This window comes from Platalea leucorodia (assembly GCF_965183815.1).
Source record: "Platalea leucorodia genome assembly, chromosome: 18".
Lineage (NCBI taxonomy): Eukaryota > Metazoa > Chordata > Aves > Pelecaniformes > Threskiornithidae > Platalea > Platalea leucorodia.
This window is the reverse complement of record NC_138840.1, coordinates 6,745,591-6,869,726: the sequence shown is the minus strand read 5'-3', so window position 1 is coordinate 6,869,726 and position 124,136 is coordinate 6,745,591. Positions and strand designations below refer to the sequence as shown.

Genomic DNA, 124,136 nt, shown 5'->3' with positions numbered 1-124,136 from the left:
TAACAAAAATAAAATCAGAAAGTAGTCTATTGACGTTGTGTACTCGGTAGTCCTGTCCCTGCCTGTAACAGATTTCACTGATGTATTTTTTAATACAGAAAACTATGTGAAAAGTAAACCTGCCCCTGATTCTGTCTGATCAAAGCCCATCTGTGTCTGTCATTTCTGATCAAAGATACCGCTTTCTCCATGTCCTGGCCTAGCACTCCCAGGGGAGATGTTCCGGCCGTAATACGTACCCTGCCAGCAAACTACCCAGGCACTTGGAGGCTCAGGGATGCTCCTGTAAGGCTGATTTTTTGTTCTGTGAACACTAACCTGTCCCTCCCCATAGTTATATTAAATAGCGAAATAGCAAGCACGGTATTTTGTATTGGGATGGTTGCTAGAAGGTTTCAGGGAAAATAAAATCATTCTGGAAAGATTAGCGCATAGGTCTGTAGGAGATGGAAGAAGTCCGAGCCGTGTCTGTTGCACACAGGTGTGCCCAGAACCTCGGTGTCGGTAGGAGAGGGGAAGGATCCAGGAATTTCTGTGTTTCCTGGGCATCCCCTGCAAGAGAGCAGCTCTTCTTGGCTGCAGCAGGCTGCCTTTGCCCGCTGCCTCCTTCCCTGGGCGCCCCAGGGAATAAGCAAGGGAGCAGTTAGGACAAGCTGTTGGGAGGGCAGGCTTTCGTTGGGTGGGGATTGTCTAAAAAATAATACCACATCTGAGTTTTCCCTTAATAGACATTAACAGAAATATTCCCATAGAATAAAGTAGTATATTTGTATCTTATGAGAAACTTACTCATTTTTCTTTCTCCAAAGACGCTCACTCTTTCTTGTCTGTGAACGCTTTCACATATGTTAATTTTTTCCAGGTACTTGGAATGAAAGATACTTGCCTCTCATATTCTCTCAGCAAGGGAAGGTAAATCACTTTAAGCTTGACTGGCTGAAAACAAAGTCGTTAAACATTGTGCTAACTCCTTTTACTTAGTGGCTCTGAGATGAGAAAGGTTTCGGTGCAGTTCGATGATGTGATGAACAGAACAAGTACTTTTAGTTTCAGTATCTCGGGAGATACCTTCTGCTTGGAGGCCCTTTGGCAACGGCGTGCGTTGGCCAGGGTGCGCCTGGGCTATCTTTGCCTCTCGAGGAATTTCTAGTCAGTCCGGATAGAGGTCACACTGATTTACAAGATGGATTACCTTGAAGGGTTAAAATAGATTTATAGACTATACACACAGGATCAAAGTTCTGAGCACTTAGACAAAGTTGTTTATAATAAATATATCTGAATCATTTGCTGACCGTGCAACAGTGTTTATTACTCGAAATATTCTTTTAAGGAGAAAAATCCTGTGGTAGTCTCAGTGTGGACGGAGAAACAACAAAGATGAGCGTGAGAAAGAAAAATAGAAGCCGATGCTTCCTGCTGACAGGGTTTGTCACTACGCCTTCCTGCTGCTAGCCACACGTCGTGTAACTCCCTTTGCTTTCAGCGTGCAGGGACGATGGCATAGCTGTGCAGATCGGTTTGAGAGCGTGGAAGCGAGCGTGTCGTGTTATTTGGTACCGAGTGTACTCACAGTTCTGGCTGCTAACTCAAGGCTTTGGAATTTGCAGAGATTTTTGTTTAAAAGGCTTCTGGAGTGGGGCTATTGCCTCGGCGGCGCCGGCGGTTTCCTGGCAGTTCTCGCTGCAAGAGGTGCTCGGTGGAAACCTGCTGCTCTCTCCTGGCTTCGCTTGACTAAAGAAGGAAACCGGGGGCGTGCTGAATGCCACAGAACTAGGTGCAAAAGAAGTTAAATTGTCTTACGAATTATTCTGCTAACTACTAGTGCAAAAGAAACCCCTGGATTTCTCTGGCAGTAGTCTCCAGCCGAGTGATGGCTCCTCAGAGACTTGAAATAAAACGGCAGTGAAGACACTCATTTCACGGTTCCCCGGGGTGTGCTCCCACGGCGGCACGGCTCCACCAGGGCCGCTTTACTGCCAGGGTCACAGAAGTGACTCTGAACGTGCAATAAAGTCTTTGGTTTTTGGTAACAATCTCAGTAACTCTTCCCAGTCCCTTGAGCAATAGTTTCTCTGTTGCCTTAAAAAAAAAAAAACCAACAACACAAAACCCAAACAAATGCTCGTGTATGAAATCCTTACAGTGTTCTTCTCAAACCACCGTCCCTGTGCTTGCTGTCTAGGCTGGAGTTTTGCTTGCATCAGCACAACAGGTTCCCCCCTCTTTTTCTTTCATGTGTCATCCATTTTAAACATTCCTAACAAAGCAGAGGCAAAATTAAGATTTGCTGTCTTCTATGACATAGCTGCTCGTCTGCAGTATGTCCCCAGCAGCAGCCTTACAAGACTTGAAATCACAAGTTTTGAGCCATTGAGCTACTGAGCAGTTATTATTCCTTTCTTTTGCAAGAGAAACTATCCAGTTTTGAGGACAGTGTTTTGTAACCGAGTATGAGCACCAAAAATCTGTAAAATCATGGACGATTCCTGAGGAGGAAGACTAGAAGGAGTTTTAGGAGCAATGAAGCTGGATGGGAGTGTACCCTGCTGCTTAGAGTTGCCGATCTTGCCTCGCTGGTAGGAGCTGGTACGAGTGGAGCAGGCGTGAGCCACCGCTTTCCGTCTCCTCATCCTTGGCAGATGAAACGGCAAGACTAATGCCTACACCAGCACCTCTTTCCCTGTCTTACTGTGGTCAGCTGCTTGAGACAAAGCTCTTTCCCCAGCATGACGGCTGCAGATTTGTCGGGCAGGTAGGACTAACTCTGCTTTGTGTCTTCCCTGGGAGGAAACGGTTGGCTTGAAAAGGGAGGATAGAGTGGTTTTGCACAATATTATTGCATTTGTTAGAAAGTTGACTCCAGCCCTTTCTTAGAATTTGGATTTTTATAAACTAAGGGGGAAATTACTCCTTTAGTCTGTCCCGTGGCATGACCAGCTCCCCTTTAGCTTCATCCCATGGCTCCCCTGTCAAGCCCGGGGCACCTGGCTGAGCTGTAAGATCTTGCATTTTTATCCTCAGTTTCCTCTCCCCGCCATTTCCCAGAAGCATTTGGTAACTTTTGTGTTGTGCTTTATGAGGAAGCTCTTTTGGACAGGCCAGAAAGACCAAGTAATAGCGGAGTGCGTGGCGGCAGAGGAGCGGCTGGGGGGGCTGGGAAGGGTCTGGGCCATGGGATGCTCTTGCCGTGTGGCTTGGCCGGGTGGGCGATCGTACACGGCAAGAAACTAATGTGAATATTTAAGTGTCTGGGTTTCACCATTTTATATGCAAAGCATCTCAATTGGGTGCTATCAAGAAAAATTAGCGAATGTGGGCACGGGTCATAGATGGGACAAACTTAGCAAGAAACCTGAATTTAAAAGCATTTCAGTTCCTGCACCCAGCGTGCTACCTCTTCTGCTGTTTCACGGCAAATCACAAAATCTGCAACAGCTTTTTTATTTTTCGCTTTTCATCAATAGATGCTGCTGCCTTGGAGGTCATTAGTGCTCAGTCGATGGCACCAGCGCTAGGTCTGGTCCAGGGAGCGTTGCAAGGCTGTAGGATGGTTTTAAGAGTCATAAAGGTTCAAAAGAGCCCAGGCATCTTGGATTCTTCTAGCCACACTACTACAATTTCCTTTGGACAGTAACATTCACTAAGCTAATGGTTTTTCAGCAGAGATACAGTTTTTATTAAAGAAACAGAACCTGAAATATCTTAGATTATCACCTGCTCGGAGGGGAAGAGGGAATTTATTACAATTAAACAGTCAAGCTAAACAAAGTATCAAGCACCAAATCTCAAAACGCATTCCCAAGTGCAAAATTTTAATTAACCCAAGTCCGGTCCAACTTCCCGGTGTTCAGCCTTGTCGCTGCCGGCTGCAATAGCCACGTCAGCGATGGCTTGGTGAATTCTGTGGTTCATAGCCGACTGTTAGATATGCCAACAAACAGCATGCCTAGGGTCTTAGGTCTACGCGTCTTGGACTTTTTATTCTCTCTTCTACGTATTTATAACACAAAAAGCCAGAACAATTTGAAAAGGTCTTTTCGACCTGCTGGGAGCCAGGCTTCTGCCTTTGAGGGAAGGGTGTGGGTGAGGACTCGTGACTTTCTCCCCAGTTAAGCCACTGACTCATTATATAGCCCAGGGTCCAGCGTACACTGCAGATCACTACTGGTGTATCGATGAAGCCTCGTGGTTCGTCCCTTGCCAATCTGTACCTCGGTTGTACCCATCTGTAAATTGGCCAGACTTTCCTACCTCGTTTGGGCATTATGAGGCTAAATTCTGTAGGATGCTTTGCAGCCCTGTGATGAAAGGTGCTATATAACTGCAAAGTGTTACTTCAAAAGATTTAAATAGGTCACCAGTGCATCATAACCTATATTAAAAAGACTTTTTCTTATATGAGAATTTATAGAGTTCAATGTATGGTATTAATAAGTGAATTATTGAGACCCCAAAAATAGTTTTTGTTTGAATCGTATCTGTATTCTGGAAAAGTGATTAAAAACCTTTAACCTTAATAAAAGAGTACATCCTCATTTCCTGTATGATGTTGGAATCTAAGTTTAAAAGCAGAATCTCACAGATTTTAAGGGGCGGGGGGGTTAGCTGTTTCTAAGCCAGCATTTAAATAGCAGCTTAATACCTTCACAGCAAGGCTTGGTCTTTCCCACAGGGCCGTACAGCAGCTCACGCCGAGTTTTGCCCCTCTTTGAATCAATCACCAGCAGAGTTTGTTACAGGGACCCTGCCCCCAGACCGAATGCAGGGGAAGGGGTGGCTGCTCGAGCAGTGCCCGACGCCGTCGGTGAGCCGGAGAGTCCTCGGGACCGAACATCGCCGTTGCTCTGTTGCCCTGAAATCCCAGAATCGCCCAAGAGCCACAGTAACACGGAAACACCTCGCTCACCCGAGACCTCATCATGCAGCGCTTGCTGTGGCTTCCAGCCAGGGCAGGGAAAGTCGCATGGGTTTCCCAGCAAGGTCCCTAAGGCTCCTCCGTGTTAGGAGCCACCAAGCCCAGGAACCGGAGACGGCCCTTGAACACAGACAGGGGAATCGCGAGCAAAAAAATGACACGAGCGCTGATGAAATGTTCCCAGCAGCCTGATGAATGAGCATCCGAAATTATGCACACCCTGGTGCAGCCACGATCACCAACAGGCATCCTATGACTGTCTGGAGGTGCAAAGGATGGTATTTATTTTCATGGAGGCTTAATTTTTGATGATGATGCAGCTGATACTTTCATACCATCATTTGAGGCGAGCTGGGTTTGCACAGGGTTAGCTGGTGTTCACATCAGGAGACAGGGAAAATCAGAAATACGATTAAGAACGATGGCCTGTGAAGTGCAGAAGTGGTAGGGAAATACTGTGTCTGCTTCTTGACTAGCACTGTGGCTTAATGCATTTATTTTAGGTAATTAGTTATAGTATATATAAATTAAGTATAGTAACTGAAACCCAGCTGATTCCCAAGGAGAGCCTTGTTCACCCATGCTTGGGACACAGTATGGGACACGTGCCACACGTTAGTCCAGTCTGTCCTCCGTCACCACGCACAATGTGAATTAAACATTGTTTATAACAAACCTATCCACAGCCTGGCCAGCATCTCGCCTTTTCATGGGCAGAGAGTGCAGGACAGAAAAAACTGCCAGGCTGGGTCTGCTCCTGGCCCACTGCGAATCCCGAGGCGCTCGGCAGGTACCCGGGCCCCGACCGCACACCAGTCACCACGACACCCCCACCTGCAAACCACCTTTATTGGTTTCAATGCACTCATTGCTCAAGGGGATCCGCAGCTCTGAAGAGGGTGGCCGAGGTGCTGGGGGTCTGCAGGGGCTTCCCAGCGCCTGCCACGCTGCCCGGCAGAAACCTCGGGCTCAGTCACCTTGGCTTTTCTTGGGTTCGTCATCTGGAGTTGTCTTCCCCTTGGACAGCGTGGCACCGGCTGCTGCACTGAACAGCCCCAGCGCAGACGACAGCCCAATTTTGGTACCAAGAGAGAAACCCGCAGCTCCTGCAAAGACAGAAAGAGGCGTGATGTCCCGGGGGCATCGATGCTGCCTGCTGAGGGACCGAGCACCGGGCAGAGGTAGCCAAGGCAGAGGTAGCCAAGGGCCTCTCCGGACTGCACTGGGGAGCCGGCTCTGCTCCCCGGGCACAGCCAGCCCCTTTCTGGCTCCGGCCAGTGCTGCCGACGAACGCAGGCGTTGTTCTCGGCAGAAGAGCAGAAGCCTACCTGCATGGCCCCTGATGTCCTCAGCCTTGGGTGCCCCAAGGCTCTTCCTACCGCATCGTGGATCTACCCCTTCCGCCAGTTTTGGGTGATTCAGACCAATGATGGGTTAAAGGGCTGGTTTGGCTCTACAGCAAGCCGAGCATATAACCCCGTGCAACCCTCTGGGGCTGAACCAGCGCAGCTCAGCTCCGCTGCTCTCCCCACTCACCGACCGACTGCAGCACGGCCACGGTGCTGCCGGCAGCCACTCCTCCGTTGCCGGCTATGGCGGCTGCTGACATCATCTTGGCAGCCACGGACCCAGCGGCGATGCCGCTTGCCGTGAACCCCAGCGCACAGATGCCCAGCGGGATGCCAACGAGTGCCACACCTGCAGGCAGGACGTGACGGTGTCACTGGGGTCTCCGCCACCCCCTGCCACCAGCGCACCGAACCCAGGCCCCCAGGAAGGACAGAGGCGTCAGAGCGGGGAGCGAGGGCAGAGGCGTCAGAGCGGGGAGCGAGGGCTGTGGGGTGCAGGGACGGGGACGCCCCATCCTGCGGGAGGAGAGGCGAGGCGTGCAGGGCTGCAGCGGCGGGTGCAGGCACATTTCCAGGCACAGGCCAGCGCTGCCCCCTCCCTCGCAGCTGCACCCGAAGTCTCCCCGGCCATCGCAGCCCCCCCAGCCCGGCCGGGTCCCCCCACTGCCAGCCCGCGGACAGGACCGGGCAGCGATGCCGATCCAACGCCGGACCCTCACCCACTCCGACAGCGGCTCCGATGGTTGCTCCTTTGATGTTTTCCATCGCTAAGAAGGAAAAAGGAAGTCAGGAGGGCGGGCAGGCAGCAAAGCTGCGCTCGGGAGGGGCCGAGCGCCCTGGGCCGGGCAGGGCACGGGCAGCGGTGCGGGCAGCAGCCCCCCCCCGCCGCCCCCCCCGGGCCTCAGCTGCCCCCGGCCCCTGCGGACCCCCCGGGAAGCGGCCGGCGATGGCAGCGGCCCCGCTGCTCCTGGGCGGGGAGGAGAGGGGAGAAGGGGCGAACCCTGCCTGCCCTGCCTGCCCTGCCTGCCCGCCGTACCTGCCTGCCCTGCCTGCCCTGCCTGCCCTGCCTGCCCGCCGCACGGCCTGGCCCGCTCTGCTCTGCCCTGCTCTGCCCGCCGCGCCCCGCCGACCCGGAACGGTGCCGCTGCCGGTGGCGGAGCTGGGGCCGCCCCGTCCCGCCCCCCCCGCCCCCGCCCCCGCCCCCCCCGCTCGGCGCATCACGACCCGGGGAGGAGGCGGAGGTTTGCGCTGGAGCCGCTTTATTTGGGCAGCTAGAGCGGAGGGGGGGTCACGGGAGGGATGCAGGGGGGGGCAGCGGGGTCCGGGGGGTCCCAGCGGGGTCCGCGGGGGGGGTCGCAACGGGGGTTCGGGGCTCCCAGCAGGGTACGGGGGGGTCCCAGAGGGGTTTTGGGGAGGGTTTGGGGGGTCCAAGCGGGGGCCGGGGGGGTCCCAGTGGGGGTTCAGGAGTCCCAGCAGGGGTTCAGGAGGGTTCGGGGGGTCCCAGCGGGGTCCGGGGGGGTCCCAGAGGGGTTTCTGAAGGGTTCGGGGGGTCCCAGTGAGGTCTGGGGGTCTCAGCGGGGGTTCGCGGGGTGTGTGTCACTGCAGACATCAGTGAAGGTTCCCGGGGGGGATCCGGGGGGTCACAGCAGGACAGTCCCGATGGCAGCCCCGATGGCTGACAGGGCAGCCCACACGGCTGTGGGGACTCCTGCTGCACCTGAGGAAGAGGAGGAGAAATCAGCCCGAGCCCCCCAGCCCCAGCACAGGGCCCCCACTGTGCCCCACGGCCTGGGGGAGCACCCCAAGGAGGAGCAGCCCCCCCAGACCTCGCCTCCCTGCTGCCATCGGGCGTCCCCGCAGCCAGGCCAGCGCAGCCAGCGGGGCCGCACCGGGCACCCCAGAGCGGGTGGGACCCTGGGGGCCCCGACTCCTGTGGCCACCTCAGGCCCTCGCCCCACTGCTGGTACCGCCAAAACACGGGGTGCACTGCGGTGACCCCGTGGGTCCCCCATGGCACCGCGCCAGGAGCACTCACCGAGCGACTGCGCTATGGCCACCAGGCTCCCGGCAGCCACCCTCCCGCCATTGGCCACGGCAGCTAGAGACATCATTCTGGCGGCCACGGATCCGGCTGCAATTCCTGCTTTGGTGAAGCCCAGAACATACAGGGCTCCTGGCACTGCCATAGTGAGTCCTGCATCAGAGAGCAACAGCGGTGACACTCCCGCGGGCACGTGTGTCCCCAGGCGGCAAAACCCTCAGCCCCGGGTCGCTGCTCAGACACACGCGTCCCCCAGCCCCGAACCGAGGGGGTGCGTGGAGGCAGAGCTCCGGCTCGCCCGGGCCAGCCCGGAGCAGAGCGGGTGGTGCAGGGTCCGGGGGCCAAACCTCCCCGGCCAGGGCGTCAGTGGGGTCCTGCTCGTGGGCTTCCTGGGACAGGGCGAGGGGCAGCATTTTGGGGAGGGGGCAGCACCCCCTGAGAGGGGTCTGTGTGTGCAGAGCAGCAGCATGAAGCCCCAGGGAAGTGATTTATTTCCGCATGGCATCACCCATCCCCGTGCCCACCAGTGCCTTACCGATCCCTATGGCTGCGCCGATGGCAGGGCCGACAAACTCTGTAACAAAGGAGAGAGCGAGGGCGGTCAGTCGGCAGGGCTGAAAGCGAAGGCGAGCTCCTGCCCTCGCTCTGGGCAGCACTGCAAGGGGCTCCTCCATCCCCTGCCCGCACCCCAGGCCCCCTCCTGCCCGCTGGAGCAGCGTGTGCCCCTTCCCAGGAGCATCCCGGTGCCTCACACCACTGGGACCACAGCTCGTCCCTTCTCCAAAATGCCGGGGAAGCGAGTCCTTGTCGGCACAGCCCTGATGCCCGCGCTGGCCCTGGCCCCATCCCACGAGAGGCCCGTGTCCCTGACCCCCCCGTGCCTTCGCCCAAAAGCAGAGGAAGGTTTTCCGCGTGCCCAGGGGCCGGTGCCCCCTGTCCCCCGCGCTGTCCCGCTGCGGGGCCCATGCCCCTCACCCCGTGAGCTTACCCATGGTGGTCTGGCCTGGGGGGCAGCCGCTGGAGTGAGAGGTGAGCCGGGTCTGGGCTGAGCCTGCTCCTTCAGGGAGCAAGAACAAGAGTTTCTTCCTAGGGCGGTGTGGGCGGTGAGCAGGGCCGGTGGGGGCCCGCAGCCACCCCTCTCCCACGCCATCCTACCCCCCAAGAGCCCCTGGCCACCCCACAAAAGCAGAGAGCCCTAAGACCCCACATTTCTTCCCAGCCCAGGGCTCCCCGGCTGCTCTGCCAGCCCAGCGGGGCGAGCAGCCCCCCACTTTTGTCCCCTCCCTCGGAAAAGGGGTGCTGTCGCCAAACATCCATCGTGGGGCTGTAACCCCATGCCACCAACCTCTCCGTCTGCCGCCAACCAGAAAGTCAGTGCTGCCGGAGCGAGCCTGCCGCTAGTAGTAGGGGCCTCGGGTGACGTCAGGACAGCAATTTTCCAGGAAACCACTCCGTTGGGTTTCGTTTTCCCCGAATTCTTGTTCCGTCTCGGTGTTTACTCTTGGTGTGCCCGGCTCTGCTGGCTGCAGGGCGATGGCTCGCCCATCCCGGGGGGTCAGACCCCGGGGCTGCTCCCCGCAGGGACCCCTCTCCCCCCGACTCCCTCCTGGGGACGCGGGTGCAGGAGGGGCCGGGGCTGCGGCGGGGATGATGCGCCTGGTGGGAGGAGGCTCCCCACGCTTGTGCCATGGCGGCTGGGGCTTTATGGGGCATTTCCCAACGGTTCAGGACTGGTGAAGTTCTGCGGTTTTTGATGAGGACTATGGGCAGTGCGGAGATTGCCACCAGCTGGCGGCAGCGGTGCAGCCCCTCTGGCTGCCTCCCCTCCACCAGGCATCCTCAAAAAAATGGGCCAAAGCCCCATTTGCAAACCCCCTGTTCCCCACTCCCTGCACCCACTCCTCACCCCGAGCCCTCTCGGGGCAGGACGCAGCCAGCCCACCCGGCGGCAGCCCCTCCGGGCCGGGGCGGCGAGGACGCAGCGGGTGCTGTAGCGCATGCGCCGCTGCAGCTGGTTGAAGGGGACCAAATCCAGTTGCAAGTTGATCTGGTTCCTTTTTACCAGCCCCAGGGACGCACCGTCTCTCCGGAGGCGCCGCCTGGGCCGGTGCTGGCGTGGAGGTCCCGGCGCAGGCATGGGGGTCCCGGCGCGGGGGTCCCAGCCCAAAAATACATACTTCTTAACATTCCATAACGCCGGCCGACTCCATATGGGCATATGAAGAAGTATGTAGGGTTGGGAGGGAGAGGCGGGCGGCGTGGGGCTGGGCACGCAGGGCACGGGGCCGCCCGCCGCTCCCGGCAGCGCCCACCGGCTCTGAGCGGTGGGACCCGGGAAGGAGCCGGTGGCTGCGGTGAAGCCCGCGGCCAGGCAGGAGCTGTGGGGAGCACCTCCTGCCCACCCCCAGATCCAGCCTCTGCCTGCGCCCGGCCCCAGGTGCATCCCCAACGGTGGCACTGCCCGTACAGTGCCAGTGCCCGTGGCCACGCCAGAGCAAGGGGACCTGCGCGTCTGGAGAGCAAGACAGTGCCGTGGCCAACGCGTGCGCCTGGGACGCAGCGCCTCTGCACCGGCCGGAGGTCGCTCAGGCTGGCGACGCACCCACCGCCTGGTGTTTCGGCCGGTGGCTGCCCTTCGTGGGCGGTGGGGTGCCCCGGGACGCGGCTGAGGCTCAGCAGTTTGGGCAGTGGGGCACCGTGGGGGGCTGCACCTCCGAGGAGATGGGGCCACGGCCAAGTGCTGTGGCCCATGAGCCCGCAGGGGCCAGCACGGATGGCAACAGTGGGTGCCTGCACTCAGAGCCGCTTCCACATCGGCCCTGGCTCTTGGCAGGGTCAGGATGCAGAAGCTGCACCCCACTGGCACCCTGCACTGCCCCAGCACCCTGCAGCACCCCGGCACTCCCCAGAACCCCCCTGCACCCCACACCGCCTGGTCCCCCTCCCGCTGCAGCCCATGTGCCAGCACAGCAGTTGCAGCTCAGTGCAGCTGGGGCCAGCGCTGGGGGGGGACACCCACCTCCCGCACCCCACCCACCCTGCCCGGCTCCTTGGCAGGGCCGGGAGAAGGACCCGGGGGTCCGGGCCCTCCCGACCCGCTCCCCACACTGCGGCTCGGGGCAGGGGAGGCCGGAGACGCCTGCGCCCACGGGAGGGGGTTCAGCTGAGACCTCAGGGGCTGGAGACCATAAGGGGGGTACGGGGGGACTCCCTGTCCCCGGCACAGCGTGGCCAGGGCAGGGCGATGGAGGGGGCAAGTGTCACCATGGCCCATCCCTGCCTTGACCCCAGTGACCTTCCTACCCCTAAATTCATGGCTGGAGCGGTGCGAGAGCAGGGCGCAGGGAGCCATGCCGGGGGTCCCAGCCCTGCCCCCTCCCAGGACGGGGGAGCACGGGGTGCGAGGGGGGCCAGGCTGCAGGCAGGAGGGGCGCGGGGCTGGCCAGGCCCGGCGCGGCCGTGACTCAGCGCCGGGAGCCATGGCCACACGCGCTGCAGCTCTCTGCAAGGAGCCGGTGGGTGCCAAGTACGCACTCACTGCACTGGCCCCGCTCACGGCACCCGCAGGCAGTGGAGGTGATGCTCGGTGGTCCCCGGAGCTGCCAGCCATCACTGTGGGGCACAGGGCTGCTGCCATCACTGCCACGGTCCACCCAGGATGCTCCACCAGCACCCCGGGGCCTCCCACACGGCCGGTCCCCAGGGACCTGGTGCTGGGGACCCCAGAGACACAGCTCCCAGCACCCGAGTCCCCAGCCCAGCAGCAGCGGTGGGGCAGAGCGTGTCCAGCTGGACCAGCATCCCTGCCCCCCCAAAAACGCAGACTGAGCTTATCCGGATAGCTTACCCAGAGGCTGGAGGCTGCAGAGATGTGCCCTCTTAACCCTTCGGGCTCCGCTGGCCCAGCAGCACAGTGGGATGCTGCCACACAGTTTTGCTGTAGGGGTGCAGGGGATCCCAGGGGCCGGCGGGGCTGTTGGGGCGCTGCAGGAGCCAAAAGCCAGCAGTTGCTCCCACCCCGAGCCCCCAGAGCCAGGGCGCAGGGTCAGGGCTGTCGCATCCCAGCCCAGTCCAGCCTCAGCCGCCTCGGCTGACCTTGGGCAGCCTCCTGGGACGGCAGTGCTAGGGGTACGCCAGCCCGGGGAGCCCACACAGCCCCATCCCACGGCACCGTCCCCGCAGCCCTCAGCCGGGCTCTCCCGGTGACCTTGGGGGGCCGCACCCAGCACCGCGGGATGCTCGGCGCATCCAGGGCGCCCCATTTCGCCCAACCGCAGCCCGCGCCGCCCCTGCCCGCTCCCGCCACCCTTCTCTGCCCCTGCCCTTCCCCACGGCCCATCTCTGCCCCACTGCCCTCTCTGTGCCCAGACGTTCCCAACCACCAGCACAAGCCCCTCCGCAGCCCTGGGGGTGGCCCCACCACTGCAGGCAGCCCCAAGCCCTCCCCAGCCCCAGTGCTGCCCTTGACGGCTGCAGATGCGTCCCCAAGCCAAAGCCTCTCCCTGCCTTTGGCTCAGGGAGCTCTGCCCCGGGGCAGCCCCCCTCCCACAGCTCCTCTGTGCCCCCACACCAGCCTGGAGCCCCCCGACCTGGGCAGCCCCTGCGTCCCCCGCCTGCCCCCAGAGCAGCTCCCTGCCCCAGGCAGGGCAGCTTATGGGCACCGGGGGCAAATGGCCTTGCAGGGGGGAGGCGAAGGAGCTGGGGGGGCTGCCGGGGCCGGCCATGGCACCCATGCTCTTGCACAGCACCCAACAGCCCCAGCCTGTCTATAAAAGGAAGCATCTTTTTTCCCCGCTCCCCCCAGCGCTGCGTGCCCGGCCGTGCTCTGCAGCCGCTGCCTCGCAGGGGCCTTTCCAAGTTTTACTATTCAGCGCTGCCCCCCCCGACCGGCTCCCCCGGCTCATCCATCCCCAGCAAACCCACTGCAGCAGCCACTCCAGCCGCTGAGTGGCTTAAAAAATAAAAAAGAGGCCCAGTGAGGAGGTGGGAGGTGGGTACAGGAGGAGTGCTGGCGGGGGGTGCCTTGGGGAGCCCCCCAGCCCCCGTCCTGTCGCCCCTTCGCCTGCAGGCATTGCCCAATTCGGGGCTGTGGGCACATGGCCCGTGCAGCCCTGGTGCACCCAGCCGCAGTGGTCAGTGCCTCCCCCCATGCACATCCAAAATACGACGCCGAGGTGCCCAGGAGTCGGGCTTCCCTTCCCACCCCATCCCACCGGCGTGGGGCGTCCCCGCTTTGCGCGGCCGAGGGCACCCTGGCTCCCCGGGGAGGGGGCAACCAGCCCTGCTACAGGGGGGCACCCGCAGGCAGATGGGCCGGGCTCTGCCCCGCTGCGCTGCCCGCCGACCCTCAACCCCCCCGCAGCCGGGACCTGACGGGGGTGCCCCATTGCCCCCCTCAACCCACAGAGAGTTTGCTGTTGCCCCCGCTCCTCCACCTCCACCCGGGCCAGCCCGAAGTGGCGGGGGGCCGCGGTGACCCCCAGCCCCAGGGCTGCCCCCTCCCTGCCCACGCCGAGCCGCTGCCAGGAGCCGAGCGTGGGGCTGCGAGCAGCAGCAGCATCCCCAGCCCGAGCGGGGCTCGGCACCAGCTGGGCTCGCTGAAGGTTAAACACCGGCAGCGGGGAAAGCCCCGCTGCCTCCCGCAGACCCCGCACCTCCCGCCCCGCACGGCCACTTACGGTCCTGGAGGTGACACCGGCCGGGTGCAGGCTCGGCTGATGGCAGCGGGCTGCGGTGACACCCGGCATGAGCACGCTGCTTCCCTGCTCGCCTTGACTTTGCCACAGGACTCCTCCGGCTCGTCCGCAGGAGCTTGCAGCATCCTCCAGTTCAGCGGGAGAAGTTCCTCGCCAGGGAGGGAGGGAGGGAGGGATTTAAGGCAGACCCTGCCTGGGATGCAAATGCCTCCGGGTGCAGGTGAAGACCCTCCGCTCGTTGGGCACCCCGCAGCCCCCTCCTCGGGTGCCCCATCCCAGGCTCGGTGCCCCGGCACACGGCTCGTGGCATGCCCGGCTCTGGGGATGCTGCGCGGGTGATCTCTGCTGAGAAGCCCTCTCCCTCCCGGAGGAGGCAGCCAGGGCTGCCAGGGGCACGCAGCCAGCCACCTCTGCCCCCGCCGCCTGCCCTGCGGCCCCCGGCTGCCCGGCGGGGGTCCCGGACCACTGCCGTGGGGAAAGCTGGCATGCATTGCTGGGCCCAGCAGCAGCCCAGGGCAGCTCGGAGGGCAAAGCGGAGCCCATGGGCCGCTCAGGAGGGCGAAACCTGTCACCGCCGCAGCCACAGGGGCTCCCCTGGGCCAGCGGGACCCCACGGGGATGGGGATCCCCAGGGTGCTCCGGGCCACCCACTCTGGGCATCCCCAGCACCCACGGGGCGGCTCTTTTAGCATCCAGAGCAGCAAAGCCCAGGGGTACGGGGCCGCTCTGCCCACCCCAGGACCCCGCTGCGCCCGCGCTCCTACCTCTGCCTGCGGAGGGCTGGTGGGGCGAGGGGACCCCCCGCTCGGGGCTGCGGCGGGGGCAGGACGCCAGCAGACACCTTATTGTGGTTCCCAAAGGGAAAAGCCAGAAAAAGCAGCACGGCGTCCCTCCCGCGGCGGTCCCGGCGGCTCCCTGCCTGCCACGACGCCCTCCCCACCCCGGGTGCGCTCTGTTTGCCTGCTATTTTTGGCAGCCTCCTAAGAGCTCCTCTCAGGCTATTAATAATGAGAGTGCGAAATTCGTTTGGCCTCTCCTATATAAGGAAAGGTAGAGGCTTAGAGGCAGCTAAATATACTGGCGCGTGCGGGAGCAAGCAGGGAGGCTTTGGCACCGAGTGTGGAAAAGAGATTGTTTGAACAATGGAAAGACGGACTCACTCAGCGCACGGGGCCCCGCGCGGATGGACGGGCAGATGGACAGAGGGACGGACGGAGGGTGACGGTGCCTGTGGGCCTGCACGGCAGCACCCGCATCGCACCCCGATTCCCCTCGGGGCCCTGCTTCGGCAGGACGAGCGGCGGGAGCGGGGAGGAGGCGGCTGCAGCAGAGATGCTGCGCAAAGCCCCTGTCCCGAGCCAGCCGTGCTCTTCCCAAAATGCCTACAACAAACCCACTGGGCCAGCAGCGGCCCAGGGACAAATGCCAGCTCTGTGCCTGGCCAGGAGGGACGCGCGGGGTGCTGGGGAGCAGGGTGGGCTGCGGCAGGGTGACCAGTTCCCGCTGGGACACAGCCAGCACAGGGTCGCTCCTCCAGCTGAGCCCCCTGCAAATCCCGGCCTCTCCCGGGGCGGACACCAAACACTCCTGCCCCAGCTCTGCCGCCCTGACACGGCCCTGGGGGCAGCTCCCGCGGTCGGGGGCCATGCCGGGGTGCCGGCAGTGCCACGGTGTCCCCAGGAGCCACCAGCATCCCTGCAGTGCCCTTCGCTCGCAGGTGCTGCCCACACCCATCATCGCAGCGACGCCGCCTCGGAGCTATTCCCTGCTTAACGAGGAGGTCGGTTCGTTACCGTAATGTACGTTACCGTAACCGTACCCGTGTCACCCCCAGGGCTGCAGGCGCCCCGGGCGAGGTGTGGGAGCTCCTGCCAGCGCGGCCGGGGAGAACCCGGCTGGAAGAGGCAAAGCAGCAGCAATTCAGGGAATCCTAATGACAGGAAGGCGCTGGGGAGCAGCGCCAAATCCACGTGGTCGGAGCAAGGACGGCGCAAGCGGAGGGGTGAGAACTGTGGAGAGAGAAAAAAAACCCGTGCTCTCCCCTAGGCTCCAGAAAGAGCCTTTTTCTTTTTAACTCCTCCTAGCCCCAGGCACTGCTTAGGGAGGGACAAGCCCAGCTGAGGAGCTCAGGGTTGTGTTTTCGGCTACACCGAGCTCCCCGGCTCTGCCGCCGTCCGACAGGCACCCTGGCCTCAGCCTTGGCCGGCTGCAGCACCGCAGCGCCAGTGGCCGCATCCACGCACCCCCTTCCCCAAGGGACCCCGGGGCTCCCCCGGGCTCCCCCGGGCTGCCGAACCACCAAAACGCCGGCACGGCCGTGGCAGTGGCGGGCAGAGTCCTTGAGCTGCTGCCTTGGCCACGGTCACCGCTGCCTCAGTTTCTTGAGCTGTGAAACTCCTGCAACAAAACCTATTTTTCTGAGATTTCTCTCAAATAAGGAGCCTGGGGTTGCTCTGAGGCTCCGGACCAGACCCAGATCCCCGGGGAGGTGAGGCAGCTGGAGGCACCAGCAGCTGTTTGCCCTCGGGGCAGTGAGAAACCCCGGCTCCCTCCCCGCGCTGCCCTGGGGCTGGTGCAAGCTTTCCCCCCCGAGAGCCCGCGGCTGGGGGACGCGGGGCTCCCTCGCCCATGGCCACCGCCTCGGTCCCTCGCCGTGAGCGAGCGCTCGCTGGGTTTCCTCCCGCACCTCTGCAAGGAGCCAGCAAATGTTAAGTGATGCTGAGCAGACAGCAAAGGGAGCCGGCTGGGAGCAGCCGGGAAAGGGCAGCCCTTTGGAGAGCTTCCCGCTGGGACAGCGAGTGAGCAGGACAAGGCAAAAAATAGCAGAGCTGGGTGACACAAAGCAGAGAGCATGAACGCAAGGGGAAGGGACCCAGCGGAGCCTGCTGCTGCTTCGGATTTCCAGAGAGAGGGGCTGCTCCCAGGCAGGTTCCCGTTGTGGGACAGCGGGGCTACAGCTGCCCTGATGGCAGGCAGAGGAGTGCGGGAGCAGCGGGAGCTGTCGGATGCCCGGAGAGCGTTGGGGCGGCTTTATTTTGAAGGCAGCTGCTGCCACGCTTGTGGGCAGAGGCAGTGGGACGGGGAGCCCAGGAGATTTGGCTTCTCCTGTCCTTAGGTGACATTGAGCAGCGTGAACTCCCCAGGGCTCCAGCACAACCCCTGCGCCACGTGAGATGCGCACGGAGGGAAGGGCAGCGCTGAAGGTGAGTCCCCTCCCCTCTCTGAAAAATCCGTGTCCCGTGGTGCCATCGGGTCCCTTCTGGCTGCCGTGGTGCTCGCGCGCGTTCCCTACAGCAGGCAGCCGCGGTGACAGCTGGGCAGCCGCCTTCATCTCCTTCAAGGACTCCACTAATTAATCACTGTTCGCCTGCTCCATTAGGAACAGTTACCCCAGGTGCGGGTGTAGCTTGAGCCCCGACGCTGCTGCTGTTTCGCTTTCCAGCAAAATCAACGCTGGGACCCTGCCTCGACTGTCAGGGAAGAGCGTGGGCAGGTCAGGGGACTCCGCACCCGGTCAGCAGGAGCCCAGGGGCAGGAAGCGTGGGGGGCTTAGGCTGAAAGTCAGCTCGAATGAGCAGAAGTGAATTTTGGTTGTGCTAAAGCAGGGGCAGATAAACAAACCGGGGTCAGAACACAAGCGCAGGGCCCGTGGCACGAGGCTCGGTATCTCCTGCTCCCTAAGCACAGCAGAGCGATCAACACCTAGAGGTTGCTGCACCCGTGGTTGAGCAAGGAGCGGACTTGGCCGTCCGTCAAGCAAGCTCGCGGCAGCCCCGTTAGCCACGCTGGCCACCGAGCCCCACCGCGGCGGGAGCAAAGGCGGCCGAGACCCCGCTGCCGGGCAGCGGGCGAGAGGAACGAGGGAGCTCTTCCAACTCCTACACGGAGAGCACAGCGGTGCTATCAGGAACTGTCCCACAGCCAAAACTGGAGAAAGAAGCAAGCTGAGCAGCAGCGAAACATCTCCCTTGTTTATTTGCAAGAAACATTTGGTTAAAAAAATTACTTTTAGTCTTGATCCAAGTAACACTGCAATCAACAAACATTGTTAAACCAAAGTTCAGACAGGTCGGGCAGCCCCTGCTACACTGAACGAAGAAAAGATTTAAGAGCAAACTATTTTAAAACTAGATCGCAACATTTGCCCCAAACATCTTAACCAGTGTTTGAATATGATAAAGAAGAAAACAAAAATCAAGTGAAGCCGATGGTTCATCTAACAGATGTCTCGGCTTTTAACTTCCACACACGGGTGACTGGTAGCCAGTGTCTCTAATTGTGAAATCATAATGCATAGCAATGCAGAGACCTTCCCAGGCAGGGTCAGCCCCGCTCCTGGTGCTCGGGTAACAAACAGCAGCGATATTAGTGACGAGAGGGGGCAAGGGATTTCAAAATAACGCGTTTGCTCTGGGTGCACACACCTTGGGAGAGGTCTGCGTTAACGCTGCGCTGAAGCGGACAGCCCGCCCCGTCCCCGTCGGGTTCCTACGCTGGGCCAAAAGTTCCTGCCGTCAGCCTGGGAGGGTCTCCTCACCTCCGTCAGCCTCACGGGCCCCCGTGCTCCCGCGAGGCCGGGCTGCGGTTGCTGCGTGTCCCCGTTTCTTGCAGCCCCGCGATGGTGAGGGCTCAGCGGCGCCGAGGGTTAACGTGTGGAGCGAGGAAGAGGGCTGCACAGCCAGGGAATACTAATGGGAGCCAGAAGTCTAACGGCAGCTTGCGCCATGCTCCGTCACAAACCTGCGCTCGGCCATGACAAATGAGTAAGGAGTAACGAGCGAGGAAGCCGTCCTAACTGAACCGCTCGGCGCGGAGGGAACGCCACAGCCCACCGCAAAACCCAGCCCTTGCGGGCAGTGCTGCCAGCGGACTAAAGCAACCCAACCCAGGCGTTTGTTAGCCCACAGGGAGATGTAAGGATGAAGAAAATAACCTCGGCTAAACAAAGGTCTTGGCGATAACAGCTGCACAGATTTTAATTCTTCCCTCTCCCGTAACAAGAAGCCAGGCTTGCTTGAAAGCACGCGCTGCCTCTCCCGTGAGGGGTACTGCTCCCTGCAGCAGCGAACACGCGATGGCTGAGCCACCGCACCCAGCCCCGATCTGCTGCAGGGGGGGCTTCCCCGGGACGGCCAGGAGCAAGAGGCTCAAAAAGCACGAGCCCCAAGGACCAGAATCAGCCGGAGTCCCACGGCTCCCCTCTAACAGCACAAAACGCTTGCAGGCGCAGTCCCAGGACCACGTCTGATCGATCCCCGCAGCTTCAAGACCTCATTTTCTCACAGCTTGTTCATCCGACATCCAAATGAAGGGAAACGCATCAGAGGGCAGCGTCACCCAAGAGTTAAGCGTCCGGCCATCGCGCAGCTCGCGCCGGCGGCTGCAGCCAGCGCTGGGCCGCGTCCCCCTGCGGCACGCCACGGGGAGCGTCCCGGTGTCGGCCGTGCCCGTGTGTGGTCCCAGGCGGGGCTGGAGGGAAGGAGCCGTCGGGAGAGCGGGTGCAGGAGCAGCCCGGGAAGGGGAAGCCTGGCTCAGAGCACCAGCTGCGCGCGAGACAGACGAGCCGGAGGGTGGCCCGCGCCGTGACGCGGGCAAGCGAGAGGCAAGCCCCGTGCCCGGCGGAGTTGGGAGGGCATGAGGCTAATGCCTCGGTACTCGGGAGAGCAGCAGGCTCCACTGCTGGTGCCTGAGGAAGACAGCTGATGGCCCAGAAAAATAAACTTAGCAGCAGCCATGACTACGTTGAGCAAGGGAACACTCCCTCGCATTCAATAGTGTTTAATCTTCATCTAGCTCAACACAAATCAGTAGTGCAGCAATATAAATACAACTGAGGAAGTTAAAGCCTTTTGGCTTTCATAGCTCAAAAAAAAGAAAAAAAGCCAATGAAACAAGTTTCCAGTTTTTAAATTAAACACGAAGAAAGGCAATAAACTGCCCACCCATCCGCAGAGGAGCAGTGGCATCGTTCGTGCCAGCAAGAGGCTGATTTCTGCCCGAGGACAGGGGTGCCACTCATGAAAGCGGCACAGTGAGCTCAAGGAGCGGGTACGGGAAGGGACCGCCAGACGCCTGCCTCCCAGAGCCCGGGCAGCAGAGACACGCGGCCACTTGCTGCTGGCACTCACCGTGCGATGCCCTCGGGTACCGAGAGTTCCCTTTTCCACCGACAAAAGGACACCAAGTGTGTACTTTGCACTGCGTTAGGAGCACGCAGGGCTCTGCAGCTGTAACAACACGAAGCCACTAAGCTGCCAGCCAGAGGGAGCAGCCGGCTGCTGGGAACTGAAGATATCAACCTCTGTTTGCCTGGGTTGTGCAAATTTTAAGGAAAAAAAAATCCCACAGTATATCGCATTTCATAACTGAGATATGGTTAATGTCCAGACTCACGGACGGCTCGGCGACCAGCAGAAGGTGCTGGGGCCACTGAACGACATCTCACAGCTTTGGAATTAAGCCAGACGTTAGACACAGGTACCGAAGGTGGGGGTTCCCTCCCAGCTCTGGTACTCAGCAGAAGAGCTTGCTGCAGGAGGGGGTCTCCTAGCCCAGCCAATTACCACAGACAGGTCAGCTTTTCACATCTGAACAGGCACCACGTCATCAGCGCTCCCAGCGAGAAGAGCCCGACAGCAATTTAGAACAGCTACAAACCCCTCTCCTACCTGCAAGTTGATGGAGTGTGGCCATAGTGCTTAGATTCCCCCTCCTCTACACTCCAAAAGCAGCCAAATGCATGTGAAAGGACAAGTCTAAATTAAAATAGTGCTTAAACCATTAGGGAAGGTGTGAGTAAAGGAGAAGCTGATCGACAGCGAAAGTAGCCCGTGGTAGGCTACTGGAGCCTGAAGGGAGCTCAGAGCACAGCTCAAAGCACAGCCTTGACCTCCCTTCTCCGAGGAGCTCCCAAGGCAAGTGAGCTGGAAGTCCATGGGTGTTTCCTCCGTTGCAGTCTGACGTGGGCTAGGAGGGTCCTGCACATTCACAGTTGCTCCAAGTGGTTCTGTCCTGCCGCTCTCCAGATGCCAGCTCTGTCTTTTCTGACACTTCGCCTGGGGTTCACAGTTGCCTTCTCCTCCCTTTGATTTCCCTTGAAGTTCAAATTCAAGTACGACCAGTTTTAACTGAATGAAAAGAAACCCACAAAACCAAAGTTATTTTCTGTGAAACGAGTTAGCAGCGTTGTCCTAATCAAACTGGCCTCCAAAGGCCCTGGTAGGATAGGGACGGGAGTGGCCTTTCCCACTGAGCTCCAGCGAAAGGCCGCCTGAGGGGAGCTATAGGATTTCCTCCCTCTGGTTCTTGGGTTTGAGCATCACTTGTCCATTGCGCAAGGAGCCGTTCTGGCTACGGAGCAGCTTCCCTTTTTCACGGTCAGGCCACGTGAAGATGGCTTCATCGCTGTCCAGTTCAGACTCCGAGTGCATCAGGCTAGTGTTGAGGACCTGGGCTTTCTGTCTGCCACCTTTGAAGAAGAGAGATTCTCAGGTTAAAAATACTTTTAATATCGGTCAACAGCCTCACCTTACTCCATTCCCCCTTTAAGTCCCCTTTTCCTATCATGTCAAAGGGGCAGCCTAATCAGCCGTTCCTGTGTCTGTCACTCATTCCCTCAAATGCTGAAGCCAAAGCGATCCCGTTTCAGACACTCTGGCGTGACAGAGGTCACAAAGACACTCCGAGATAGTGCAAAGCACAACAAGCAGGTAGGAAAGCAAATTACGTTACCAGAAGGGGCTGTGAGTGTACGTGGGAGCTCTGTCTTCCTGACCTTGCTCGGGGCATTGCCTAGAAAGCTCTCTGAGGGCTACCAGCTGTAGTAAAGAGAATACGCAGGTGTGCAAGGGAAGATCGCTGCGTTCTTACTACCCTCCCTACTCTCATCTCTGCTTCTCTTGCCTGCAAGGGAAGAGAGATAAATTAGCGGGCTGAATTTAGATTAATGCACAAGGACAGGAGAGAGACATTTACTGATATTGTCAGCAGAGGAAATATTTAAATTTAGCTTTTCCTTAATGGAGAAATGCAACATTTCCTCTGTTAGCAGAATGCTCCCTGGACATATCTAGCAGGGAAAAAGACTTTAGTCAGCAGCCAGCCTCAGAAGAAGCAAGATGAGTTTAGTTACCAGAGAGCAAACGGTTGAGGCACATTTGCTACAGACTGCGGAACAATGAGCCCTTTATTTAACAGTGGGGCTCTTCTGTGCGAGGTGACAGATGGTCAGATTAAAGCAGAGTCGGGTGCTGAGGGAGGAAAACACACACGGTTTTTCTTCAAGGGTATCCGTATTTGTGCAGTTGGGATGGCCCTGTTCTCAGAGGAATTGTCTGATCAGCTCTGTCGCTGCAACGCCCTCCAATGCTGCTGTTAGGCACTGTTCACTTTGCTGGAGCACCATTAAGTAACACTAGGATGAGTGATTATTTTCCATTAGCAAACAAGGATCAGGGACTATTTTCCACGCACAGTTAAAATAACCCCTCCTCTAAACAAAACCAGGACGCACACTCTCATTGGAAACGCGTATTTCAGCAGCTGAAGGGCTCCCCAGCACCTGGGGGGCTGCGCTTTGCACGTACTTTCCCACGTCTCCCTCCTTTCCTGGTCAGTCAGCAGGAGACCACGGCTCGGTTCAGGTATCAGATACAATCACAGCAAAAACGCTTCGGCCTGAAATAACTCAATGATCTTTGCAAAACACCTGACAAGCACTCTCGAGGACAGAAATGTGGACAGGAAAATGCTGGCTAAGAACACTGAAGACAAATGACTGCCTTTCTGGAACGGGCCAACGGGCCTGTAGCCACACAGAGCACTGAGGATCTCATGGGTCTCCCCGCTAAGATAAGCATCTGCTTCCTGGAAAAATTAGAGGATGAGCTAAAATGTGAAACTTTCAGAGCCTGATGCTCACAAGGACAAGAATGAATAAATTTATGAACAAGTGATTCGGGGTGTAAGAATACAGGGGCAGAAATAAACATCACTCTCTCCAGACCATGTGTATTTTCAGGTTGCTTTCAGGTGCCCCTTTGCTTACTAGCCAAAGTCGACCAGTTTAGTGAAATGCTTAGTGATGTTGAATTCATGCTTTGCTGTAGAGGAAGGAACTGCGTATTGGCGAGAAGCAAGCTACCAGAACCCAGTGGAAAACTTTAGAGCAAGAGAAGTTATAGTCAAGACCCAGTTTTGGGCTTCCTGGACCAGGCCACTCTCTGCACAGCTTAAAGGCATCCACTTAGTACTTCCGTGATAGGAAGTGGAGACACCAGGCCCAGGCCAGTTTCAGCCCCAATTTCTAAACCAAAGAGTTAGATAACTTGACTGAATACCCAGTATTCAGATCTGAAACAAACTCTTAGATCTTCTGAGACTCATCTGACAGTGCCTAACATCACGTTTGTTTCAGTCTGTGATTTTTAGTCCACTGAGGAAGAGTGTTCTTAGTCAGCATTCTGGAAACACTGAGCTCTTCCCTCTCATGTTTTACCTGCTTTGGGATTTGGTTTTAACTCCAGGCTTTCTTGATCCGTTGCATCCAAAATCTTATATTTGCTTTTTCTTTTGGACTTTCCTTTTCGTCTAAAGGGGAAGAAAAGGAATTAAGAGGCAGGCCATTTCTAAAAAAGCCGGAAGAAAAAAGACAACTCTGATCTTCAAAGCTAGAGTACTTGCTTATTTCAGATTATGTTCATATCAGAAAGCAAAACATTAAAAACATTGCTTTAGTTGCACATTTATAGGCTAATCCAAATCTCACTTCTTAACTGAACCCAGAGTTGTAGGACTTCAACGTTTCACTTGAAACACTAAGCGACAAAAACTAACATCCCAGGGTTAAGCAGATGACCTGCTGGGACGATGGGTTTGAATCTTTCACCTCCTAATGCAGCTACTTGGCTCTGAAGCACTGATACAGTGGGGGTTATGGCCTCAGTCCCACCTCTTGCAACAGCAGATCACCATCCAGGATAAGATTCCAAAGGCAACCACAATGACGAAAGATGCAATGATCACATACAGCACACTCCACTCTGAAAGCAAAACACCCCAGAGATAAAGACGTTTTGGCACCTCATACAGTTGACAGTGTGCGCTTTAGATGACTATTCTTGCGAAAGAAAAAGAAAGGCCTGACCCTTTGCAGAATTAGAGGCTAGCTTCCATCACTGACAGCACCACTAACTCACCTACGGAAGCCAGACGCTTGATATCCAGTGTGTGGACTTGCTGCACAAGGGCGTTTTTTAATGTATGTTGATTTATAAAATTTGCTTCCCTATGGCAGGAAAGCCTCTGCAGGGGCATGACAGAAAAGAGGTGTCATTTATACACCTCTGGAATGGACTGAACTCTTATTGAGTGTTCACCGAGAAGGTCTGAAGAGAAGTCCTATCAAATAGCGCCTGCTTAGGAGGTACGTGTAGTGAGACTAGGGCAGGGACTATCTCCTTGTGTGGGCGTCGTGTCAGAGATACTGGGGGAAAGCAGGTACCTGTTACCCTGCCCTCCCTGGGTTTCAAACACTGTTTGCTTTCCAAAGGTGAACAATCCCGGGGAGTTTGCACGTACCACAGTTGCTTTCGCCGTCCCCCATCTGCACCCTGATGAAGTTCTCCATCCAGAAGGGGTCACAGACGCAACGCTTGGTGAAGGAGTCACAGTGCCCATGCTCAGAGCAGTTCAGCTGACAGGCTAGGGACCAAAACCAGGAAGGTGAACTAAAGGACTCGCACGTGAGGCAAAAATGGACAGTATAGTTCAATACGGCCAACCCCCGTAGGCTCTAACTTGAGCCTTGTCACTCTGTAGTTCATCCTCTTAGCTTAGCCGCAATAGCAAGCAGTTAGAAGTGCAAACATAAGGCCCTAGGCCTCCCGCCAAACGAGAAAGTCCCACTTCACTAACAACGTAACACAGTGACTCTTACTTACTGACTGTGTTAATTTCTAGTGCCCGGAAGATGAGGAAGTCTGACTGTTGTTTCCGTAGTTCGTTTTTTAGCGTCCAGGCTACCTCTCGTCCTTTGAATATCTGATGGGGTGGCTGGTTCTGTACAAAAAACACCATCTTCGTGCTGGAAGTCAGACAAAAATGATTATCTGCTGCTTTTCCAAACATCAGGCAGAGAGCCATCCTCCCCAGTCTGTCATTAGAGGGACTTATTCAGAATCCCAAATTTATCTGAAGACCAGACTTCTGTCTCCATCTTGGAAGCAATAACGTTAGACCTGCTCATACAGTGGCAAACCCTCTGGGACATCTGATCCATCCAAATTGTCAAAGTTAGGCCTGGACCATTCTTGAGTTTGCTAATGGCTTTGTCAAGTCTAGTTTCAAACATCATCAAGCACATGTTTGCATGTTCACACTAAGTTTGCAAATCCCCAAACTTTAAGGTCCTGTCATTTTCATAATCTCCTCCCTCACTGTGGGATCCTTAGACCTTACCACATGTGGAACATGGGGGCTCATTTAACTGCTCAGCACAGAGCTCCAGCAACAGAGAAGACAGTGAAGGTTTACAATCTTTTGCAAAGCTTAGTTTGAATGCGCAAATTGTTATAGCCAGAAAAAAGCACAGGTATAGAGGATACTGTATTCTGCACCTTTTATTGCATTAACTTTATGATAGAAAAACTTGCTCCCCTAGGCTTGCTACCCTTGCAGAGCCCTGTGTATCCTTCGGATTCACAAAAGGATGCATGAATGTTTCAGATTTATTATTACCAGTGAGCCTATGAGTCAACAGGATATTAGTGAAGCCTTCAGAGTATGTGAAAAAAACAGCAGCTGGGAGAAAAAGGTGTTTTTTAAACAGTACGAGTTACTTAGATAGTTGAGGCAAAAATGGGATCTTAAAGCCATCTGTCAGAAAATAATCTCTGCTCTTTTATAATACTTCCCACTCTTTTGTCTACTTAATAAACATATAAATAGATGAAGCATTAATTACAAGAATCCCTTACTTGCCTTACTTGGTGAACACCAGTGGCAACTGGCCTGGTCGTGGCAGAGACAGAAAGGTAATATTACAACAGAAGTGCTGGCTCTTCTGTTCTGAGCTCTTTAGGTTTGCATGGACAATGAATTCTGATTTTACTGCTACAGCAGGCAACGTGGACACGAAGGAATCGATACATTACTGAACTCAGGAAAGGCTACAGCATAACTGCAGATTTATTGCTGACTTGCTGCATGACTTTAAGCATGTCCCTTAAATCTTTTTCAGTGCTTTACCTACCTTAAAACTACTCCACTTTCAGTAAAAATTAAGTGCAATATCGCACTTATTTCAACAGATTACCACTGTGCCCTTGATAAGCTTGTTGCCGTGCCACTCACACGCATGTTCAGGCATCCTCAAACACACCTCCAGTAAGGACGGACTGCTGTCGGCACGGAGATACGTGCAGCTGTTGCTGTGACAACGCTACAGCACCAGTCGCTGAAGTTTTCTGCAGAACAGTGAATTTCCCAGACCAGCCATTTGGGCAGAGGCAGAAAGCTAAACTCGATCAGGTACCCTCATGCCAAAGCAGCGTGGCCAGAATCCAGCTGGGCCAAACCATCCCTTGTACGACTTGCTGGTTGCTGTACTTGGAGCTGAGCAACGTTGTCCAGGCAGGTAACATGACCCTGGCCTACCCTGCCTACAACCCTAAGCTTCCACGTGTTTAGAAGAGATCAGCTGTAGTTTATTGTGAGCTAAATAGCAATCAAAAACAAGTTTTCCTTATCTCTTCAAAGAAAAATTACACTGGTTTTCAACGTTTTATTTTACATTAAATTGAAGCCAATGTAGTTTATTATTAGCTTTGCTGCCTGCACAAAGTTGGCATGCAGGGCTACTGCTAAGGGGATTGCTACACCACCACCCCGGTGTGGTGTCGGTGGCTCACCAAACTACTCCTGTACCAAGCCCTGTTACTGGTCCAGTTATAAGTCACAGCTGTAGAACATCCTTCAGATAGTCTTCACAATTTTCAAAACCAAATCAGATTAGTTCTTATTTTACAGATTTGGGGGGCAAAGACATTAGCAGCAGAAAACAGCTTTTGAGGACAATGCAGCATCTCCAGATGGAAAAGACACCCAAGACCTGCCTGGCAACACACCTCCTCTGACCCGAGCAAGCAGGAATATCAATTTTAAGCAACATCTCCGCATGTTCCGCTTGTCCAATCTGCTTCCCAAGAGAAAACAGCCCTTGATTTACTAAACCCTCAAGGAATCCCCTTTCATGTATACCCACAGACGAACCCTACCTTTGTTCAGTGTATGGCTGGATCTTCTGCACAGTAATGTCCGAGTCGAGGACCCCCAGCAGAACGCCTATTTGTCGGATGAACATGCCTTTCTGCCTCTCAGTCAGCTGGCTGACATTAACATCCAGAATTATCTCCACAAGGTTATTTTTCCTAGGATCTAGTGAGAACGTAGATAATACAGATCTTTAGAACTTCTATTTAACAGTGTGGGTACAAGTCAGGTTTCTAGTGTCCTTCCAGAATGTTTCTGCTTTGAACACAACAGTACAGAATCTCAGTGTAGGAAGGGATACAAGTCTATGACTTTCACAGGTAATGGCAAGCAGTAAGAGTCAGCCCACAAGAACCACATGAAAATACAATCACATCCCCCAAAAACTTTTGACTTTTTACAGTTCTGAGCTGGACTAGGCTACACGTTTTAATCTCCGTACGCTGTATCCAGACAAACAGAGGGCTTGCTAGGGCACTGTAGGCAGACATGGTACAGCACAAAATCCAGACTGACCAGGTTTGACTTCCACTGTGGTCCTTTCCACATCACTCTCTCCTTTGGCATCTGTTACTCTGAGGTGGAATGTGTAGGTCCCTTCTACCAGATTGGACAGGAGGAGGACAGGATGATGGTCTGAATTATTTAAGACTTCCTGGAAGGCAGAGCAAAATAAGTATCAGGAAACAAAGGATCAAAGTAGCATGATACATCACCATACTTCAGGATATCACTAAAAGGTAACAAGTGCAACAATCAGCTTTACATTTCCGCAGGAGCTATCAACACTACCTCTCACTGACTTTTGTGATGCTGTAGGCTGCCATTTAAAAAAGAAACCTCACCCCAGCTGCAGGGCTCCCCTCGTCCCGGGTCCACAAATAGCTGACAATCCCTTTATCATCTGAGGACTTCGATCCATCCAACTCAGCTGTATTTGTGGGCAAGGTGATGACAACGTTACCAGCAATCTTTGCAACTGGTGGCTTGTTTATCTCTAAGCAAACAGAAAAAAAGCAGTTGGAGAAAAATCTGGTAATGCCAAATCAAAAACTACTGCATTAGATCTCCACGGTACCCAGAAATCCCTATCTAACCCTGGGGGAAGTGAAGGGAAATGACGTACTGCAGGATTCAACGGAAGATACTGCTCCTCCAGGAAAGGGTAAACCCCGGACTTAGAGAAGGCCATTTCAGTGCTCTCCACATTATTTTTCACCCGCTCCTTACTCTTATTGTGCCTCTGAACAGAGGCTTTGCTGAACTGCTCAGAGATAACCTGCGTCTCAGGCAGCTCTGCTCGTGGCTGGACATACCTTCTTTGACAATGACGTTGACCGAGCTGTGGCTCTGCAAGTTCCTCTCATCTTTAACTGTCAGAGTAAACTCGTATGTCCCAACTTGAAGGCCTGTTACAGTGGCAATGCTGCTGTTGGCATTCTCCAGCTTGACACCATCTGGGCCCCTAACCAAAGCACGAGAGGATCAGTTTAAACTTTGCATAGACCACAGGAGCTAGCCTCACACCAAACAGGAGGCTCAACCTCAAGCAGAGTTTAGGAGGATACAAACAGACAGTTGCCTGGAAATACAGAGTCTATGACAAAAAGCAAAATTATTTTCTCCAGTTACAGCAAGAAATCAAAAGAATAAGTGCAGCATTCAGAACAAAAAACATGATTTCTGGTGGTTTAGTGTCTTGGTTATTTTTAAACCAGGGGAGCACTGATACCAGGATTTAAGTAGGGTTTACAAAAAGTGGTACTTTCAGCAAAATTGGCTCATGTGAACTGCACAATAAGCCAATTTTTAAAGAAAATGTATAGAGCAAAAATAATTCCTTCATTTATAAGGGCTTTGCACAGACTTTGCATTAGCAAACAGAAAAAGCTACTGCAAGTTGCTTGTAGGCTTTTTCCTGCAGTCCCTAAGCACTTCAGGGAATTTAGAGTCCGAAGGAAAGCATGACAACGAGAAGAGAACAACACTGCCTCATCCAAACATACTGCAAAAGGATCACGTTAGAAGGCCCTGCTGTTATTTGATTACAAGAGTCAGTCTCTTCACACGGCCAAGACCACATCACGCTGCTGTGATGTGAACATGGCCGGTCTCCTTTACATGCCACAACCACGCTGAGAATGGGAATCAGGCCTAGAGATGAAGGCAAAGGTATTTCTAATGCTCAGACCTAGGTACTTGCATAAGAACAGTCTGGAAGATGATACACACCGTGTTTTTTCCCAAAGAAAGGAGACTATCTTCTGGTCATCTGAGCTCTTGCTGCCATCTAAAGTGGTGCTGTCCACAGGAAGAGTTAATTCTTTATCTGGACCAGCATCCGCCTTTGGGGGCTTATTGTTCTCTGAAAAAGGATTGCAATATTTATCATATGCATGCCATAAAAGGTGGAGCTTAAAACTCCAACATTAAGTTTCTCCATGATCCCTAGTATATTTCTTGCCTGTTATCTCAACCTTGTACTCAGAGAAAGTGAGGTTAAAAGCAGTTAAGAGTTCAGGTCAGTGTTTCATTCACACATCTGCAATAAAAGGCAAATGAAATCTAGGAGCTCTGATTTTTGCTCTCATTCTCTAAGCATTACTCCGCTTTTCCTGCTCCTGTCCCAGGACGAAGCACTGTGGGCAGAGACAGCTGCTTGGAAATACAATCCTGCCATTACAGTGGGATAACATCAATTAGACTACATTGTGTAAAATAACAGAACAGCCTAGAAAGGCAATATTCCTAGAAACTTTCTTTTGTTGCTTTATCGGCAATATACCAGCCCAGAACGGTCCTAAATTAGAGCAGCTCTTCTGAAAGCAACACAAAGCTACCATAAGACCTAGAGTATGTTGACAGATTGATGCTCGCCTCTCACCCCTGGAATGGAAGTGGCAAAAGCAGCAGAGGGCAGCTTACCTGGCTGGACTATCACAGTGACCTCTGCAGTGGACTGGTGCCCAGCAGAATCAGTCACTATTAGCTGGTAAGTGTAATCACCTTCTTGCATTGCAGAGAGCTGTAAGACTGGTGTCCTCACCCCCTTTGAGAAAACACATTCACGTATTAAGAAGCATCCTTACACAGATGATGATAGACCAGAAGACTCTGCTTCTAAACCAACTATTATCAGCAGATTCTAGGGCCTTATTATTAACTCCTGCTATGGGGCCACAAGTCTGTGCCACTTAAGCATGCAAGGCACTTACAACTAAATTTATGCACAGCAACAAGGACGGTGTTGTGGAACGTGACAAGAGTAATGCCATATAGGTGTTCACAGCTTTTGAGATTCAATAGTAGCAACTCAAGCAAAACCTCTGGGGAGACCTGTGCAATTTATACACATTGTGAACCTGATTCATGGACTTTCTTATTCCATAAATTTGACAGTAGTAACAATCTTTAAAAGAAAAATGATGACATGGAAATAAGTTCCAGCTTTTACTGTTTAGGACTGAGGAGTGTCTGGCCAGTATCAGCAAAATTTAGACTCCGAGGGTCAACTCAAAAGATCCAGTCCATTGTGTTTGCCCAGCTTAGGAAATGCGTGAGCTGGCATAACGGGTTATCCTGTGCATCTAAAAGCCATCCTGACTGAGAGTTACCTAAAAGATCACACAGTCTGGCTTCCACATCTGCTGACAGCACTTAAGCATCCCTATTATACCATCATTGATTTAGCTATCGCTGATGTTCTGAGAAGTCAGCAACTGAACAGAGAAAGAACACACTTCCCTAGCAGCCACATAGGTTAAAGTGAGGTGTGATCAAGTTGTGCTGAGACCTGTTGTACGGGACATCAGAATCCAAAGCCATCAAGTCTCTCTCAATCCTCCATTCTTGAGCAGTATTTAAAATTGCATTGCTCAAGAAAGGAAACAGGATGCTAGTGAAAACCTGCGGCTAGACTTGCTGCACCAGCTCAGCCACTAAGCCAATACTAGCTTCATGTGGATTTAGTTTTAAGTACATATTTAATCATCACATGCTTGCTCTGTAGGATTATAAGAAACATTTGCTAACAGTCAATTAAAAATGGTTTGATTATAGAAAAAAAGCCAGCAGCGAGTAATCCAGGATGAGTACGGGAGACCCGCACTGACCTGCATCTCCATCACCTTCCCTTTGCTGTTAGGGCTGAGCAGCCACTCGTAGCTGGCAATGCTGTGATCATCGGTGCTCTGATTCCCGTAGAGGGTGATGGAGTTCTGAGGCAGGGTGATCACTTGGTTTGGGCCCGCATTTGCCACTGGAGGATAATCCACTGCTTTGTTCACAGTCAAATTTGCAGTGGTGGAGTTGCTGGCACCATCTGAGTCCACTACTGTTAGGCTGAAGAGGGGAGGGGAAAAAAAAAAAAGTGAAAGCAGTGAAGAGTCATGATTATCAGAGCTGAATACAAAACACTGGCTGGAATTAACTGAAATGGAAAAGAAGAGTTAGAAACTTAAGACACGTTTAAGGACAGGACAGCAATTTTTTTCAGGAGTGAAAAAACCCTATGGTTTGAGGCAACTGTGCTTTTTCTGAACAGAAACTTCCTCCAAATGCCCAATTATCAGCCTCAAAGCGATGCAAGAAATTCAACAGTCACGTCCATCTCTCACTTGAAATCTACCAACTAGTTCCAAGATAAAACTGTGCTTAGTGAAAGATCATCAGCTTTCACATACACACCTGTGATGGAAAAGACCTCCCCGAGTATGACACGGCCTCCCAACAAAAGATGTTCGCTAACATGGGCACAGAAGTTCATTACTAACCCCCAAGAGGCCCGAACACAGTATGCTTCCTCAGGTAGGCTAGTACCACAAAACAGAACTGCTTTTTGCTAAATCTAGATCTGAACATCGGTCTGATTAGTTCATATACCAACTAATTAAGAGGAAAACAGTGTTCAGTTACAGGTACTCAGGTTTATTTTATTTTAAATAGATCTGCTGATGCAGTGCATGGACATCACACCAAAATGCAGACCAAAGGAAAAACCACAGAACAAACATTAAAGTAAAATCAGCTACTATCTGTTACTCAGGTATGTGCAGAAAACCATTAGGCCTCATTCACTTATCTGGGACAAACACATTGCCTTTAAAAACTGGATTTAAAGACGGCATTTCTTCCTAAGCCTTTACCCAAACAGTTTAGATTTGACATTTTGAGAGACATTTTGTAGCACTGGCAGACTGTACGTTCCCTTCTGCCATCATCATAAACCAGTGCTACAACTTAAGAATAAGAAGTAGCTGGATAGCTTATCTCTTCTGAAGTGAAAAGCTATGAAACTACCTGAAAGTATAGGACTGGAGAGAGAGTAAATCACAAAATAGAGTTCTGTCTCTGTTGTTGTGTGTGTGTTGGGTTGTTTGTTTTTTTGTTTTTAAACCAGACTAACACTTGAGGAATCTTGTACATTTTACTCTTAAGGGATGAGAACTGATCACCTCTTCCAGGTGTAACCTACCTGAACGTGTAATTCCCAGGTACCAGGTTGGTCAGCGTCAAAATGGCAGTATCGCTAGAAACTTTTTCCTCCCGTAAAGGACCCTTCAGTTCTTCCCAGTGATAGCTGACAATTTTATCATCATCAGTGCTTTCTGTTTCAATTACGGAAGAAAATGCACACACAAGGAGTTAGAAAATGCCGCTTCACAAAACCCAGATGTTCAGTCCCCCACTTCAGTGTTGGGCTTAGTGGGCAAAGGCATTTTTGGTCCAAGCCCAGTCTCTATTATGCTCAGATAACCAAACTGCATGCTCTCCTCTCCCCTCTTTCACAGGATACTTGAACATCCTTAATCCCAGGTTTATGTGTGTGCTGGGGGAAGACAAAAAACCAAACCAAACCACTAACAAAATAATACTAGTTGGGGGTAAGACAACTTGAACATATTTAAAGCCGTTCCTGAAAAGCTCTAGTGTGGGCCAGGATCAGTAAAGGTGGTGTGTTAGCTAAGTAATACACCTGCAGCTTAACGCAAGAGGCCAGTAATTTTGACTGACAGTAATTTTTTTTTTTTTATTCTAAGCAGCAACCTCTAGAGCTTTTCCTTTTTTAGGAGATTGGCTCAGGCCAGTGCCCTTCAAAAGGGAAACATGGAGAGGTGCTGTCGTGTGTGTATTCCCCTCTCCTGGCAAGAGAGGCTGATTCTTTTCACTAAATGCATTTGATAGTGTCACAGCCAGTTCCCCTTAAACTTTATCCAAAGGGCCAGCCCAGAACCAAACACACAGAAACCAAGCTTGCCAGACTACTGCATTTAAAACAGCTGGTACTCACGGCTGCCATCAATAACAGTTGAAATGGTTGGCAATGAAATCTCCTGGAACTGTGGGGACACGACGGCAACAGGAGGCTGATTCACACGAGGCTCTGGAACAACACCCGAGCTGTTACAATGACATCTACAGGCAGATCATGATAAAAAGCCCTGGCCAAGGAACTCTGCAAAACTACTCTGCCTTTGTGCGCCAGGAGTAGCAAGCAGAATACATATTGCACATCCTCTTCCCTCTCCCCAGCCCTATCTGCTCCCTCAATCCTGCAGTCAGCGAGTCCAGAGTGTGGAATTGCTGTACCACACAGCTCCAAGACAGCCACTGATCAGAATGACTGCAGAGAACTGCACAATCAACAACAGTGATTCGTGCTTTCAGCGAGTTATACCCCAAAGCGGGGAAACAGTGCTAACAAAAGGGATTTAAAAAAGCAAGGAGGTAGACCACCACCACACCCGTACTCTGGAAATGGCTGCACTGCATCAGTTCTCCCATACTGGGTCGAGCATTCAAGCACAGACCATTCTAACAGAGCAGCACCTAGAGCTTCTTGCCAAAGTTTGGCTGCTGCTCCGAAAAATGAATGATTTTGATGCATGCTGCCAGCTGCAGATTCACTGCTTATAAGGAAATGATCAGCAACAGCATCCAGAAGGCCAGCCACACACTCTCGCTAATTTAGGGAGCACAAGAGCACTTCTTTGCCCACAAAGGTTGTAGAAAAAGTCTTGCTGAAGTGTGCAAAATAAAGGGTTTTTTGGCATAAAAGGAGACGCAAAACCTGTGGTTGTCTCTTTACACAGGCCATCTAAAAAGTGAGAGCTGGTGAGACAGTCAGCACAAGCTACTGTATCTACACCAGCTCATCTGCAAGCCCTGTCTTACAGTAAGGAATGAGATTTGACTTAACCTGCCCGTGGTTGGGAATGATATTCTTTACTGGACAGGGAAGAAAAGAACCTCCAAAGGAGCTTCAAAGTTCTGGCTTTCCTTCATTTTTTGTTCCTGCTGCTATAAGCTTTTTACCCGGTTACAGCCAGTTTTTATTGAAGCAGTGGCCTTCCAGGGCGAGGCGTTTGCTAAGCACTTTCGTATCAGTATTCCAGCTTAGTGAGCGGTTGGCCTGTATGCAGTCCAGCAGAAATAGCTACGTGTATTAGCAATAGTTTCACATCTCAGGAAATGACTTAATACGCATACATATATACTGAGTTCACAGCACAACCAATTTTCTCTATGTTAAACCACGGTCCAGTCAAGCAAAGCACCATGATACAGATGTCATGGTTTGTCAGAGACAGATGAAGTTAAGAAAAGATACAATTCCAGCAACTCACTTGGATTCACTGTTACGTTCACGTAACCCTCTCCACGTGCGTTTTCCCCATCAACAACGACTTTGAATTCGTACAGACCAACAGTAAGCTGGAAGTAAACACAAAAGATTATTAACCTTCAGGATGGTAGCACCTTGTCAGGACCTATTAGAAGGTCAGGTTACCAAGCTTCGTCACAGTAGCACATTAGCAGCATAAAACACAGGCAATTATGCTTCAACCTATGCATACACAGCAAAGGATGGTTTCCACCCCAGAACGGTATTACGTATCTTTTAGTTTACAATGGCCGTGCAGAAACTGAAGACTAATATTTCTTTCTGCCACAGGATTGTCAGTCAAGCTTTATTTTCTAGCAACAACAGGCAAACAGAAGACAGATAACAGAGATTAGTTCAGGTTGTCTGGCCACAGGAATCCGTACTAGCAGATTGCATTTGAGATGAGAAAGGCTGCGTGTAAGAGAAGAAAATATCTTCTTGTGTGTTTTTACAAAGGAAAATATGTCTTTTCTTCCTTCTAGGTGACATGAGTCAGGCAGTCCCCCCTTCACCATTCACTGTTGAACCAAGATGAGAGGGTGAAGGACTAGATGCCGGACAACAACCATGATATCCCAAAGGCTGAAACCCTGCCAGAGATAGACACCCTCCTTTCAAAGGGCTTTTCTCTGCATGATATCGTGACTAAAGCCTGTAGATGTTTTCCGAGTGCAGCAGAACCCAAGATGCTCAAAGGAATGTCGCATAAATACAGAACTGTATATTCACACTATATTTAAAGCCATTCCCTTGTTAAGAATCCCCACGTGCAGAAACGAGCAATCCTTTCACTGTTAGTGCTTGTCTGAAAGCAGCAGCCAGGGACATGCTACGAGGTGCTCCACAGCTCTCACTAATCAGCAAGTCCCTTTCTCAGTGGGTAGCGCAAGGCTTCAGACCTAAACAGACCACCACACTGTTTCAGTAGCAGAAATATTCACAACCCTTTGTTAACGTTAAATTGTGCCATTTGTATGGCTTCTCACACTGCCTGTAGGCAGCTTTTAGATCCTGAAATCAATTTCTTCTTTCCCTCATGCCAGATCAATCTCCTTTTTATAAGAGACTTAGAAGAGGGCTTGCAGTTAAATGTTGGCTGCCTGCCCATCATGCAATTTCCTATTCATCCTGCAATCACATACAAGTCTTTCCTGGCTGCCAGGGTCCCCGTCTTCTCCACTTGGCATTTAACACAACAGGATACAAAGCAGCAAAAGCTTTACCTTGGATAACTTAAGTGTCTGGGAGTGCTTCCCTTCCATTTCTCCACTGTAGTCTTTTGGATGAGTAATCAACTCCCACTCATAGGAATAAGTGGTTCCTTAAAAAAAAAAAAAAAAAAAAGAGGTCCACACATTTGTTTTTAAAAGACCGCCTTTCTGCCACCCTAAAGAAAAGCAAAGGTATTAAACGTTTACAAGGCACATTCTGCTGCACTATAGAGAAATGAGACAGCTTGAGGTTTGGGCTGCAGCTTTTTGGGAATATACCCAGGGAAAAAAAGAGACAATCTGTGCTTCTAAACACATTTACTCTGGAGCCAAAACCCATCTTTCAGCCTCCAAGGCATTAAAGAGCTTTGGAACAATCGCAGCTCCAGGATAATGAGAGAGAAAAATTGTGCCCTCAAATCCTGCAGACACGACATAATGCTAGTTTTTGAAGAGGAAAGCATCTCATCTATCCCTGTTGTTGCACAACACATAATGTGCTTGCCTCTCCTCTGCAGTCTCCCACTGCGACTGTGGACAGAGCTGTAGATAGGAACTTTACAAATACCTGTGAACGATCTGAATGATGAAATGAGCAGTGTATAGAAATGTGTTCCTCAGCACATCAACCCCCCCATCAGATTTCAATCCACCAAATGAGAGATCACTTGCTAAGACAGCTTGTCACCTATCAGTAAATACCACAAACAGATGCTGAAGATCCACCGCTTCCTCACATACCACTTTAAGAACTTGCTGTCTCCCAAATCTAATGACTTTGTGGCACTTTCAATGCTTTTTGTGTCTTGCTACTTTCTGTGAGAGGCAGCATGAGGTAATAGCACAGGATGAAAAATCTCTACAGGGAAGTGTTCTCCGACAAAAGACATTTTCCAGAATGTCCTTATTTAATGCTGTATATAATGCCTATTTGCCATTTCACAGTCACAAGCCCTTAGCAGAATTCCCCGGGAAGCCTTACGAGGTGGTGGTTCAGGAAGCACAAACGCATTCAGCTGAACTTCATTCTTTGGCAGGGTCACTTCGACGCTGTCTCCAGCGGAAACTACCAGCTCCTTCATAACTGTGAGGGAGAAACACAGAATTGAAAGAGGAACCAGAAAAAAAATCAGATACGTGCAGAAAAACCACCTTGGCTTCAGAGTCTGTGGAATAAAAACCAGCTACAAATGGCTGTATTTTGTAAACATCCTGTCACTCCAATATAGCTCCCGTTTCAGGTTTCACTCTCATTGTTAATGCAAAAGCACTAATGGGGTTTTACAATTTTAAGGCAAGCCCAAAATTACTCAGTCATCTCTCTCTCTTTGCAGATACTACGCAGCTCCTGCTCCTTTTCTAAAGAGCTGAACCGTGACCCCCGGGCCCTGTACAGGGGAACCGACTCACCCAGGTCCAGCAGGATGGGAAGGGCTTTACCTGACAGGTTTTCGGCAGAGAACCCAGCTGCGGTCTCACGGCACAGCAAGACAAACACTGCTATTTACCAAACTGCAATTTCAGATCTTGACAAATATATGAAGAATCCACGGTATTTCTTTTTTGAAAAACTGCTTGGGGGCTAAGAGATTTTTTTAAAATCTGCATAGCTACCACACTGAGTATGGGAACTCAAAATAAAAACCTGTTCCTTTTAGTTATATTTTCTTTTCATCCCTTTCTTAAGACTTTTCTTGCCATTCCATTTCAAATAAATTGACAGGTAGTTTGTTTTTAAAGACTACTGGGTAAAGACTCGAAAACTATGGCCAGTGACATTTTTTTTCCCCTGCTTGCTATTAGCATTAAGATGACCAGAAAACTGACCGCATTTCTTAAGAGTACCTCTTGGCCTCCTCATCCTCCTCTTCCCTCCCCCATTTACTTTTTTTTTTTGTCTTTTTTATTATCGGGCCTGGGAATTATGCATAGAAAACAAGAATTAAAGTTGCTTTACCCTAGTTTGACCCTGTCAAAGACAATGTTTCAGAGATATGCACAAAAAAATTCAAGTTAAAAAAGACGGGGAAAATGTCATTAAACATTTAAGCCTTTCTTCCATCTGGTTATTAGCTACTGGAATTAACCAGTTAACTAAAAGAAAACAAATTCATCAAATTCTTTTTTATCTCCTCTCTATTACTCCAGATCCTGGAATATTACAACTCCATCAGTCTTTCAGCTGCCAAGAGTTCCAAGGCAAAGAGATATCTGATCTCAGTAGGGAAAAAACCCCAAAAAACAACAAACAGACAAAAAAACCAAAACCCCGCTTGGAAAAAACTACCCTTCATGTCATCTTTGTATTATTTAGCAAAACAAGGAGGCCCTGGCTACATTACTTTTCCAACACAAGCCACTGAAGACGTTTAAAATATATTTTCCAGTTTTAGCTGGGGTAAGCCCTTAAAAAGAATACTAACTTGTAAGCACAAGCATCCAATGAGCTTCCTGCCAAAAACGTCTTTGGATGCAGCGTTTCTTTTACAGTTTCTATTTGTTCCCTTATAAGGGAAAGGAACCCTAATTTCAAAAGAAATTTAGCTGTGAATACTTCAGCAAACTGGATTAACTGAATTCTGAGATATCACATGACCAGTATACACCATTCAATGTCCATACACATCCTTACAGGGCGAGCTAACGGCCTGGGTGAGTTAACAGAGCTGTCCAAAGCGCGTTTTGGCTTTTACACGTTTTCAATAGTTTGTTTTAAGGAATACCAGTGCGAACAGAAACATCATTTTGCTGCAAAGCAAAGTACGAGCTAACGGCCAAGTACTGCTCTCCATGGCTGAACTGTGCATTGACATTTCAGGGACAGAAAAGAACCAGTTACACCCCATTTTGAGCAGACATTAAGATTTCTGCTCAGCTTGACAGATAGCAGCTTGTCGAGACTACTGAAAGAATGCTTCACGGAACTATGCCTTGCAGCACGTCTCAACTTTCACTTTGGGAATTAAGATATCACCATTACTTTCAAGCTGTTCCTGGAAACAGATCCAATGGTCACATGCAGATTTATGATGCCAAAGCCCCATTCTCAGACCTCAATGAGTCAATGGGGTCCAACCGGCACGTGCACTGAAGCATGTATCGCGGCGCTTTTTCAAAGGTACCATAATTTCTGAAATTATCTCCTGTTTTTCAATACTGCAATGGCTCGTCACCAAAACCTGAACAGATGACATTTGCTGGAGCACTGCATGTTCTCACCTGGCGTGGTGGCAGTAGTACTTGGTGACGCAGCAGTGTTGGTCTGGACTGTAGAAACACTGCCATTTGTGGGAACATCACTTGGCACAGAAGTAGCTGTCTGCATCTTCGTTGTGCTTTTCCCTGGCATGGGGCTGACTGTGGGCAACGTATCTGAGGCGTGAGGATGGACCAAAGCATCATCTGGCTGCCCAGGCTTCTCGGTCTTCCCTGCAGCTGTCAGGCCCTGTGCGACAAGACTGGAGAACGTAGCCAACGCTGACGGTTCTGGTGCAGATGTTCCTGTGTGGATCTGTAAAGAAAAAAGTTGTCTTAGTTTGACTTGAACACTGAATGTCAGCTTTGTTTTACTGTGTTTAAGTTGCACTTCACCTCCTCCAGTTAGGGAGGCTGAAAAGTCCCTGGTTTGTTTTTCCCAGAAGCAGGATGTTTTACTGCTTCCTCTTCTCTCTTTCTAATTTCTTCTCCATGTTCTTCCTCCACAGCAGATAGGCCACTTCTAGCTCAGCTGAACACCGGTTAAGACCATAGATTTAACCACAGCATCTTAAGTGCCACGGCTGTTGACGTGGCAAACATGAGAGAAGATCTAGTTTCAAAATTGCAGTGAGCTGAGCTAAAAGAATGGAGATGCAGGATAAGACAGAAGCAAGAAACAGGGACCAGGAACTGGCGTTCATTTGGGGCATTTATTTTGGCCAAGTATTCCTTTTTCGAAAGCTGTGCAGTTGGCAAGCACAAAGCAGGATCGCAATGGCATTTCTATGTAATAATCGAATCGTTGCAGCGAGAGGAAATTTATTTCAGAATCGCTCTTCAAAGCAAGGTGACCTGACACAAACAGTTCCCTGCGTGCACGCCACAGGAGATGCTGCTGGGGCAGGGAGCTGAGCTTGCGGGCAGAAAGTTTGCTCACATCCATACAGGATGAGCCACTTCATTGAAAATAATCAAAGTGGCAGGAACAATTTCCTTTCTTTCATCAGAAAATTCCTTTTACAGTACCTAGCCCCATTCCAGTTCTTAGCCTGCCAGGCAATACTCTTGACAATTCACCTTCCACCATGAAGTACATGTGTGTAGCACATTTTGTTGAGCTAACTCTATTTTGAGAACATCTGCTAAATATTTAAAATGGAGCAATTTACCATCTTTGACATGGGAAGTGTTTTGGAGCTGAATTACCCACCACTACTCCCCACTAGAGGAGCTGATCAAAAGCTCATATTGGAGGAAATATTCTCAAGCTTTTATATTGTGCTGTTGGCATCCAGTCCAGGAAACAGGAACTGGAAAAACACTCTAGACCACGGCGGGCAAAATCCTGGTCAGTACCTGGTCTGGGCTTCAGCAAACACTAAATGCCAGTTGCAAAAATAAAGCCGTGCTGCTCGTACTCAACAGCCAGCCAAGCGTAGCGATGAAGGCACTGAAGGCTTCTCTGCAAGAAGGTTTTCTTGCAGTCTCGGGCAAATCATTTCCTCTCCCCGTATATCAGCTAACTTTCCCTCAGTCACAGAATTTAAAACATCTCAATTTGTTTTATGTTTGATTAATGTCTGAGCTTTATGGACCAAAGAATCAAACACTATCTGTTAGTGTTACGGACATAAGCTGTTCTTCTCTATTTGCTTACTTGTCAATGGGCTTCCTTTGTCTTTAACAAAACTACGGATTCTTTGGAACAAAGATGCAGGCAAAATCTTAGCGTGCTGCTCTTCATCAGCGGCCTCAGGACAGCTGGCTGCCCCAAGCAGTACCATCTTACACCCATCCATAACTCTGGTCAACTCAGGATACCGACTCCCTTTTGCCAAGTAATCAAATAAGATAAAGTTAGAAATACTGGCACAACAAGAGGGGAACAGCCAGGCAAAAACTCAAGACACTTGAGACAGACTCTTTAGGAAAGGCACGGAAGCAGAAAGTCTCCGTGACTTCATACCACTACAGGGAATCACTTTTTGCTTAGCAAGAATCAACCCAGACAGGTCACAAGAACGGCCGTCACCAACAGCACACATGAGACCAGCATCCACCCGCCGGGCACAGCAGCTGAGTCTCCACTTTACTTGGCAATATTTTCAGTGAGCTGGATGCTTCCTTGACTCACTTTTTAATGCCTAAAAAAAACCCCAACTTTACAGTTAAGAGAGATCCTCTTCCTCCCAGAAGTCTTCAGGATGACTTGACAGCCAGATGTCTGCAGAGAGCTTGAATTAGATAAGCTTTGCCTGGGGCAACATAACAGTCAAAAATGCCTCTAATGCTTGCAAGCTGAGACATTTCTTATCTTTACTCCATAACCCAGAATTCTTTAAAGCAAAGAACAGAAGACTTCATTCTTGGGGATAAACGAGGAGGAGACTAGAAGTTTGCCAGCTGTCCTATCTTATTAGCTTAGAAAATAGAGAGAAGTGGCATATTGGCCTGAGCGAACGTAGGAGTGTCAGACACTTTTGATTCCGATCCTTAACTGCCTTTGGCCTGGGACAAGTGACCTGGTCTCCCTGTCTGAGAGTCCTATGCCTGTACGATGGAACTAGAGCAGCTATGTGCACTGAACCGAAGTTACTTGAAAGAAAAATACCTGTGTTCTGGAATTTTCTTTTATTTTTTAATTTAAATGGGCCCTACTTTGCTGAGCCTGATCTGAATTTACAAAATAGGCTCTTTTCAGCTTAGGTTGTATCCTTAGCCGTTTGCACTAGGTGCTGTGTCTGTGAAGACCATTAAGACACAAAAACGTGGCCAACGTCACAAACCATTACAGAATTAGTGCTGGCTGTGAAGAGAGACCTTTCCTCCTTCCTCGTAGGCTAAAAAGCACCCAGCACTAGCAGGATGCACGACAGCAAGAGTCCCATACTAGTAGCCACAATTGCAAGTGCAGGAATCAGCTCTCCGGCTCGGCTCTAACAACTCCACTTTCAAGGCTGCAGCTTTTTCCACGGTCTGCCTGCAGAACTGCTGCAGTGCTGCAGCAGCGCTGCACTTGGATACTTCTCCTGACTGGCTGCTAAATGCATTGTTATATTTTAAAATTGACAAGTACTTCTACAACAAGGCAGGAAAAAAAATCAGTGCCTGAAAAATGTCACTCACACTCATGGAAAAGCACAAATTTCTCTTCCTTATTTAAGGGCTGATGAGCAGGGTGCACTGCGGTTTATCCTGGTCCATTCTCCTTCACCCATCTCTGGCTCTATAGCATGGATGCAGTAAAACCACAAATTAATGCTAGCTGCCCATTAGCAAAGGACATTGCAGATGGCTACGGAGCTATCAGAACTGCAAGGGGAAAATTAAAACTCAGCGAGGCAATGTTTTCCCAAAACAGTCACTTGACTTCTCCCTGAGTCTCTACGAGCAAAGGAAAAGATTTGCCTTGCCACACATTCCATGCTCGTCAACAAAAGGGGAGAATATGCACATTAATGTCTTTCTCCTCTTCTAGACAGGAGTTAAGAGCCACTTTGACCTCGAATGTCCCTTCCCACTTCAGATGGTTGATGCTCCCAGGTATGAACTGCTTTGCATGCAGTAATGACCCAGTATTCTCCCTACCTTCCAGCCCACCTGCCAAACCTTCTTTAAGAATACAGTATTAAATGCACGGCATTCACCTGCTGAAGCCATGTGCTCCATGTACTGGACCAAATCTAGCCCGGGTGAAATTCTACTGATTTCAGCAGGTGCGTAACTTTACTTATTCTGGCCCATAACCAACCCAACTTGGAAAACTCCCTGCTTTAGCATCTCCCTCCTGCAAAGGCTGGCCACATCCCAAGTACACAGCCTTGAATGTTATATCCTTGGCCTAAATTAAACTGCTCTCAGATCAGCAATGCAAGGACAGCTGCAAAGCTTGCCTTATATTTTGCCAGTGAAAGTTGGATGGTTCAATAATCAAGGAATTAGCCCAGGGCTGGGTAGAACCAGCTTCAGCTCAATACTCCCGTTAAGGTGGATTTTTTTAATTCTTTCTCCTCCTCAAAAACTCTATCCTAAACCTCAGAAATGTGACTGCCAGGAATTCCATCACAGCCAATATATTTTAGTAAGAAGTTTTTATTTTGATGAACCTGCATTTTGTCAAGAGATACTGACTTTCTTACTAGCAAAAACCAGTAAGGAGAAGGAAAACCTTTCCCCAGCATCCATCCAACAGTGCACCTTAATGACAATGGAGAGGGCTTCCTAAAGATGGGAAATCCTGGATACTCAGCAATATTCAGAAGCTGATTAATCCATGTAATTTAGTATTTGCAACCAGTTTACTGGACAGGCACTGAACGGTAATAATACAACTCAGAATGCAACACTTCAAACTGAACAAGCAGAGAGATATAACAACTACTACCCAAGAGCAACAGAAGACATTTAAGACTGGCTGCAAAAAAGTCTCCCCAGGCGTTGCATGCGTAACAACTGAGAGAATGGGGTCACTGTGTAAATCTCAGGTATTAGGAGGAAGAAAGAACAGGCAGAGTGGAAATGCTGCAGTACTGCAGGGGAGAGAGAAAGCTGAGATCTTGAGTCAGGCCTAAATGCCGTGGGGTTCTGGAAAATCAAACATTTGTAAAGTTTTAGTGCATGATTTCACACACGGCCCGGGCTGCCCTGGAGCTCTCAGCGGTGTCCCTTGGCTGCTCTCCACATCCTGCTCTGCAGGGTGCTGGCTCAGACCAGTCACAGCCCTACCTGGAACCAAGATTTGAATACAAGAGAGAGAAATAAATTCAGTCAAGTTTCCAGAACAAGAATGTAACGACAGGAAAAGGCATCAGGCTTCAACAGCGCCAAATCCTAGAAACATGGCAAAAGGTATTTAAAGAACAGTTTCACAAAGTAGAATTCTTTCTATTTCGCCATCCCAAGTGCATGGGCTTTTTTGTATGATAAGGCTCAAAAAACTATTTGCAGATTTAAAAACACAAACATCACTTAACAATTGGAAATGTGCCAATTTCTCTTGAAGACCAACATCTAGATTTACTAGATTAACATTGCACATGTTTGGAGCAGAGACTAAACTGGCTTCATTCAACCAATGCCAATGTAAGCTTTTGTGGATTTCAGAAGCTGAAGCAGTCTTAAAAACAGAACAAAAAAGTTGGCATTAAGATGCCAACTCAAGCAAGCAGGCTGACATGAAAGTACACTGGAAACTCTAGGCATGAGTCTACAAAATAACATATTTAACTGCCTCAATTCAGCACTCAAAGGAAAACAGCTTATTTTATTTTGTGGATCTAAAAAGGTATTTACGGGTAACAGTTTTCAGCTCCCAGCCATTTCCCACTGACATCACATCTCACCTTTCCTTCTCATCTGGCAAATATGCCGTGCGATTATACAAAGGATAAGCATTATCATGACCTCCATCTCCCCTCACCTTCCCAAAGACAGTTTATCCCAGCTAAGAAGAGGGGGGAACAAAACAGCCCTAGCCCCCAAAAAAACAAATAAAAACCCAACCCTTGGCCTTGCCTTGTTGACAGGAGGCTGAAAACAGACATCCAGAAAGGTACCCTATCACCTAAGCAGTTTTAAGTCAAAGTCTACATAAAGCAAGATTGAGCAGGAGGGCGACAGCTGTCCAAGAAAGCCCCATTTCACCCCAGCAATCACACTTACCTGTGGCAAGCCAGCACTGTCTGCATCACTCGATCTATTCACATTATTGCTTTTAGGAGGGAACGGGCTTTTGGTTTTCTGCTCTCTTGGATTCTGTTCGTTTGTCAGCGAGTCTTCCTTTTGATTTGGATGGCCTTCAGGAACAGGCTCGTCTGCCACTAAGCGCCTCAGTACTTGATCCTTCAAGCGCTCTGCTTCGCTTCGGCTGCTTCTAGGTTTGCTATCTGATGCTCTGGCTGCAGCCTCGCTGCTGGGGCTCGCTGCTATATCCCTTTTCAGGAGTTCCACCCTGTTACCTGCCAAGCTCCACTTCTGGAATGACCTCCGTAGTCTTTTTTTCCCCTGGACAGGGATGCCCCAGTCCAACCACTTGTGAAACCAGGTCTTCACATCACCCTCCGTTTGAAACTTTAAGTAGTGCTCTGTGCTTTTTGATTTCTTTAAAAACACCAAAACAGAGTCAGAAAAGCCAGTCCTGTTTGCCTGACACATGCCAGGCATAGTGCAGTTCACCTGGATGCACATATTTTCCAAGAACCAAAAGGCATCACAGGTGGGGCTCTGGCAGCAAGCAGTCTGACAGGACCGTACAGTATGAAACCCTTCCAGAAGCTGTAAATGGTGATCTTCCCACGATCTCAAACGGCCACCAAACAGGATCTTCTCCGGCTCGCATTTAGATCTGTTCCAGTTTGCATCTGGGAAATGGGAGGGAAGACAAATAAAGACAATTCTCAGTCCTTTAAAGTAGTAGACAATAGATCCTCATCACTATTGCCAAGATGAATTTAGTGCACAGGAGCAATGTGGGAGCGAGGGTACAGGACAGTAAAATGGGGGCTTCTTGGAATCTATACCTGGCCTCAGCATCCAGTACTTGCACAAGATTTTAAGCAACAATCCACTATCTGCACCTCTTACCAACGGGACCACCACCCTTTTTGATAGCAATGGAGCCAAATCCATCTACAAGAAGAGATGTGAAAACAGAAACATTCCTGTTTCAGAGAAGACTGCAAGGCACAGACTGAACAGTGAGGCTGAGGTTACACAGCAAGTTAAGAGCCAGAAATTGAACCCAGGAATCCCGAGTGCAGTTTCTTACTGTAACCAGTAAACAGCACTGCCTCTCTGCTCATAGTTTGCCTTGAAGGAGAACTCTGGAAACAGTGACGCTGGCTTGGCTCATAGTACAAAGGCACGCTTCCCTCTTCCATGCTGATGTTTGAAGCCTGCCACTTGACTGAAATTGCTCCATTTGAGAAGTCGTTACATCTTCTAGAACAGACATCTGCAAGGCCTATCCCCACCACCCGCTCCACTGTAGTGCTTTCTATAACAGAAATTATCTGTCAAATATGTTTTTTAAAAGTCAAGTTACTTCACATCTCAGTAAAGCAGCAACTGCTTCGCATGTGGATTTTTTTTTTTTTTCTTAGCATGAAAAATTAGAGTGCTTGCAGGGATCAATGGATTAAAGGCTTCCAAAATTCAGAGCTCTGCAGATTAAGGACTCCCTAAAAATAGACTAATGACCTATGGGACTGTTACACTGTGCTGTGTTCAGCATCCAAGGGATAATAGGTCACTGGAAGATTACTTTACAAACTATGTTGCTGGACTCTGAGTAGTCTAGCTGGAGAACATGCTCCAGACCTGGCTCCCTGCCTGTCAAGAATGGAGTTCTTAAACACAACACAAACAGGGAACTTTTTTCTCCATTAAAATAAAGAAGTCTGAATTTAAATTATAATACCCTGATCCCCATTTCTTGACAGCATATAAAGAAAAGTTCAGTAACATATTATTATTCCAGTGACTCTGAATGAATACAGACTTCATGTTGCATTATACCCACGTTCGCTACAGTGGGAACTAAACAAATGAACAGGCATGGATGTAGAGGCTACTGACCCGTCTGTCTCCCCTGAGAAGAATTCTCACCCCACTCCTCCCATCACTTCCAAGTTACAAACACATTAAAGATGGAATATGCTGAGGCACAGGAGCAAGACCACACAGATCTCCATGCCTCATCTGCCAAATAAAAGTAATTTGGTGATGGCACTGCAGTGCGTTTTATGATTCTTGGAAGAAACCATCCAAGGTCCCCGCTGCCCGGCACAACTCCGACAGCCCCGCCGAGCCACGGCAGGCTCACGCAGCAGGAAGCTTGCCAAGTGCCAGCCACGACACAGACAGAAGCGCAGAGGGGGAGGTATTTTTCTGATCAGGTCTGGAGCTCACAAGCTCAACCTCCTGAAGCACCAATCCTGGAAAACTCTCTGCGAGACTAGAACAGTACAGATGGATACAGGCGTCTTCCGCTCTGGCTCTTTTAGGCTACTTGAAGCATTTGACTTCAGGACTTTAAACTCCAGCCACAAGGACACTTACCTCACACTACCGAGATGGCAAGGAACTCTGACCCTCTGAATCACAGCTAATACCCGAAGCTAGTGATATAAAAATGCTGTGACATTCCCCTTCCTCCTGCACTATCCCCCAGGTGTAGGAGGAAGGGGAAAGTCATAGCACTTCTATAACCTTGTACGACCTGGATAACCTTGTATGACCAAAGAAAGCAAGTGAGGAAGACAGAGGACATATTTCATTACAATCCAGTGACCCCAAACACCACGGTAGGCGTAACAGCTTTTGTACTCCTGATCATTAAAGGTATCCACATACAATGACTTTCTCACCCAGAATGGATTAGCCACTTGTTTAAAACGAAGGATGATGGCCACGTTCGTGTACCTTTTGCATGGAATCTCTTACTACACCAAGAACTTCAACCCAAAAAGGGAATTCACACCACCACGAGGAAAAGTTTATTTTTGAGACATCAGAAAGCAGGAAGCAAAAGTGTTATTTATAGCTTATTGCGAAGCCAGCTCAGCAAAGACAGTTTGAAGACAAGGCTCCAGAAAGCTAGTATCAGCTGCAACAGAATGTACTCGCGATGCGCGACCAAGTCATGGGGGACCAGAGCTCCCTGTGCCCGTCTGAACCCACAGCTGTGCAGAAGGTGGGGAAGCTCTTCACTCGAGCAACGTCCAGCCACAACGTGTAAATGTGCACATGTTCAACAGAGAGAGAAGTTGACATCAGCACCTTTAAAATCATCACCATCCTTGTCACACTTCATCAGCGCAGGGCGCTTCCTTCCAGAGCAAGCAGACGGGCAGCCTGTCTGCCCGGGGCAACAACCGACCTCATTACACACCGAAGTGCTCGGACTGACAGTCACCCTGACACGACTGTGCGCACAGGCAGGGACAAGCACCTGGCACGGACCTGGTGGGCCTGGAATTAGGACAGAGTACGGGGTGGGGGGAGCGTATACACACAAAAGGTGCGTGTATGGAGACGCACACACTCCACACTGAAACAAGTAACAAATGGAAGAATAACACTATTGCTGTGAATTTCAAGAGGATCTTTTTCATTCACTTTAGCCTAAAAAAAATTCACTTTCTGTTAAAGGTGAAGCACTGTCCCTAATATATCCTGTGCAAAAGGGAAATGTGCTGCTTCCCACATCCCTAAAATTCCTCCTCCTCCTCGACCAGCGCTCATCCATCTCTCCTCAGATGTCAGCCCTGGCTCATACATACCACTCAAGTTACGGCTTGATACAGAACGCCGTGAAATTCAGCAGCAGCTTTCTAGTAACAGGCTTAGAACTGGGGCACAAACAGAATGGGGCACATTTAAGAGAAAAGTGTTTCCAAGGAAGGTATCCCTTGTGAAAAACCACTACATAGCATAAGTATTATATTTGGTCATCTAAAATGTAAAACCTGAATCCCCATAAGCATCTCCTAGGTATGCCAGAGCCATGACTTAGCCCAGATGACACAACACTACCATGCTGAGAGCATTCTGCTTCTCTTTTAACCCACTGCTAAACCAAGATGCAGAGATTTGAATTATATTTTGGCCAGATTTATTTCCAGACTCTGCTAATGCCCACCTAGGACACGTTTATTTGAAATTAGCCAATATCGTTTCTGTACACGGATAGCTTAAAACTCAGTTAACTCTCAGGAATGATAGAAGTGAACAAGCAACTCACAACATGCCCACCCAGCATTCTAGATGTATATTTTCCACAGAACCATACTGATTTTCATCTAAGCAAGTCCCATGGTCCTTGGTGGGCATCACACATTCAGACAACTCTATTTCAGTGCCCTGGTAGAAAGCAGAGCTCCTCAGTCTACACTTGCATTTCATCTCTGGAAAGGTGAAATATTTTTCTGCCACAAAAATCCACGCGGCCTGTTCACAAAACACTTCCTTCCCGAGAGTCCTGCAGGAACACACTACGGGCCAAACAAATCGCTGTGACGAGAAGCCACATGCTGCTATTCGCAGTCTTGCAAATGAGGACCTCCACAGAACCTGGAGCAGCACCTGCACTAAGCAGACACGGACCTGCACCAAATGAGAGACGGCAGCTGTGAGTACCAGCAGAGTTACTACCTCCTGCTTACTCCTCCTGCAAGAGCAGCCTGTTCAGGCCCTTCCAGTTCCTTGTGCTGGACCGTATGCAACCACACGTGGCAGCTGCGTACAGGAACTTGTAGGCTGGGTCAGGCCAGTAAATCCAGTCACTGAGAGCAGCGATACCAGCAGCTTCAGAGAAAAGCACGAGAAACCCGTCAGCAGGAACATCCCTGAGGATGCGTTCCCTCCTAAGCCCCAGCAGCCTACCCAGCCTAGCACAACACAAATCACAAGACGCCTGCACAGTGGGTGTGCTTAGTCACTTCTTAATATTGTTTTTGTCATTTTTTTTCTTCGCTAGTATATCAGTGCAAAAAACGCTGCTCTTCTCAGGAATTCAGGAGCTCCTGTCCCGGCAACACAGCTTACAGCTTTGCTGAACAGCAGGGGAATAGAACGGACAAGAACAACTTCTATTAATAAGCTCAGGTTCACAGACTTACTCAGGCAGTTAATCCCTCCTGATATCAGATTAATGATTAAAGACTTGACTCTACAGACTTTTTAAATCTGTCACATGTAACCAATTATGTCAACACAGTTCCTCTTACCTAACTCTGCATGATCACTCTAATTTCTAAGCAGCCATAATTCCTTTTCAGTTTAACAAACTCTGCTGCCTAAGTGACAAAAACAAGACCAAAAGAACAAACACTCTACAAAGGAAAAAGTGTCCACATCAGGATAACTATGTCACATATAATTATATTTATTTCTGCACAGGCATCAGCCTTCATGGTTTTAACTCTCCCAAGCAGACCAGCCCTCAAACACTGCAGCGCTGTCCGGAACACCCTCCGAGAGTGACGCAGGATTCACAGCTCTAGCCCTAGACTTCTATGATATTACTAAAGACAGGAAACGCCACGCAGGAAGCCCAGTCGACAAGGAAACACGCGACCCACCTGACACACCATCCAAACACACAGCACTGAGAACCCTTTGCTAGGACCAGGAATACAAATATGTCATTCCAGGTTCTAAATTAGCAGATTAAGGTCATGTAGCTCATTAGCTTAATCAAATCTGTCACTCGGTAAGTGCCTGGGAAGGCCTGGTGAAACAACAGAGACACTGCAGCAGCCTAGAAAACATGCCCACATAACCAAGAAACAAAGCAAAACAACCCCCTTTTCGAATCTTGCTACCATTAAGACACAGCAACCTTCCAGCAAAAAGCAAGCAGCTAGCAGCTGTCACACAGGTTGATGTATACGGAGGTCACCACCGCCTCAAACCTAAAATTCACTGCAACTTCAACAAAGAGAAAAAAAAGGCAGAGAACAAACTTTCTTAACTAGGATTTGGTGAATGCTACATGTACGCGTGGGAAAAATACCACCTCTTGGTGAAGATGTGGCCTCAAAACACTCATAGGAACTTAACACGTCTCTCTGAAAAGTCAGAATTTGAATTTTTTTAAATAAAAAACCCCCCACACAATCCATTATATGAAAACTTCCATACAAGTCACTAACTTGGTTATTTACTTGAGCAGGAGGTTGGTTACTCAAGTTTGAACAGGGAACAAAAAAAAAAACAAACATAACAATTGCCTGTAGGCAAATACAGATTATTGACATACTGCGTTTGGGGAGAGTCTTAAACATTTGAGGGCTAAAAAAATGTTCCTACCTTCCCAACTTGCTTCAAGTATTCCTTCAATGAAATTATTTTCCAGAGTATGAGTTGTTGATTTTGCAGAAAAAAGATTCTCAGCTCAGAGAAAGCTCTCTATGAGACAACAGGCAAGTGCCTGAAAGCCAGTGCTACGTGTGAAGATGCACAACAGTAGCTGTGTGGGACAGACAGACACCCTGGTGCTGACCGCTTGGTTACTCAAAATAGCAGCTGGTTATCAGAGCAACACAGTGTTAGGAGAAGTGACCCCCTCACGCTCCACACCTCTCCTACCCTTCCGACAGCTCATTTAGTAACTATTAAGGGTGGGGTTTTGTTTGTTTTTTAAACCAGATACAAGGTCTAGCAGCAAATAATTTCACCTTCCTCTCAGAATATTTTAAACAAGCAAGGAGGATAAATATCATTAAAAAAATACAGACACAGTCCCAGACAGAACAGAAGAATCACCTGCTGAGGAGCACAAGGCACACAGGCAAGCGCACAGGCAGAACAGCTGCAGACTTCTCAGCTCCCTTGCAGGTTTTCCCAGGCAGTATCGTGACAGAAATCGGGTGCTAATGCTGAACTTGGCTTCCAACCTCTTCTCCATGGCCTTTGTGGGCAGCAGCGGGGTTCTAGAAACATACGAGATATGAAACACAAAACATCCACTGGCAATTGGTACGTTCTTGCACAGATTCAGCTGCCATTATGAGGTGCATGAAACATTTGCGAAAGAAAAAGGAACGTCTTATCTTATCTGCTGTGACTCAGTCCAGCTGCTGCTACATAACTATCAATATACGATATTAAAGTGAAATCCACAGTAGCGAAGTTTGCAGTGTTGAGCTGCAGCGGGCCACCACCCTTGCGATTTCCTCCTCCAGACCCCACCACTTCCAATGGCAAAACACCTAATATCACGGTCTACTGAATTCCAAAGACACATTTGGGAAATTTCAGTTTCAAGTATGTCCCAGGGAACGGACACCCAGCCAACACCGCGAGCATAACACTGGCACGGATAAACCCAGCACATCTGCCTGGTGATGGCACCGCTTGCACGTTGGTGCTGGCTGGTACCAGCCAGAAACAAGACGACAGCAAGGCTGAGAAACACGGAGCTAAGGACCTGTTTTGCCTCATATTTTGGTCTGCGAGGCACAGACCACAAAAGCATTGATGCTCCTTCTCAGCCTTTCTAATGCCAAAGGCTCTTTTACAGCCTCAGATGTTACTGAAATCTAAATTAGCTCTAGGTGATGCGATATGAAAACATTAATTATTTCACAAGCAATAAATATATTGGATATTAGGAAGAATTTCTTCATGGAAAGGGCAGTCAGGCACTGGCACAGGCTGCCCAGGGCAGGGGCTGAGTCCCATCCCTGGAGGTATTTAAAAGCCGGGGAGATGTGGTGCTTAGGGACGTGGGTTAGTGGTGGCCTTGGCAGTGCTGGGTTAACAGTTGGGCTTGGTGATCTTAATGGTCTTTTCCAACCTTAACGATTCTATCATCATAGAATGATTCTAAATATTGTCTATTTTCAAAGAGTAACGCAGCACCATTAGGCACAAGGAGTTAAACCTGCCATTTCTGAAGAACCAAAAGGGAATATTGTTAGAGACCTACCGGAGCACTGCTGAACACTCATCCTTGGTTAGACCCGGAGGGGGTTCCCGTCAGGCGCCCGGCAGCGCGGGCGGGAGCTGCAGGAGCACCCGGCGGGACAGGGGCGGGCGCAGGAGGAAACTTCAGGGGGTGACGGCGGGAGGCGTAAACCCGCTCAGCCAGCGGCTCCTTAGGGGACCCCGCCGCCCCCCGGGTCCCCGCTCCGCCGCCCCCCGCGGACGCAAACACGGCGGCTGTCCGCGCCGGACGAGGTGAGCCGGGGCCGGGGCCGGGGCGCAGGCGCCGACCAGCCGCGCTCCCCCCGGCCCGGCCCGGCTGGCAGGGCACCCCGAGGGCCCCAGCCCCCCCCGGCAAGGGGCCGCCCGCAGTCCGTCAGTGCCCCCGGGGCCGGGCCGGGCGGGAGGAGGGAGCGCACCGGGCCGCCGGCGGGTACGTACCAGGGGCGCATGGCGAGGCGAGCTCGGCGGCTCCTCGGCGGCCTCAGGCGGGCGGCGGGGCCGGGCCGGGCCTCCAGCGCGGCGGGCCGAGGGGCAGCGCGGCCTCCTGCCCCGCGGCCATGGCGGCGGCAGCGGCGGCGGGCGGCCGCTCACCTCTCACCCGGAAGCTGAACCGCCGCCTCCCGGAACCGGGACCGCCTCTGCGGGAGCCGTCCGCTCGGTGCCGGGGCGCCGGGGCCGGCTGTCCGGGCTGGGCGCGGGGCGGGGCGGTGCCGCCCGCCCGCAGCCAGCGGGTGAGGAGGCCGCGCAGCCACAGGTGATTTGCCCATAGGCCGCGGGGAGGCGGTGGCTTCGGGGACTACCCAACAAGGCGGCAGGCGGTTGGCCGGCGGCGCGGAGGCGGCGCGCTGATTGGCTGGGAGGGCGGCACGGGGCCGCGGGCGGAAGGCGGGTGAGGGAACGGGCTGACCGAAGCCGGGTGCCAGCGGCGCCGGTTTTACTCCCCGTCGGTAAACCGACCTGCCTGGCCATGGCCTCGGACGCCGGAGACGGAACCGCGACGCTGAAGAGGTGCCTCGGTGTGCTCAGAGACGCGAGGAACGACAGCGAGCAGTTCGCAGCCCTGCTTCTGGTGAGGAACCGCGGCGGCGTGGGCGCCATCGCCTCGGGAACGGGCACGGGGGGAAGGCGAAAGCCGCCGCTGGAAACGGGAGTGCCCGAGCGGCCTTGCAGCTGTGCTTGCTGGCCTCGGGGGCTTCGGGGCACGGTGCCTCGGTGTGCCCGTCAGCGAAGCGGAGGGAGCCTGGCCTTGGCTGGGGCATGCTGAGGTTGGTCAGCGTCGCCGCACTCAAAGTGCTCTGGTAAAGCTCTGGATTAGCACTTGGACCAAGCGCCCAGCTCAGTGGGCGCTTCTCTGTACTAATGGAAGTTGTTTAGGCTTCTTATTTGCCCGTTCAACCCTGTAAATTTAACAAAGCCTCTTGCTATGCTGCACGCTTACCCCTGGTTTGCCTTACAGGTGACCAAAGCGGTCAGAGCCGGAGAAGTAGACGCCAAGACCCGTCGCCAGATCTTTGATGCAATTGGATTCACCTTTCCAAATCGCCTGCTGACGTCCGGGAAGCCCCCGGCGGGCTGCCCCGAGCACACCTTCCGGGCACTGGGCCTTACTCTGTTGGCATGTTTCTGCACTGATCCAGAGTTAGCTGGTCACTCCCAGATCCTGAACAAAATCCCAACCTTCAATGACATCCTGGTTTCCCCCTGCAATCCAGACACCACGACCATGATTGATGATGCATACCAGTGCCTGAGTGCCATCATCGCCACTACCAGGGGCCCCAGAGAGTTGGTGGCCAAAGGGACAGTGTCTGCCCTGTGCCAGGCCTATGTGAACTGCAGTTATGGCTCTGACCGTGCTTTGACGCTGCTCTTGGGGCTGTTGGCCGTAGCGGAGGCGAGGTGCTGGCAGAGGGACGCTCCACACCTCCTGGCTGTGCTGAGCAAGCTCTCCGATGATTTTCTCAAGACAGAAGACATGACCAAGTTTGAGTTGTGTGAGGTTCTGCCACACTTCATCCCCCTGTCGCCACCCCTCACACAGGACTCGCAGGGCTGCGAGTGCCTTCATAGACTTTACAAAGGGCTGGCTAACATCTTGGGCAGTAAACTCAGCCAGTCGCAGCGCGACCCTGCTCTGAAGCTTGCTGCCTGCCTTGTGCAGGCCTGTGGGTCAGAGTGGATCCCACCAGGGAGTGCTGGAAGTAAGTTCCTGGCCTTGCTAGTGAACTTGGCTTGTGTGGAGGTCCGCCTGACCCTAGAGGAGCCAGATCCCTTGGAGGCAGAGGGGAAGAGAGAAGTGGTAACAGCCTGCTATGTCCTTATTGAGATGGGGATCCAGGAGTGCCTGAGAGAAGAGAAACCGCTGCTAGAAGAGGTACAGAAAATGCAACTCATGAGGATCATGGAGGAGACATTTGGAGCTGTAATATTCTACTTGAGACAGGTAACGTAGAGCTTTCAAGCAAAGAGCATGTTTTTGTGGGTTTCTCTGGGAGGCTTTGATAGCTGTTTGCTGGGACGCTTAATTGGTGCTCAGCAGCTCCTGGCCATAGCTGCATAGAGCAAAATGTGCATCTTGGCCCACTGTGGTTTTCGTACCTCAATAGGAGAGCGACCCTAACACGTCGTTTTTGTCTGCTTTCTTCTTCATGCAGGTTAAACAGGAGGAGCTACAAGATCCTTTCATATTTGCTTCTGTTCGAATCCTTGGAGCCTGGATGGCAGAAGAGACGTCCTGCCTCAAGCAGGAAATCTGTGAGCTCTTGCCTTTCCTTGTTCGTTATGCCAAGAAGCATTTCAAAGAGGGCAGCCCAGCTGCGAGTCTTCCCCAGCCAGAGCTGGTCAGCACCGAGGGCTCTGGCTTACCCCAGGATGCTCTGCGGTGCGTATTTTAAGCACACAGTTGATGCATTTTAGCGCAAACCTGATCAAATCTTTATCTATTTTCCATTCTCCCTGCAGTGCCAATTCCATGGCTCTTTTTTCCGCTCCCCAGCTGGATGTAAATGCAGAGTATAGACCCGTTCTCCCTCATGTTCCCCATTTCTTTCCCCTTCCAGATTTCTGCTACCTGGCTTTTGCCATTTAACAGCAGAGGACAGGCCCCGGGACATCCTCATCTCAGAAGGGGCACCAGCACTGCTGTGTGAGTACTTCCTCCATCAGTGGGAGGTGCTGACCTCCGAGCCCGCGTCCCTGACTCCACCGACAAGCACCGAAATGAGTCTACAGACCGTGTGTGGGATTTTCCTTAACCTGGTCGTGACTGCGCCGGACCTCATCAGGTAACAGAGCCGCGGGAGCTCGCTTTAAGATTGTCAGTGGGAAGAAAGAGGGTGCGTTGTGAAATGAGCTTGCAGGATCTTTTAAGACACTATGCTGAAAAAGGGATGGCCCTTTTTCAACACCAATGACTACTTTTTTGGCGCTGCATTTAACCTTGATGTTTACGGGTGCTTCTGGCTCTGCTCAGGAAATGTGCCTCAGGGTTTGCTTTCTCTCTAGGCGAGACAAAACCTTTTCCTCCTTGATGGACATATTGCTGAAGTCTCTTCCACTTCTGCTGCCCCAGAAGGATCACCTGGTTCTAGCAGCCAACATTGCCACTCTGGGCCTGATGATGGCCAGGATCCTTGCAAGTTCAGCAGGTAAGAAGAGTTCCCGCTGGCACAGTCGCACGTTGCTCTGCATGGGCAGAGACCAAGTCTGGGAGGTTGGGCTGAAGAAAGCAAATACAAGGGAAACGGGTCCAGTTTCTGTCATTGGAAAAGTGACAAAACCAAAACCTGGAGGAGCGAGGAATATGCAGAAAATTCAGTAGGCTGGGCTGGGATTCAGATATTTCTAGGGCAGGAGGATGGTATTCTGCTCTCCCTGAAAGCCCTGCTGCAGACAGACCCACGGAAGGCTGCCTCTAGCTGCGCGAGCTCCGTATCGAGTCATTCATTTCCTTTTTCTTCCAGTTCTTCAGGGGACCCAGTCTGCCAAGGAGTTTTTTGGAGCCGCCATTCGCTTCCTATCACAGGCCCACACCGCCCAAGCAGACCCTGGTAGCGACGGCTTGGCCGTGGCCGTTTCGCCTGCCTACGCGAGTGCCTGGGCTGACGTCCGTGAGCTCTGGTTCCTGGGGATGCAGGCCTTGGCCGGCTGCGTGCCGCTGTTCCCCTGGCTGCCGCAAGCCGTCCTCCAGGCGCGGTGGCTGGAAGGCCTCTCGGAGTTACTGACCCGCGTCGCTCCAGCCTCGGTGGATTTTGAACTCATCGCCGCTTTCCAGGGCGTGTTGGTAGAGCTGGCCAGAGCCAGCAAGCCGTGCAGGGATGTGATCCTGTCACACCACGGCGGGGAGTGGGCCAACCTTTACGGTATGGCAGCTTTGGAACAGTGTCTGTCTGAGCAGTGAAGAGCCAGCAGCACCCCGCTGTGGGAAACGAAGCCAGACACCTGCACAAGATCTGTTCAGCATTTCTCACGCACCCTTTGGTGCCGGATGGGGACAAAAAAAACCATTTAAATGACCAAACTTTATGAAATTGGAGTGATGCAGCAGAGCTCAGCGGCATTTGCACTGTCCGCAACCTGATGTGCAGAACCATTGCTGCCTCAGAACGTTTCAACATCTGCCTGCTTGACCTTCTGTCAGTATTTCTTTTGGGGAAAAAAAAAAAAAAAGTACTATTTTTATTATTAAAGATGTTTTCTGTTGCTTGGTTTTTCAAACTCCTGCAGCGTTGGGATTTATTTCTGCCCAGGACCCCGAGGGGTTGCCTGCTTCTCCCTTTGACATGCTCTCCCAATTTTGTCACAGTAAGCCCTTCAGGATGTCACCTTATTTTCTGTCAGAGGCCTGCACATGTTGGTAAAGTAATGTGGCATTACACGTAGAAGGCTGCAAAAGGCAGGAACATGAAGAGCTTTAAAATTTACCCATAGCAGTGAGAATAATTCTGTAGCTTGGCCCTGACCTGTCCCCTTTCTGGGGCGAAGTTGCAGCAGGGCCCTTTTGCCATGCTGTGGGACAACCCCCCAGCTCATATCCACGACTGGTACCGTCGTCCCAAATTCACACCTCGAAAACCTTCACAGCACCGCTTGCTGTTGCCTGTTTTGCCCTGTAAAACACCTGCGCAAGGCAGGGCTGTGAGGATTTGCGTTTGCTCAGGCTCCCTCTCGCTGCAGGGATGGGATGTACAGGGGGAGCTTTCGGCTCCTGCAAGGCGAGGGGTTCAACCTGCAAAGGCCTCGGCTCTCTTTCGAGCCTTTGGGTACAGATTGTGAAAGCAAAAATACATGAATTACACCTCGGCGACTCCCTGCAGGCTGAGGAGCAGTTGGCTTTACAGAAGAGAAAGGCCACGTGTGCGACGGGGGAGTAAATCCCTTGTACCGCTGGCTTTGCAGCCTGGGCTGCCAACTCTCGGGAACCCTGCGAGCCCGAGCGTAAAAACAACCAAAAAGAGTGGTATTTCGGAGTTTGTCTGATGGAGGATGGCTCTGGCCGGAGCGGAGCTCCCTGCTGGGGCTGCAGCCGGGGCCGGGAAGGGTTTTCCACCAGGTGTCAGTCGAGGAGCTCTTTGGGAGCAGCAGCCTCGCCGGGGACGAGCACTGATCCCGGCTGCCTTCAAACCTGGTGCTGGGAGGGCTGTGGTATCGCCTGATGAAGAGAAAATCAAGCGAGGAGCTGTCTCAAAAGGAGGGCTGAGTCTGGGTGCATTCCTGCTTTATGCATGTTTTTAGCTCGCTGCTTGACAAAAGCAAATGCCTTACACAACCAGAGAGGAGGCGCCTGCTGTTGCTCAGGAAAAGTATCTTTCTGATCTTTCCAGCTCAGCCCTGAAAAGTTAATGCAAGTCGGAACAAAGGTAGATGCTACCGGCAGAAAGCGATGCAAGCCAAACAAGCGAGTGAGCCTCCTGGCCTTGGAAAAGAGCCGAGCTCTGCTAGAGCGTGGGCTGGGAGAGCCTCCCCGTCCTGCCAAGAACACCTCATCCCTGCACCGCGGGGAAACATCAGTGCCTTGGGAGAGTCAGAAACGCGTTTCAGATCGGCAGAAAAAAAAACATTCAAACCCTCAAATGCTTTACCTTCGACTCTTCCCAGTCCCGCACGCTCTTCTGCCTCTGGTCAAAGGGTGTGGGTTGCCCGTTAATGAAAGGCTATCATTAGCACTAATGAGAGATACCCGCCTGTATCAGCAGGAGGGTGCGCTCCTCTCTCCCCCAGCGCCGCGCTGGGCTCGCTGTGGTTAGCAGCGCTGGCTTGGCCGTCGCTCATCCCCGCCGGCGGTGGTAGGAGCTTCCACAACACCTGACTGGAGATCCAGAGATCCAGTCTGGGCCTGCAGGGCCCCGTCCAAGACCAGAGCAGTCCTAGACGTGGAGGCCTTTGGCTGCCGGTCTTTAATTCCCAGGCAGGCTACCTGCTCACGGCACAGCCCCGCTCCCTGGGAGCAAACCAAGAGCAGAGGGAAGTCCTCCAGTTTATTCTTCACCACATCCCAGGGCAGTTTGGCCACCCGCAGGTGCCTGCAGAGGAGCACCTGTCCCTCATTCTCACGCTCTTCCAGGGAAAGTCCCATCAGGTGTGGGAAGGAGCAGCCATGCCTTGCCGGAGCTGGGTCCTCCCAGAGACCCTGATGGCTCCTCATATGCTTATTTCTTTACATAACACGAAACACGCTCCTCTTGGCTGCCCGTGAGCTGACAGAGGACAGGGTGAGACACCAGCCTTGCTCTGGGCTGTTGCTGGGCTGAAAGCCAGAGGAGATGCGATGAGTAGATGCCAGGGCTCCTTGAGCAGTATTACTGCTCTCTTGTCCCAGGACACCACTTTCCAAGCACGTTCTCAGACACAGCACCCCTAAAAGGCTGGTTTCCCTCCCAGGACCCCTGGGCTCCGACAACAGGGAGCACAGCACGTTCAGGAGGGGAGAGCACCGGAGCCGGTGGAGGCCTCCTGCCATGTGGGCGTCTCCGTTGGCTCGGCTTGTGCCGGTCTGCAGGCCCCGGCGTGCCCGGCGCGGCTCAGCCCAGCACGAGGGAGATGGTGCCCCGGCAGCCTGGCCAAGGTTTCAAAGGCTGCAGCGTGACTCCTTGGCCACCCCGAGCTTTGCAAGCCCAACTGCAGGTTCTGCCACCGGCAGCTGGCATCTCTGGTGCCAGAAAGGTGGATGATGGCATCACCTAACGTCCCCTGTCTGCCACAGCGCTTTGAGATCCCAGCACCGAGTGGAATCCCAGAGCAAACTGTGCTTTATCTCCCAGTGCATTTTCAACACCAGGGCGAGCTCTCCAGGAACGAGATGATCATTCACTGTGGCTTGGACAAGATGGATAAGGCCCCAGAGGAGCAGATGCACGTTCTGTTTTGCTTTGACAGCTTAAATGTCATAACGCCATTGCAAACTCGACCACACCATACGTTATCTTACAGTGTTTATTCATATCACCCCAAAAGCACTGGCAATAAAATTAAATATTTCATAAGGTTGTTATTTGGCTGCTGCGCTGCAGGAACCAAGCCTCTTGCCGTGAGACGTAACGGGGGTGGTGAGGGTGGGAGGCCTGAGCAGCGAGGGCGGCTGCCCCGTTCCCGGCCCACCCCTCGACGGGGTCCCTCTGCTTCTCCCCGAAGCCCTGCCTGGCTCACCAGCCCCATAGCCAGAAGCTTCCTTCCCCACCTGGATTCCCAGGGAGGGGATGTGGGAAATGATAGGAGCAGCCCACATTTCTCTGAGGTGTTGATGGGAGCTGGGCTTCTGGGGAAGAACCAGTTCATGTTTGCTGGGACAGAGAGCTGTGCTCACGTACTTTTGTTTCCGTGCCCCTACTGCCCTGCTCGGCAGGTATTTTCGCTGCTGACCCCCAAAAGCAGAGGTCGCTGCCTCAAGCCCCTTGCACGCTCCTGGAAGAGCTGACACACACATTGATCTCCCTGGGAAGGAGCACTGGAACCTTTGTTACTAAACCAGTTTTTCGGAGATTTCTGGCTTGGGGGCAAATGCAACAAGTGGTCCCCGGGGTGCAGACGTGGCCCACACCGACAGCGAACGCTGCCCGTAGCTGGGGGGCGAGGGGGCAGCTCTCATGTTGAGGCCCTCGCCATGATCGTGTCATTCTGTTAGCAAACATGAAGGACGTTTGGCAGAGCAAAACGCAAGCACAGCTGGATGTGCCCGTGGTCCTTAAACTGGGAGGCTAAAGAGCAGGTAGTGGAGAGCTGCCTTTGAGCGCCCTGTGTTTAGATGACCCCCAGCAATTGCTCTGGCCATGCTGAACCAGTAACAGAACCAGGCAGCTGCTGGGACAGCGTGTGTGCAGCATCCAGTGTGACGGTCCTTGGCCCTGCCTGGGACCTGGGGACAGCAGGTTAAAGCAAATAGTTGTTCGTCGTCACCACTGGTGGCTTAACGGCTGCCTCCTGCCCACGGGAGACCCATGGGTTTAGCTTGCCCTCATCACCAGGCGGGTGAAAATGCTTTTAGCGAAGCTGAGCAGAGGGGATGGGGCAGTGAGGGACTCGGGCAGGTCTCAGGCGTCTTGCAAGGACTGTTCGGGTGCTTGCAGGGCTCTGAGCGTGTTGCTGGGCATGACCCGGGGGCTGGGAAGGTGCTGCTTGTGCCCCGATGGAGAGGGTGCCAGGGCGGAGGAGCTGCTGGGGGCTGCACAAAGCCCGGGGGGGAGGAACGGCCGGAGCTCGCCTTTGGCATGGACACACACAGCCCCCAACAGCAGCCACAGCCACTCGCTCTTGTCCGCTGCGAGGTCCCTTGTCCCCTTCCCGGGCACCGCCGGGCTGGGGGGGTGCGAAGCCCCAACCCGACCCCCCAGCAGCCCCACCAGGCCCGGGCTGCCCCGGCCCCCTGCCCCAGCCCACCACATTGCCACGAGCCCAGTTTGCCCAGCGTGTTCGGTGGCAGCGGGGCAGCTTTGCCTTTTGTTTTTCCTTCCCTTTGTCTGTCAGCATTGCAGGTTTCCTCTGCTCTGTCTCATTTTGGGGTGGAAACACGGCTTCCCTCCAAGCTGCCGCCGGGGAGCATCCTCCCGCTCGCCCCGCGGTCCCGCACACAGGCCGGCTCGCGGCCCTTCCCTCCCGGATTTTGCACAGTTTCACTTCTTTCCGATGAATAAAGACTCGGCATTACACAGACCAGACGAGCAAGGGACGTTAAGAATGAACTGGAACATAACTGCAAAATACAGCATGTCCAATCCAATTTTTCCTAGCAAATGAAACGGATCTGGTGGAAAATAAATACAGAACTTTCAGGAGCAGCGCCCTTGAACAGCATTTGAGGGAGGATGAAGAGATTTGAATAGATCAGCCCTTTACACCTCTGCACATCCCTCCTCCCTCCCTTAAATGCCATCTTTAATAGAAATAAATTAGAATAAATGATCAGCCCTTGCCTCCTAAAGACAGGTGGCAGGGTAATATTAAAAGAAATGAATAAAAATTCATTTAATGAGCATTGTTAATTAAACCTGGAAATCAAAGAGGTCTGAGTTGTGGGAATTCAGAGGAAAAATGAAAATGAAGGGAGCTGTAGCTCGGGGCAGGAAGAGTGGAATTAAATTAAATACAATGTGGGATTGTGTTTGTTAATGTCTGTCCCGCATCACGGCATATTACAGTTGGGGGTACAGGGCTGATTCTCTGCTCGCACACAAATTACACGCCGTCACCAGTGGAAACTCCTGCGCAGCAATGGGCAGCCCGCTCCCGGCGGGTGGCACGGTGAGACCGTGGGGACCCCGTGGGGACACGGCCACCCCGGAGCCCGGCCACGGGGCCCGTGGGCTGCGCGGGGCGTGTGCGAGTGTGCGCTTGTGTCCGTGGGTGTCCGGGTGCCGCGAGTGCGTGTCGGGGTGTGGGTGCCGTGCGTGTCGGGGTGTGGGTGCTGTGCGTGTCAGGATGCAGGTGTGCATCCCCCTGCGGCACTCTGCGGGGGTACCACCGCACCGGCGTGGCCGTGGGTGTGTGCAGCCGCCTGCGTGGGCCTGTTACCGGCGGGGGGTCAATGGGGATCCCTCTGTGCCGCTGGCAGGGCCGCTGCCGCCGTTCCCGAGCCCCGCGGGGCCGCCCCGTCCACCCGGCTCGTCCCGCCGGTGCCCGGTGCTGCGGGCCCGCCTCGCCCTGCCCCGGAGGGAGGGCCCAAACGGAGGGAGGGATGGAGAGGAGGAGGGAGGGATGGAGAGGAGGGAGGGATGGAGAGAAGGAGGGAGGGATGGAGAGGAGGAGGGAGGGATGGAGGAGGGAGGGATGGAGGAGGAGGGCGGGGAGGCAGGCACGCTGCCTGTCGTTGCTCCCCGGTTTCCCCCGGCTCTGTCTCGCCCGGTGCCCGCCCTCCCTCCCGTCCCCTCGGGCAGGGAGCCAGGCCCGGAGCACCCCCAGACATTCTGTCTTCTCCCCAGGCCCGGGCTGGGGCTCCCCGCTCCCCTTCGGGGCGGAGGGGGAAGCGCCCCGGGGGGAGCCCCGGGCTCTCCCGGCAGGACCGGCCCCGGGCCCCGCTCCAGTCGCCGTCGGGCGGAGGTTGCAGCCGCCGCCGGGGCCCTCGCTGTGCCCGCTCCTTCCTCGGGCTAATAAAGTCAAACCGTAGAGCATCGCCGCGGTCCCGCAGCCCGCCCGCACCCCCGGGCCCTCCCGGCCCTGGGGGCTCGGGGCTCGGCCCCCGGTCCGGCCCGGGGCGCTCCCCGACAGGGCTCCCAGGCGGGGCGGCCCGGGGCGGGGGGAGCCGGGGGTGGCACCGAGGCGGGGGGGGTGCGGCACCGTGCGACACGGGAGCGGCGGGAGCGGGGCCGCCCGACGGCGCGGGGAGCGGCACCGGCCGCGCTCCCGGGGGCGGCGGGCGCCCCTCGCCCCCCGCCCCGGCTGCCTCCCGCCGCCGTCCCGCCGTCCCGCCGGCCGTCGGGAGCCGTCGGGAGCCGTCGGGAGCCGTCGGGGCCCCGCGGGAGCGGGCGGCGCGTCCCCGGCCCTGCGCTCTGACGCGCGTTCCCGGCGCGGCGGGCGCGCCCCCGCCGCTATAACTGGCGTGCATGGAGTCGGGGCCGGCGCAGAGGAGCGGGCGGGCGATGGGAGACGCCGCTCCGGCGGGATAGAGGGGCGGAGACGGGGGCACCCCCGGGGCCCGGCCCGCCCGGGGCTCGCCGCGGGCCCGCACAGATGCTGGTGCACAGCTACCCGGGCATGGTGAGTGCGGGCCGGGGCGCGGGCGGGGCGGGACGCGACGGGGCCGGGACGGGGGTTCGGGGGGGGGGGGTCCGCTCCCGCCTCACCCCCGCTGTCTCCGCCGCCGCAGGACCGCGCCGAGGGGCTGCCCGGGGCGCCGGCCGGGGCCCGCCTGCCGCAGCTGCCCGCGCTCAACCAGGCGCCCTACGGCTCGGCCCCGCCGCTCTGCCACACGCCCGCCGCCGACTTCCAGCCGCCCTACTTCCCCCCGCCGTACCCGCAGCCGCCGCTGCCCTACCCGCAGGGCCAGGAGCCCGGCTACCCGCACCTGGGGGACCCGTACGCGGCGCTCAGCCCCCTGCACCAGCACCAGCAGCCCGCCTGGCCCCCGCAGCGCGGCCGGCAGGACGAGGCGGGGCTGCTCTCGCAGACCCACCGGGCCCTGGGCCTCGACCCCCGCCGCGAATACCCCGCCGTGCCCCGCCTGCTCCACGGGCTGCCCGACGGCGGCCACGGCCTCGCCGACGGCCCGCTGGGCCTCCACGGCCTCGGCCACCACGGCATCGAGGACATCCAGGTACCGGGGGACGGAGGGAGGCCGGGGGTGCCCGCGGGGACGGGGGGGGGGACACGGCGGGGACCGATCCCGCCGCCGCCTGTGCGCCCGGAGCGGGGGGGGAGAGGGGGCCCGGTCGGGACGGGTCGGGCCCCGCGGCGTCCGTACCCCCGGGCAAGGAGCGCCCCCGGGCCGGGAGCCCCGTTACCGGGGCTCGTCCGGGCCCGAACGATTCCTCCTGGCCGGGGGCAGCGGGCGGACCCGGGCCCCCACGCCCCGAGCGGCCGGTGCCCGTCCGCAGCGGGAGCCGCCGGCTGACGGCTCTGCCTTCGGTGCTTTCAGGCCGTGGACGACGGCGGGATGAATCTGCTCGATCAGTCCGTGATCAAGAAAGGTAAGAGCGCGGCGGCACCGCGGGACGCGGCACCGGGCCGGGCTCCGCGCCCCGCTCCTGCCCTCGGGGCTCCCCCGCGTCGGGTTCCCCCGCGACAGCCGTCCCGCGGGGCCGCTCCCCTCCCGTCGGGCAGGGCTCGCCGCTGTCCCCGGCGGGGCTGAAACGAAAGCGGCGGGGCCCGGCGGGCCAGCGCGTCCGTCCGCCCCCGGCCCGCTGGGCTCCCTCGGGCGGTACCGGGGCCGCCGCTCTTTCCCGGTACCGGGGCCCGAGGGGCCCGGACGGGCGGACCCGGCCATCGGGGAGCCCCGGGGGCCCACCCCGCCGGCGGCCGCGGGCGGTTTGCGTGGGAAGCCCCGGGGATGCCCCGGCGGGGCTCGGTGGCGGTTCCCGGCGCTCCCGGTCCCGCCGCCCCGGGCCGGAGCCCTGCGCCCGCCGGCGGGGGAGGCAGCCCGGGCCGGGCACCGCTCTGCACCGCCTCGGGCGGGGAAAGCGCCGGGCCACGGCGGGGCTCGTACCGGGGGGGAAGGACGCGTTTAACGGGGGCGAGGAGGAACCGGCGCTGCCATCCCCGCGGCCGGGGAGCATCCCGCAGAGCCCCGGGCGGCCGCCCCCGGCCCGCCGCTCGCCCCCCGCCTCGGCAGCAACCCGGGCCTACCGGTACCCCCCGTCTGCGGCTCCAGAAACGGGGCTTTGCCCCGGGGAGCGGCGGGGAGGCCAGCCGCTCCCCCCCGGGGCTGCGGGCAGGGGCCCCGCACGGCCCCCGGTGCCTCCCACCGCCTTTCCTAATTTACTGCCGATTCTCCCCGGCCTGCTACGCAGCCCCTCTGCTTCCAAACAAAGCCCCGTGGTTAAAACAGCTTCAACTCCGTAAAATATTTTTCTAATAAAAACTTCAGCGGGGCATTGCTGGAGCGGGGGGACGGCGGCGATTTCCGCGGCGGCTCGGGGCGATAACGCGTGTGCAATAGTCGGGCGCTGCTCTCGGCTTCTCCCCGTGATTTTTCACAAAAATCCGTGGATGGAAAGGACGTGTTTAACTGCTGCTCCGTGGTACGGTCTCCAGCGCAGGCGGGCAAACGAAACCGCGGGTTCGGTGGGGGTTTAAGGCGGGGGTTTAAGGCGAGGGTTTAAGGCGGGGGGTACCGCGGGCAGCCCCGGTGCCCGCAGCCCGGCGGGGTGCGGGGTTGCTGGGTGAAACGCCGAGCACCCCGGGGGCATTGGGGGTGGCTCCGGCCGGCCTGGGCCCGGGCAAAACGCCGCTGAAACCGGCATGGTTTAGGCATTAGCGGCGTCCGGGGCTGCAGCGAGCTCCGCTCCCGCTCCCGTACCGGCCCGCCGGCTCGGGGGACCCTTCCCACTGCCCGGCCGCAGCCGAACCCCCCGGTAACTGCCCAGCCCCGGCAACCCGGGAAAAAATATCCCCATCGTGCGGCTCTTTCCCCGCCGACATCGGCGTTACACGGGGGGAGCCGCGTTCACGGTGCGTTACAGCCCCTTTCCATGAAAATTGTTATTCTAAGAACACAGCTTCATTACACGCGGCGTTTCTGTGGAGCATTAATGACCGTAATTATTTTAGCTTTAATTAGCACACACGAGAGGCATTTCATTAAATAGCCTTGCATGAGAAATGGGTGCAACAAGCCGCGGGTGCGCTCCGGTGAGGCAGGAGCCGGCCGTGCGCTCGCTGTTTCGGGTGTGCCCCAGCGCTCCGGGTTCCTTCAGAAACTCCCTGCAACGAGAATATTTGTCTGGAAGTTCGGTTGAAGTTACAGTGGTTTTGGTTTGTTCCCCCCCCCCCCCCCCCCTCCTTTTTGCAAAGCACGCCATTACTTAGAAATGTTCGTCTCTCGCCGGGAGGATTTGTTGTTGTTTAGTGCCAGATTTGTGCTTGCAGATCCTTTGGTCTCTCTTTCGGGAAAAAAAGAAAAGAAATAACCAAATAATCCTGGCGGAAAAGCGGGGCCTGTGGGTGCAGGGCGCCTGCAGCCCCTGTGCCTACGGACACTTGCTCTTCCCACTCCGGTTCTCTTATTTTTTCCCTGCTGTGTTTGGCATAAAGATGCAAAGCGTATTTTGGAGAATAACCGGGTTCCGCCCGCAGCCGTGAGGGCGATGCGCTGCCGGGCTGTCCCCGTCTCTGCTCGGGAGCTCAAAGCCCCCACTTTGCTGGAGCAGCCGGAGCAATCGCTAAATCCAAAGCAAAGGCTGTGTTCGGGGGGGACGGAGGCTCCCGGGGGGGGGCGGTTTCTCGTAGCGGAGCCGGAGCGGGGGACCCCGCCGGGCGGCGGCAGCACCGGGGGCCGCGGCTCCGTCCCGGGAGCAGACCTGCACCGCTGCCCGGGGCTGGGGCCGGGCTCCGGCGGCGTCCGGATCCCCCTTCACCCCTATTTCGGTGCCTGCGCTCCCCCTTCCCTGCGGGGCGGCCCTGGGAGCGATGCCCCAAATCGAGCGATTTGAGCTCAAAATTAAAAACTGGGGAATTACGGAAGCTGCAGCCTTGGGGGGGGGGGGGGGGTTCCCCCGATCCCGCCGCAGCCCGGGCAGCCGGTCACCCCCCCGGACCGGGACCGGAGCCGGGAGCGGCGGCTGACGGTGTGCGGGCCCCGGGCAGCCGGGGGCTTCGCTCGGCGCCGGGGGCAGCGCCGCGGGCGGGAGCGGCAAACGCCGCTGCCCTCCCCTCCAACCGGGCGAATTCATTATTCTGCACGCTGATTTATTTAAAATTTTTAATCTCTAATACGGGGTCGTTTCTGTTTCGTTGGCTCTGCTTTGAGCTGACTCCCCGAGCCACAACGAGGTGAGCGCAAGGCGAAGCCCCGGCCCCCGCGGCCGGGATGAATTCCACCCTCGGGGGGAAAAAAAATAAAATTAAAAATATCAGAGACAAATCCGCAGCGGTTTCCAGGCAGGCAGCGAAGGCGAGGGGGTGTGCGGATGGGCAGCGGGGTCTCTCGGGGCCCCTCTCTCCGCGGGGAGTGGGGGTAAACGTTAAAAGGCAGAATTTTGTCATAAACCGCGCCGAGATCTCCGGTACCGCACCGGGGATGACCGATCCCTGAATTCCCGGCGGTATGGCCCTCGGACAGAAACCTGATATAAATCTGTGCATGCGAAAACAGATAAATCTGTCCTTAATTAGTTGCCGAGATACTGTTGTCCTGGTTCAACAAAATATTAATCACCTGCCCCGAGTCCCTAAAGCCACTTTCTAACTCGGGCGCTGGCAGGCGCAGGGACAAAACCAGCAGGAGCGGGGAGGGGAGCGGCCGCAGCCCGGCCCCTCCCGGCCCCCGGGGGCTCCGGGGCCCGTCCCCACGGCGGGGGGGGGGGGGCTGTCATTGCAGATGTCCCCGTGTGTCCCCCCACCCCCGGCACGATCGGGCCCCGGCAGCGGGCGCGGGGGTTGCGGGGGAAGGAGCGGCCCGGAGCCCCGGAGCGCGGTGCCGGAGCCTCCCTGCCTGCGCGTTTGCTTCCCCCCCCCCTTTCCTTCTTAAATAAACTGCAACGGTTTTAGCAGTTAATATCATTACAGGGGATTTGGGGGGGTTTTTTGGAGATCTGAGGGATGCAGCACCCCGATACACCCCGAGCCCGCAGCGCTCCGGCCCCCTTTGCTGCAGGTGGCCTCGAATTTAGCAAGCGGCGGAGGGAGAGGAGAAAGGGGGGGATTTCGCCTCGGCAGGGGCTCGGGGGGCGGCCCCGGGGTCCCCGTCCCGCAGCCCCGGGGTCCCCGTCCCGCAGCCCCGCCGTGGCTGCGCCGCTCCCGCATCGCCGGGCGGGGGGAGCCGGGTCCCGCAGAGCCGGGCTGAAAACGCACGTTTAAAACTCCGTTTTTTACGATGGCTCCCGGGCCTGGCTCCGGTTCGTTGTTCCCGCGGAGAGCCCCCAGGCCCGAGGTGCGGGGTCCCGGGGCAAAGCCGGGGTGCGGGGCCGGTTCGGTGCGGGGGTGCTGTGCGTGGCGGGGGCAGAGCTGGGATTCGCTTCCAGCACGGAGAGCTGTGAACAGGACTGAAAAACGGAGGACGAGCTTCCCCCCATACTGGCGTGACAAATAGGGGATATATTTAGTTTGGGAATTAAATGGATAAAATCTTGGATAGGGCAGCAGAGCTTTTATGAATATCTTTTGTATACATGCTTGTTCGTTCTCTTTTTCAAAAGTATTTCAGAAATGCTTTTCTGTGTCTTTTTTGTTGTTGTTTTATTTGTTTCGGCTTTTTTTTTTTTTTTTTTCTTTTTCCTCCCAAGCATTTATATAAGACCAGAAAGATATTGGACTTGAAAACAGTAAAATTAACTCTGAAAAAGTTTGGCTCTGGCTGCTTTAGGCTACAGCAGCTACAGGCATTTTCTGCTCTGTTCACCTGCTGCCCTGGCGTTCAGACGCCCGGGACAGCTACTCATGGCGGGACGTGAAACCCCCAGCCAAACGGCCGGAGACCCAGCGAGCCCCGAGCCGCCGTCACTCCTGGTGCGGCTGGGCAAGGAGAGGGAGATTCTGTGTTCCTGAAATCAAGCATTATGCTATTGCATTCAGTAGCAAAAAATCCTGCAGCTTGGTCATAAAATAAGGAGGGGTTTTATTGCTTTGACATCCTTTCAGGATGAGCAGAAAGCTTCTGATAGAGCGTTTTTATTGCAGAGAAAAATATAAATCTCTTTCCCTGGCACCTGGGGGCACGCCGGGGTGTGGGGGCAGCCCGGGGTCCTGCCGGCAGTGGGCCGGGGCGAGATGTGAGCAGCGGGAGCGGGGAGAGCCGCAGGGGCCTGCGCACCCCGCTCGCGGGCAAGCGTTTGGGCTGCAGCGTTTTACAGCCCGGAGTACGGACGGAGCAGGGTGCAGCCAGCGTGTGCTCGTGCTGGCACCCGGGCACGGAGGGTGCATAGGTGCTGCCTGGCTGGCGGGGACTGAACGCCCGTGGCTCCGCGTTGAGGCAGCAGGATTTGGCCGCTGCGCTCTCCTTCGTGTTTGTGACTTGTTTCAGTTTCCATCCGAGGCTTTTCAGCCGCTCCGGAGTGGTAGTGCTAGCGTTTCTGCTCAGGAATGTGGACCTGTTTGGCTGGATGCTGGACAGACGGACGGAAAGCTGCGTCTCAGAGTGCTCCGAGCCCACATTTAGAAATATTGCAAGAAGCAGCTGTCACTACTAAAGAATGCAGCAGAGGAGGGAGATTAAGACCAAGATCCTTAGATCCACTCGCCACCGCATACGAGCTCCAGGTTTTGATGCAAAATCTCCCCGCAGGCTTCGCGCGCGGGGCTGCCGGTGGGGCCGGCGTGGCGGCAGCCATGCCATTTCTCCTTCCTTTCAGCACAGAGAGGGATCGAGCTGTACGAAACGCTGCGTGAAGCCAGATGCGGCAGGAGAACAAAAACTCCTGAAAGAACGGTAGATTAGATAAACATCATTTCCTGTGACGAGCAAGGTAATAAATGAGGTCATCCTGTAAAACACCCGGGGCTGCAAAGACACGTCTTTTATAAGATGTCCGTGGACGTGGGCGGAGGTGCTTGGCCTCCAGTCAGATGCAGGGTGCTGAGCTCTGCTGGCAGAGCCCTCCCGGCTTTCTGCGGCTTTATCTGCTGCGGTAGTTTGCCTGAGTGGGAAAAGGGGCTCACCTGGGACAAGCCGGGTCTTGACTGGAGGCTTTGCTGCCTTAGCGCTGCTCACAAAGGCTTTAAAGTTTAGACAAGCCCTCGCACACACCACGAGATACAGCGTTCACCAAAACACAGTCACACCTCTCCAGCCGGGCGCTTCTCCCTCGTGCACACATGCGTGCGTGGCAGGAACACCTACTAATCAAACAGGGGAACTTAAAAGAAAGTTTTTACTCTGAACTGCATCCAGATCACCATTCCTCCATTAAAATTATATTTTTAATGTCCTTTAATTGCACCAGGATAAAACCAGGTGTGTGTTCATGTGAGATAACACACGCGGGTACCGGTGAAGGCGCTGGGCTTTGTCTCAACCTCCCCGGTGCCTCCCAGGCATGTCTTATCTCCAAGTTTCACGTACCTTGTCATGACTTAGTGTTTAATTAGATGTTTTTAAATGAATTTTTTTCTTTGTTAGAAGTGAAGAGCAGTTCTTAAAGGGTAGGTTCAGAAAAGCCAGCTTGGGTTGCTTTTTGGCATGTGGCTTGTGAGTCAAAGCAACAGCGCTTCTCCTCCGGGAGCCGGACCTCGGGTGAGGCCGCTCCCCGGGACGGCGCGGAGCGAGGCACCGCGCGGAGCGAGGCACCGCGGGCACGCTGGGCTGGCTCTGCAGCAGCTCTTCCTTCATTTCTTGATTTCTGTTTTTGCAGCTCGGTGGTTTTGCTGGTGTTCGGCTGCTGCAGACCCTGCTCGCTGGGGCAGGCAGGGCTGCAGCCACGCACGCTCACGGGCGAAGGGGCTGGCTGTCCCCAGCCACCCCATCACCCCATGTACTCCCTCCGTAATTTGAAGCACTGCGTAAAGGCGCGAAGGCTTTTGGGGAAGAGCACAGCACATGCTCCCACCCTCCCGGGCAGCGGGTCGCTGCCACAGCCCCGGCTCCCACGGGGACTGCTCTGTCCACTCGTGGGCTAGCAGCAGGGCCAGCACGAGCGGCCTCGGCTGGGTGACATACACCCTGCAGTGCTTGTCCCCACACCAGCCCCACGAAGGAGGTGGCACCGAGGTCTGCGTTTTGCAGACAGTGCCACGCAGCAGGCACGCGCCTCGCAGGCCACCGACCCACGGCAGCGTGGATACGGGCAGACCCACAGGGACCCATTCGTGTGCCTCCAGCCCAGGGTCACACCAAATCTGCAGCAGAGCAGAGGCAAATGTAGACCATTCCTCCCTGTTTAATAATAGTCCAAGATACATGATCTCAGAAAAAAAAATGTTTGCAATCTGTCTTAATTATTTGAAGAGCCTAAACAAGGTTCTCTGAAGTCCTAGACTAGCACCCTAACCACTAAACCATCCCACCCTTTCCTGTGTGATCCTAGGGAATTACTCATTCTTGCTGTCCTTCCATTTGTTTGTTTATTTTAATTCTTAATGGAGGAACTAATTAGCAAATGTGGATATAATGCTTGGAGCTGCTGCATGCTCAGCTCTCGTCTCCATGCCCTATCCCACACCCAGCTCTGCCGTACCTGGGTATCGCCTTTCGTTCGGAGAGAGGTTAAGTGTTGTGGCTTGGTGGAGAAGAGCAGAGAAGCACAAGGGAGCCAGAAAGAATTGCTAAAAATGAGCCCAAATTACCCACTGCAATTAAATACCCCAGAATACGGTGTGCCCACAGCTCAGGAGCGGGATGAGAAGAGCTGCAAGCAGGTTCATCTTTGCAGCCTAAAAAGCCATCGCATCTTCTGCAGCGCGTGCTTGGGATTCCAGCCAGGCCGAGTCTCCCCACCCTCTATCTCAGGCATTTATCTGGCATCAGTCACCCAAGTGCCGAGGCGCCAGGGAAGGAGGGATTGGGTCAGGCCCTATCCCTCCGGACTGGTCCGACGGGTCCCGGGGAGCAAGCGGTGTCCCCAGGGAGGAGGTGGCTGCATGGGGACAGCGCATCCCCAGGGCTCCCCGGGAGCCCCGAGATGGCCCCATGCTGCAGTCCCGGGGCTGGCGAGGGGGGAGCAGAGGATCTGACCAAGGGCTTTCAGGGTGCCTTCAAAGCACAAGATCCAAGTTAGCAAGAGACAGGGGCAGTCATTGAAGAAAGATCATCAGAGGGTTTGTAGACACTGCAAGAGCTGTGCCAGTCACCCACATGCTCCCGCGCCGCCGGCTGGATTCTCCCCACGCTATTTCTGTGGCTGGTTGGAGTTTTTCCCCTAGAAAGACATGGACATTGCTCCTTCCCCAGTACCGTGGCAGGTCCCAGCTGCTGCAGAGGGGTTTCCCAGTGTGCGTCCTGGCAGCCCGGGCTGGGACGCGCGTCCTGGCCGGGGCACGGTGCTGGGCAGGCTGCAACACGTCTGCTTTGCCGGACATCCCGCCAATGCACAGGGCATTGGAAACCCAGGGCATCTTCCGAGCAAGGAAAAGTAAAAGCATTTTCGCTGTGAGAGTGGGTGAGCGGTGCCTCTCCCCAGAGCGATCCCCGGGCGAGCCGGCGACTCCAGAATGACAGGTGAACCGAGATTTACATTGCTGTGGTCTGAGGCTCAGATCGAAACCCTCCCGCATGCTCTGCGGATTGGCAGCAAGTCCTATATGAAGAGAAGTATTTCTCTATTATTATTCATGTCTAATCTTTGCTGAAGGGTCTTTTGCCCTTCAATAATCTAAATACATTTTAACAAATTGATAGCAACATTACCGTGGCTTACATAGGATCTGCCGCCGCTCGCAAGAGACACTGCATCTTTGTTCTCCCTTTTTAGATTACGTAGATCCAAGCCACACAAATTCAGGCGCTTCTATAGGGAATACAGGGAAAACCTCTCAAGCACGTTACTGTAAAATGGATTATACTGTTTAAACACATAAAGATCCCGTAGACTGGTTGCCAAAATGTAATGGGAGTTTGTGCTGCTAAATGAATAAACCTGTGATGGTTAATGCTACAGGGCAGAGCCGCGGAGCGTGCGCGCGTCCGGGAGCGCTCGCTGCCGCGCGCCACGGCTGAACCGGGCTGGGGGTGACGTCGGATGAGAAACTTTCCCCGGCACCAGCACGGAGCAGTGCAGCTTTCCAGTTCCTCTGGCTTAAATCCTCGGGCCCTCCAGCCTCCCGTTGCGGTTGCTTGCCTTCCCGACACCTGCATGTTTTGTGCTGCGAAACAAATTCTGTACAAACAGAGGCAGAGCTACATAGGTCCGTCCAGAGCCGTTAGTAATTGAACTGAATTTTAAATAGTTGTTATTTTTGTAATGTAGATATGAAAGGAATTCACTGCAGATTCAGAAAAAAAAATAATTTTCAATCGGGGGGATGAAATAATCTGAATTACTGCACTAAGCTGGCTTTTCAAATGGAGTGGCGAAGGTGCGAGCGAGAAGCGCAGCGTTAGGGGAGGGGACGGGGCACCGCCGTACCGGGGCAGCTCTTTCAGCAAATAGCAAAACCCACTCGCAGTAAATATCTGCAAATACACTTTGACATTCAAAAGCAGAATCCAAATCCTTTTTCACTGATTTCGTGCAAAGGTTCGAGCACTTGGGTTTCGCTCGTTAGGAGGACATTTTAATCATTACTGCTTGCTGCTTTCCGGCGGGGTGCTCCTGAGGTTGCTGCTCAGGCTGCTACATCAGAGGCTTCCCGGACAGCACGGCTCAAGCCATAAAATGAAGTACGGCAGGGAAACGTGTGGGAACTCACAACAAGTCGTATGTGAGCAGTTTCCAAAAAATTCACAAAATATCCTGAGCAAGCAGCACATTTGAGGCAGAGTCATTCCCAAATGGTAAAGCAGGGAAGTGCATTAGCTGAAATTATTAATTGCAAACTGCTTACTAATCCCCTTCCCAGTCCTGAAGGAGCACAGGGTGCTTTTGCAAAGGTCTAAGTGAATTTTGTTATATTGATTGGCCATTCCTATCAAGACACAATGTACTAAGCAGGTACCGTCCGTAAGTGAGACGACGTATCTGCTGGTGTCGCGGAGGCTGAACCTTCCTGCCCCATCGACCTGGCCTGAAGCTCCCCAAGAGCAGAGACCTGCAGTGACACACGGCGGGTACTTCGCTGGGTAAAACAGAGGCACACAAGAAAAATGCAATTAATATCCCATGGCACCTTAAAGTTTAGTTCGTAACCTAATGTATTGATTTGCATTGGAAACAAAATGTTAAGTATGGGAGCTTTGCATAGGCATGGGACCTCTCCTGATTAGCTTTCTCATGGGAATAGTTTGAGGCTGCTGAGTTGTATCCTTGCTCCCTCTCTTCTTCCGAGGGTCCGAGATCCATTTCCCTATCAGGACTCAGCAATCTGGAAAGCCCAGAGATAAAAAACAAGATTCTTTCCATCCTTCCATTTGAAAAGGCCTTCGAGCCGATTACAGCGTTTCCTAGAGAGGCTCTTTGACATGGGGACTTGGTTCAGGTTGAGCATTCAAGATAAAGAAAATACCTGTATAATCCCCTCTGGGAAGAAAGGATAATTACAGACTGTGGGTTTGAAATATGGCTGATGGCACTGACCTCCTTCCCTGGACCGTCAGTAAATACCTCTCTGCTGAAACACCAGGAAATTGAAGCAGCTGAACTCTGCAGCACCTCCTCGGTGAAAAAGGGCTTGTAAAGGGGTGGTAGGAGCAGTTGCCTCTGGCTCACACCCACATGCAGATACTTCTTTATATATGTATCTCCATCTTATAATTTACATCAGAGACATTCAAACGAAGGTTAGATTAGTTTACTGAAAGCTCTCCCTGAAAGACAGCAGTAATCCCTCACCTTTCTGGAGCACCTTTCATCAGGGGCTACGCACAAACATCCATCAGCCAAAGCTTCCCAGCGCTGCCTGCCCGGAGCTGCAGGAACACCCCAGCTGCTGCAGGGAGCAAAACCTGGGGGCTCAGGGCTGGTGTCCCTGGACCTGCAATATCATGGAAGCAAACCTCAGCAGCTGCAGCGAGGAATGGCCAAAATAGGTGTGCAGGGTGCAGGCGTCCTTTTTGCAGCCTTTTTTTGGGCTGCCCTGGATTTGCGGCGATGCCCGATGTGGCCGAGCTGAGCGACGCGTGGCCCTGGAGAGGAACCAGGGGGCTGAGATGCTTTTGGGGTGGCTGGAGACAGCACTGTGCCTGAAGATGAGAGATTGCTTTGTCCTGGGTAGTCTCCTAAAAGGATTAACCGAAACCTCTTTAAAATGCCATCTAAGCTGTAGCACACTCCCACTTTTGAAAGAGATGTTGCAATAAAAGCTCCGATATCCAGGGATTCGGCGCTGCTGAGGAGGAAGATTTACCTGTAGCGTATCTAAGGAGAGAAGAAAACAGACTTGTAAGACGGGCAGCGATTTGCATGTTCCCTCTGGACTTGTTTTTCCCCTCGCAGCACCCTGAGCTCCAGCTGGAAATGGAACTGAACAAATAACACCACGATAAGCAATTCAATTTCCAAGTACCACAAATTTTCCTGCTTACAAATGATTTTGCAAGCAGGTAGCACATTTCTCATATGGAAATGAGTCAGTACTTCATCTTTTTCTTTTTGTAGGTAAAAACCTCTTTTCCCTTAAAAAAAAAAACCCAAAGTTGATGGTGTGCAGTCAGCCCCCGAGCATGGGCACCGCGATCCCGCAGCTCCCGGCAGCACCCACACGCAGAGCCTGAGCCCGGGCTGCAGAGGCGCCTTTTGTGCTGAATATTTACACGTAAAAGTGGCCGTTTCCAGGAATCCTAGTGGTAATTTCAGACACAAATGTTTGTGAACGCAGACGAGGAAGGAGCATCGTCCCCCCGGACCACGCGGGAGAGGGACGGTGAGGCAGCCGAGCGCAGGGCTGCGGATCGCTCCCTGCTGAAACTCGTCGGGGAAAAGCAGGAGATTCTCCGAGGCTTTCCAGCTCCCTGGGAAAAAGCCTTTGAAGAATGGGTTTCTTTTGCTCCTTCTTCTTTGTACCTGGAACTTAAAAGCTGATGGACCCACCTCTGCAAACCAGAACAAAAGTGTCAGAAACTTTGTGCTTTATCTTGGGACACCTTGAAGCCACCAGATTCACAACTGAGCGATCAGTTCAGTGGTTTCTTCTCTTTCACCCTGCTGCCCTGAAAATCCTGACAGAAACAAGGCTGTGGCATCCCATCACACCTGCGGCATCGCTGGGGGTATCGGGACCTCGTGCTCATGGGGATTGCCCTTCCGCCTCTCCAAGGAGCAACGTCACATCCCGTGCTTAGGCGCCGGACCAACTCCTTCTGGCTACATTTACCACCCAGGGACTTTAACCTGGAGAAATCTTTCACCCAGGGATCACTTGGCAAGTTTTAATTGGGTATCACAGCATTCCCCCCAGGTAGATATTATCTCCATTTTGTTGCTGGAGACAGTCAAGCCCAAACTGGGGAGGTGACCTGCCCAGTGTCATAAAACAATTCCCCGGCAGAGCAGGGAGCCGGCTGCAGCCGTCCCAGCCTGCGGGCTCGCCGCTGCCTCCAGGCTGCCGGCTGCACAGGACCCGGGGAGACAACCGCAGGCAGGCAGGGTGCTCGCCAGCTCAGGAGAGTCCAGGGATGAAGCCTTTGGTGTCCTTGGAAACCTGGACCCATTTTGAAATCACGCTCTCTCTCTCTGAATCAGGGGTTTTCATGCCACAGCAAATGGAGTTGTGCGAGTTTCACCATCTGACAGTTACACCCAAGGTATGTTTAAAAGACAAACTAGATCCAACTTGCAGAAAAAAGGCATCTCTGATGGGAGATTGACCTTTAAAGGTCCCTTCCATCCCAAAGCATTCTATGATTCTGTGGTCACAAACCCCACGGGTTCAAAGGGGAGACGAAGCCGCGTGTACCGGCTGCGCAGCACCAGGGCAGGCGACTCGCCTGCGAGTTTGGGTTTGCGCCGCTGCTCAATGCACACATGAAACGCATAACGTATTGCGAGCGGTACCTGCCTTGCGACGGTAAAGGCAGCAGCGGGATGCTGAGCCTCGTGGAAACGCTCCCTGTGCCGTTACACGGCAGAAATGAGGGTCGTTTCCCATCCCACTTTCAGCAAGCCGTCATGCGCTCGTTACTGACACGCTGCCCTTCGCAGGAGCCGACTTCAAAATACAAGAGCATCGTAGACAAGATGACGCGGTGCCAAGCACCTCTAGTTTACAGCATTAAAAAGAAAGTCTGCAGTTATAAGAACAGAGGCCATACTTAATCAGTTTTCTATACAGCACTTCCTAATGCTTGGGCAATAGCTAAAGCCGAGATCGCTTAGAAAAGCATTCCCACAGACCAGAAGTGCATGCATTCAGATCATGCCCATATACCTGATCTTTGGTAAATCATTTAACTTGCTCTGTGCCTCAATTTTCCCCAGCTGCAATAATGAGCCAGCTCCCACAGGCCCTGGGAGCGAGTTAATGACTTGGTGGCTGGTCCTGTACCAGCACTGGGCTGGGGATTAGCAAGGTGTGAAGCTCTTTGAGGTCTGTCAGCATAACCTTATTTCAAAATCAGTTTTCCCTTTCAAATCGCATCCCTCTGACCCATGCGCTGTGCAGCCCCCCCATTCCCTAGCCCAGCTGCAGCATCCCCAGGACTGGACGCTCACCAGGTCAAAACGCTTCACCGGGGCTTTAGTTTGTGAAATCCGCAGCCGAGCTCACCTCTATGCGAGGAGCTGAGTATCAGCAACGCCAGGCAAGGCCTTTTGGATTTGCTGAATTAGAAGTAGCAGGGTGAATCTGAACTAAGCAGCCCTCCTATGGGGGAAAAAAAAAGCTCTCAGGGGAGCCTGGCAGCCAAAGGAAAGAGCAAACAAACTTCAAGGGGACATAGCACAGCAACCAAGCCTCAATGACCGAGGGGTTTCAGGGAGCAGACTAAGATTTTTTTTTTTCCTCCTTTCCTCCATGTAAACGCATCTACATTCTCTCCAGTAACTCACCCTGCCAGGACCGTGCCCAGGGCTTTGGGCTCTCTCCTGCCATCCCCAGCTCCCCGGATGACACTAACCTGCTTGGCAGCCCATTTTCTCAAAAGCCCCCCCGCACTCACAGCGTTTCTTGCTTGAGAACAAGCCAGCCAGCAGCACGGCACGGATGTTCACCCTCTCGCTCCCCCAGATACAGCCGTGTCTTTGCCATAAGGCTCCGGATCAGAGCCCACCAGCGCTGGCTCCCGGCTTTTGGGAACAGCCTTTCCCAGGGCTCTGCAGGCTCCCCAGCTCACCCTCCATTGAGCTTGCAGAGCTCACATGAGGCCAATTAGGAAATAATAATAATAAGAGCAGATAGCAAAGGTGGACACAAGAAGAGAAAAAGACCTCATGCTTACCAAAAGGATTCGGAGCAGTCACTAAAAGCCTAATATCCCCTTCCTCCCCTTCCCTTAACTGCATCAATCCAAACACAGCCCTGCAGAGGGGCACACAGCTTGTGTCCTCCCCTTTATAGCTCCCTGGGGCGGGGTGACCCAGCTGAGCCCTGTCCCACTCATCAGGCAGGGCCCGGAGGGAGGGGGCCAAGCACCTGGGCACCCGGCGGTTTGGGTACCAGCACCTAACCCTTTCCTTGTCAGCCTGCGTACGCGTCGCCCCGTCACTGCGTGAACGAGCATCTCTGGGGCGTGTTTCTGCTGAAAACCCTCTCCTCCACGGTCAGGAGTGGGAGCTGAGCCTGCCCAAGTCCCCGCCATGGGGACGGGCAGGGCTAGAGCCGGCTCGCTGAGGGAAAGGTGATGTCCTGCCCCCGTGCCAAGGGCAGGTACCTCCTATGGCCTAACCCAGGAAACCTCAGCAGGGACAACCAGTGCAGTGACACCGACGTGACATTTCTATTCCCAGCTGCCAAGCTCTGTGTGGGGCTCAAGTCCGTGCCTTGCTCCTCCGCTCGGGCACGATGGCACCGAGTGCCTCCCACTCGCGTTGTGGCTATTTGGTACCTGGTGCCCAGAAACCTCGTCGTGAAAACCCCGCCTCTGCTCCAGCGGTTTGTTTCTCTGTCCCGTAGCTCGGATGAACCCCCGACACGAGGCTGCGCGAAGCAGCACGTGGCGCTTCCCAGCGGGGCCAGGCGCCTGCATGCACCCGTCTTGGTTTGGAAGGGTCCCGCGGCTCCTGCCCGCGGCGGCAGCGGACGCAGGGGGTCGGCGTGCTCGCGCGCCGGGGCGTTGGGCTGTCGGCTGCGCGCCGTGCCGACCCGCAACGGTCTCATGCTTCCTTCTTGTCTGCAGGCTGGCTCAGGTGCTCCGATCACCTGCTGCTTGCGGGAACAGGAAAGCAGCAGCTGAAGATCGAGGGGGACTTTTGGTTTACTCAGATGACAAGAGACAATTTTGGTTCCCCAAAAGCCAAGGAAACAAAGCTGTCAGGCTTTAATGGTAGCTTGTCTCCCTCCTGCAGCATGTTTATGGGCAAACAAGCTGCAGATCAGACCAGGCAAACAGCAGCAGGTGAGGCCAAATATCAATAATTAATAATTAATGGCAAATGTGGCTATGTTTGTTCTTGTTGTATTGAGGCAACGTTGTCTAATGGATGAAGCACTGTTACAGGACTCAAGAGACCGGCTCAGTTTCCAGCACTGCCGCTAGCCCCTGCTGATGCTGGGCCAGCCACCCGTTCTGTTTCTCCCTTCGCACGCTGCGTGCCCCGCTGCTGAGGGTGCAAGCTCCCCGCGGCACAGGCGGCTCTGTCCCGTGCATGCACGTGCCGAATGTGACAGGGCTCTGGCCTTGGCTGAGGCCTCGAGGCGGAACAGCAACGCCAATGTTCATGTTCTGTGACGGGTGCCCGGTGCCTGCACGGTTTGCTTGTGGCACGGAGCAGGGCTCACCCGCCTGCCCTGGGCATTAACCTTCGCAGCGGTAGGCTCTGGGTTACAGCTCTTCAGGGGAGTTGTTTCTGACAATAGCATCATTCCTAAAAATGCCAGTACGTGTTTTAAAAGTGTCATGGTGTCTCCATGTCATCACCCTGCTGTGCATCGGCATCCATCCGTGCCTTCCCACCGCCCTGCCCTGCCCGTCCCCCCACACTGCCGGGGCGCGCGGGGCGATTTGCAAAGACACCGGAGCTGTGTGGGACCCATCTCCAGCCCGGTTTTCCATAGGCTCCGGTGTTAACTCACACTGGTGCCAGCTGGGTTTGCCTCCTTGGTGCCATGTTTCATGGCCATGTGTGGCGAGGCACGATTCCCCTCTCTTCTGCATGGCTCTTCAGTCCCTCGTGTGTACGCAGGTCCCCAGCCACGCATGCGGCTTGCATGCACGCCACGGCATGATTTCGGGCATGCACAAATATGCGAGTATATAAATTATGCAGAGCTCTTCGTGGCCAGACAAAGTGTTTGATACTACAAGCAGCACCAGCTCTCCAGGGGTGGCTGGTTTGGGGGCGGCCCTTGCGGCAGCAGAACCCACATCTGCTGGGTACCTGGACCCTTGGCAGTAACGCATGGATATTTGTAAAACATGCTCTGACTTTTGATTTTAAGGGTGTTCCCTAGAGACAAATATAACCTGTGCTGGGCCTGTGGAAGGAAGCTTTGAAGTTGCCCCTTCCTGGAAATAGCTCTGGTTTCCTACGTCGCATGGTGATGTTCCCATATTGGTTCTTCCCTCAACCAGCTCCAGCCGTGGCAAACGCCAGCACCGCAGTGGCCGACTCCAGCAGGGCACCAGTGCATCTCGCCCGTCAGTCCCCTGATTTTGTCCAAGTTTCACGCTGAGAGGAAACTTCATGTACCTTAGCTCCTTTCCATTCATCTTTTAGCCTTAAAACATTAGCCATTTTTATGTAACATGTGCTACGTTTTTATTGCCGAACTAACAAGTTGTTGAGCTGTATTTACAATATGCTGATTGTAAGCACCCCCGAATAGGTCCAGTCTACGTACCCTCCCCAATTAATTTTTGGGTTTTCTGTTTCATTTTGGGCATGTGTGTTTCCTTTATAAAACCTGCATCTCGCCCTGGTATTCGTTGCTGCGTTACTTGCAGGAACCATCTGAATGGGGATTGTGGAACAGTCGTTACCCAGGAACCACAAAGAATGCCAGGGCTGAAATGATCCGGAGCGATGGCATTTGCAGTCCTCTTTGGATTCTTTCAAAACTTGCTTTTTTCCAGCATTAAATTGGTTATTAATTTCAGAACAGAAAAGCCAAAGAGATTTGGCACAAGTTTCAGCCACGGTTTTAACCTATAAACCTTTATTGCGTCTAAAAACGTTTCTTACTGGAATGACGTATGGGAAAACCGTGCCCATTTCAGCCCGGGTGCGATGCCATGGGCCCGATGCGGTGCTGCAGTCACCATTGCCTGCCTAACCTCTTGTGTTAACTGACTTTTGCCCATTAAGTAAAAGGAAGTCTGGGCTGGATTAATTGGGTTTGATCTTCTCAAGCTTCTTTTAAGCCAGGGATGATGAAAGTTTAGGGCTGTGGCTTGTTGCGGGGCTAATCCCAAAGCTGAAGTCAAAGAAACTCTTTCCACTGGTTCCTGTGGGCGCATACTGGCAAACACGGCTCTCGGCCATCCCAGCATCTCCCGGGTTTTACGCAGGGTGGGAAGGTCAGGGCTCAGCCCTGCTGATCCTGTCCGGCGGGACGCAGCCGTGCGCCTGGGCAGAGCTGGGCTGCAGCCGCGATCCCGTCCCGAAGCCGGGAGAGGAACGGCACCCGGGCCAGCGCGACGGGCCAGCGCTTCGCCCTGCCACCCCACCTCCACGGGGTGCCCAGAGGAGACAGGGAGGGGAAGCTGGTCACAGGTCCAGACAGCGATGCTGCGGACAGTCCTTAGCCTTCCAGGAGACCAGCCCAAAACCTTGGGTTTAATTACAGGAGAGCTGGGAGGCGTGGGAAAGCAAGCGAGAGCAGAGTCCAGGCTTCTTCCTTTTTTTTTTTCTTTTTATTTAGTTTAGTTTCATCACCCCACCTCTCTTCTTTTATTGAGGAAAACAAGAACCTAACTGAGACATCCCAGGCAGCCATGCTGACATCTGCGGATGGCAGGGCATGGGTGATGGGGGCTAGAAAGCGTCCAGGAGAGTCACCGAGTGGCTTCCCTGGCTCTGGAGTCTCTCAGCCACCGTCTCCTCTCTCCCTTCCTTGTCTCCCAGTGCCCATCCCCTCGAAGGCCAACGGCACCACCATTCCCACCCTGTCAATGAACAAAGATGGCCTGATCGGAGGGGTGACGAATCCCAACGAGGTCTTCTGCTCCGTGCCTGGCCGCCTCTCTCTTCTCAGCTCCACCTCCAAGTACAAGGTGACCGTCGGGGAGGTGCAGAGACGGCTCTCGCCCCCCGAGTGTCTCAACGCCTCTCTCCTCGGCGGGGTCCTCCGCAGGTAAGCTGCTCCTGGGAGCCCTGGGACAGCCCAAGGACGCGGGGTAACACCGAAGCAAGCTTTGTGTTCAGCACCAGCTCCTACCTCTCAGATTAACGGAGACGAGAAATTACTGGTCTGTGTTATATCGGGGAATAGCATTTTCGTTGCTTTTTCTTCTTTCCTTTCAAACCTAAAAGCTCAAACTGGGATTAGTTATAGTTATTTTAACATTAATTACGTTATAATTTTTTTCCTCTCCTTGTTTTCTCTTTTCAGAGCAAAATCGAAAAACGGGGGTCGGTGTTTAAGGGAAAGGTTAGAGAAAATTGGACTAAACCTACCTGCAGGAAGGCGCAAAGCTGCCAACGTCACCCTGCTGACATCCCTCGTGGAAGGTAAGAGTCGCTCTCCACTCCCGCGGAGGATGGGAGTGCCGAAACTTCAATACCCTTCATTTGCAGCTTTCCACAAACGGGAACACTTAAAACAAAGTATGCAGCGGTCACCGCTGACTGAGACTGGAAATATCCCCGTGTAAGTCTCCGTGCTGATTCAAGCACGTCTGTCTTCCGAAACTCAGACATTTCTGTGGGACCAGTCATAGCCCATGGGGAAAAGGCATCCACAGCCTGAACGGGGCTGCCAGCTTCCTTTCGGCAATATCTAAGCGTACCGTTCACTTCTGTGAACTAGTTCTAATAACGCTTAGTCAGGTTCACAGAAACCAAATACAAAAAAAAAGCTTGAATAAAGCTGCCAAGACTTTAGCAGCTGTTTTGTAGCACTGTGCGCCCGCTTAGGACACAACTCGGGCGCTGCCGACTGTGCCGCCCTCGGACGGCATCGACCTGTTCTGCCGAGGCTCCATCACCCCGCTCCGGTCCGTGTCGTGCCTCCCAGGAGAAGGAGATGCCCCGCATCCGAGCCCTGCTCTCCTCCCCTGGGACAGCAGGGGAGAAGCGAGGCACGGAGGAGATGCCGCGCAGCTCTGAGGTCTTGCAGGAGGTAAAGTTTGCAGCAGCAAGCCTCGGAGCGTGGCATTAAGGGCTGAGCTATGGAAAACGTGCTGCGGGCGGCGCAGCCTTGGCAGGCAGCGTGCGACCTGCCCGGACGCGTGAGGTGCCCCTGCTTGAAGCCGCTTGTTTATTTGCTCCCCTCCTGCTTTTCGCACTATGGAAATGATGATGTCGCCACTGCATCTTTGGAGAAAAGGACACGGGACGCAAACAAATGCAATGACAGCTCCGACTCCCTTCGAGCTTTGGAATCCATTGTGTTTGCGCCCAGCGTGTTGGAGGCAGCTGCCTGCAGTTTCTGAATAGAAAATCATCTCCATTGTTGCCAGCAAATTAAATGACCCGCTTCATTAGGCCGAGGTTGTTACTGAGGGCAGTTGGTTCGTGCTGAATGAAAGGCTGATTTCCATTAAAAGAAAAGAAAGAAAAGAAGGAAAGAAAGAAAGGAAGGAAGAAATGTACATTTTGATTTCAGGTGGCTGCTGATGTTTTGGTTACTGCTTACCAGCTCATAGTAAATAAAAGAGCGGTGCTATGTGTGCTCGATGGACATAATTTCCTCCTGCACAGAAACGCTATGGTACTGGGAGATGTTTCACCCAGAGGAAGGTGCTATTGCATTGCCATTACTCAGCACGCAGAAACTGGCTTGTGCCCCTGTGCCCCAGGCACCCTCTTCCTTGGACATTTGCTGTCTTGGTTTAATTCGTTTTCTCCCCTCTGCCTTCCCAATGTCTGTTCATTTAAAAAAAACCACTGGGTGTTTTTTTGAGTGCTAATGATATACTTTTTCTTACACTGACCCACAGCCGTTCACGTAGATGGGGGAGAATGGGTCCGGGGGAGCGCAGGGCGCACTGCGAGGGCTGCAGATAGAAACACAGCTGCCTTCGGGAGCCCTTGCCACATAGACCAAGCACTCGCCCTCCCGCACGGACCCAGGGGAGCAGCAGGGCTGTATTTCAACTGCAGAAACATCCTTAAGCTCTCAGAAAGGGATGTGCATTGCGACAGGCTCCTGCGGCCCCTCTGCCTGCCGCGGCCTCCTGCCCCACAAGCGCTCTCCTCCCCGGGCTCTGCCTCGGTGTGGCTTCAACACCGCTTTCAAAAGCTGGACCGCCTCGTCCCCTCCGCTGAAACCTCTCAGCATCCAAATCGCCTTTAAAACATTCAGCCACTCGCACACACTCACGGAGGAAACAAATCCTGGCTCCAGCCTTGGGTCTCACCCTGAGGTCACGCAGCCCTTTTTTATTGTCACAAGAACTGTTTTTCAGCAGCTATTACTTTCGGATTGTTTTTTAACATACAAACAACCGCAGTTCCGATTCTCTAGGTTTACCTTATTTGCTCCTTCTTTGGCGGAGGAGATAAAGTGGAAAGCATTAGCGTTACACGGGAAGCACAGACACTTTCCCCATAACGTGGCCTCACAGCCTGAGCTCCGGGAGCTGGGGAGACTGTGATGGGATCTAGGTTAATGCTATTAGGATGGATGGCCTAATACGTATGAGCAGCAGGGGGGCAAGTCAAATTAGCTCTGCCTGCCGGACCAGGATTTCGGGTGTTGGGCATGATCAATCGCCATCAGCTCTGATTATTTCCGCGGGGACGCCCGGAGAGAGATCAATTCCATCAATGGGTGGGCATTTCCACGGGGTGATGGATACGCTGCCTGCGCGTCCAGCCCGCGGGCCCCTGCTCACTGTGGGAAGATGTAAACCCCTTCCTTCTGCCCGTTTCTCACATCCCCGTTTTGTCTAGCAGTCACGGGGCTAAGGTCGCTTTTTCACCCTCCAGCCCCTGTTTAAATCCCTGCTTAATTTGGAGAGGCCAAGCAGGAAATTTTGGAAGAAGTAGGGAGAGAAAGATGCGGCAAGGGAAGCGTCCAAGGGAGAAACAGCTCTTGTCACCCAGAGAGCTCTTGGGTGGCAACAGGGAAAGGAAAGGGCTCCAGTCCGGCAGAAATAAGCCACATCAGTGAGGTGGCTGAAGTTGCTACGGAAAGCGCTCCCCTTTCACACGGGCGTTGACACCGTTTGTTAATCCGTCCTGCTCGTAGGTGAAGCCGTTCACCTTGCTCGGGATTTCGGGTACGTGTGCGAAACGGAGTTCCCAGCCAAGGCGGCGGCAGAGTACCTGTGCCGACAGCACTCCGACCCCACGGAGCTCCACACCAGGAAAAACATGCTGCTGGCTACCAAGTGAGTACAGATGGCTATGAGCCACCGCCGCGTTAGGTACCCACGGCCTGGAAGGGCAGCGTTAGCCCTGAAAGCTTACTCTTCTGCGGGGAAGAGATGGTCTCATACGCCGCAAGCAGATCTGAAAGATGTGCAGCAAGATGAATAATTTGCATGGATTTAAGGGCTTGCTCCTAGCTGGGAGAGGTTAACCTAACCCCAGGGAGCGTTTCGGCACTGCCACGCTTGCCCCTTCGAAGCGGCAGCAGCTGCCCCAGCTCCCAGTCTGCAGGCAGGGGCTTTCCCCGGGCTGGGGCTGGAAACTCCTGGAGGGGAGGCAGCGGGAAAAGAGCCCTCAAACACACCTATGTCCCTGCAGCTTCCCACCAGCATTTATAGTAACACAAACCTCTCTCTTTCAGGCAAATTTGTAAAGAGTTTGCAGACTTGATAGCCCAGGATCGCTCACCGCTGGGGAACAGCCGCCCCTCGCTCATCTTAGAGCCCGGTGTCCAGAGCTGTTTGACTCATTTCAGCTTGATAACCCACGGCTTTGGGGGCCCAGCCATCTGCGCGGCGCTCACAGCCTTCCAGAACTACCTGGTGGAGTCCCTCAAGGGGCTGGATAAAATGTTCATGAACAGCACGGGGAACGGGCACACGGCCGGAGACTCCAAAGCGTCAGAAAAAGAAGTGAAGCATCGGAAATAACGCGCCGGCTCCCTCCGGGAGCCTTCCCTGGGCGCGATGGGAAGGCTCAACAGCGCTGGGGGGGAGAGACGACCCAGCGCGCCCCTTTCTGAACTGCTACGTTTGAACTTGGGATGAAACTCGTAAAGCAAACAAAGAAAAGACAAAAAAGAAGATTTAAAGAATTTAAGAAGAAAACAACTCATGGACGTGGTGAGATTGAGAAAATAAGACAGGTTGATGGCTTTTGGGTTTTGCCTTTTTTTTTTTTTTTTTTTTTTTTTTAAATCGTGGATGCAGGAAGCCAAGTCATGTGCAATTTTGTTTTGTTTTTTTAAAAACCCATAGTGAAATCCTGACATGCTCCAGGAATTTGTTCCAACTGAAAAACTGAGAAGGAAGAGCAAAAGCCTCATCAGTACAAGAACCAGAGGCGCAAGCAGCGGAGGGCAGGGAGTTGGATCGCTGGCTGTACCTGGATTTATCAGCTGGTTTTGACAGGCAAACACCCAGGAAACCTTCCTATTTCCCCACCTACAGCCCAGCCCTAAAGCCAGGCCAAGAGAAAAATCGCCAGCAGAACTGCTTTGGATTTAAAGCAGTTTCAGACTTCGTTTACAGTTTTCAAAGCGAGACTCAACGTGGATTTTCCCTGGGGCTGAGGATCCCTGAGCCGCCCCACGGGGGGAGGAACAAACCGCGCACCCGTGGTTCCCAGGGCAGGAACCCAGCGAGGAGAGCCTTCCCGGCTGCTGGGGTCACAGCTGGGGATAAAGCAGGTTAAGTTAAACCCAGGACTAATTAAAACTCCACAACCTACAGATAACAGCACACAAGTTTCTAAAATTAATAATAATTAATAAAGCACAAGGAGCAGAACTTGAACCAGGCCAAACTGAACTGTTCTAAATCTGTATATATTTATTTATGTGTAATTAAAATCTGAAAGTTTTAAAATGTCCAGTGCAAGTTATTTATATCAAATTGAGTTGGGGTTTTTTTGTTTTGCCTTTTTTTTTGGTTTTTGTTGGGTTGTTTTTTTTTTTTTGAAAGATGAAAGTCTCTGGATTTCCTGCCATTAGAAATGGGAATGAAGTTTTGGATACACAAAACTGTAGCATGGACAAGATAGGCTGTGATGATAATGACTATAGAAGTTCTGCAGGATTTTGTACTTGCTGTTGTTTCTCTTAATGCTGCAATAGATGTACAACACCCACACCACAATGTCATTCTCATTATCTTAATAAACCTCTTTTTATTTGAAGAAAGCACCTCCATCGTTTTTGTGAACAAGGAGCCTTCTGCCTCTGTGGTTGTATTTTGAAATATGTAGTTTTAAGAAAGAATATCCTCCAGTTTCACGGCTGACGTTTGGCTGATATTTGCAGTCACAAACAGGAGCCGGCGTTAATGCCCTGATCTCGCGAGCCATCGCAGCCGAGCCGGCCGGCGCCTCTGCTGATGCTGGAGGTGAATAGTGAAATGATGTGCTTGCAGGTGTTTCAGAACCACTCAGGATAGTCAAATCTAAACCTGTCTGTGAAGAGCTGCAGAAGGACCTCGTGCTATCAAGACAATGAGCGATAAATTAGCAGATAAAATAACCCTGCTAATCTATATGCAATGAAGCGCTCTAAATTAGCTGCTACGTTTGTGGCGTTATTAAGGATAGGACTCTGAAAACAGCCGCCTCGTACTCACAGGAGGTTGGAAATACAAACAAAGTGATGGGAACTGTTAAAAAAGCATTAACAAACCAGAAAACAGATTATATTGCACGACATACATGTGCTTGCGTGGTGTTCCTCTATCTTGAATGCTACTTGCAGATCTGGCCAGCCCAACTGGTAAAGCCACGGAGAAAAGCAGCCATGGAGATCGCAGGTGGGAACCGACTTCGGTGCGAGGAAAGACCAAGGGATTAGGGCTGTGTCACTTGTAAAGGACACGAGCACTTTGTGGCAGAGGTGTGGAAAACAAGGGGATAAAAAAGTACAAACAGGGAACGATGACGCTAAAACTAGAGGCAGGACGCCAAAGGAAATAGTCAGGAAGCAGGTTTAAATAAATGAACAGAAGACAAGTAAGAAGCCGTGGCGTTTCATGGAACCAGACGTGTAAACGGCTTCAGACACGATGGAAGAGGGATGATTTTAGAGAGCATGCTTGCAGTCTTCCCTACACATCCCTTGCTCGTCACAGCTAGAGACCGGGCAGGTGGACGCCGGTCTGAGTCATTACAGCACTCGTTATATCGGACCTTTCTCAGAGTTGTACCCATCCGTTTTGGCTGGAGGTTGCAGAATAGGCTGATGATAGTAAAGAAAAAACCCGAACTGTCCCAAAAGCGACCACAGGAGGTTAGAAATACAAACCCTTCTCCTTTTCAGAAAAGCGTGAAAGGAAACATTTTATGTACTAATATAATTTGTGGGGATGGCTCAGAGTCAGAAACTTGCATCTAAATACTCCCTTCAAAAGCTTAGGGATGCATTTAAATTGGGAATTGGATTGGAAATGGCCCTTGGTATGAAGTGTGTGAAAGCAAAGACCTAAACGACGGGCTCTGCAGGTCTGGTTTTGCTCTGGACCTTCCCAAAGGAAGAGCCAGGGAAGAAGGAGGAGTCAGGGAGCAGAATGGAAATACTAGAGACACATTAGACGCTTGTTTACACTTCAAAGCTATTTTGGATAATGCAGGGTGAGAGCCAAAAGCACAAAAGATATTCCTATTTAAAATTATTCCAAAATAGGAGTGCCCTGTTCTGCATGAGCATAATCCACGTTTAAAATGGATTATGATAAATGAGAGTAAGGTGCTTTTGTCCTATAATACAGGTTTCCCTACATGGAGTTCTTTAGGATAACTATCCTGAAATAATTCAATTTGTAGACATCCTCTGATGCCTGGTATCAGAGAAGAGCAAAGTACACTCCGATACATGATGAAAGTATACGTGTGTGCACTATAATATACAGGCGTGAAATATAATTTCATAATGTAATCATATTATGAAAACCTGACTTGGTTAAGGCACTCATTGAATATCAAGGAATTCTTAGACACAGCAGCGATGAGCAATACAGACAAAGGATCAGGATATGCCTGCAGTAATTACATGCCATGGCCATCGGGTGGAAAAATACCTCCCTCCTCATGTTCCTCTTTGGGTAACTGCAAGGCTTTTGAATGTTTTATGAGGAACAGTCTGGTGCCTGAAAGGCCAGGATGCCACCAATTACCTTTTAATTGGGAGGAAGTTTGATGATTTGGATTCACTTGTTGATTCTGCTACAGATGCTCAAGACTGACGACGGATGCGTCATGTAGGATCAACTTTCTAAAAGCATCGAGACTTCCACTTCCCAAAATTTTGGACACCTTCATTTCTGCAGGCCCACAGAGATGCCTGAGAAGAGCACAGCTCTCAGAGGCTGTACCAGGCCAATTATTGTTTGTCAGCAGTTAGTACTGGAGTTCCCCTCCCGGCTCACTGTCAAACAAGGCCATCCCCTGATGTGTTCTTTGCCTTTCCATCCTAAGAGGGGGGGGGGGGGGGGAAAAAGTCATTTTACACAATTCATGGCTCAACCCTGATATAAATTCCCACACTGATTACAAATATTATCGTGGGAAAATACATGGGATTGTGTCAAAGAGTAAAAATAGATTCAGGCTCATGGTTTCTACGCTTGTTATAGAACACTCTGGAATTTCAGTCCTAAAGGGGAATTGAAAAAAAAGATCTTTTTTGAATTAATTCTGAATAAATGACAAGTCCAGGGAAACCACATGACAATCCTTGACAAGTGAAAAAGGAAAAGAACGTTAACAAAAACTCTTCATTCCCTAACAGCCAGCTATCCCAAGGGTAAACTGAGGTTAGCACCAAACTGTGACTCTATACTGTATCATTAACGTAAACAAGCAGAGGCCGCGTTGGCATTCTGCGTGGCTTTGGATAGACTAAATAATTACCTTTAAGCAGGCTGCCTTAAAAGCAACAGGGTAATAATAGCTCTCCATACTAAACGAACACATAAACAGACTTTGGCAACCTGTAGTTAATGCATTCTTTCATATATGAGAGAGTCCATTAAATTCCAAACTTTACATAGAGAATCCAAGGAGCCACACCATCAGGGAGCAAAGGAAGTTTTTCCTGTTAGCGCAACTGGATCAAAACACCAAAACCAAAAACATTTTCAAATCAGGCAGTTAAAGCAACTGTTATTTGCAAGGGTGACAGAATGCTTGCTTCAGAGATTATTGATTCAGCAGCCTGGACAGATAGCACAGTGTCATGTGCAGCATAGGACTGCAGCCTAATTATCCTAACAGACTTTGGGAGAAACAGGCTAAACCCAGTCATTACACAGAATCTGAACATCCTGAGGCAGAAGGTATCATTTTGGTCTTCCTGCCTGACCTCCTTTATATTGCAAAGAATTCCCACTGCGGCCACCCGAGCATCACTGCATTTTCAACAGGATACCATAAATAGCAATAATAATTCCAGACACTGAATATACACCCAAGCTTTGACCCCATAATCGCAGTGCCGAAGCATCCCAGTAACCTCTCTGAGGCAGGCAGGCAGCAAAAATTATGCCAGTGTTATTCTGGACGGCTTCTTTGTATGTTTTTATCCTGACACCTTCAGATGCTTCTCATTTGATCCTTTTCAGCAGAGAAAAGGCTAAAATTAAACCCTGAAATTCAGAAGTATTTCCCATAAAGATAGCTTCATTTTGGCAGCAAAGGTTGTAGCCAAAGATGATTTGTTAAATGGAGACAACTCAGCTTTTTTGGGGGTGTGAAATGAGTTCAGAGAAAGATCGAGCTATTGCTCCCAGTCAAGAAGTTCTGCAGCACATCAAGACGTGTCTGGATGCTACAGGCTTCTCACCTGACCATTGGTCTGTCCACGCAGAAGTGCCTTGGCTTCCCCTCGAGTTTTTCCACTGTACAGAGCCTTAAACTGGCTACAGAATCCCTACGAGGCAGCATTTTCTCGGTGCGATTGAATGACCTGCACTCAACAAAAAACGATAACCAGTCCACCATCCTCCTCTGTCCACACCCAAAATGTCGTGTGTTCTGTGTGGTTCTACTTGGTATCGCACAGAACGGATACGTTTCATCTAATTCTGCAATGGCATCTTGGATTTATTTGTGCTCAAATGCATGCGATAAGAAGTAAATCACATTCTTTCCATTGGACACTCAAGGTCTTCCATAGTCAAACTTCTGCTCTGTTACAGATCTGATCAAAGTGGATCCATGGAGTTTTTTACTGGATGAGCTTCAGAACATTAGCGGATGAAATACTCTGTGCTTTTATTCTGGAGTTCACGAGAGCTTCATCGCACCTTGGAGACTTTACCGACAGCTACGTGGAACTGTAAACAGAGGATTTATCTGTATTTCCTGCGCAGATTGTATCATCCAGGAACGTTTCTCTTCCAACAGGTTTACTTCGCAGGATGCAGCCAGTATTTCCAAAAGAGCAGCATTTCCTATGAAAGCATTTCACCCAATCAGCCTATCTGACTGCTCGTTCCAGGAGGGTTCCATTTACGTTCCAGTAGTGCCTTGTGCCATCAGACACCAAATTCTCATTGTCTTAGGTCCTGTGCAAAGAGATCTTACCCCAAAATTTCTATTTCAGTAGACAAGATTACAAAGGAAATAGTTGGCTGCATCTTACAGAAAACAGACGCGACATACAGCGTTAAAGCGATTTGCAGAGGGAGGCACAGGGAGTTTGGGAAACAGCTGGGCTCCAAACCCAGATAATTCAAGTCTAGCACCGTAACTACAAAAAACCAAAATGAGTTTCAACCATCTGTTTCAGACAAAGATATAGACTATCAGTTTATTATTTTATTTCCAATGATAAAGAGTTCTCTCCTTTAAGAATCCCTGTTCTACTTTGCTGCCTGTTGGTTCATTGCAAAAACAGGGGCAGCAAAGCGTTCAGACTCGGAAGGCAGTACATCCAATGTTTGTGCTGCAGGTGCTACGGGCACTGCTGAGGAGGAGACGAGTGGAAAGGCCAGTTTGCTCAGTTCGGACAATGAAAACAGCTTTTCTACACCCTCTTTGTAATGTGCTGCTGTTTTGACTCTTAAATGGACCCTGGCACCACAGGGAATTGCTCCAGCGCAGGCCTCCCACTCCTGACCCATTTTCATTTTAGTTCCTCTCCCCCAGCCTTGTCATATGTCGGGAGCACATTATACCTTCTAGAGTTTCCTGCTAATTTGGTCATCATAGGGAGCCTCCAGAAGAACACAGTAATTACCATGCTAAACCAGACTAGCCTTTTAGCACAGATAACTCCGGCTCTGCCCCGTTCAGGATCTCTTTGCGAGGAAGACAGGGTTTGGCACGGTTCTCCGGAGCCATAAATGGGAACCAGGAGACAGGGAGCCCATCACGGGCACAGCACGGCCACGCGCGCGCCCGGCAAAGAGGCAGGTTTCAGGCAAACTGAGAAGCGTTCAGCTGCCCCCAGGAAAATGAACAAGGCAAAAAGAGGTGGGAAAACTGGGCACCCTATGGAGCATCGTCCACAACATTTGGGAGAAAGATGGACAGTTTAGAGAATCTACACTATAGGTCTTATCTGGTAAAGTCTGAAGACTTTGATGAAAAGGTAAAAAAAAAAAAAAAAAGGAACATTTCTGCTTTAAAGTATTCTTTAAAAAAAGTTGTCAGTGCCTTTGAATCTGCTGAGCTGAGGAGTAATTCAGCCGAGCGCTGTGAGGAAAAATAGCTCTGTTCAGTTCAGTTTGGGGCAAATTTTTTTTCTATTAATGCCACATGTTAATAAGCTTTTTCACAGCTTTTGAACATAAAGAACCTTTTGGTTTAGTTCTCCGCAAATTTTGGAGCCAACATGGAAACCAAAACCAAAAACGTATGGCTTTACAGCTCCTAGAAACATCAGCAGAGGTTAACCTCAAATCTTTAACCAGCTTATGTAAACATCTGAGATGAAGGCAAGCTGACCTCCGGCAGCATTCACACAGCCAGCCTTCCCGATGCTTCATCAAAGCACGGGCAATAAACACTGAAGTAAATACTAATACACAAACCTAGGAATATCAGATGTACCAGACCAAAGCCCCAAGTGTGATGATTTGGACAGGATTCTCAATGCGCTTTGAGTAAATACTGTAAGACAAATGAAATTAGAGCCTAGTTTTAATTGTTTTCTTCTTGAAGGTGCCCACTCAGAGCTCCATGATTTTAAGGATGTTTTATAAAAAATGAAAAGAGAAACAGGTTTGAACCTTAGCACTTTAAATGAGAGAAAACAAGAAATAAGTAAACCCTGGAGATCCTTTTGTATCCTGTACTTGGCCTTGCCCAGTAACACAAGTTTCAAAGATTCAAGAGACTGCTGTTCAAAAAAAGAAAACCACAAAATGATCTGACAGCTTCAGAAATGTCTTCCCGATTCCCAGATGTCAGAGCCTGGTTAGGTACTTTAAAGTTTCCGATTCCCATATACTCCAACTGTGGACATTTTAATTATAGAGACAAGTGCATTTTCTGCTAAACCCGGGACCATAATGATATCTTGCAGCCACGGCCTCAGCACACTACGTGTTTGTTGGGTAAGAGCAAACGTGTTATAATATTCCACATTCCAAAACAGCCATTTCAGACTTTTCCTGATTTTTTTTTTCTTAAGCAAATTTTGCTGTGGGATCACAGACGGTTCTTTGAAAATAGTATCGCTACTATCAGTAGCTTTTCCTCCCCAGCGTACTGTTGCTGATAAAATACTGTAAGCATCCTCACTTCAAGCACGTAGTAGTAAATGTCAAGAGCGCTTTTGCAAGGCAGAATGGCATTATCTTAAAAAAAATTAAAGCTGCACTTTAACTTTACGTCCCTGCTCATTAGTGCTTGGACTAACTAGTAGAGGATGGATTCCAGCTACTCTTTTTGGCCGCTTCGGCGAGTCACTGGCTATCTTAGCCTTCATTTGTGAAAACATGGATAAATATGTTTCATGGGACAACTGTCCAACACTTGTGAAAAATAAAATGTGCATCTTCCAAAGGAAAAAACAACCTTGTACCTCCTCTCTGCCACTGCTGGACAAGGCATTAATCCGTTCTCCATAGCGCTGAGCTTCTGTGACCATCGGACGATCTGCACAGAGATGAGGAGGCCAAACAAGTCTGTAAGGAGGCGGCGGTGTGCGAGCAAGATCACTGCCCTCTGCTGAATGGAAGAGGCTTGTGGGGTGCACAGGTTTTCTGCACAAACCAAAGGGCCCTGGTAGCAGGGAAATGGCATCTGTCGTGTTTCAAGGGCAACGTTTAGCAGGAGGAGATCAAGCATCGCTTAAGCCCACAGGCATTTTGGTGGTACTATAGGAGGACACTGTCAATAATCCTAAAAATACTGACACAAAATATGATGGAGCCTGCTTTGCCTTCTGTAAATTAACTAAAGGAGATGCACTATCTGCATGTTTGTCCATAAGCACTAGAAATATCTGACGACATCAAGGAAGCCTCTACTAAGCAAAAGGTACTTTACCCAAATCAAAATACACTTTGCCAAGTCACCATTTCAGACAATTAGATTTTTAGCTTGGCCCCACCTTGTATGGTTGCCTTAGAGTTAACTTGGAGATCCAAACTTATACTACATTTGCTGGTATTCAGATCTATCCACATTTTAGTTTCACCTCTATAGATTTTATCAGCAGAATTTAATTTTTCACAAATCTTGCTAACATTTAATGCTTTACTCTGTTACACGGGGAAAAGGAACATACTGGCAATTCTGAAACAGATCCTTTTAAACATCCTTTCCCCTCTCACCACTCCTCAACAGTAAAGGGTTTTCTCGATTCCTTCCACAGCTGTCTTGAGTTAGACTACATGAATAAGCTTATTGGATAACTACCTAATTGCACATTAGCACAGAAACAAAACGCTTAAACTGTCACTTTGCATTTTCAAGACAACTAACTTACTTTTAACGTAGTCCGCAGCAAGTCAGGACTACAGAGGTTCAAACCAATGTAGTCAAGAACATGGAAAAAAGAAGTTGCATGCTTTAATTCCACCATTTCCATTTTGCTTTTTCAAATCTGTTAAAACAACTTATGCCTGTTTAGTTTGATCAATGCTCACATGAAAATTTCCTGCACTTAATTACTGTTGATGGCTGACTGATAACAACACATGGAAATTCTGTATAAGGTTAAAGGTTTAAAGAAAAAGAATTAAAAATGGCTTGAAGGATAAACTTTGAGTAGGATAAATTTATTTTTCCTTACAGATACAATACGTACAGTGCTTCACAGGTAGCAAAGTCAGAGGTTTTTCCTTCCTTAGATGCCAAGCTATTTTATACAAAAGGAATATGCTGTCCCTGCTTCAGATTGGAAAATTGAATCAACCAAATCCTAAGCACCGTGAACATAATCCATAATGTCAGCCCTGGCATCGGCTAACGCTTCTTGTAGGAACCGAGTGTCAAAACTAGAGAGAAGAGCAAACGAACACACGTCCTTAGGAGAGTTTGGCCTCATCTCTCCCCTCTGCTCCTACATCTTTGCTCCGAAACCCAACAGCTCCATTTGTTGCAAACAAAGTTCCTGCCAGTGACTGTTTCATCACTTCGCCATGAACAGAAGTCAAACTCAAAGACTGCTGAGAATACCGTACAGGATTGCTCCAAACATGCTTTGTTTCTCTATCTTTGATTATTCCGTCCCTGTGTAGTCTCCAGCTTGGCTCACCAATTTCTGCAAGCACACCTGCTGAGGGCCCCCAGGTTTACACAGAAAAAGCAGTCCCTGCCCGAGGCATTTCACCTACCCGTGGCTGAAGCGTCTCTTGGCTTGTTTAACTGAACGGGGTCACAGATGTCTTGGACTGGAAAAGTCTCGGGGAAAGACGTAGGTGAGCCAACTTGGGGCGCTCTCCCCACCAGCAGTCCCACACAAAGGCTGAACACAGCAAGAGGGGGAGGTGGGTTTTTACCTTTCAGCCATTGCAATTTTTAATTGCATGTCCGTGCTCGGCTGTCACTTGCCATCCCGTGTAGGGAGAAGCTTCATCACTCGAGACAACTTCCAGCCATCTACTCACTTTGAGGGCTGCAGAACTGTCCTGATGACATTACAAACTTGGGCTAAGAACAGTTACGCCAGCCAGCTGAGTACTGATGACCTCCTCTGTGCCAATCCTTCTAGTATGCATGAAATTCTACAAAATGTAGATTTTCTCCCATGAAAAGGTATAATTAACACCAAGAAGACCTATAAGCACCGCACCTACGCTCACATACTTCTTTCGCCAAAGCAGCCTAAGGCACAGAGGCTCTGTTCCCCTGTAAACCGACCCGAGAGCAAACTCCGAGCTCTTGAAGAGATGAGCTGGTGCAATGATCTGTTCCACCACGGTGCTCAGGAAGAGACCAGCTTTAAACAGGAAACCTAAAACGAGAAAAAGTGCCTTGTTAACTCTTTAGGCCCTGAGGCTTTGGTAGTAAGACATATGGTCAGAATTACCAGCCGAAGCAAAGCAGAACAGCTCACTGTGGCTGCAATGCCCTAGGAAAACGTTACCTTGGTTTACAACATTAATTTTTTATAATATGAAGAACCAAAAACTTACTAGTAGAAAGCAGTACTTCCTTGCGGTGCTCAATTCTTTCAGAGATTTCTTATGAAAGAGAGGCCTGTCACGATAAATACAGATGCTTTTCAAATGGAAAGGTGAATTATTTCCAAAAGGTATTCCTGGATTCTAGGCAAAATACAGTTTCCAAAAGCATTAGGGCTAAACTTGAAGAAGAAAACCTCTTACCTACTTAAGTAATGCAAATGGGAAACTTAAAACATTGATTTTTCAAACAGATTCCATTGATTACTGTTAAAAATGAGAGTTGAATGTCTCTGAATTTAAAGATCAGCACTGTAGACCTTTAAAACAATCCAAAGTTACACAGCAGAAGTATTACACCTTTCCTTAAAAAGCGTAAATTCTCGGAAAGTCCTCAGAAGCAGCAACTTCATTAGAGGCTGGAGTCCAATCTCACTGAGGGCCAATTCTTTTGTTCTGCTGCTTTGCAAGAAAGGTCTGTATTTATTCACTCCTAGAGGTTGCTGCTCTGTTGGCTTCTGATGCAACCCCGTTAGCTTTCACTCAATGGGGGATTCAGATCCCGGTCCCTGCCCTCAGGCAAAACATATGTTCCACTCCAACCTGAACCCAACCAGGGTGCTCGCAAGGGAATAATTGTTTTATGTTTATTAATCACCAGCATGCAAATAGGTGCCAATAAAAACTCCGGGCAGATTCTCTGCCAGACTCACGTGATCCAATAGCACCACACCCCAGTTTTGTGTCTGAAATAACAACTCCCTCCAGTAAGGAGGCATTACTACTTTGATATGCAGTGACAAAAGTAGCACATCGGCTCAGCCGCTCTGCAATGATGACTTTGAAAAGAGAGACAAGAAACCTGCAAAAACATTCCCCATCGGTGGTAAAATAAATTAGAAATGCTGCATATTAAGCTGAACAAATACATTAATGCAACACGAAGGGGTGAGATTTCCATCACAGAACTGGAACACTCAGACGCCGCCTGTTAAATGTGACCTGTCAAGAGAAAATAATCAGGCTGGGGACTCCCTTTCTTAAAAGTCTGAGGTGGTTTTTAAAAGACAAAGTAAATTTTAGCAGAATGTTTCAGAGAGTTATATGCCATTGGCCTTAAATAAAAGCCATTGCAGCAATTACTACAACAAAACCAGCTGATAATTAAACTCATTCTGGAAAGAATTAAACTACAAAGCCTGATGGGACTTCAGTTAAGAATTAGATTTAAGGGCAGTCTTAAGAGGCAGGATGAGTTCAGGCACTGGAGCTGCAATTTTTTTCTGTGACATTAAGCGAGTTGCAGCCTCTAACCCACTTCTCACACGCTGAGTAAGATGGGAATACTTGGTCCTTAAGACTGGCAACATTTTGGGGAAGAGACTAACATTCTCAAACACGCTGAGGCAAGACCAAAAAAGCTCTGATAAACGAAGACGGTTAGGTCTGTCACTTACCTTTCCCAACCGAGAACTTTGGTGTTACGCCATGCCACCCAAGTAATACAGCCTGCACACCATCTCGTAGACATCCATCCTTCTATTTCCAAGGTTCTTTTCCCAAGCTTATTGAAACACAAAATAAGCACCCAAAGAGAGCATTTTAAATGGGTAACTCAGTGCAAATTCAAGCAGGGAAGCAGTCTCGATGAAAATTATTCTTGGAAGAATCACTTCTGAGCAGACGGCGAGTATCAGCCATGTGATAATTACCTGAGGCTGTTCTCTGGATGGAGTTTTTATATGGAGGCATCATCTAGAGCCTAGACAGACCAGCGATTATCCTCATGGAAACAAAGCTCTAGCTAGTTGACAGTAATTCAAAGATTTATGAAAAGTGCTGCAGTTTTATTTCTCATTGAACTGTTTTCATGTACTTCTAAATGTACAGACCATCAATTAAGAAAAATCACCCAACTGACACATCAGATTATATTTAAAATACTTATTGAAGTTATGAGCCTACTGTGCGAGCAGAATATTCTTTCCCAGTAACAGAACCATGGCCAGGTGAGTTAAAAATGACACTAGCATTTTAAAATCCATTCTACTTTAAAATCTGTTCTTTCACCTTTCACTTCGATTGGACTGAAACAAAGTATAACAAAAGCAAATTAAATCTTTGAAAACCTGATTATTATTGTTTTATAAAGCAAACAGTGGTAACATCTTTGGAAAAATAAAGTAGATGCTGTATGTTTAGCATGAAACACTTGCCTGGTGTTTGTTGAGCTTTAATTATGAGAGTGGATGACAGCACATTGTCATCTAGAAAATATAGTACCAGTTTTCCCCCCCCCACACACAAAAAAAAAACACTTATGGGGAGGGGGAAGAAAAAAATCTCAGAAGAGGAAAGAAAGATAAGTAACCTGAATGTGCACCCATTTACAGTAAATCAAGTTTCACCTTCACCGTGGAACAGTTTACTTAAATACTCTCAGGAAGGATCAGTGGAATAAAAAGATAAAACTGGCTATATAAATGTCAATCTTTATTCGATCTCCCAGTGCAGTACATGACTTGTGTGCTTCAAATGAATAGAAAAAACCCAAAAGTGAACCAAAAAGACGACTGCTGAAGAAAGATCTCCGGGGTTAGGACATCGCTTTCGGAAGGGCTATATTGTCCACGTCATGGATGCCATCTTTGTCAATGAACCGGGCATTGAAAGAAGTCAGGTTTAGGATGAAGCGTTTCTGAAGCTGTTCAACGAAAGACAAAGACAAAAGAGATTCATTCAAAGCTTAAATAAAAGCAGAGAGCATAATTTAAGGGATATGCTATTGCACATCAAAATTTCCATCCTGGTTCTAGTGACCTGAAATATTAGGAACTAGAATGTGTTTTTCACTGCTCAGGAATCAATCGGTGTTTGTTCTCTGTTATGAGACTATCCATGTTAGATAAGCCTAGCCTAGAGAAGCAAAACACCCAAGCCTGTTAACAAGGAAGACATTTAAGCAGGAAGACTAGAGTGGGCTACAACTTAGGGCACAAAGTGTGTGGATCAAAAAGATACTTCAAACAGAACCTCTTTAGAGTACTTCTTCCTGATGTTTCCCCAGATATTTCTTCCCAGTTACATTCAATTCAATCTCTTAAAGACAAGGATAAAGAATATTTTCCTACAATAAAAGTCTTGGAGTCTGAAAGGTTGTATTTACGCTAAAATTGATCATGAACTTTAAGGTCAAATCTTTACCTCATTTAGGTATCACTTCACAAGCTGGAAGAGAAGTACACTTAGAAGTATATACCAGTTAAGTGTAATACAAGTAACAGACAGATGCTTGTATTATGTTCAGAAGAAACATAAAAGGAAAAAGTCAAAGACCGTCTGTATCAATATTATGCTAAGCATGGAAGAAACAGAAGTAAAGAAAAGCAATTAAGCTTCAAGTTTACGTTCTGGAGGACATGAACCATGCTCAGACAATGCAAGTGCCTACAAATCCTTTTCGTCAGTAGCTACTCCACATCTGGTCAACGTGCATTTATTACCCCTTCTGGCAACGGCAGCAAAAAAATGCCACAAGAGGAACAGGAAAATATCAGCAAATGAATGCAAACAAACATTCCTTTCTCAAGATCATAAGGGCCTAAGTTTGGCAACTCACCTCCTCTAGACATTTTTTTAGGAGCTCCACAGCTTCCTCACGTGTGATACCTAAAAGAGAAAACATCCACAGATTGATTTAATTAGAGGCCATCTCTCTCAACAGAAACTTTATTAAATTTAAACAACTTTTCAGCTGAGCACCAAAACCTCTCCTTCCCAGCTCACAGAAAACACTTTCCAGATGTACCGAGGACGCCCCGCACTGAAGCGCTCACGCTGCAACAAGCCATTGAGAATCGATTTGTTACACTGAATGGGAAGCATGACGGAATTTTGCCTCCCATGGCCAGGGACTGGGCTTTGGAGAAGTCCAGCCGTCTCCCTCTCCTCGAGTTTATTACAGTTTTAAATCAGCTCCATCTGTCCACAGCCGGCTGCAAGTCAGTGACAGTAGGCGGAGATTGGTTTTAGTGCTACGTTCCCTGCTGGGTATTAGTTTTAATAATGGGAAAGGCACGTGTGTGATGCCCCTGCTATTCTCACACATTAGGATAAAATCCAGCACTCTATAGGGATGACAAGCCATGACAATGTATTGTAGCTCACTATTTTTCTCTTTTCACAAGGAATGGTGAAAATGGAGCAGTATAATTTTGAAGGGACATGACTAGAAAACAACTAAGCTCTGGGGATCTCACAAAACTTGTTTCTAGAGTTTGTTCCAGACCTGCATCCACTGTTCAGGCAGAAGTCCCATCAGAATAAAATTATCAGTTTATAGCTATGTTTCTTGCAGGAGATAGATGAAAGGATTACTAAGCGAATATCTCTGCTGTGAGATTAAACTCAGCTTTGCACACAGGAGTAAGTAGTTTTGTAGCTAAAGCCAAAGATGTCAGATTAACCATACTGCAAGCTTTGTACATTTACTCATCTGTAAAGCGGGGATGGGGCCATGTTTATTCCTTGGCAGTGTAAGAACTGGATTATGATTCTAAAATTACAACTTTAGTCAGGTACAGACGTGTACAAGAATTATAATCAAGAGCTACCACGTGCCTAAAACTGTAAACCAAACCAACCGATCTTCATCACCACCACTTGAGAGTACTGAATATAATCTCGCCAGGAAAATCTTTTCACTTTTTTTTTTTTAATATATCACACACAAAGCCAATCCAAGATATGGAGCAATACGATCCGGACTGCCCTCTGAAGATCGATACTCTGGGAAAATGTACATGGCATAGCCAGCAGACAAACAAGTAGAAGATAAAGTTATCAAAACGTTATTTATTAAAAACAGACTACTAGCAGCTAATAGTCCAGGAAAGTCTAGTCATGTTTTAGAATAAACTGAAACTTCCTTCACTTACAGTCTGTTACGCTTCAAACAGGAAAGCGCTTTAAGGAGTTGACTAGTTTCACATTACCATTTCAGCTAAAACAGAAGGCAATCTTTAAAGCTACATTTATGCTGACAAAAAGTCAAATTCAAATCCATAGCATCACAGCAATTGCGCTGGACCATCTGACTCAGCAAATGTCAATCTCTCGGTTTAAGCCTTTAATTTATTAATCGGTAACAGGAGAATTTTCTTCTCCGTGACTCCACTTACTTGGCTTGTAATAGCGGTCAAGGATGCTGAGGGTAAGGAATGCACCATATCCATGTGCTGCAAAAGGAGCTTTAGCCAGAGCCGCGAGGTAATCCATGTAATAAAGGGCCGGACCTTCGTGGTCATCATAGCCAGCCAGGAGAAGGTTGACATGGTAAGGGGTCTACAAACAGAAACGATGTTGTCATTAAAGCAGCCACACCCAAATCTTTGAGTCTTAATTCCCCATGCCACGTACAGAATAGCAACACAGTTGGGTTCACAATTCTTTGCCATAAAATGCTATTAGCAACTACGTCCATACTGTCTGCAGGAGATTAGGGATCTCAATCTAAAAACGATTAGGTCTTTTGGTAATATGGAATGCAGAAGCAAATAAAACCCTAAAACTCAGATTCTCCTGAAAACTAGTGGTTTGTTTCGTGTGTTTTTTTGTTTGGTTGGTTGGTTTGGTTTTTTTTTGAAGCTTTCATGGCGCATTCAAACTTAAGAAAATTTTATTATGTTTTCACACCAGATTCTTTCATCTCAACATAAAACTTGCGGATTTTTACTGCCAACATGTGAGCACAATGTGAACATTTTGCAGTTTCTAAGAACTTCTTTGTTAATTTAGCATGCTCTTTTCTCAGTCACACTACTGCTAACCATAGACCATTTTAGCACATGTGAAAGCCTACATACAGTGCAAACAGCTATATAGAGTGTTACGCTGTCTTGTTAATTGATAGTTAGATTTTTATTGCACATACCAAGTTTAATCTTTAATATTAGGCTAACTTGACCAAGCGAATGAAGATCTAAGGAATTGGTTTATTTCTAATCAAAACTGACTACTAAGATCCTGCAACATCATGTTAACAGTAGCTTTTTTGTTTGGTTGGAAAGAGTTTTCTTCAACTAGAAATCTAGTCTGCTTTAGCTGCTGTCTTCTCCGATTCTTCTTTATAACTTCAGCAAGAGCCTATCATATAAGATTGAGAAATATCTACATCTTATCCAAAAAGACCACGCAACTGTATTAACGTAAGCATGCCTTTTTATTGTGCTGTACTTGCAAGTTTAGCAATTCCTGAGCCATTTCCTTCATGTTTTAGGTTTAGTGTGTTCCACTATAATGAATAAAGCAGATGTCCCTATACATCTTCTTCCAAGATGTGTACTTTGTAAGACCATGAAACATGCATGCACTGTATTATTTTTAAATGTAGGCTCAGAAGAATATTTTGGAATTTATTTAAAACTGCTTTTATATACTTCCAGTATTTTCACATTTATATAATGTTTCTTATTAATCATACTAACAGGATGTCTCTTAAATGCTGGCAAGTCTAGATCAACAAAGCAACAAAACGAGAAAAAAAAATGATGATGCAACTAACAACAGATTAGAGCAAGCAAACACAATTTCACCCTAAAGCCAAAACATTAACTTTATCACGGGAAGAAGTTCATTTTGATAATAAGCACAGTGAATTTGCACTCAAAAAATATTACAGGATACTATATTTTGACTTTCACCAGATAGCAAGAAAGAATAAAGCAGGTTACAGTTATGCATCAAACATCACCATAAACTGTGTGATTTAATCTTCAAAGCATTCAAGAATATTTGGAACCAAGTTACCACGCAGCTGTATTTGTTTAATTAGGCTGTATTTCATCATTTATTTATTCTGAAACATCACACAAGTTGGTATTTAAGAGCCATGACACAAGATCACTCAAATTATTGTGTGACTTTGAATTACCAACATTGGCATATGTGAGATGCTCAACCATAAATAAATGGTATTATACAGACTTAAACAAATATGTAAGCTGTTTTTCAGTTGTAAGTTCTCCCGCTAATGGTCTATGAGACAACTTCTTAAAACTCAAATGTAAATAAAGTGTCCCCCATGCCTTCCTATTACTCAAGAAAGGTAGGATTTAAACATTAGAATATATACATAATCTATTTACTACTTCCACGATTACAAATGGAATTTGCAGACAGCACCTCTCAGTGCTGTCTTAGCGGGACTAACACCTCTGCGCTGGGACTGGTATTCCTTGTACATCTCAATCCTTTCGCCCATTCCAAAGGCAGCCTTGGCTTTTGTAATCAAATCCATGCCAACAGTTCTAAACTCTTTACAAGACTGGTGTGAATAAAGGGCTACCAAATGAGTGAATGACTAACACTCCAGGACAGATTAAATTTTTATTTTTTTCCAAACCTACCGTTCCTATTAGAGGCAATATTCCTCATCCCAAGCAGCTTTGCACTTTATGCTGTTTGATTTAAAATAACTACAGCAATTAAGAGATGTGTGAATTTCTTCAGACTTTACAGCCGAAGAGAACAGTTGTGATAAATACACTAAAACAACAAGATCAGCAGTGGGAGGCTGGGCGGTGACAAGCAGCGGTGTGACATCTGGCGGAAGCCAAAGTCACAGCAAGGGGGGAAAGGTGGGCGCGAGGAAGCATCCTGCCAAGCGTGGACAAGGAGAGAGGAACTGACAGTCTTCCTTTGGACTCAGGCCAGACCCTGTCACCTATAATTAAACATAGCATCGCAACAAGAAACTGAACTTCATCGGGTTTGGAGGGGCAGGGGGTTATTTTTCCTATTCCCCACCACCACGCAACCTCGGTAGTGTGTTAAATGTACTAACCCCGGCACTTGATTCAGCAGGTGAATCAAGTGAGATGCTGGAGTAGGCAACAGTGGAAGAGGAACTACAGCACCACTCACCTATGCAAAAGCCAGTTGGCTCCAAAGCGATTTCTAGGTTTGCCTCCCTTGCAACATATAAACAGAAATCAACAAAGATTCTTTGCAGCCCCTACTCTGGAGCATAACCCCCATGTTTTAGAGAGAAATGTCATGAAAGCCACGTTGACTATTCAGTAAAAGAAAAGAGTACAGTAATGTAATGGCCTGAAGTTACAAGCCCAGAGTCATTACACCTGATACTTTCCACCAAAAGCACAACTTCAAGGCACTGCTTACAAGACAGCCGTCCAAGACAGGAGCAACTTGGTCTACATGAGCCACAAGGTTCATAAACGAAATAAAACTAGATAAAATAGGGAGAAACCCAGATGGTGATTAACAATGCAGAACAAGCTCTATTTTGGGCTGGGCCATGACAACAGCATAATGCCTCAAAAAGTACTGTTTCAGTGTTAGCCTCTCCCCTTCACATACCTTCTAGCCCTCTGTTAACAGAAACAGCTTCCCATGGTGAATGGCAATACAGCAACGAACTATCTTTTCCTCCACCAAATTTTTTACTTCTAAACTATTTCCCTGCTCCTAACAGGAGGCAGTGGCATCTTTTACCTTTTCATTTTTTATCATCCACATAATTAAATTAGTAGACTCCAGGAATCCTATATGGATTGCAAATAGATACAGAGAGCTAGTGTTAATCCTTCTGGTATCCCACAAATTATGATGAAAATGTAACAAAATTCACGAGGAAAATAATTCTGATGGCAAGGTTTGTATCACCAAATTCTAAATCCCACAAACACATCATTAAGTGCTACGTTTAAAGAAAAAGAGTTCTCCCTACAGTATAGAGATCACTGTAGTGTGACAGTAGTGTCAGAGTGCACCGCTTGCTCCGGGGCATTGCCATCTGCAACAGCACAACATTTTGTCTCCGGTAAATAAACACATCTGCCTTTGCCAGTGTGTTCCCCACTGTGCTGCCCATCTGGAGCAGGTGAGCTGGAAGACAGGCATGGGCTCAGGAAGAAGGGGAGACACAGGGAGGATCAGGCCTCAAGGGACGTGGCACAGAGGAAGATGACAGTGCCACATCAATGCCACATCCCGCTGGCCAAGTTTACCAAAAAGCCTGTTAAATTACTCCTGGTAGAGGTACTTTAAATCGTATGTAAGAAATAGCTGCCTCTGTGGGCAGGACATTCAGCGTCAGCCTCACCCACACCATCTGTGCAGGTCAGATGCCCTTGAGACGAGCCACCAGCACCAGGCACCCGACAGCCGTGTGGGCCAGGCACCAAGCAGCATTGCTCCTCCACACCCACCTCAAAAACTGCAGAGTTCCACGAAACACACACAGACCTTCCAAATCACACCCGAACAAACGCTAAAGCAAGCAGCATCACTGCCAACCATCATCTACCAACCATGCTTAATCCATGGAGTTGAAGTCATTTAAACCAGGAGAGTAGCGTTCATGGATGAGACCGAGGCAGGACCCTGCACTCAGTTCTACTGACTTGCTCTAACTTTAGTAACTCGAAAACTTGCTACCTTCAGCTGTCATCCATGTCAGAAATGAGAATGATCTCAAGTGGTTCCTGTGGATAAGTTCTTGAAGAAGGGTCTGGGCCTCACTCCACACATGCATAATTCTCAACAACACAGCTCTGATGTTAATACTGGCCTTTATTTGCTACTGCAAAACACCATTTCAGGCCTGTGCAGCATACTGTCAGAAGAGAAACAGAATTTATGCCATGCCCCATCCCTGACGGAGTCATTCAACTTCATTCTCAACATCCTATTTCTTCTTGTTACCTTTCATACAGCATGTTGAGAAGAATGATAATGAAATGCTTCCTAACCTTGGATCTTTAAAATTCTGTTTGTCCCTTCATGACATCTTCTCATACTTTGAAAAAATTACCATGAGAAAAATCGGTAATTACAGTTTAGTAACTTGAAAATACAGCTCCAACTTGGATTTGATATTTACTGAAAGCCTCGTGTTGCTGTTTACAAAAGCGACTTGTTTTGCTAAGTACATCAAACAGCTTTGCTCTATTAAATCATTTTCCAAGAAGATTAAACGGATTCAGTGCATTTGCATGAAAACTGACAACCTTATCTCGATGTTAAAGAAGCTTATTTCACTTAGCTGTCTGCAGTGTTTGTGACAAAATGCTTATTCGGCCCAAGGCTGAAATTTTAAGACTACAGTTGTATCAGTTATTGATAAGTGGTGTGATAAGTTTTTTAAATAAGCGAGTGAAGTTATATTTTAATAAAACATCCTTTCAGCAAAGTGAATTCATCACTAAAGACAGAAGCTGCCACCTTTTTCATCAGACTCCATTACTTGAAAATGGAAATTTTCCCCTGTAAGCCTTTGCCAAAATCTTTCAGCTATTACTCACTCGACTCCGAAGATAGTCAGCTAGGTTTCGTCGTGTAAAGTTTGCAGCTGCAGTAGGAGACAATTCATAACCTAGAGAAGAAATGTGTGTATTTGATAACAGTACAAATCCATATTCATGTTTCACTTCCTGACTTTCCATTCCCATTTTGAAATAACAAGATGTTCTTTAATGACAGAGTGGTATTTGTCTAATTTATTCTGAAAGCTACAAGCATAAAAAGGGCCCTCAAAATCTAGGAAGCTCGTATCAGTATAGACCATTAAAATACATAGCTTCAAAAAATTAAAATACTATGGGCATGTAGCCTAAATTTTTCAGTCCAGAGTATCAGGAAAACTGATAACAGTTGTCATGCAATGGACATAGTAAGAGACATAGTTTACTAACAAAGCTATTATTGTGTCATCTATATCACAAATAGGTCAGCTGGGCTTTGGATAAACCTCTTGGTGTATACTATATAGTCCAGTCTCCATTTCTTCATCCTGCCTTCACTACCACCTTTGCTTGACGCTAAAAATGCAGAAATCCTTAAAGCTAGAGAAGCTTTGAGAACAGCACTTCCCACCAACATTCAACTGTAAACCATACTTATCATTTACTCAGCTTCCAAACCCTCAGTGAGTAACTGTTCTCCTTCACTCACCATTTCTCATTTTGTAGAGCTGAACATTTTTCTGGATGTATTCTGCAAACTGTACAGTGTCTCCAGCCTCCCCAACACACAGGAGTAAGATCTTTTCACTCATCTTAAACATTTTGTCATGGTCTAGGCAAAGAAAAATAACATTAAGAGCCATGGTCATGAGAAAGAATTAATTATTTTGCCAATATCATAACACATCATGGTTTCTTTCAAAAGCAAGAAAGTAAAAGACTTGGATAACTACATTACGTCCTGCAACACCACCAAAAACATCATCCTGAGCGAACCGTAACATTCAGCATCTCACACTTGGTGGCACAGTACACAGCACTTGTTAAACACATCACCAAGAGAAACAAAGCTGAAATGCACAAAGTGTTTCCTTCAGGAAGGAAGGCATTTCAGAAATACATGGTCTTTCTTATATAGAAATGAAGACTAAAACTTCACACAGAATATTGTGTTCAAAGTTTCACATATACGTGGTGCTTCCTGGGTTCAGGAATAAGAATTTTGCTCAGTGACCATTCTACTTTACCTAAATATACAAAGCAAACCCTTTAGTATAAAGCTGAAATATCAACACATCGAGCAAAAGCAACCTTAGGAAATCCAGAACCAAATTCCATGTCAAATGATGCCCTCTTCCTGATATCCAGGACTGTCTCAAAAACTAGCAATTTAGGCAAGCGAGACTTTTTCAGAAATAAGTTTTTGCTTGTCATTATTTTTTTTGCGGGGGGGGGGGGGGGGGGGGGGGAGAACATTAAAGTACTGATTATATAGCAGCCCACTGATATACATGGAAATTAAGGAATAGTAAGCTACACTTTTACTCGTAATTGCAGTTTTAAAAACTTGTCTGTGTGTATTTGAGGGAATCAGATATCCGACACAGAAAAATTCAAGTAGCTGCTGTTGGTGTAAAAGGAAGACCACTTCTCTATACCGAAGGTAGGTCTATGGAACAACACTAAACCTCCACCTCTGAACTTCGCTTTCAGTTTAGTATGTGCTGCTGAATAATCCCTGCTGCAGGACAAGTATGAAGTGCCACAATCCTCTAACACGACTTCAAGAGTTATTAAAGCACCGAGCAGCTGCATAGAAGCTGCATGTCTTGAGAGTTCAGGAAAGGCCACAGACACCGATCAGCCCTTGCAATCTATTTACAAATTAGAGCAAGTATTAGTAAATAACAATATTCTAAACAAATATCTGAAATTTGTGGGTTTTTTTTCCCCCCAAAAGGCAAATAAATCCTATGTTCTAAGTACATTTTCCTTAAAGTTTACAAATAAACCTACTTGGAACCAACATTAACTTACAAAACATTGTTTGCAGTGATTATATTTCTATTTTGTATGTGCCACCACCTTTCATAGCCACCTTTCTAACACTACTCCCACTGACTCTTACAGACCTGAAGTGAAATATTTTAGGTAAAAGCACTGCTAGCTATAACATTCATGATTTTATGGGATGTTTATCAATATTACAATCTACAACTCTTAAAAAAAAAAAGCTTCTAAGCAGCAGTATTTAGATTAGAAAGATCACTACACCGAGTAAAGAAGCTTCTAGTCTACACTTTGTAAACAAGCTTCAATCTAGGTTATTGCAGCAGTAGCCAGAAAAATTCATTTTAGAGAATTTCAAAGGCCTGAGAGTCCCCCAGAAGTATTATCACATAAAGAAACCAAAAACATACTACAGTTTGGCTCATATGGTATGAATTTCATTTATGCTTTTACTTCCAATATTTCCTTTTTTGCATTAATTACATTTTGCCAGTGAATTAGACACAACCAAGCATTTAATCTCACCCGTCGTTATCCCTGTGCGGTTTTTCCCACACATCCGTATTGCGGTACAGAGCAAGGTTTGGGTTAACAAGCCAACGCTCACCCGAAGCGGTAAGTTAACGTGACCGCCCAACACAGTGCAGTCATGTTGGCTCAGGCTTGGAAACTTCACTCTGAGCAAGCGGCCCTTTGAGACCTAGGCTCACTCTGAGTGACAGAGACCGGCCAGCAGCCCCTACAATGAATAAAACCTAAACTGAAACGTCCAGCAGCCTTTATCTCCACCCATACCTGCCTATTTTAGCAGCCTTTTCGCAGCCGCAGGCAGAGCCAGACACTCAGAGCACCCTAACCACACACAGGGAGCGCGTCCCCAGCCGCCTGCTCACGACTGGAGCCCCAGGGCACCCTGCCCGCCCAGGGCCGGTCCGGCTCGGCCGGGGCTCCCCGCCGGGCCTGCCCCGGGGAGGGCAGAACTAACGGGCCTCCCGGAGCAGCGGCGGGGCTGCTCAGGCCGCGCGGGCCTCGCCTCTCACCGTGCTTCATCTGGACGATGCTGGAAGCCGCCACCGTGTCGGCGGCCACCAGGACGTAGTCGGGGCCCTGGATGCCGATGAGGTACTCCATGGCGGGCCGCGCTGCGCCGTCCCCGCAGGCCGCGTCGTGACACAGCGAAGCGCCGCCGCCTCCCACCCGGTCGCACGCAGGCGCCGGCGCGCAGTGATGACGCCACCGCCGGCGCTCGCGAGAGCCGCCCGCCCGGGGGAGGGGTCACGTGGCGCGGCTGCCCGGGCCGCGCCGAGGCGATGGCGGCGGCCGCCGTTCCCGCCCTTTTATCCCCCGTTGTATCCCCGTCTGTCAGCGTCCCGCCGGCTCCGCACCCAGCCCTGTCCCCCGGGCCGCAGGGGATCCATCCGTCGGGAACGGAGCTGGGGGGGGGGGTGCTGAGCGGCCGGCGTGCTCCCTAGGCCGGCCCGCTGGCCCACTCTGTGGGGACAGGGCTGCTCATACGCTCTGGGGACGATGGGGGTTTCAGGCAAACCTGGGTTTTCTGTCAGGCAGATGTCCTGGATTTTGGTTTCGGACAACAGTCCTGTGAGTCTGGGGCTTTGGTGCCATTCCCAGCCAAAACACACTGTGTTTGCTATTAAAGAGCACAATTCCAGGGCAGAGTCTCAATGCAGAAAGTGGAGTAATCGCATGTCCCGCTTCTACCCCACACTGCGTGGAATAAAACCAAACTGGCTTGGCGGTCTCAGCTGGAGCGGATGGCTGGCTGCTTACTGACAGCGTTGGGCCAAGAGGAAAGAAAACCACTAAACCCTCCTTGTGTGGCAGCTGTTCTTGGGCACAAATTCTTTTGGAAAGATGGCTGGCGCTCCTGCAGCCTCTGATGTATGTAGTCAAAGGGAACTGAGCTGTGAAGAGACAGTGAAATCCTTCCAGGAGCGATGGAGTGATTTATTTGCTGCCCATCTTTCTGTGTCAGGAATAGCCAGCAGCGCCAGCTGCGCGCAGAGCCGAGCCCCGAGCCGCTGCGTGGGGCTCCCTGCGGCTCCTGCCGCGGTGACAGCCTGCCGCTCCGCCGCCGGTAGCTACGAGTCCATGCTCAGCCTGTCCGGTCCAGAGTCCCTCCCGCCACCCCAAACACCATCCCAAGCAGAATCCTGCACGATCAAAGGGACGAGCCCTAGCTTGACTCACCTATTGAGCCAATAAAGGATTTTTTTTGTCCATGCCAGCCACCAAGGGAAAACTGAGCCGCAGATATGCCTGCAGATTTCCCTGTCAGTTGATGGCTTCAGAGCTCCTCCATGAGCTCAGGTAGAGAGCTTGGGTGGCATCTCTCCGTTTCATCGCCTGGCTGGACATGGGTTCTGACAGCCACTGCTCAGCAAATGCCGTTCTTTGCTTTTCCCTTATTCTGCCCCCCACTCTCAATCTACTTAAATTTCTCAGAGCAAAAAATGTCTTGTCTTGGGTGGCTGTGCAGCACCCAGAAGCTTCCAGGTGTGGCTGTAATGTAGATAATTAATAACAAGAGAAACAAAACAAATACTCTAATTGCCTGGACATTGTCTAACTGCAGGCGCCATCCGGACGAGCAGAGTAACTCCAACTGGCACTTGGTTTATTGATTAGTCTCTGCCCCTGCCTGAGCCCCATCTAATACATTCACTAAGTGCAGCTCCACAAAGCCCCAGCCCCACGCTAATGAAAGGGGCCACCGAAGCATTAAACTCCCACGGCAGTGGCTGTAAAGGAGGCAGCCCCGGGGAAATAAAACTCTGGATGTTACAGCACATGGCAAACGCCCAACTGCACCTATACCCAGAAAGTCACTGTGTAATTATGAGAACTGGGCATAACCTTTGTGTGGTTTAAAAAATACTAAACATGCCAAAAAGCAACAGCAAATTGTCTTCAGGAAACAGTATAAATGAGTGTAAGCAGCAAATTCACCATTTTGACTGTTTTCCAATTGCCTGTAGCTAGACTTGTTAAATTGAGTGCTGCGTGCATAAATCAAAACAGGATGTTTTCTTTTACCTAACAGTGGCCAAGCTCTGTGCCAGTGCTTAAGTATTTTCTGTGTGGATCCAACCTGAAGTTATAAACACATTTTTCCCTATAGATCTCCATACGTATTGCACACGTACATGCAGCCAGCCAGACTAACTTAGCAGTTATTTTTTGAGACCTTTTTAAGAGAAGGTTAACGAAAAATCAACAACTACCATCCTCGTTGATTTTTATTGGGCCCTAGGGTACAATTAAATGTTAAGGTTGTTATTGAATTTTCTTGACAGATTGAATTTCCCCGTTTAGGAAGCACGCGTGCATCCAGTACACACCTACCTCTCTTCCCGGGCTGAAGGCGCTTCTGACATTAGTACATCGGTGTCAGAAGGACAGCAGGACATCTCTGCCTAGCAGAAATTGGGGAATATTTTCCACCATTAAAGGGAAATTGTCCAGGCTGCAGTATGTCTTAAAATTGAACGTGCCTTTGCCTATTTTATTTTCAAGACAAATATTGCAGTTGTGTGTCTTTATACGTGCGTGTGCTACACCACCTCGGTGGGGGTTATTCCATGACCAAAAGCTGGGAGTAGCACAGGGACACTAAGCAGCCTACGTAAAACTCTTCTATGTACTGAGACACCTGATATACAATATACAGTTTCTGATGCTGAGATCCTGTACCCAATATACGGAGATATCCAAAGACTCTGTGGTCCTCGGAGTATCTTTTCTCAGCAGGTCCAGATGAGTTATGGAGCTGAAGCATCCCAGCACAAAGCAGGAATGGGAGCACAGAGAGCGAGAGGCTGTGACAGAGAGGGGAGCTCGCCCTCCCATCCTCCCAGCACAGCTTCTAGCAAGTAAAGTATGCTTTAGCTGGAAGTATGGTATCTTCTTAAAAAGGAAGGTTAATCCTGTAAGGAACCCTGAAATTGGAAAAAAAAAAGAAAAAAAAAAGAGATCACCCACGAAGGAGGAAGCAGCTTGAATTTATTATGTACCTTGCCAGAACTCCCTGGACTGCTCCACACCAACAAATCGGTGTAAAGGCACATTGCGACGAAGGAAACTCAGCAGGGGCAGACTGGTTGAGAAAGGGAAAAACGGGAGGGCTGAGAAATAGGTAGAAAAGCTGTCAAGGATGAATAGCTGTCATGTTTTCTACACAGAGGCAGACAAGTAGTTTGTCATACGGGAAAACCTGTAAAACAATAGAAGTAAAGAGTCCTCAGTGCGGCCCCGAGAGTCAGCTCTGCACTGAGTATAAACCCACCGAGCCCCGTTACAGCCACTGGAGCTGTTTGGGCTGAGACCAGCTGTGGATCTGGCCTGGACAGTAATTCCTCATCTCCGCTGATGCGGGCTGACCAGCACTTCCTCATTTAAGTGATATTTACAGAGGAAAACATCACGGTCTCTTTACGTGGTGCTGATTGCGCCGGCAGAGAGCCCAGAGCTGAGCAGAAAATGCAGACGCGTCATTACATCAACAGTTGGAAAACAAGTGTCCGTGAAGACATAAGCTGGCTTTGCAAACCTTTCAGCGTTTCTTTTTCTTCCCTGCTATTTTTTTACCCCTTCTTCACACGTTGTCTGTGAGATATTGCAGATGATGTGCTTACCTTTGCACAGCAAGCTCACTTTTACCTGCCCAGGCTGCACGCTGCTGTGCCAGCCAGACGTCAGCTGCCTGGCTACCCTGAGTGCAGTTGCTCTCCGACGGTGTGTCGTTCTCATGGTAATGCTTAGCAGATTTACCGTGCTTCTGACATTTGTAAACAGCGACGCACTTTACAGAGGCTCCCCACAGGGTCCATCCCGGGTCTGCATACAGCCGGGGGCACAGGGGCTGTGCGAATTCACACGCGGTACAGATACAGCTCTGCCGTAGACAGAAGCTGCCGTGCAAAGAAGTTGTGATACGTTTGCGGTCACCCGGCCAGGAGCAAGCACTCTGCTTGCTGAACTCCTAGGCCGCTGGCTAGTTGCTTCACAACTGGCATCCGTTCCTCTTCCACCTCTTACCGCAGCAGAACAGTTTTTAGAGGGGACACAGTGCCCTAAATGTGGCAGAGGAGGAAGAAGGCTCTGCAGGTTCGATCTCTGTCTCCCAGTCTGGTGATCCCAAGTTCCCAGTCCCCCTCCAGAAGAGCGATGCTGAGCCCTCCTGGGTGCATTGCCGCTGCCTTGTGCTAAACCAAAGCCGGGCAGCGCTGGCCTGAAACACCTGGGCTCAGCTTTCTGCTCTGTCCCCAGCTCACAAGGCAGCCCAGCAGGCGTGGGGCTGTGCTACCATGCACAACTGCAGTATGGGAGGTATTTTTCATTCCAGGGATTGTTTGACTAGTGTTTGCACTGGCTTTTGCCCTTTGCTGTTATCTGTCTCAATATGGTAGTAGTAAAGACGATGTTACAGTTACTGTAACGCCTAGACAAGGTTTCCTGCTAGGAGCTCGCTGCTTTCCAGAGAAGAAAAGGATCCTCGTGTTCCTGCTATTTCAGGTGCAGGAAATGAAGGCGCAGAGAGGAGAAGTGATTTAGTGGAGATCACGGGGCAGGTTAGCGGACTGGATAGGAATAGAAACGTCTTGATTCACTGAGCTCCTCTCTAGCTGCTGAAGCATGCCATTTGGATCACACAACCCCGGAATGAACTCTGCAAGGCTTACATGGGGCTTTGCTTTTAATCTCTCCGTCTGGGCTCCACAGAGCTCCTCAAGCTGACTTTCTGTGGGCCTAAACACGGAATATTTAAACAGATTCTCCTTAGGGATGGGCAGGGACAAACCTTGCGTTGTTCCTTCCATGCCCAGGCTGGTGGGCAGCCCCTGGTGCCAGCCTCTTTCTGCCTCTGTCCTCCCCACCAAGATGCCTCTGGGTCACCAGAGAACGGTGCTTGCTGAAGTTTCAGCTAGCAAGAGTTGCAGACTCTTTCTTTCACATGTGTTTTTTGACAGAGGGGTGTTAACCACTACCTGGATGGAGGGGTTTTGTCGGTGGTATTTAAATCATGAGCCTGGCTCTCCTGGGATGCAGAGCGGACTGTTAGCATCTCCTGCAGTGCTTGCTTTCAGGCACACAGCAGCTGTGCAGAGGGATTGCTCTGAACATGGGAGGCCCCGCTCACCTCTCCTGCACTTTCCCAAGCTGAGGTCAGTGCGGAGGGAGCGCCCTCCTTGCCCACCGCCAGCAAAACTCCTTCCTAAGAGTCCTCATTCTTGCCAGACTTGTCAGGAAATGTCAGTGTCTGGCAGCGTCGATCCTGCGGGCCCTGCATCCTGCAGCAGCCCCCTGCTGCTGGCGGAGGGTGAGCGGGCTGCTCTGCTTCCCTGGTCCCAGGTCTATTGCAGAGTGTTTACCCTCCACCTACGATGGCAAGAACGGGGCATCCATTGGAGTGTGCAGGTGAAAATGGATTGTAACCTGCCGTCTGCCGTGTCAATAGAGCTGATTAGCGCTTGTATGTGTCTCTGGCAGGATTGATCTTGCAGGTGAGAACATTTCAGAGACCAGCTGGGGCCCTGCTTCTCGGCAGGATGCTCCTTCCTGAGCAGCTCTGCAGCGGTCATCGTTGTCTCCTTGCGGTGGGCAAGAGGATATTCACCATGAGCAGCCGGGATGGCCAGGGACAGGGCATGTTATTTCCCAGTTTTCCCATTTCTGGAGCCTCCTCAGCAGCGTGGAGCATCACGGCTGCTTCCCGCTGTGTTAACTTTTGGTTCCCTCTCCCAGTTTGATTTGCCGCTCAAACCTTCTCGGTGAGGCAGGGAAGCAACAGGCACTGCGGGCTAATATTGCAACAGCAGGTTGGTGATCCCAATGCGATGTCTAGCTTTGAGTGCTGTGTACAGCTCTGTGGGGTCCAGCGGCGTGACCCATTTCATAACCGTTGCTAATGGTAAAATTAACCATAAGAATAAAAGCTGCTTCAAGTCACTGGATAGTTTTTTTCCCCACTGAGGAGGCACGAATCAAGAAATCAAAATGCTTAACAAAACAAACAGAGTTTGTTTTCCCGATGTTGTGGGAGTTTTATAGACAGCAACGTGTCGTCAAAGCTCCCCCCCCAGCTCCTCTACCTCTGTCCTGTTTGAATTCCTTCTGCTCACTGAATTATTACTTCTCTTACTATTTCCTGTGCTTTAAATGTGGGGAAAGCTCAATCAAATTATCGTCATGCTCATTTGGTTAATTACCTATTTAGTTACTTATTCAGTTCATTAAAAAGACGCTGGCCACTGTCAGTTTGGAGGAAATTCAGAGGGGCAGGCAGTTAGGAGACAGGATATAGGACGAAATAGGCCATTACTCCAGCCCAGTGAATGGCAATTTATATCCCTTCTTCTCTGCTACGTCACTTCTGTGCATGGTTTGTTCTGGATTTAAAAAAAAAAAACAAACAACAAACAAACAAATGAAGAAAGCATTCAGCTGGAGATCACCGTTGTGTGTTAGAATACATTTAGGTTTAATCCAAAGCTCTGCAGAAGACCAAACCACCTATTTTAGGACTCCTTTTTTTGGTTGAGAAAAATACGCTGCTCCACAGGTCATAAGATGCCTGTAATTATGACCCTGAATAGATAGAAATGTTGCTTCTTGAGACAAATTCTATCTGACAGTTTTTACAGTACGTTCGTTCAGAGCAAAATGCCCTGTCCCCTGTCACCCGGATTGAAATTATTAAGAAAGACAGACATTTCACTGACAACTCTAGCCTCAGGGGGGAAAATATTCCTTCTGTTCCCCTCTGAAGGTCAGAGCTCACATAATGCAAAACACTTAGAGCACACACGTACACATGCTCACACACATGCGGAATAAAACTTTCTCTTCAGTGGAGCTCTGGATAGATTTTATGGAAAACAGGGATCCTCTTTGCCTGCGTCTCAGAGAATTTTGGCCATAAAAGATGAGCCTTACATTTCTTCAGTGTTAAGTTCTTATTGTCTTGTAAATTCTCTCTCTCTGCTGTGTAGGACGCATCAGTAGATGGTCATGTGTACTGCTCGTACTGCCACTCACATGATCCGTACCCAGACGTGGCACATCAGTCCCTGGCAAGTCCTCTGACAATCTGGAATCTGCGGGAAAGTCACACTTCCCTGGCATCTGTTTATTCTTTCAAAATATTTCCTGGCTTCTTTTCCTTACTGATAAAAGCCCATTTGCAACTTGCATGTCCCATTTATCACTTAAACTGCGTTGCCAGCTGTCATTTGGCCCAGTTTGTCACACAGAAGTGTCCCTGGGCTGGGGATGCGCAGGTCCTCTCCATAGGAGCACCAGCTCCTGTCTGTTCAGGAGCCTTTTTGTGCTGGAGGAAGGGCAAAGCCCAGCCCTTCAGTGCATCTACGGTCCCAGCTCGACGTGTGAATACAGAGGTACGCTGCGGCATATGAGCTGTCATTCACCATGTCTTGCCTGTGGATCACTGGGCTCACTTAATCTAGGGCTGAAAATTGGACTTGAGCCAAGGTGACTGGAGGTGGGAAACCAGCCGGCAGTTCATTAACCTCCTCCCGTTGCACGAGGTAAAGCAGCGGCTCCGTCTTTCCCCTCTTCCCAGCAATTTGGCGTGCACCAGGCTCACGCCAGGTCCCTGCTGACCGCATACGTGGCCTGGTGTCATTTGCACCGAGTTTCCCTGGTTGGAAGGTCCTAAGCACCGACCCTGCTTTTTCAGCCTGTCTTAGAAACACTTCCTAAAACAGGGTGTTAACGGGCAGCTGGTTTGCAGCTCCCCTCCCAACACCCCGAGATGGAGCCCTTCTGAGATGCTGGCCCACGCTTGTCTTCCAGAAACCAGTGGATTAATGTCACCCTCTGCCCGGGGACCTGAGGGGACCCCGATTGCACAGACCAGCTTGTTCCTTTGGCCGGCTAAGTGACGTGCCTCAAGTCGCACACTGGCATCAGTGGCAGAGCTGGAAACAGAGCTGGGAAGCCTTTGTTTCATGTTTTCTCATGGAAAAAGGGTGGAAATCCCGACTGCTGCTCTGTACTTCCCGCACTGACCATCCCATCCCATCCCACTGTGCTCTTGCTGGGTGGGAATGCAGCCCAGCCCGGATCTCGTCTCCCCATCCTTGCTCTATCCATCACCTCTAAAAGCCTTGCAGGAGCTCTCCGGGACACCAGCACCTGCCAGTCCCCTCTCCCAGCGGGTGTGCTGGTTTCTGTGCTTGCTTTTGACACCACCGTTGTTATCCACCAAGCAGCGTACAGACGCAGGGGGTGCAGGGAGGACAGAAGTGCTCCTCCGGGGCTCCGGGTGCCGGTAGCACGGGGAGGCCGAGCGCTCTCTGGAGATGCTGTGCGGGAGCTGCGGAGGGGACCGAGAGGTGCTTGGAGGTCTTTCTGTGTGAAGCCAGGGCTGAGGGCAGGCTGGTGAGGAGCTGAGCGGGGAAGGTGGAGGGCTGAGCAGGCAGCACAGCTGGGAGCACCCCGAGAGCGGAGGAGGGAAGGGGAGCGCTCCGGTGGCCGCTCCCCTGCCCCGGCAAACCAGCCCGTATCCCCGACTGCGCTTCCCACAGGGACACCGGCTTCTGCGCAGCATCTTCCCTCAGACCCGCAAGAATCTTAAAACTTTTCTTTCTTCTTTCTCTCACTCCCTCTTTTTCCAAGTTTAATTCTGAACAGCCGGCTGCGTTCAGCCTGACTGGTTTGTTATGGCTTATAATTTGTGTTAGGATTAATTAACTAATTACCGACAAATGTCCGTTGGCAAGATTCTGCTTCTGCTTGTCAACTTGAAGTATTTAATTATTTTAATCATTTACTTTCATCTTCAGAATTTATGCTCTTCCAAGAGCGTTTCTAGGCATCTTTTAATTATTATTCTGATTTTTTTTTCAGAGGGGTGGTGAGCTGGGGGGAGCGAGGTGGGGGATGGTATCATTTCTCATTAACTATTTCAGTGAGGTGACTTCCTCCGAAACTCCTCCTTGGTTTTCAAACCCTGGTGTGGAGAAGGGACAGTCTGAACTGAAGGTTGTGTGGGGATGCGCAGAGAGGGCTGGGCTGGGCTTTTGCTTCCCGGGTAGAGTCCTCCCTTTCCCAAAATGATTTCAGGGATCCACACTGTACCTGTTCCCTGGTCCAGGGGCTCGAGCGGGCGTTGATTTACACAGATGCTTCACTCACCCCCTGACTCCAGGGGAGCGCTCAGGACACCCCGTTGGGCACGGAAGAGTCTCTGCAGGATCAAAGTCAAAGTGGATTCTCAGCCATTGTGCCAGCAAGAAAATAAAACCAAAGATCCTGGGAAAACATCCATTTATACAGATTTTTCATTTTTAAAAAATCATGAATTGCTTCATACCCACAAACCGGATTCTGCTTTGAGCATCCCACAGGTTTGAACGGGGAAGGCAGGAGCGCATCAGGACAGATTTAGGCTGTGGGCATGCATGGGAATCCCGGCCCGTGGACGTGCTGCCCGCGGTGGGATGGGAGGGCAGCAGGTAATGGGGACAGTAGAAAATTCAGCCAGGGACATCTTGCTTTTACAGGCAATTCCACAGGGCTGCCACAGTCAGGACCCTGAATGAAGAGCCGATTTGCTCAGTAGAACAATGGACCCCCATAAGATATAAAAAATATATTGCATAAATTCAATGTACGCATTTAAATCTTCCCTTCCAAACACACTGGCCCTTGCTGTTCCCTCCCAATTTTGATCTCAAGGTCGGGCAGCGTGCCACGGTAACGTGATGGTACGTGTTTTCGGTTTGCACACTTAGCACCCAGTCTGTAGCTGCACAGGCAAAGTACCGCCATCCCCGACACAGAGCGTGCCTTGGGAAGCTTCCCTCAACAGCCTTCACACTCGCACGCAGCTGCAATTTAATCCCAACAGCGAGAACCCAAGTCTGCACAGGTCTGGGTGCCGCACCCCAGAGTCCACCCGCAGGCGTACCGGCACAGGCGCACGTCCGCCGGGTACCCGGGTCTCCGGCAGACCGAGCTGCTTCAGAGAGCAGCGGGGGATAAAACGGCAACTCAGCACCTCCCCGTGCCCAGGCAGATACCGGGAATACAGCCTCGCACTCAGAGCGAAGCAGCCAAGGGATCTAATCTCTCTTTTTCTTTCACACATCAGAGCTGCAGCACTTCTGTGGGATTAAAACATAAGAAAAGAAAGCGTGATAAGCTGATAAAAGACAGTGAAACTCAGAGTCTTTCGCTGATACTTTCCAGCAGACTTCCAGGCTTTTTTCCTTGCCAAATGCTTTAGGCTGCCGACAAACCAAATTCTGAGGTGCTTGCAAAAACCTTCCTTTGCTGGCCAGCTGCCCGCATGGGCATAGCCCCACATCATCAAGTGGGACACACGTACCCTACTGACTCCAGGAGGAGTCTTTCTAGTAAAGACTAATGAAGGATTCAGCCCCAAGAATATTTCTTTCCTGAAACAAATGAATCCCTTGGACCAGAGCGCGGATGAGAATGTGCTACTTAAAAGGTTTCTTGAGGGTACGTAATTATATTGAAAATAATTAGGGGCAAGGCAGCAGTATTATTACTACTTATCATATCACTCTAAACTTAATCCAGACTGATCTATGGGAAGGCATCGGGAATGCAGAAGATGGACCTTTCTTAAGTAAGATGAATCCATAACATTGCCAGTTTACTGGGATGACATGGGAGGCAAGAGGCCAGTTTCCCTTTGGGAATCATCTATTGAAGCTGGTGGGTTTGTACGAGAAATGCTTGGAGGGGACCAGAAGGGCTGAAGCACGGTCCTGGACTCTCTGGAGTCTGAGATTCGGTGCGGATCATTTGGTCCTTTAGACAAACGTATGTTCCAGGGCCTGTCAGCCTTTAAGGTGACATCCCAAGGCATCCCCTTGCCCTGAGACACAACGGCCCCTGGGATGTGAGCTGCGAGGTGGGCGAAGGCTCCCTAGGAGCCCAGGGAAGCAGAATTGCCCTGGTGAGCGTTCGTGGAGAGATCTAAATGAGATGAGAAAGATTGTCTTAATTAACTTCAGAATCCTGTTAATTAGAAGCCTCTCTGCATTAAAAATTGCTCTAGTGACCAGACCAAGTCGTGGCTGTGCATGAAGGTGGAGGTACAGGCGGGTCAGGGATGGATCACACCCAGGTTTTGTTTGGGGCAGAGGCTGTCAGATGTCACAGTGTTCTTGGTACAGCTGGAGCAGCAAGGCTGCTCTGGAAGCCAAGCTGAGGACCCCACAGCGGGGCAGGACATGGCAGGAGGGGACGAGGACTTTTTGGAGAGGCTAAGAGCTTCTGTGGGACCTTGGGAGAGAGAAGCCGTGACCAAAGCCCCAGGAGAACTGGGCTGGAGGGGCTGGGAAAGCCTGCAGATAGGGAAACTGAGGCACGAGGGGAGCGCAGGGGAGAAAGGAAGGCACTGCAGAGCTGTGGACAGCCTCTGCATCCCCCAGCTCCTGGGCCGTGCTGTGGTACCCCACAACTTTGAGATCAGCCCTACGGCGGGCGCAGGGGCTTGCGGGGCTCCGGAGGATCCTGCGCTCGCTCCCAGCAGCAGGGGAACAGCCCCGGGGTCAGCGGGGTGCAGGAGCCGGGCTAGGTCTAAGGGTCCTTGTGGGAAGGAGAGCCTCGTCCTATTGAAGGCTGACAGAATGAACTTCAGTTTATGCCCCTGGCAGTTTTTTACAGCTCAGCTATTCCATTTAGGGCTTGGGAGCCAGTGGAAGGAAGCTCGGATCGCTTCACTGACCAGCCATAACATCTAGCCAGTACATTAACTGCCCTGCTGCCCTGATCTGATGTGGTTTTACAGACAATAGCTACTGGCTATTTAGACAACGTATAAATTAACATATTCTGCACGAACTAGGAGCATATTTAAATTAAAGGAGAGTGCCCTTTATTTGTCAATCATTCAACATCCACATTTTTACATTCCTTTAAAAAGACAGTTTCAGCCTTCTTAATCCTACCTCAAACCATTCATCTTTGCGAGGGGAAAATGTTGTTTGATTGCTCAAGTGTTTCTTTGCCCCCCCTTCCCCTGCCTCTCTCCTTTAATTAAAACAATCCCAATCTGCTCTCCTGGAATTTCTTTCCCAGTTCGGCTCAGTAACTTGTGACCTTCGAGTCCGAGCACCTTCATTTCTGACCAGGCTGGAGTCTGCCTGGCACGCAGGGGTCAGAGATGCAGAGATAAAGCAGTCACCTCACGAACGAGCCGCCCGAATTTGGGTGCACAGCAGCGTTCGGGGCGGCTGCAGTCGCGCGTTGTGCGGAGGAGATTGCCAGGGCTGTCGCAGCAACAAACTTCCCCTGCTGCTATTCTGACATCGATGCTTGACGCTGTGGTAAAGCAAGAAACAGGCATTGGAGATGTATCGAACTGATGGATTGGACAAAATGGTACTCAAAGGGGGCAAAAAAATGACCTGAGGGATATTTTGCAAACCTGCAGCAGCCTGAGTTCACTCATTTCTCAAGCGCCTTTCTAATAATTTTAAGAACTACGTGACGCTGGTGCAAGAGCCAGGGAGGTTTCCCATTTTGCATTTCCAAGAATCTCGGCGTTTCTTGGAGCTCTACGGCTCTTGCAGTGAATTGCAAGAGCTCAGTAAATTATCAAAGGGCTTTTCTCTTGACAGCAACTGTCGACAATAAAGCACCTTTCCCTGCTAGATGGTCTGATCAGTCAACAGCGAGGTGTCTGACGGCTTTCAGCAGGAGAATACTATTTGAACATTTGAACTCCATCTCAGTTATTTTTCTGTCTACAGAAAACACAAGTTAAAGGAGAAAAATGCAAAACACCCCCTGTCCTGAAACCTTCCGAACAGCCACATCGCAGCTTTTGCCTGGCTCCCACGCCACGATGCTGAGAGAAGATAAAATATATTGCAAAGAAATGCGCGTTTGGCAAAGTTTGCCCTCTCTCTGCCTGTCAGCCAGATGCCGACACCTCGTTCTTCCCCAGAAAACCAGGGCCAATGTGTTTATTTAAGACCAAAATCAGCATCGATTGGGGTCTGTCAGTCACACTCCCGGAATAAAGTGCTGGGGATTCGGCAGGGTTTGTAGCGCGGGGGAACGGTAATGGACACACGCTCGAATGAGCTTGCAGCCATTTCACTAAATGCCCCGAGGCTGGAATTCTTTTTTTATTATTATTTAGAAAATAAACATTTTGTTTGTTAAGAAATTGCATTTAAGGTGCTGAAATGGAGCTTTCTTTAGCACTGAAGGGCCTTTCCCATAACCCTCTGCAGCCAGGCAGCTTTGGAGGGGGTTTGGAGGACCCGGCTTGGTGCTGAGCCCGGTGCGTGGGGTGACTCCAGCTTGTCCCGCAGCGGTGCCGGCGGGAAGAGGAGGGAGAAGAGCTGCTCCGGCTTTGTGGGGTGCCCGGGCAGCAGCGAGGCGCACAGTCCGATGGCATCGTAGTGCTGCGTGGGACCTGGCTGGTGATAACGTGCCGGAGAGGCGTGAACGCTGCAGTGTACGGGAGGCTCCAAATT

The 124,136-nt window shown here is 51.0% G+C and overlaps 6 protein-coding genes across 11 annotated transcripts; 2 read left to right on the top strand and 4 right to left on the bottom strand.

Annotated features, from left to right (window-relative positions):
- Window positions 1–5,751: 5,751 nt before the first annotated feature.
- Window positions 5,752–7,450, bottom strand: LOC309598774 (uncharacterized protein). Its single transcript, XM_082329684.1, has 4 exons — window positions 7,304–7,450; window positions 6,987–7,034; window positions 6,455–6,616; window positions 5,752–6,024 (listed from the first exon to the last, which is right to left on the bottom strand). The coding sequence occupies exons 2-4, from the start codon at window positions 7,030–7,032 to the stop codon at window positions 5,888–5,890; spliced, it is 345 nt and encodes a 114-aa protein (XP_082185810.1). The 5' UTR covers window positions 7,033–7,034; window positions 7,304–7,450; the 3' UTR covers window positions 5,752–5,887.
- A 281-nt stretch (window positions 7,451–7,731) lies between these two features.
- LOC309598775 (interferon alpha-inducible protein 27-like protein 2A) lies at window positions 7,732–9,796 on the bottom strand. 2 transcript variants are annotated; one of them, XM_082329685.1, is made up of 5 exons: window positions 9,654–9,796; window positions 9,297–9,365; window positions 8,844–8,882; window positions 8,303–8,461; window positions 7,735–7,984 (listed from the first exon to the last, which is right to left on the bottom strand). In XM_082329685.1, the coding sequence occupies exons 2-5, from the start codon at window positions 9,298–9,300 to the stop codon at window positions 7,908–7,910; spliced, it is 279 nt and encodes a 92-aa protein (XP_082185811.1). In that variant the 5' UTR covers window positions 9,301–9,365; window positions 9,654–9,796; the 3' UTR covers window positions 7,735–7,907. The 2 variants fall into 2 exon arrangements, with proteins under 2 accessions (XP_082185812.1, XP_082185811.1); XM_082329686.1 differs by lacking the exon at window positions 9,654–9,796 and having other exon boundaries at window positions 7,732–7,984; window positions 9,297–9,390.
- An 8,159-nt stretch (window positions 9,797–17,955) lies between these two features.
- On the bottom strand, window positions 17,956–53,418 carry KIAA0319L (KIAA0319 like). Of its 3 annotated transcripts, XR_014230110.1 has the most exons (22): window positions 53,218–53,418; window positions 51,616–51,782; window positions 45,010–45,707; window positions 39,370–39,661; window positions 37,133–37,234; window positions 36,163–36,260; window positions 34,899–34,986; window positions 33,563–33,655; window positions 32,747–32,879; window positions 31,386–31,614; window positions 30,199–30,322; window positions 29,506–29,638; window positions 28,590–28,738; window positions 28,119–28,270; window positions 27,790–27,928; window positions 27,279–27,438; window positions 24,945–25,087; window positions 24,583–24,705; window positions 23,954–24,044; window positions 23,501–23,592; window positions 21,736–21,906; window positions 21,389–21,472 (listed from the first exon to the last, which is right to left on the bottom strand). XR_014230110.1 is itself a non-coding variant. In XM_082329582.1 (21 exons), the coding sequence occupies exons 2-21, from the start codon at window positions 51,755–51,757 to the stop codon at window positions 21,285–21,287; spliced, it is 3,369 nt and encodes a 1,122-aa protein (XP_082185708.1). In that variant the 5' UTR covers window positions 51,758–51,782; window positions 53,218–53,417; the 3' UTR covers window positions 17,956–21,284. The 3 variants fall into 3 exon arrangements, 2 of the variants coding, with proteins under 2 accessions (XP_082185708.1, XP_082185709.1); XM_082329582.1 differs by lacking the exon at window positions 21,736–21,906 and having other exon boundaries at window positions 17,956–21,472; window positions 53,218–53,417; XM_082329583.1 differs by lacking the exons at window positions 21,736–21,906; window positions 53,218–53,418 and adding an exon at window positions 52,781–53,023 and having other exon boundaries at window positions 17,956–21,472.
- Window positions 53,419–53,638: 220 nt separating this feature from the next.
- On the top strand, window positions 53,639–57,412 carry NCDN (neurochondrin). Its single transcript, XM_082329344.1, has 6 exons — window positions 53,639–53,848; window positions 54,236–55,222; window positions 55,434–55,660; window positions 55,839–56,063; window positions 56,284–56,426; window positions 56,742–57,412. Exons 1-6 carry the CDS (start codon window positions 53,747–53,749, stop codon window positions 57,176–57,178), a joined length of 2,121 nt encoding a protein of 706 aa, XP_082185470.1. The 5' UTR covers window positions 53,639–53,746; the 3' UTR covers window positions 57,179–57,412.
- Window positions 57,413–63,936: 6,524 nt separating this feature from the next.
- On the top strand, window positions 63,937–86,725 carry TFAP2E (transcription factor AP-2 epsilon; the record flags this gene model as incomplete). Its single annotated transcript, XM_082329345.1, has 8 exons — window positions 63,937–63,963; window positions 64,073–64,519; window positions 64,841–64,892; window positions 79,718–79,936; window positions 82,605–82,833; window positions 83,092–83,210; window positions 85,894–86,035; window positions 86,437–86,725. The coding sequence occupies 8 exons, from the start codon at window positions 63,937–63,939 to the stop codon at window positions 86,723–86,725; spliced, it is 1,524 nt and encodes a 507-aa protein (XP_082185471.1).
- Window positions 86,726–96,033: 9,308 nt separating this feature from the next.
- PSMB2 (proteasome 20S subunit beta 2) lies at window positions 96,034–110,846 on the bottom strand. 3 transcript variants are annotated; one of them, XR_014230143.1, is made up of 7 exons: window positions 110,670–110,846; window positions 108,329–108,451; window positions 107,680–107,750; window positions 102,535–102,697; window positions 100,974–101,023; window positions 97,367–100,058; window positions 96,034–97,185 (listed from the first exon to the last, which is right to left on the bottom strand). XR_014230143.1 is itself a non-coding variant. In XM_082329834.1 (6 exons), the coding sequence occupies exons 1-6, from the start codon at window positions 110,758–110,760 to the stop codon at window positions 99,951–99,953; spliced, it is 606 nt and encodes a 201-aa protein (XP_082185960.1). In that variant the 5' UTR covers window positions 110,761–110,846; the 3' UTR covers window positions 96,034–99,950. The 3 variants fall into 3 exon arrangements, 1 of the variants encoding a protein (XP_082185960.1); XR_014230144.1 differs by having other exon boundaries at window positions 98,812–100,058; XM_082329834.1 differs by having other exon boundaries at window positions 96,034–100,058.
- Window positions 110,847–124,136: the final 13,290 nt, after the last annotated feature.

Coding starts and splice junctions, on each gene's coding strand:
- KIAA0319L (XM_082329582.1), bottom strand. CDS start 51,757: ATGGAGAAGAGGTTGGAAGCCAAGTTCAGCATTAGCACCCGATTTCTG. Junction 45,708..51,615: donor TGCCTTGTGCTCCTCAGCAG/GTGATTCTTCTG, acceptor CCCATTTCCCAG/ATGCAAACTGGAACAGATCT. Junction 28,739..29,505: donor TTTCTTTGGGAAAAAACACG/GTGTGTATCATC, acceptor TGCTTTGGTTAG/GGGCCCAGATGGTGTCAAGC.
- PSMB2 (XM_082329834.1), bottom strand. CDS start 110,760: ATGGAGTACCTCATCGGCATCCAGGGCCCCGACTACGTCCTGGTGGCC. Junction 108,452..110,669: donor CATCGTCCAGATGAAGCACG/GTGAGAGGCGAG, acceptor TTCTTTGCCTAG/ACCATGACAAAATGTTTAAG. Junction 101,024..102,534: donor TGACCGCTATTACAAGCCAA/GTAAGTGGAGTC, acceptor TTTCTCTTTTAG/GTATCACACGTGAGGAAGCT.
- NCDN (XM_082329344.1), top strand. CDS start 53,747: ATGGCCTCGGACGCCGGAGACGGAACCGCGACGCTGAAGAGGTGCCTC. Junction 53,849..54,235: donor AGTTCGCAGCCCTGCTTCTG/GTGAGGAACCGC, acceptor TTTGCCTTACAG/GTGACCAAAGCGGTCAGAGC. Junction 55,661..55,838: donor TTACCCCAGGATGCTCTGCG/GTGCGTATTTTA, acceptor TTCCCCTTCCAG/ATTTCTGCTACCTGGCTTTT.
- LOC309598774 (XM_082329684.1), bottom strand. CDS start 7,032: ATGGAAAACATCAAAGGAGCAACCATCGGAGCCGCTGTCGGAGTGG. Junction 6,617..6,986: donor CGGAGCCGCTGTCGGAGTGG/GTGAGGGTCCGG, acceptor TCCTGCCTGCAG/GTGTGGCACTCGTTGGCATC. Junction 6,025..6,454: donor GGCCGTGCTGCAGTCGGTCG/GTGAGTGGGGAG, acceptor CTGTCTTTGCAG/GAGCTGCGGGTTTCTCTCTT.
- LOC309598775 (XM_082329685.1), bottom strand. Junction 8,462..8,843: donor CGGCGCAGCCATAGGGATCG/GTAAGGCACTGG, acceptor TCTCTGATGCAG/GACTCACTATGGCAGTGCCA. Junction 7,985..8,302: donor GGCCATAGCGCAGTCGCTCG/GTGAGTGCTCCT, acceptor CCTCTTCCTCAG/GTGCAGCAGGAGTCCCCACA.